General features: G+C 49.8%; 5 protein-coding genes across 17 annotated transcripts; 4 read left to right on the forward strand and 1 right to left on the reverse strand.

The window, feature by feature from the left end:
* The first annotated feature begins 8,949 nt into the window (after window positions 1–8,949).
* Window positions 8,950–85,741, forward strand: DLG1 (discs large MAGUK scaffold protein 1). Of its 13 annotated transcripts, none has more exons than XM_083504042.1 (25): window positions 8,950–9,018; window positions 9,252–9,383; window positions 11,098–11,264; window positions 26,795–26,965; window positions 49,839–49,928; window positions 51,315–51,368; window positions 54,070–54,120; window positions 54,822–54,946; window positions 55,965–56,134; window positions 56,742–56,881; window positions 58,750–58,894; window positions 59,752–59,878; window positions 62,401–62,557; window positions 63,203–63,305; window positions 67,792–67,906; window positions 69,917–70,093; window positions 71,387–71,456; window positions 75,160–75,259; window positions 78,833–78,874; window positions 79,796–79,846; window positions 80,375–80,476; window positions 82,530–82,702; window positions 83,899–84,008; window positions 84,478–84,569; window positions 84,694–85,741. In XM_083504042.1, the coding sequence occupies exons 1-25, from the start codon at window positions 9,000–9,002 to the stop codon at window positions 84,798–84,800; spliced, it is 2,790 nt and encodes a 929-aa protein (XP_083360168.1). In that variant the 5' UTR covers window positions 8,950–8,999; the 3' UTR covers window positions 84,801–85,741. The 13 variants fall into 13 exon arrangements, with proteins under 13 accessions (XP_083360168.1, XP_083360157.1, XP_083360158.1 ...); XM_083504031.1 differs by having other exon boundaries at window positions 56,745–56,881; XM_083504032.1 differs by lacking the exon at window positions 49,839–49,928 and having other exon boundaries at window positions 56,745–56,881.
* A 2,165-nt stretch (window positions 85,742–87,906) lies between these two features.
* On the forward strand, window positions 87,907–109,242 carry MELTF (melanotransferrin). The gene is made up of 16 exons (XM_083504113.1): window positions 87,907–89,236; window positions 92,202–92,356; window positions 94,110–94,209; window positions 94,747–94,929; window positions 95,613–95,769; window positions 97,590–97,657; window positions 98,088–98,278; window positions 98,536–98,716; window positions 99,577–99,728; window positions 101,581–101,677; window positions 102,545–102,739; window positions 103,461–103,617; window positions 104,038–104,105; window positions 104,186–104,373; window positions 107,004–107,199; window positions 108,354–109,242. The coding sequence occupies exons 1-16, from the start codon at window positions 89,188–89,190 to the stop codon at window positions 108,422–108,424; spliced, it is 2,208 nt and encodes a 735-aa protein (XP_083360239.1). The 5' UTR covers window positions 87,907–89,187; the 3' UTR covers window positions 108,425–109,242.
* Window positions 109,243–111,571: 2,329 nt separating this feature from the next.
* LOC310708087 (GPI mannosyltransferase 4-like) lies at window positions 111,572–121,133 on the forward strand (the record flags this gene model as incomplete). Its single annotated transcript, XM_083505814.1, has 3 exons — window positions 111,572–111,715; window positions 118,354–118,552; window positions 119,205–121,133. 3 exons carry the CDS (start codon window positions 111,572–111,574, stop codon window positions 120,809–120,811), a joined length of 1,950 nt encoding a protein of 649 aa, XP_083361940.1. The 3' UTR covers window positions 120,812–121,133.
* Window positions 121,134–124,693: 3,560 nt separating this feature from the next.
* On the reverse strand, window positions 124,694–126,945 carry NCBP2AS2 (NCBP2 antisense 2 (head to head)). Its single transcript, XM_083505165.1, has one exon. It carries the CDS (start codon window positions 126,892–126,894, stop codon window positions 126,526–126,528), a length of 369 nt encoding a protein of 122 aa, XP_083361291.1. The 5' UTR covers window positions 126,895–126,945; the 3' UTR covers window positions 124,694–126,525.
* Window positions 126,946–134,715: 7,770 nt separating this feature from the next.
* On the forward strand, window positions 134,716–137,410 carry LOC310707884 (anionic trypsin-like; the record flags this gene model as incomplete). The annotated part of the gene is made up of 5 exons (XM_083505341.1): window positions 134,716–134,725; window positions 135,046–135,196; window positions 135,429–135,682; window positions 136,062–136,201; window positions 137,233–137,410. The coding sequence occupies 5 exons, from the start codon at window positions 134,716–134,718 to the stop codon at window positions 137,380–137,382; spliced, it is 705 nt and encodes a 234-aa protein (XP_083361467.1). The 3' UTR covers window positions 137,383–137,410.
* Window positions 137,411–139,460: the final 2,050 nt, after the last annotated feature.

The raw sequence follows: 139,460 nt of genomic DNA on the forward strand, positions 1-139,460 counted from the left end.
TCCCCTGATTTCAAGAGGGCAGGTCTTCAGGCACAGCAGAGGCTGCTGATAGGGTGGGGTGTGAAGGAGCTTCGGCCCTGCTGGCTCTGCTGGAAGCACAACTCAAAGGGCACCAAAGAGGTTGTTTGAATTTGCAGCCGCCAAGTCCTGCCATTAATCCTCTGGCCAAGTCCACATTAATTTGCTCTCTACTTAGATCAACGTGAAGCTGCCCATTGGGCTCTGGTTGGCCTTTTCAGGGTTCGCTGCTCTTGAGGCGCCGGGAAGTGGAGATTTGGGGTTTCTTTCAAATGCTTTGAGCGCTGCCGGGTGATCCTGGCTGGCATCGTGGCAGCAAGAAAGATCCTGAACATTGCCCGAGTGGCAGAATGAGGCTGAAGATCCGACTAGCCTTTATTTAGTTATTATTCATCTGTTTAAAGCATTTGCACCCCATCCTGCTGAGTATGTAAAAAACATGTGGGGGTGCACCTGAAAAATGGAGTTTGGGGCCCCTCAAAACCTTGTGCCTTGAGTGACATGTGGCTGCTCTCCTGGCAAAGTGGGAGCATGAACTGGAAGGCTCAAGGCTTCTTGTGGGAGTACAGGATCAGTTCCTCCCTTATTTCCACTTGCATTGGCTGCTGTTGTCACTCAGACCCACTTGCTGGTGTTTTGGAACCAACCTTTCAGCTTTGGCAGACGGGGCTGTGAACACCCGGATCTAGAAGCCCCTTTCCCCTTGCCCCGCGCAGACTGTGCCATTGTCCACCATAACATACAAGAACGGACTGTGTCTCTATACATTGCAACATTTCACCAATGAAAATAGGGGCAGCCTAAGGAAAAGCAGGACATTCTGGGATCAAATCAGAAGCCAGGATGGCTTCTGTAAATGCGGGGCTGTCCCTGGAAAATAAGGGCACTTGGAGGGTGTGTGTCTCTGTCCTGTGCAGGCTTCTTGGAGGAGCCGGTCTGAGGTGAGGGTGCAGAGGACGGAAAGGAGGCCTGTCGATGTGGCGCTAGGAAGACCTGCTAGGTTGGCAGGAGCTAGGACAAGAACAGGAGGAATCCTTTACCCAGGGAGACCTGTGGCTGAGAGGGGTGCAGAGCAGCTTCCGGATCTTCAAAGGATGCGCCATAAATCTTTGAACAGCAGCAAACGTGCTTCATGCAAAAGAGAGTTGCAGGATGGCAGGAAGCAGTTGTGATGGCGGGGGGGGGGCAGGAAGGAGTGCACCTTCAGCAAATTTGGGAAGAAAATGCATGCTGAAGTGGCCCAAAAGGGGGCTTTGGGGGCTTCAAAGTCTACCTGGATGCAATTAGATGAAGATCAGCAACAAACCACAATGCACAGCATTGATAGCCAGGACCAATTTCTGGTCACTGTGCAGCACGGCCTCTGAGCAACCACCATTCCCTCACCCAGCACAAATAGAAGGCGCCATAAATCTTGGTATTATGGGATGGCAGCTCCCATCATCAGCCCAGGCAGCCAGCATGAGTAGTGGTTAGGGAGGAGGGTGAGGGCTTCAGGCTCTCTCAACACTCCTCTGGCCGGCCACAAAGGGCGCCTTCTGCCCAGCCCAAAACTGAGGTGTGGCTGGCAGTGCTGAAGGGACAGAGTCCAACAGCCACTAACCTGATCTCGTTTTACTAACCTGATCTCGTTTTTTGACAGAATTACAAGCCTGGTAGATGAAGGGAACGCAGTGGATATAGCCTACCTTGATTTCAGCAAGGCATTTGACAAGGTGCCCCATGATATTCTTGTAAAGAAGCTGGTAAAATGCGGTCTTGACTCTGCTACCACTCAGTGGATTTGTAACTGGCTGACTGACCGAACCCAAAGGGTGCTCATCAATGGTTCCTCTTCATCCTGGAGAAGAGTGACTAGTGGGGTGCCACAGGGTTCTGTCTTGGGCCCGGTCTTATTCAACATCTTTATCAACGACTTGGATGATGGACTCAAGGGCATCCTGATCAAATTTGCAGATGACACCAAACTGGGAGGGGTGGCTAACACCCCAGAGGACAGGATCACACTTCAAAACGACCTTGACAGATTAGAGAACTGGGCAAAAACAAACAAGATGAATTTTAACAGGGAGAAATGTAAAGTATTGCACTTGGGCAAAAAAAATGAGAGGCACAAATACAAGATGGGGGACACCTGGCTTGAGAGCAGTACATGTGAAAAGGATCTAGGAGTCTTGGTTGACCACAAACTTGACATGAGCCAACAGTGTGACGCGGCAGCTAAAAAAGCCAATGCAATTCTGGGCTGCATCAATAGGAGTATAGCATCTAGATCAAGGGAAGTAATAGTGCCACTGTATTCTGCTCTGGTCAGACCTCACCTGGAGTACTGTGTCCAGTTCTGGGCACCATAATTCAAGAAGGACACTGACAAACTGGAACATGTCCAGAGCAGGGCAACCAAAATGGTCAAAGGCCTGGAAACGATGCCTTATGAGGAACGGCTAAGGGAGCTGGGCATGTTTAGCCTGGAGAAGAGGAGGTTAAGGGGTGATATGATAGCCATGTTCAAATATATAAAAGGATGTCACATAGAGGAGGGAGAAAGGTTGTTTTCTGCTGCTCCAGAGAAGCAGACACGGAGCAATGGATCCAAACTACAAGAAAGAAGATTCCACCTAAACATTAGGAAGAACTTCCTGACAGTAAGAGCTGTTTGACAGTGGAATTTGCTGCCAAGGAGTGTGGTGGAGTCTCCTGCTTTGGAGGTCTTTAAGCAGAGGCTTGCCAACCATATGTCAGGAGTGCTCTGATGGTGTTTCCTGCTTGGCAGGGGGTTGGACTCGATGGCCCTTGTGGTCTATTCCAACTCTAGGATTCTATGATTCTAAGGGAATGTTGAGAAAGAATTCTGCAGGAAACTACACATCAGGTTATTTGTGCTTCTATAATGCTCTTCTATTCTGAAGAAAAAGCAGATGTAACATCTCTGTTGGAAAGTGAAGAGTGTTTGTTATTCCCACTGAAAATCAAATATTGGGTGCTTTTACTTGACTTGACCTTGAACAGATGGAGACAGCTGTATGAGCTGCAGAAAATATGGGTGACCTGTGTGACTGGACAGGGCCCTTCCGGTGATGGCTCCCTCCTTGCTTTGGGATGGATGCCAACAAGTCACAGCCTAGCTTGCCTTGCTTTGCCCAACCTGCTCATTGGCTGGAATTCCAGTGGCTGGAAGGCGAATACCTTTTGAGGTTTGCTAAAACTTTTTCAGCCCATTGTCATAGAATCATGGTCACCTCCAGCATTTTGCAGGAAGGATTCTGTCTCATGCTGGAAATTTAGGTTTGTGCAATGGGAGTGGGTGAAAGTACTCAGTCAGAACAAATCCCCTTAAAAAACAACAACAAAGACTTTTTGAAGTTCAGAAAGTGATAGTGAAGTGTGCTAGAAAGTGTGGGGAAACAATCCGTTGTCTAACCTCCATGCAAACAAGTCAGAGCAAATGCCCAAAGAGGAGGGACCTTGCTTAATTTCTGAGGTAGAAGCTTTGTTGTTTAGTCGTTTAGTCGTGTCCGACTCTTCGTGACCCCATGGACCAGAGCACGCCAGGCACTTCTGTCCTCCACTGCCTCCCGCAGTTTGATCAAACTCATGCTAGTAGCTTCAAGGACACCATCCAACCATCTCATTCTCTGTCATCCCCTTCTCCTTGTGCCCTCCATCTTTCCCAACATCAGGGTCTTTTCCAGGGAGTCTTCTCTTCTCATGAGGTGGCCAAAGTATTGGAGCCTCAGCTTCACGATCTGTCCTTCCAGTGAGCGCTCAGGGCTGATTTCCTTCAGAATGGAGAGGTTTTATATTCTTGCAGTCCATGGGACTCTCAAGAGTCTCCTCCAGCACCATAATTCAAAAGCATCAATTCTTCGGCGATCAGCCTTCTTTATGGTCCAGCTCTCACTTCCATACATCACTACTGGGAAAACCATGGCTTTTACTATACGGACCTTTGTTGGCAAGGTGATGTCTCTGCTTTTTAAGATGTTGTCTAGGTTTGCCATCGCCTTTCTCCCAAGGAGCAGGCGTCTTTTAATTTCGTTACTGCTGTCACCATCTGCACTGATCATGGAGCCCAAGAAAGTAAAATCTCTCACTGCCTCCATTTCTTCCCCATCTATTTGCCAGGAGGTGATGGGCCCAGTGGCAATGATCTTCGTTTTTTTGATGTTGAGCTTCAGACCATATTTTGCGCTCTCCTCTTTCACCCTCATTAAAAGGTTCTTTAATTCCTCTTCACTTTCTGCCATCAAGGTTGTGTCATCTGCATATCTGAGGTTGTTGATATTTCTTCCGGCAATCTTAATTCCGGCTTGGGATTCATCCAGCCCAGCCTTTCGCATGATGAATTCTGCATATAAGTTAAATAAGCAGGGAGACAATATACAGCCTTGCCATACTCCTTTCCCAATTTTGAACCAATCAGTTGTTCCATATCCAGTTCCAACTGTAGCTTCTTGTCCCACATAGAGATTTCTCAGGAGACAGATGAGGTGATCAGGCACTCCCATTTCTTTAAGAACTTGCCATAGTTTGCTGTGGCCAACACAGTCAAAGGCTTTTGCATAGTCAATGAAGCAGAAGTAGATGTCTTTCTGGAACTCTCTAGCTTTCTCCATAATCCAGCGCATGTTTGCAATTTGGTCTCTGGTTCCTCTGCCTCTTCTAAATCCAGCTTGCACTTCTGGGAGTTCTCGGTCCACATACTGCTTGAGCCTTCCTTGTAGAATTTTAAGCATCACCTTGCTAGCGTGTGAAATGAGTGAAATTGTGCGGTAGTTGGAGCATTCTTTGGCACTGCCTTTCTTTGGGATTGGGATGTCGACTGATCTTCTCCAATCCTCTGGCCACTGCTGAGTTTTCCAAACTTGCTGGCATATTGAGTGTAGCACCTTAACAGCATCATCTTTTAAAATTTTAAACAGTTCAGCTGGAATACCATCACTTCCACTGGCCTTGTTATTTGCAGTGCTTTCTAAGGCCCATTTGACTTCACTCTCCAGGATGTCTGGCTCAAGGTCAGCAACCACACTATCTGGGGTGTACGAGACATCCATATCTTTCTGGTATAATTCCTCTGTGTAATTTTGCTACCTCTTCTTGATGTCTTCTGCTTCAGTTAGATCTTTACCACTTTTGTCCTTTATTATGGTAATCTTTGTACGAAATGTTCCTTTCATATTTCCGATTTTCTTGAACAGATCTCTGGTTCTTCCCATTCTGTTGCTTTCCTCTATTTCTTTGCATTGCTCGTTTAAGAAGGCCTTCTTGTCTCTCCTTGCTATTCTTTGGAAATCTGCATTCAATTTCCTGTATCTTTCACTATCTCCCTCGCATTTTGCTTGCCTTCTCTCCCCCGCTATTTGTAAGGCCTCGTTGGACAGCCACTTTGCTTTCTTGCATATCTTTTTCATTGGGATGGTTTTAGTTGCTGCCTCCTGTATAATGTTGCGAGCCTCCACCCATAGTTCTTCAGGCACTCTGTCCACCAAATCTAAATCCTTAAACCTGTTCCTCACTTCCACTGTGTATTCATAAGGGATTTGGTTTAGATTGTATCTTACCTGTCCAGTGGGTTTTCCTACTTTCTTCAGTTTAAGCTTGAATTTTGCTATAAGGAGCTGATGATCTGAGCCACAGTCAGCTCCAGGTCTTGTTTTTGCTGACTGTATAGAGCTTCTCCATCTTTGGCTGCAGAGAATATAACCAATCTGATTTCGATGTTGCCCATCTGGGGATGTCCATGTGTAGAGTCGTCTCTTGTGTTGTTGGAAAAGCGTGTTTGTGATGACCAGCTTGTTCTCTTGACAGAACTCTATTAGCCTTTGCCCTGCTTCGTTTTGATCTCCAAGGCCAAACTTGCCAGTTGTTCCTTTTATCTCTTGATTCCCTACTTTAGCATTCCAATCCCCTATAATGAGCAGAACACCCTTCTTTGGTGTCACTTCTATAAGGTCTTGTAAGTCTTCATAGAATTGGTCAATTTCAGTTTCTTCAGCACCAGTAGTTGGTGCATAAACTTGGATTACTGTGATGTTAAAAGGTCTGCCTTGGATTCGTATCGAGATCATTCTATCATTTTTGAGACTGCATCCCAGTACAGCTTTCACCACTCTTTTGTTGACTATGAGGGCCACTCCATTTCTCTTACGGGTTTCTTGCCCACAGTAGTAGATATGATAGTCATCCGAACGGAATTCGCCCATTCCCGTCCATTTTAGCTCACTGATGCCCAGGATGTCAATATTTATTCTTGCCATCTCATTTTTGACCACATCCAACTTACCCAGGTTCATGGTTCTTACATTCCAGGTTCCTATGCAATATTTTTCTTTACAGCATTGGACTTTCCTTAGTGCAAGCAAAGAAGGAAGGGGGCTCAACAGACAGGTGGACAGGAGGACCCCAGAAGGGGATACAGAACCATAGAACTGGAAGGGACCCCAGTGGTCATCTAGTCCATCCCTCTGCAATCCAGGAATTCAAGCAGGCATCCTTGTCCTGGCATTGGAGGGGCATTTCACGGATTTCAGTGCTTCCTGGTGCCTGCTGCTTTTCCATGCCTATTTTCCCCCTAATAACGGCCCTGAACATTTTCCTGGAAAGTCTCCTGATAAGTGCAAGGGTCGCCAATCTCTGGGTTTTGCTCCCTCTTTCCCTCCCCTCAGCAAGGCTGCCCCTGTTGCTCAGACATTTTGCACCCTTCTAGGGGGCCTGATTCTGGAGGAGCAGACTCCTCTGCGTGGCCCTCCCTCCCCATCAGTAAAAAGGGACAGAGAGTGGCTGGTCCATCCCACAGAACTGCTTTGTGGGCAACCACTGAGGGATATCCCTTTGCACATTTTTACCGGGTCCATTTTGCTGGCAAAACTCCACCTGCAAAGGGCCAATGCCAGGCTTAGCCAGTCTGAGCCCAAGTCCTCCGGCCTGGAGCCTGGGAACTTGGCTACGTGATCTCTCTGCCCCACAACACTTTCCAGTGGGGCTGGCTCCACAAACGCCAGAGCTTCTTAGCCACAGAATAAGCTTGGCTGTTCAGAAGAATTTTCCTTTGCAATCATGAGAAATAAACATCTCCAACGTCATTGCCCAAATGTGGCTGTGGAAAGGTTTGCTCATGATCAGCTCAGCCACCTCCCTGGCCAGACCCAGCTTCAGCCTCATTCCAGAGGCAGCTCAGCTTTGGCCTCCAAGCAGAAGAACGAGAGGAAGACCTTCCTTTGGACGCTGCCGCACGGCAGTTGGCCCAGGCAGGGCTGCCTCCTTCCCTGGGAACCTGGAAACATTTTCTGGAAGCTCCAGGTCACTGAGCCTTTGAGCTCAGCATCACCTGCCCGGGCTGGAAGCAGCTCTCCAGCAATCCAGGACAGGAGCGTCTCCTTGCCCACCTGGGATGCCACAGGGACTGGCCAGGGATCTTCTGCATGCCAAGCAGCTGCCCCACCCCAAGCCGTAGCCCTTCCACCCCCACCAGCCGACCACAGGAGCAGCTATTCCACGCACTCCCTCTCAGAAACCTCTCCTCTGTGAGCCCTGACAGGCAAAGCGGGATTTCCGCCTTTGCATTGGGAGGAGGCGGGGGCAGCATATGTGAGCACATCCAGTGGTCCACCAGCCCTCTGGCAAAATTGGGCTGGCTCAGGAAACAGAAGCAAGAGGCCGTTCTTCTTTCTGGATCCCCCAAGACCTCCGCCATCCTTCCCTCCAGTCCTGGGGTTGACACTGGCTGGTCCAACACCTGTTAAATTTAATTCAAGCCCCCCCCCCCCGGCATTTGCTCAGTGCACTGTGCTTCTATTAACGTCTTATATATTTTTTATTTTGAACCTCACCTTGATACTGTTGTGGACTGGCTCCCTGCCCAGCAGCCCAAGCCTTGTGGGGGCCTTCATGGCAGCCCACCCAACGGTCTGGCCGGCCTCCAGGTGCCCCAGCCATCGAGGGCATCTCTCCCAAGCCATCTGTGGAGAGAGCAAACAATGGCCTTGCCCTGAAGGGAGGAAGAAGGCTGTGCCAAGAGATGGGATCTCCCCTGAAGGAGAGGCGCGCTCTCTCTCTCTCTTTCCTGAAATGCAGCAGCAGGATCCAGATTCTGGTACCCAGAGTATGCCTTTGGGAGGCTGCAAGATTTCCATGCTTTTGGGTCCAAATGCCCCTCCCTGCCCCAGGGCTGGACTTCTGGCCACCCGAAGACCCGCCGCCACCACCGGACCTCTGCTCAGGACTGCCGGGTGTCCCCAGCCTGGCAGGAACCCACTCTCATCTCACGGGCCCTTCCCACCCCAGGAGCCCAATGATCCTAGTGCCCAGCCGGGACCCAGGGCTGCTTGAGAGCGGGAGGGGGGGCGCTGACGGGATTCCCGCCCCATATGGCGGAGGGAGGCCCATGGCTGGCCTTTCCGAGTCCCGGCTCCAGCTCGGAGCCCCGGGGGCCTTGGCTGCTTCAAAGAGGCCTCTTCCCTCTCAGCAGCTTCGGCGGGACAAGGGACCTCCCGCTGCTCCTTGGGTTCCCCAAGGCTCCTCTGACAGACCCGGGACCCTCGGCCCGGGACCCCCGTCCAGTCCCCGCTGCGGACTAGCGCCTTGGGCAGCCCTCTCTGGGCGAGCGGGGCGGGGTGGGCGGGGCTCCGGCCGGCCGCCTCTCACCTGTCCCGCCCCGCCCCGTAGGTAGCGGGCGGCGGCGCGGATTGGCGGGCGGGCGCGGGAGGGGCGTGTCTGCCCCGCCCTCCTCCTCCGCCGGCCAGGCCCGCGACGCCATCTTGCCTGGAAAGTTTGGAATTTCGGAGCGGCCCCCCCGGAGGAGGGAGCGCGGCGGAGGCGAAGGCGGCGGAGGCGAAGGCGGAGGCGGAGGCGCGGAGTCGGGCGGGAGCGGAGCCGGGGCGGGAGGAGGAGGCGGCGGCGGAGGAGGAGCCCCCTGGGCGCCCGGCCGGCCGGCGTGGAGGGCGAGGCGAAGGCGGCCCCCCCCCGCTCTCCCGCGCCCCGCCATGCCCGTCCGCAAGCAAGGTGAGGCGCCGGAGGGGAGGCGGGCGGGAAAGTTTTCCTCGGCGGGGCAGCCGGGCGGAGGCGGGCGGGAGGGCGGCGGGCAGCCCCGGCCCTGGAGGAGGAGGAGGGGGGGGCCGGCGCCGCTCGGGAGCCTCTGAGCGCGTGCAGAGCGCGGGCGGCCGCCAGGGAGGAGGGCCGGGTGGCGGCGGCGGCGGCGGCGGAGCCCCCGTTCAGCGACGGTGTCCCTTTTGCAGACACGCAGCGCGCCCTGCGCCTCCTGGAGGACTACCGCGCCAAGCTGAGCCGGGCGGACGAGAGGCAGCTGCGGAGCTCCGTCGAGAGAGTCATCGGCATCTTCCAGAGCAGCCTCTTCCAGGCTCTGCTAGGCGAGTATCGGGGAGCTGGGGGGGGGGGAGGGAAGAGGGCGCCTGGAGCCGCGGGGACACACGGAAACGGAATGGCCTTGGCTGCCCTCCTGCATTTGCAGCACATGCACTCAGTTTGGCAAGTTCCTGTGTCTAGACAAACTTGGCTACTCCTCCTCTGCTTGCCCCTGACTCGAGATCATTTATGAGCAAGTTTAAAAGGCACAGTTTCTGTATCTCCCGTTGGAAAAGTTTCACTACCATTTAGCCCACTCCTAATCCACAAAGGGCCTCTCCTCTTAATCCATGATTGCTAGGTTTACTCAAAGGTCTTTGAAGAAGTATCTTGTCAAAAAATTTTAAAAGTCAAAGTACACAAGGACAGTCAGATCACCTCTGCCTGCCTCCCTGTTGATGCTCTTGGAGAGAGCAGAGTTTGTGAGACAGACTTTTTCCTTGCAGAAGCCTGTTGCTTCCGCTTCCTAGAATAGAATCATAGAATTGTAGAGTTGGAAGGGACCCCCAGAGTCATCTAGTCCACCCCCTGCAATGCAGGGATCTCAACTAAAACATCCCTGGCAGTTGGCCGCCCAGCCTCTGCTTAAAAACCTTCCAGGAAGGTGAGTCCACCACCTCTTTCCATTGTCAAAGAGCACCCGCCCTGTGGAACGCCCTCCCGTCAGATGTCAAGGAAATAAACAACTATCTGACCCTGTTTAGGGAAGTTTTAAGGTTTGACATTTTTTCGTGTTTTTAATGTTCCGTTGGGAGCTGCCCAGAGTGGCTGGGGCAACCAAGTCAGATGTGCGGCATACAAATAATAATAAAATAATTATTACTATTAATGTTAACTGTCAGAAAGCTCTTCCTGATGTTTAGTTGGAATCTCCTTTCTTGTAACTTGAAACCATCTTGTTCCCTCCTCCATATGACAGCCCTTGAAATATTTCCTCTCAGTCTCCTCTTTTCCAGGCTAAACATACCCAGCTCCTTCAACTGCTCCCTATAAAGCTTGGTTCCCAGACCCTTGATCATCTTGGTTGCCCTCCTCGCACACATTCCAGCTTGTCAGCATCCTTCTTAAATTGTGGTGCCCAGAACTGGACACTGGACTCCAGGTGGGGTCTGACCAAGGTGGAATAGAGTGGGATTATTACTTCCCTTGATCTGGGCACTCAACTTCTGTTGATGCAGCCTAGAATAGCGTTAACATTTTTTGCTGTGGACTCACGTTATGCTTGTGGTCTACCCCTAGATCCTTTTCACATGCACAACTGATAAGCCAGGTGTCCCCTATCTTATGTTTTCAGTCATTCGTGTTACACTGGCTGCTTTCCAGTCCTCAGGTGTGGAGGCTGATCTCAGTTAAATTTTTCTGTTAGAAGCTTAGCAATTTCACATTTCTTTTCCATGGGAACTCTCAAGTAGATGCTAGAAAGCCTGGAAAGGTTTTCTCATTCTAAGAGTTTACTGCCCCCCCATCTTGTATAATTGGCTGTATATCCTAAAGTTGTGCTTTCTTTACAGGCTTTGTAGGTTCTGCCACTGACAGTTAGCATGTCTCTTTGTGTGTGTGCCATGTGGCGCTGGTGTTTTTGCTCACAAGATGCTCCCTTATTCTGATGGAGATCTGATTATAAATTGAAGGTGGGAGGAAGATCAAGTAGAAAGCAGCAACTGTATACAGCATCTCTTCTGAAAATCAAGTGCTGAACCATATTTTCTCAATCTCCAGATATTCAAGAATTTTATGAAGTGACTTTACTTGACAATCCCAAAAGTGTTGATCGCTCAAAGCAGATTGAGTTTGTACAGCCTGTGAATACATGGGACTTCTCCAGCCTTCCAAGCACAACAGTGACTTCTGAAACACTGCCAAGCAGCCTTAGCCCAACCACAGAGGTATGACTTTAAAATGTTTGCTCTGGCTCTTGAGCCAATGGGATGGCCATTCTTAAATCTAGATCTCCTGTACAGACTTGTGGTCAGCTTGACAGTAAATCAAAGACTGATGGTTGCCAAGCTTGTATCCTTGTGTGGCAGGGAAGCTGCATTCTTTTTCTGTTTGGGCAGTGGGCTGGAAACACCAGAGTTGGAAATGGGGGTCAGGTAGGGTGTGCCCACCACCCCTCACTTCTTCCAAGTTCTACAGTCTTCCTGTTTCTCCATACAGAAGTCATTGAAGAGTGAACGGTTGTGCCTCAGTGACTAGAAATAGGGCCATGTCTGTGGGGAACCCAGGCTTATGAAGCTTGCTAGTTGGTGGAATTTGAGGAATGCTGCTGTCCTTCAGTTTAATCAACCTACAAAACTCTCTGAGTTTTTGTGGCATCAAGAGATAACAGTATGTAATAGTTGTTTGTTCCAGTGGAAATGTCCACAAGAGTACCTTGTCATCTGTTGCCCCACTGAGGTTATGGAGGGATGTGGAATGTTCTGTGTGTTGCCAAAGGTGGAAGTGAGCAATCTGAAAAGAAGTTGTAAAACAAAGGCACACACATTTTTGGATTTTATTGTTTGCAGTGAAAGCTCACTGTGTCATCCGGTCTCTCTGTGTTCTTGGGCAACAGCATGTCTTCATTATTCAGCCTGCCTCTGTTTTCCCCGTGATCTTTCAAGACCTTCTTAGAGAGGCAGCTGGTTCCAGCTGCACGTTCATTGCACCTAGTCCTACCCTATCCCTGCTTGGATGGTCGAGTGTGCTTTGCCTTTAGGATGTAGGAGTCCTCCTGAACTAGCCCCTGGTGGCTTTCTTCTAGGGGTCAGCTTAAAAGCTGCTCTTCCACGTTTTTGATATTAACTTCCAGGTTGATTTTAACTTCAATTTCAAGTAAAATCATCCCCTTTTGTACATCCTGGTTTGCCCCCAAATGTTTCTCAGCACAGAGGAACCCAGGATACCTCCTCCCTCCTCCACTGTATCATCCATACAGTGGTACCTTGGTTCTCAAACTTAATCCGTTCCGGAAGTCCGTTCCAAAACCAAAGCGTTCCAAAACCAAGGCACGTTTTCCCATAGAAAGTAATGCAAAATGGATTAATCCGTTCCAGACTTTTAAAAACAACCCCTAAAACTGCAATTTAACATGAATTTTGCTATCTAACAATGAAAGCAATAAACAACGTACTGCAGTCAAACAATAAATCAATCAGCTGAACTAGGTTCCACATAGTCACAAAAACAAAACAAAAAGAGGTGCAAAAACGCAGAAACAGACAGACCTCAGTGTAACACTCAAAACGGAAGCGTAACACTCAAAACTGAGTATGTTTGGCTTCCAATAAAAGTTCGCACCCTGGAACACTTACTTCCAGGTTTGCAGTGTTTGGGTTCCAAGTTATTTGAGTACTAAGGCATTTGAGAACCAAGGTACATGGATTAACTCTGCTTGTCCTGCTGGCCGTACATGCAAAATACCTTGGAGGTACCATATTCCAGCGTTCTACCTAGCAACCTAAATTTTGCTTCCAGGACCACACCGTGACTTATCCCTAATGTACTGTGGCTGCCGGCCTGGGGGCTGGCCTATCACAAATCCAGAGGCGTATGCTCAGCATGTCAGCATGCTGTGCTTCATCCTCCAAGAGTTCCTTCTGAGGAATCGTTCCCTTCCTTTCCTGAGACCCTCCATCTCTGTGAGGGCAGAGGAGCTGTCATCCTGGGAGTGGCATGTCGCCACCACGTCCTTGGGGGCCTCATCCTCAAATCTGTCCAGCCTTTCTCAATTTCTCCAGCTGAAGAAACTTGTACCTGGAGGACCAAGAGCTCATTGCACTTGGCACACGCCCCTGACTTCTGTTCAGCTGTCATGCATGCAGCGCTCTGTCATGCAAGACGCATATTGTGTTTTTGTGTTACAGATAGGTAGCCGTGTTGGTCTGCCATAGTCAAAATAAAAAAATTCCTTCCAGTAGCACCTTAAAGACCAACTAAGTTAGTTCTTGGTATGAGCTTTCGTGTGCATGCACACTTCTTCAGATGTGTTTTTGTGTGTCATTTTCACTAATCTCAGCATTTCTCTTACACTCCCTTAATAGTCGGTTGGGGAAACGCACCACAAAATTTGGGGAAGTGTGGATTCTGAAAGAAGGATGCATCGTTTCAGGAAGTTCAAAGTAGAAATCCAAGGCGGATTTCTCACCCCCCCCCCAACCTATAGCCCTCTCCTTAGGCAGACGTGGCAGGATTTTGGAACGCAGAAGCCTGAAGGACTCTTTCCCAAAAAGTGCGAGGAGCAGCAGGACCTTCTTTCAAATCCAGCCTTAGGCTGCACGTTATTAAAACAAGCCACATCCTAGACACGGCTGCCTGCTTTTGCAAGACATTTCCCTGTGCCCCACCCACCCGGCTATAAACCGCTGGCCAGTTAGGCCAGCCCCAAAATTCCTTGTACACTCTTTCTAATACAGTGGTACCTTGGTTCCCAAACTTAATCCGTTCCGGAAGTCCGTTCTAAAACCAAAGCGTTCCAAAACCAAGGCGTGTTTTCCCATAGAAAGTAATGCAAAATGGATTAATCCATTCCAGACTTTTAAAAACAGCCCCTAAAACAGCAATTTAACATTAATTTTGTTATGAAACAAGACCATTGATCCCTAAAATGAAAACAATAATCAATGTACTGTACTATAAAATAAATAAAACAGTATTGTAGATGATAAATATTAATTTTTTTTTTCGTACCTGCACTGATGATAGTCATTGTTTGGATGGGGGGCTTTTATCCATTTCCACAGTCACACAATCAATCAGTAGCTGAACTGGGTTCTAGTCACAAAAACAAGTCACAAGTCAGAGTCCCATAAAACGAAGAGCAAGCCACAGTCACAAAAACAAAAATGAAAAAAATAGCAAAAACGAAAACACCATCACCTCAGAACGGAAACAGAAGGCTTCAATTACAATGCGGGGGGGGGGGCGCAAATTAGCAGCGCATCAGTACAAACGGAAGCTCAGGAGCACCTTTGGCTTCCGAAGCAAAGTTTGCAAACCGGAACACTGACTTCCGAGTTTGCGGTGTTGAATTTCCAAGTTGTTTGGAAACCAAGCTGTTTCAAAACTGAGGTGCCACTGTATACTCTTAATAAAGTTTCATAATTGGACCAGTGAGGTTTGTGTGTGTTTGCCATTCTCAGGATTGAGGAATTCCTGTGCATCTAGGTGGCTTTGGGTTCCACCTTGTTGGAAGACCAGAGTCAGTAAAGCCGGGAACTTGCCTTGTTCTCAGGGAGAAGCAGAGGTCCGGAGAGCTGGCTTGATGTTCTGTAAATTGCAAGGGATTTGCTGGAGGTGCAAGGTGCGCTGGTCCAGGATCCCGGGATTTGACTATTGATCATATATTCAGTGCCCCCCTTGTTTCCTGGACTGGTTGGTGACCTAGAAAGGGTAAGATTCAACAGGCAGCAGTTAGACAGGGAAGGGGGAGGAGAGGCTCCCCTGAGTATCCCTCCTCCTTCAAGTCTGTGTCTTGTTCCTTTTAAGTTTGGTAACTTAAGGCTTTGCCAGTGGTGCTAAGAGGGGCTCCCACTCCCACCTGTGGAGCAACTTTGTAGTCTTAGCGCAGACACGCGCATGGACTCGGTTCCTGCACAGTGAACTCCAGATCTCTCCATCGTTCATGGTCACGCGGGTCTGGTCTATGCAAGGCGAGGGAGGAGGAGAGCTCAGCCTGGCTGCCAGCCTCGGGAGCCCAGAGGGTCAGAGTCACCGGGTTCCTCATCTACCAACGAAGTTGCACTCACAGTAGACCCCTTTAAATTAATGGACCTCAATTAGCCATGGCCATGAATCTCACTGGGTCTACCAGATAGAGCACACAATTTATGTAATTTGTGTGTGATCAGCAAAGCTTGCAGGAGTGCCGTTGGTCTGGTTGTAGCAGCTCCTGAGTCTTTATAGGGTTTACTTAATAATAATAATAATAATTCTGGAATCATTTGGGCATAGGCAGAAGTTGTCTTAGGCAGAGACAAACCGCTAGTCGGTCTTGCTCAATACTGATTCTCAGCCCTGCTGCCTGAGCCCTTTGGATTGGGAAGAAATTGGGGTCTTCCGTGTGCCAGCAGGTGCTGCCTTTGAGACACACCCTGTGAAATCTGGTACATTCAAGACGGGCAAGTGCTAAAAATAGTTAAAATCAAGCTTTGTTGTTTGTCTTCCTAAGCTCTGCTTTCACTTCCCACCCCTTCAGAAATTCTACATGGAATATTCCATCTGTTATCTTATTGACTCCAGATGCTGAAATTGTTTAATGGGGGAAACCTTTGCATGTAACTGTAGCTTTCATTCGCTGGAATGCTTCGTTGGGGAGGGAGAGAATTTTTTTTATTCAGCGGTTTATTCAAAATATGTTTAATTAAATACAGCTTTGAATCTCATCCATCAAGCCATCTTTAGAACTGGGAGCAAACTGCATGAAGAAGCAGGTTAAACCTCAGGAATAATTTGGAGCCCATTGGAAAAGCCCCCTTCCTCTACAGTTGCTTGCTTGTTTGTTTCTAGGGAGCTTTTCTCATTTCCCATCGTGTTTCTGCCTATTGGGTTCTTTCTTCCTTGGCTGCATCCTGCGACAGGTCTTGATGCTTTGACCCCCCTTTCTTTCTTTCCCCCTCTTCCCCCCTTATTCCCCCCCCCCAGTTTTCAGTAAACAACCACAGGCCAAATAATGGACTTAAAGTAAACTAACTGGCTGTGTGGAGCAATGGACTGCCTTTGCATTGTAACCACCAAGGTAAGAGACGGAGTTTCAGCAGGGCTGGTGGCTGTGTTTGTGGGAAGCCGTATGTTAACTTCCATGCTTTGCAACTTTTTGTAGGGAGAATTTCATTTCAAGCCAGTCACTCAGCCTCCTCTGGGATATCTTAGCTTGCTTAGCAGGACACAAAACGAGTGCATGTAAATGGATGTATTTTCTCTTCAACTTAATACTTTATGGTATTGAATGTATACAAATGCTGCATCTTCTTGCTGCTTTGCTTGAACTCTCAGAATAGAACTCATATGCTAGTTTTACATAACCTTTAATCTTCCCTTTTTAATGGTTATCTTAATCTGAGGAAGCTTTATTGGGATTCCATTTTTCAATGTCCTGTGACACAAAGGTTCCATGTTGGCTGTGCTGATGCTGCCCAGTGCTTTACAATGGTCAGTCTTCCTCATTGCTTGCAAACGGCCAAGCGTCCTGACTTGGGGAAGCGGAATAGGGGTCTGAGCGGAAGAGGTGGGCTGAGAGAGGACTGGCGTGCTCTGTACTACTGAAGACCTTATTCTTCCTGTGAGACGCTTAAAAGCCCATCCCCACCCCCGTAATTCTGCCTTCAGCAAGCACAGTCATTGGAATGAAACAAAAACTACTTCATCAAGTCTGCATGTGAGAATAGAATCTGGCAACTTTTAACGAGAGTATCTTGGCAGTTTACAGGTGATGGCTTTTTTAGAGCAATAGATGTGAAAGCCTCTGAATTTTTCTTACGGTAGGAAAATGAGCGCATCCTTTCATACCTACTCTCTGTTTGCGCAAATGTCGTCTTCAAAGGGTTTTGCCTTGATGGCTGAAACAGATGAAGTCTCGTCTTTTGCCTGACAGTTTTGTCTTAGAGTTCTGTTTAGAGCTCAGGGAATGTCTAAGTGAGCGTTGCATTTGTGTTGGATCCAGAGTTGATGTCATTAAGATAATTGGCATTGCACATTTAGGGTCCATTTAGAGTGTCAGTCCCTGAGTAGGAAAACTTCTCTGGACCTTCCAAGCTCTGAGCTTTAATAGTGAACCTTCCAAGAGGTTTGACTTCATTCTGTATAGCAGGGTGCTGTTCTGGGGTTTAGAAATTTGTCTCAAGCAGTGTGAGCCGGTGCCGCGCAGAATGAAGCGTTCAGGTCATGTATTATTTATTTTAAGAAATGTATAACCCATCGTTTAATAAAATTGCAACATTTCAAAACAATCAAGAAAATTAAAAACATGTAAAAGAAAAGCATATAAAATATACTGAAAATAGATTATGCTCTTCCTTTTTTAATTTTCACACTTTTGAAACAACAAAACTTCACAGGTAATCATAATATTAACCATAAATTTAACATCTGGGGCACTAAAAAACCATCTGTTCTAAGAAGATTACAAATAAATGGTTTAATCACATCAGTTCAATCTCTGTATTACTCAAAGTAATCAGTTGTTCAATATGCTACAAAAGGATTCTGTATGTTTTAAAATTACATTTCTTTAACTTATTTTGTGTCACATGTGTGTGTTGTGGTTTTCAGCATATTCTTGTTCTTGGAACATGAATCTTCCATTTAGATATTTTTAATATTGGTGAGGAGCAGATTTTTTTTTAGCTGTCAGTGATACCTCACTATTATAATACCAATATAATTATGTAGAAGGAATCTAATGTTCAGATTGCCTTCCCTTATTAATATTCCTATGTTTTATCACATTCTGCTATAAACACCTGAAGCAAATGCAAAGCCTTGCTTAGTAATAGGGCAGCCTTGCATTCTTGTAGCTCTTCCTGATGCCTTAGCGATAGTGAGCCTGAGACAGAGAAAACCTGCTGGAAAGTAACTTGCCTATTGATTACAATGGGCCTAGTGTAACAACTGGGTGCTGCTGTTATCATTAGTATTATAACTGCTTATTACCTGTCCTTCACTGTAAGGTCGCAGGGCAGGTTATAACATTAAAACACAGTATTTAAAACAGTTTTACACAACTTAACCATCACAGTAATAAGATGGGTAATAGACATTTCATTTGTCGAATGCCAGGCTAAAGAGGTGTGTCTTCAGAAGCTAAATAATATAGGTGTCAGACATACCTTTTATTGTGAGTTGTGGCAGTTTCTTTGCCATATAATATTAACTTGCATTTTTGCCGCGATGACTGTAGCTGGTATAAAGGCTGATAGTCTCCAAAACAGAAGCATCTTTCAAAATCTTGATGATCAAAGAAACAGCACCTCACCTTGGCAATCTCTCCCTCCCCTACTATATCGTCAGTATTTTATAATTATTTTCAACACCTCTACTTCTGAAGTATGACATCTTATACCTTTGCTAACATTTACACATCTTGAAGCTAAAGTTTATAACTAGATCCTGGCCACCATTGTTTAATATAAATAATATTTCAAACAACTCAAATACAGAAGGGAGGTGGTTTCTTGGGGACTGTAGGATACCAACCACATAACTAACGCTTAAGTTAAACTCCCAAGTTCCATCTGTTAGACCTTTGGGGAAAGAGAATGTGCTTTGCAGGTACAGTCCCAGGTTTGATCCCCAAATTCAGTGGAAATGAATTCTTATTTTATATATATGTCCTTTCCTTTTACATGGTTACACATTTGTACAATTGCAGTGCTTACGTGTGCACAGTATCTTTGCAATGGAAGGAGGTTTGGAGAAACCCAGAGCAAGTCAACCACTGCACTGTCTGTGGCCCCCGGAGGCCCCACCAGGTCCAATGGCCACCATCCACCACTGGCTTAAAGGCCTAGCCCACCAATTCAGGAGGTTTAGGGCACAAATCTGTGATGAAATGTCTGCATTCTTCCACTATTGTAGTTTTGTTCTATTTACTTTGCAACGTAAGTTTTTATTCATTTATAAGGCACCCTAACAAAGGACAGTGTGTATTTATTGTGTAAATAAGCTGAAAAGTGCCTACCTTTGGTTAAGATGGTTCTGTTTCCTGCATTGCAGAAAGGTGGACTCGATGTGACCGGGGGGGGGGGGGATTCCTCCCACTTCTGCCATTCTGTGTGTCAGGGAAGAGACCAGTCCTGACCCTGTGATTCTATGGTTCTGGAGCGTGTTCAGGAATAGAGAAGGCATGCTGCCCTCTGCTGCTGGCAAAAGGCAGGTCTTACTCTGACAACCACTGTGAGGAAAATGAAAGGGTTGGATGTGTTGCATCCATTTTGAGCAATGGGAGGAAAGGAATTGTGGGCCCTTTGCAATAGCAGTTTGCAGGTGGCTGATTCTCTGTGGAAGACAGAAGAGGAGCTCTGAGCATCCTCACTGTGTCTGGATGAGATTATTGCAATAATATGATCACTTTCTCTCATGTGTGCTCAGAAATATCAGGGCAGGAAAGCATCTAGATATAATAAATAAGGACGAAAACTTTCAGAGCTTTATAAACATCTTCTCTTTATGCCAAACTTTTGTATTCCTAATGTTGAAAACTTTGTAGCCCTTTGTTGTGACTTTGCAACTTTTTTCACCAAAGTCTCATCTTGAGTCTCTTCTACGTACCTAGAGAGACCTAAAGTGTAATGCTGGCCCCAGAATTGCTTCCATAATCTTTTGTAAGCCTATTCCAGCTTTATTGATTTCAAACCTCTATTAGCCACTCTTCAGCTGTAGCTCTCAGCTGTTCACAAAGTATAATATTAAAAACACAGCAAATAGCTAATTACAGCAGATGGAACAATCAGAATTAAAACCAAATAGAATGAAAAGGCCGGGATTTCAGCTGATGCTGAGAAGAAAATGAAAAGGGTGCCACTGAACCTCTTTTAAGAATGGAATTCCAAAAATGGGGCACTCCCCCCCCCAAAGCCCCTCTTGCTGCAGCTGCTGCCCGCATCTTCTCTCCCTTGGAGCAGCAGCCCCTCAGAGGCTGATCCTGCTGGAGGGAGCCGGCAACCTTAAACCATCCGGCACAAGCCCCCAGTTCCTTATAACCAGATGTCACAGAATCAGACGTGTACTTCAGGGCTTTATCATATTGTCACTGTTGATTATTATATACTTCCCATGAATTAAACGGGCCTCTTTTCCCCTGAGACAAATTCTACTTGTATATGCATTTTCTGCTTCTAAAGCTGGCTTGAGAGATGTATTGTGGACCATGGTTTCCTGTGAACCGTATATGTTCCTAGTATAGGCAATATCAGTCTGGTAGAGTTCCATGTACAGTGGTACCTTGGGTTACAGACACTTCAGGTTACAGACCCCGTTAACCCAGAAATAGTACCTCGGGTTAAGAACTTTGCTTCAGGATGAGAACAGAAATCGCGCGGTGGCAGTGGGAGGCCCCATTAGTTAAAGTGGTACCTGAGGTTAAGAACAGACCTCCGGAACGAATTAAGTTCTTAACCCGAGGTACCACTCTGTTGGCTGCTTTGATTTCAATTAGAAAAGATGGCAAAACCATCTATGCATTGGTATTGTGCTGGTTTGGATGATTGTGAGCAAGTCCTTTGGACAAGCGGATGTTTGCAAGGCAGCCATTGACTTGCCTTGCTGAAGTGGGAGTCTTTGTCCATCGCATTGTTAGGCAAGACAACCTCTTAATGCGCCTCAAATGCATTCTCTGGGTGCGCCTGGCGGGGTGGGTCTTGAGGCATCATCCAAGAAAATGGGCTGAGAGCTTGTGATTCCCCACCCCCAACACTGTATGGACCCAAGGACCACATCCTGCCCCTTTTATGCCGCTTGCCCAGGTTGGCTAAATCTTGGAGAGCCTGTCTGACTGTTATGTTATTTTAGAAAGCAGGCCTTCGCAGAATAGGTATGGATGAACTCAAATGGAAACACACCAGGCATTTGAAAAAAAGATCTGCAGTGTTCCTATTCTGAGGGCAATTAGTCTAAATCATTTATTCTAAAACCACGTGGAATGAACCGCCTGCGATGTTTGTGAAAATGATACACACATTAGCTGCCAGTTGTTGTGTACTGGATGTGGCCCTCCAGTCCATCACTTGGCTTCCAAGGTGTTCCTGAAGCTGAAGAGGTTCCCTGCCGGAGAGAGAAGGAATCCCACGCAGTTCAGGTGTGGTCCTTCTGCCCTCTCTGCTGTGTGTGAACCTGGCTAGGAGGGCTGGCTGAGCCCAAGTAAAATAGCTGGTCCCGGAATAAAACAGCCATGCTTGGACCAAATAAGTTCTGCCAGTGCGCTCTGGGCTAAAAAAGCCCTCCTCCTCCTGGGGGAGGAGCGCAAAAGAACTAAACTAGCCCCTCAAAGCGGGCCCAAACTATTCTGAGAAGTTAGCAGTGTAGTGGGATGGAACTTCCGCCTGTTTTTACCCTTTCCACGGCCACACTGTCCTTGGGAGGGTTGTGTCTGTTTTCTAGACTTGGTGATCAGAGGGGGTACGGGGCACCACATTGCCTTGCCCTGGCTGCTTCCCTTTGTTTTTGTTCCAAAGCGGTGCAAGCGGGACCCTGCATCAAAAGTGCCATGTGCTGATAGATGGACCCCCCTTAGGCGGCAGCATAACGGTCAGATGAACGGTCAGCTCTGCCAGTTCCAGGTCTAAGTGCAAGAGCGTATTGTTTGAGGGGACAGATGAAACAATAAATCCTCTCTGTTGCAATTTCTTTAATGCAGCAGTGAATATTGCTATTGGATTGCCCTTTTGTTTCAAATCCTTATCTAGTCTCAGCAATAAATGCTGCTGCCCCAAAGCCATTGTCCAGCCCTGCAAAACTGGCTGTAAGGCAGGATAGATTTAACAGTACCCTGCAGCGCTAATAACTCTTATTGCAGTCTGTGGGTTGGAAATGAAGGCGCAGTGGTGAGAAGGGAAGCCCCTTTTATTCTGATGGGAATGTCTGGGTGATTCATGGCTGCCCACACTGATTTCAGCTTTTCATTCCTGGTGCTGATTCACTGTGAAGCATTCCACGTATGCAGGCTGCAATAATTAACATTGTTCTTTGCTACCCACTAACACTGCTGCCCCTCCGTTGCCCTGCCATTGCAATGAAACCTCTGCTGATACCCGATGTCTCCGTTCACCAATGGAAATGGGCTCCAAGAGAGACAGCTTCAGGATGCCCCATATATTGGTTGACTGTTCCAGGTGCCAGCCCTCCCTGCCTTCCAGGTAGACAGAAGTAACAGACAGGACCAGGAAATGTGCAGCGAGTGGCTGGATATTTTGAAGTTGGCTGCATTTACTTGGATTTCCAAGTTCCTGCTACAGTCTGAAGTGTGCTTGCTGGAGCCTCTCTCTCTCTCTCTGGCGTGTGCGTGTGTGTGCCCCCTGCCATGATGATGGGTCGGTTGCTGCAGCGTTTTGCCCCTCCCCCTCAGCATCTGGCATCAACGGAGCAGTGGCTGCAGTCAGATGAGCCGCTTTTATCCTTATGGAGGAGGTAGCGGAGCTTACTTTGCCTGCAGCAGGTGGAACTGCCTCGTCCCCTTCTCTCCCTCCCTCCCTGCTCCCCTCCCTGGAGATTTTTGGCCAAGAGGATTCCAAAAGGGAGCCCTTGCAGAGTTCTCTTCATGCTGGTGCCTTTTCTCTAGCTGAAGAGGGAGCCACCCTCTTGGAAAGGGACACATGGACCTCTTCGGCTCGACCCCGCAGGCGGTGGGGACTTCTGCCACGAGAAATAATTCCGTGCTGTTTTTCTGTCTCAGCTTTCTGTTGAGAGGATCATGGACTCACACGTCCAAGGCAGGCAGCAAGCCCTTCTTTCCCAAAGCATTCTTCTTGAATCTCGGTTGCTGAATGATGGAGGTGTCCTGGGTCTGAAAAGATGTCTCCTAGCACAAAAAACGTGGATTGCTTTTCTCCCGTGCTGTGCCACTGCAAAGTAGCATGCAGCAACAACACTGTCTCTTTAATGTTTGGATGCAAGGTGGGTCCGAACGGGGTTTCTGGCGAACCTCTGGCACATCTAAATAAATTAGCAGCATCTCCTTGTTAATGGGATCTGTAGCAATAGAATTATGCCATGGGATGGGATTAAGTCATATGCTTTTGGTGACGTGCTGGGGGCAGGCAGGCAGGCAGTGGCGATCTCTGCTCGGTCGGTGTGCCTTGTGGAAGAGGGATATTGCACACGCACCCTCTGCAGGAGAACAATTAAAAGGCAGAGTAGAAAAACCTCCGGGGAAGGCTGAAGCACTGCCCTGGCAAAGCACGGCATGTTTTTGTAGTTACCGCTTTTACTTTGCAATATTCATACCCTGTTCTTTTCTTTATGGGGCTCCTGGGGTGGCTTACAGTAATAAAAAGGTATCTACAGCAGGAAGTAGCTATTCTGTGGCTATCAAGGGTTCTGTCTGTCGGAATGGAAGCCTCCTGAGGTCCCTGGGGGAACACCTGAGGGCTTTGGGGGCTGTGATGGGGCAATGAAGGGGGCTTAGTGACCTTTAATGCAAAGCATCCATTTGGATTGACTTGATGGCTTTTCTTTCTTCCCTCCTTTTTAAAAAAGTGAAATGCATGTTATTATCCAGTATTTGGGGGTTTCCTCATAAGTATGTGGGTTGAGATACCCCAGGCTGCGATTGGTTTCCAGATACTTGAGAGAGAGAGCAGCTGAAGCATGCCTTTTGCCTCTGAGAGGATCTTCAGGCAAGTTCAGTTGACCCAGCCAGGGTTCTTGAGGACTGACTTGCAGCTGAAATGTTGCAGGGAAAGTGCAATGATTGGAGGACAGCTTTGGGGTTGGCACTGGGAGGGAAATGGGGGAGAGGGTTGCAGGAAGGCAATAAAGAGTTTTCAGTGACGGCAGCTGCCTCACAGCTGCCCCTCTTGGGGAATGGCAAAAATGTTCAGCTCCATTCTTTTTTAAAAATCTTCCTGTGGGGTGCATGTTTCATGTGAAATCTCAGCAGTTTGTATATTAGCACTTCCAACTTCCAGTGTGGCCTGCAAGTACCCAGGGCTAGCCGGACCCTTTGATTTAGTGGCTGAATAGCCAGTCCCTTCACAGAGAGGTGTGTCTGGCACCTGTGTTGTGTAGCTTTTGTTATATGCTGAAGAGGCACATCTTTGCCCTGGCTTTTGACGCCTGAGACATATTTGGACCCACCCTATGTTTTTGACCATGATTTGTTGTAACAGATTTTAATGTTGTGTTTTAAAATAGTTGTAACCTGCCCTGAGACCTTGTGGAAATTCTGGATGGCAGCTAAGACTTTCCCTACCACTCAGGCTGTGTTTTGCATGCTGGTTGTGAGCAGAGGAGGTTTAATATGCCAGGAGAAAACTTGCCCTGGAGAGGTTATAGATGCTGCCTGCAACTTCAGATTCGTGTTTCCTTCTCTTCCCCACCAGTGACGGAACAATAACTTTTGGGGGGGGGCACAAGTTGAGGTTTCATGATGTTTCCCCTTCCTCAGCATTGGCCTGGGGTGAGGTGCAGCGCATCTCCACATTCCATTGTGGTTTCCACAAGGCTGCCAAGGTTTGTCTCTGCATATGCTCCCAAGCACTCTGTGTGCGGGTATCTTTTTCCAAAGTACCATTTTAAACTTATTGGTTCCAGAGGCTGGTGAAGCCTGGGGAGTCCCAGTGGTGCTTGCAGGTATGTTTGTAGGTCCCCTCCCCAAGTTGTTTATTGCTGTTACTCCTGAAGCATATCCAGTCCATGGGAAATGATTAAAATGCTCTGTTAATGGTGCTAACTGTGGTGGTTGAAGGACCAGGCAAGCCAGATCCAAAATGGAGAAGCTTACTTAGAAGTGCTTATTTCTGGTATGCTTTTTGCACAAGCGGGCTAAGAAATAACATGCCCAGGACATGTGAGCAGTATTCTAGCCTGACCTGCACCAACGCCAGCCCAACTTCAGTGTTACTCACATTTGCAGTATCCTCTGTCTTGGCAGAAAGGAAGAACCATATCTTTGGCTTCTGTTACTGGTCTAATGAAACAGTGACCAACACATGGCTCCTAGCTCCAGCTGCTGTTTCCTGAGTGCCAATGGTTGTGCGCCTTTTACAGTTCTTGTGCAGAACTTCAGATATTTATTCCACCAAGGAGGAGAAAGGTCTCTTTCTCTTCTTCCTCTTCCTCTTGGTTGTCTTCTTTAAATAATCCCTTGGCTCCATGGACTGATTCTTCCCTGTGACAGCTGATTTCCTCCTCCTGGCCATCTTTTGTTCGCAGAATGATTCAGACTGCTGGGCAGAAGAGGCGGGAGGGCTGCAAGCTGCCATTTGCCCACTGCACTGAAACGGGTGGGTGAATGCTGGAGTTGGCAGCACTCTGTCTGCAGAGGGAGAACTGGGAGCCGCAGGGCAGAGAGCGCACTTGAATTCCCAGCGCCTGGCTCTGAACAAAAGGCAGAGTGTGGCCTTTTGTTTGAGTGCTCAGGCAGTCTCCAAGCTGAAACGCACAGTAGGGATAAGCTGTGAAGTTTTTCTACACCCAAGCAGTATATAATTTTGAATGAAATTTTATGAAATAAATAAATATCCACTGGCACCCCATTCAGCCAGTGCCCCCCTGGGTAAGGTGGGATGGGTTGGCCTCTCAACACACACGCAAGCACCCCGCCCCTCCTCAACGATTCGATGGAAAGCCCGGGCCTGCTGGCTATGCCTAGATGGCCTTGGCGACTGGTCCACCGGGATGCCTTTCCCCAGCATCATTTGGTGCACCAGCCGCGGTCCCTTTGGTTCCAGGATGGCCTCGTGCCAGGTGTCCCCACGTGAGTCACATCCTGACTCACTTTCCTCGGTGCTTGTGCTGGGTCAAGCAGGGCATCCAGGCTGTTGACCAGGGGCTTGTGGTCATGAGCCTGTTGGCTTGGCTCTTCCAGGGGACTCTCTTGGCTCCTGGCTCATTTCTGGGCACAGTTCTAAATGGTGGCTTTAGAAATGGTGGCAGGTGGGTTGTCAAAGGCCTTCCTCTTGGCCTGTGAACCTGCCCAGCGTCTTCAGGGACCTTCGCTTGTGGGTGGGCTTTCTCTGGAGAAAACGTCTTCCTTTGTCTCTCCCCTCTCCCCACCCCACCCTGGCAGGGGAGTTCTCCTGCCATCTTGTTCACTAGCCTGTGGGCACGAGGTAAAATCTGTGTTTCTCTTGGCTTTTGGTTGTTAATGTGCTAATGGTTTGTTTTTGTCCAAGCTCTTTAGTTTAGGTTATAGAACTGGTTTTCTAATGGCTAAAATGTTTAATGGTGGCTTTTGGTGTCTTCCAGGATTTCTTTTTTATTTTGCTATTATTTTTTTGTTTTTTATTTTGCTTGAATGTATACTTTTTATTTGGCTTTATTCATTGATGCTTTATTCTGGATTGTTTTATTTGATGTTTTAATGTAGGTTGTAAGCCACTTGGAGATTTCTTTCTTAAAAGCATAAAGTAGCATAGAAATGAAATTAATAATAATAATAATAATAATAATAATAATAATAATAATAATAATAATTTATGGCATTTTCTGGGATGAGTATGTGTGTCATTTTGACTTAAGGTGTCTGCAGAAAGATGGAATTTAAATGTCATCAATAAGTAAAAGTGGGTGGTTCTGCATGGGGGGGTGGAGTCTGGCAGGGACTGCACAAGCAGAGGGGGGCAACCTTGATGTGCAACTTGGGCAGCCTGTGCTGGGATCGTTGCAGAGAAGGCAGAGCTCTCTTGTTGCCGCCTTCTTCCCCTCTTAAGTTGGGGAAGCAAGTTGTGTTGTTGAGGTTTGCCTTGTAAAACTGGTCTCCTTTTGAACCTTTTTCCTCCCCCAGAAATACCGTTCTCACGATGACGATGACACGCCTTCGCCAGAGCACGGCTCCCCCCGGGAAACTCCCAGTGAGGCAGCAGCTCCAGAGCTTGTGCAGGTTTCCGAGAAGAGCCTCTCTCAAGTTGAGAGCGTCCATGGATTTGTGTCCCACTCTCACATTTCGCCAGTCAAGGTAGGAGGCGTGCACATGTTTCAGAGCCTCTTTGGGTATGATGGGTCAGGTGTCCGGTGAAAAGCTGCATGCCTTCTTCCTGCTGTAAAGATTTCATGTTCATTCCAAGTCCTACCCTTATGTCTTTCTAATTGGTGGGTTCTCATCATAACATGAAGTTCTGACGTGTTATTCATTCATTTCCTACTGCATCTCTGAAGCAAGGTAACCGGTTCTTCCTGTTTGAGGAATCTAAGGTTTCACTCTCTCACAAATCATTCTTTTGATGGCTGTGTAGGATTTTGTCTGCAAATTCTTAGTCTATTTCTAGGTTATGGCATGAAAACCCGAGTATTCCTCTGTTGTGAGATTTTTTTATTCAGTTGAGTTTAGGGTTGAGAGCAGGGTTTCCCAACAATGTCCAAAATTAGCCAGGTGTCAGGGGCATTTTATAATTGGCTATCAGCTACTTACGAGTAAGTGAAGATGCCTGGGTACCAGGATGGTGCCTGACACTTCCACTATCTGGAGGTGCATGCCTGGGGATCAGTGGATCTGGACTGTTTTCACATACTAATACCCCATCCTGTAGAAATCCAGTTGTTATCTTTTATCTGCACAATCAGAATGAAAGCAAAATGCTTTTTCTGTGCAGCCTGAGCAGGAACAGTGAATGGCTTACATTTTGCCTTCACTTATCCCACCCCACAGTTTCTCTGATAATAATAATATGTGACCTTAAAAGAGGGGTGCTCAGAACAACACACACAGGAACTGGACTGCTGGCAAATTTTGAGCCTGCATGACCTGGCACTGACCTTTTGTATCATGGTGGCAGCAGTGGGAGTGGCGTGGGTTTCTGAGATTCAGGAGTTCCCTGCTCAGCACAAGGTTGCCTTGGGTGGCGAGTTCTGGGCAGTGGGTTCAAGAGGGCTGTGGAGAAGCTGCCAGTGGGGCTGGAGGACAGCTGTGAGAAGGGCGGGACCCTGAAGCAGTTCTTTCAGTACCAGGGAGCAGCAGCTGGTGGGCTGTTTTTGAAAAGCGGAATGGCTCGTGGGCTGGGATGGAAGGACCGTGATGAACCAGACAAGAAGAGTCCTTGTTTAAACAACAGAGAGGTGGCTGGTGGCTGGTGTAAAAGCAGTTCAGGAGAGGGGAGGCTGCCATGGGAGGTTGTGGTGCAGCTGGCACAGTCCAGATGGTGTGCTGGGAGGCTGGGCATGAGCTCCTCAGGCCATCCTCCCCCAACATGCTGCCCTCCAGCTGCAACTGGTCTGCAACTCCCATCATCCCTGAACATTGACCGTGGTGGGTGGGACTGATGGGAGTTGTAGTTCACCAACTGGGGGGCACCAGGTTGGGGAAGCCCGCCTTAGGAAAGCAGCTGCACCCTCAGCCCCCTCCCTATTGCTACCACCTGCAGAATAGGGTTGCTTCTCTCAAGCTGCTTCATAGGAATGCATGTGAAGTATGTGGAATGATGCATCATGCAAAATTCTTCTTGGGCTTTGGGCACACCCAGTGTTTGAAACTCCCGTTGTTCTAGGCGCATTTTGTGACAGGGAATTTCATTAGCTTGAGCAGTTTCTGAGCTCTGGGTACAAATACTGTGCCTAAGACCTTTTTCTGCCTCCCCACTTCCAGCTACTTTCTGAAGACTGGAGAAGAGACCCTCTTCAGAATATTAGGGAGGGGGGCACGCGAAGGACGAGACCATGTGAAAAATGAACATAATATTTTAGCTGCAGTTCATTCATTTTCAGCTTTGTATTCTTGTTATAAAAAAGACATTCCGTTGACATTCCGTTGTTGCGCCCTTTAAAGGTCCCTTTAGCTCCTGGCTTTCCTATCTCTGTTTCTAGCCCTGCACACATTGGGGCCTGAGGTGTGCTAAAGGAGAGGCTGAATGAATTATTTGCCTCTGCCATCCTCACAGTCAGAAATGTAGTGCAGATAGGTGAGCCTGGACTCACTTTGGCAGGAAGGGGGCTTGAAGAACTGAGGCAGATCGCGGTGTCAGGCAGGGAATACGGGAAGCTGGTGTCAGAACTTGGAAGTAGCCCACAGCAGTCAATGGCCGATGCCTCTTGGCCCTTCCTTCTCCCCAGCCCTGCCTTGAAACACACCCTCATGCCAGCCTCTTCTTACCTGAACCAGCCCAGGGGAGGATGGGACTTGGCAGAGCAGGTCTCCCAGCTCCAGAAAGACAGGAAGACGCAGCCTGCTCAGGGATTCGGAGGGGGGGGGGCAGCTGCCTGTGTCTGCCTTCCTCTGCTAGGAGCAGAATCCTCAGGGACTGGGAAGCGGCTTAAGGCAATGGAATGTGGACTGTGGGTCTGCAGAGGCTGGCTGGCTGGCTGAGGAATTCGAACTCTGCTCTGTGGTGGTTGTCCCTCTGAACAGAAATCTTTGGCAGTGCATTTGCTTTTGTAATGGCCTCTAGGGGGAGATGTTGCAAAGGAAGACCTTGGCCACAGGCCTCTCAGGTTATCCAAATACTGTTTTGGCTGCATTCACATGACCATTGATTCCCCTCTCATGGCCTTCCCCAACTGTTGATTTCCATGTTAGGTTTGAGTTTTCACACAAGGTAACAGCCACTTCCAGAACTATAGTGGAATATAGTGGATCATATGGAATCAAATGCTAAACTCGCTCTATTATTTGGAAACAATTTTTTTCTGGAAGCAAATATGAGCACTAAGCTTGCACTCCACTACGATAGTTTGAGAAGTGGTTTTTACGTTGTGTGAAAACTGAAATATAATGTGGACTTAACAGTTAAGGAAAAGTCATGAAAACGAAGTAAACTGGCAGGTGAATGCAGCCCTGTTTGTTTGTTTGTTCAGTTTCATTCCAACCTTTCATCTACGCAGTCCCAGGATGTGATACATAATAAACATCAGTCAGCAGTGGTGCCATCTGTATGCTGATAATAGTCAGCACAGTTTCTGTGACATCTGTGGTGTGGCCAGGGAGACGCGCCTGGACTCTGTGGTGGGCTGGATGAGGGCCAGCAAACTGAAGTGGAATTTTGACAAGGCCAGAGGTGATCTTGTGGGTGGGTGGGCGGTTCTGGGGCCTGGGAATGAGAGAGACTGCCTGTTCAGGAGGGGGGTGCTCCACCTGGAAGGGGCACCCATGCGCCCTGGGGCTGCTTCCAGAGCTGGCGCGGCTGGAGGCTTGGTTGCAGCCATTCCTATGCCTGGAGCTAATAACAGATGAATGGGTAGGCAGAGGAGGTGTAGCGCACGTCAGGCCGTCCAGGCGAGGCAGAGACTGTGGAGACATGTCCCCCAGCGCCACTCTCTGAGACCAGGTCTGCAGGAAGGATGGGAGCTCCAGCGCTGCCCTGCGCCTCCCAAGCCACACAGACAACTGATCCAGAAGCAGACTATGATCTATGGCAGTGCTTCCCAATTGTTGGTCCGCGGACCCCAAGGGGTCCGCGCAACCCACCCAGGGGGGGGGTGTGTGTGGTGCCATACACATAACAAAAACTACCAGAGAGATCAAAATTTTAAAAAGTAGGGGGTCCATGGCTTGACTTTTGAAAAACAGAGAGTCTACAATGCTTAGCTAATTGGGAACCAGCTGATCTATGGTGATCTGCCATGTCTATGATGATGATCCCCCCCCCCCCGGTATGAAGGGTGTGCGCTACAAGCATTGCTTTGGGTAGTAAATGTTCCCCAATGTAAACCCAGGGTCAGCTTGGGATCTGTTTGCAAAGCACTGATGAAGAACAGGTTCCAGGTGTTTTTGTTGGCTGGAGGTGAGGCATCTTTCCCCTCTAGGTGGGAGCAGAAGGGTCTCAGTGGGCGGCTCCTTGACCTGGATAACTGGGCAAGAAAGACTCTTCACTTGGGAGCAGCATAATCTGTAGATCTGAAGTGGGCAGAACGTGTAACAGACGGAAGTTGGATTAATCAAGAGGCACTAAGGGGGGGGGGAGGCAGTGCCCGTCTGTCCGTCCATCACAGCTGCTGCTTGGGATTCTGCTTTGAGCTGGGCTGTTTGCTTCTCCACTGCAAGACGTTTTTGGAGCAACTTGTAATAAGGCCACCATGTTCATTTCAATGTGGCATGCTCAGAAGATGAGCAGGAGGATCCTGAAGAGTGTCCGGGAGTCCAGGCACTTCAATCTTCATATTTTGGTAGGTGAACTAACATAGCCTAATGATGGGGAGATACTTCTGATGCATAGAAAATGTGTCTCTTCCTTTGGCATTCTGCAATTTACAAATATTTAAACCACGCTTATTACGGGGGTGTTTTCAAGACCAGAGGTGGGGAGATCCCTGGAGTCAGATTCAGGAAGATTTCGGGCATCTTCAGGTGGTCCTTTGCTTTTGTACAGTAATGCTTGTGCACGTCGTTGCTTGGTGAGGCAGCTGGATCCAGAGCTTGACTGATGCTGGGCTTCTCTGGTGGGGCTGCCAAATCTTCCAGAGCTCAATCTGTTTGTTCCTAGGCCCAAGCCACATCTTCCCCCAGAGGTGCTGTTTTTTTGCTTTGAATGTGTGTGGTTTTTTTTTAAGAAAAAGAAGGAATGATGCTTAATGTTCCACATCTCTGCCATTCAAGGATTGGAAGATTTATTAGCCTTTGTGTCCTCTCCCCTCTTGAGTGCATATACCTGATGCCTCTACTCTTTATTTGAGTGTGGACCCAGGCAAGGGGATAGGTAGAAGCTTTTACTAGGAATTGGGGTCATCCGATAAAGCCAACTGGCAGGCAACGTGCTTGATCTGAGCCCAACACAAAACTCGCAGGATATGCAATGGGATCTCCCCTCCCCACCCCGTGAGTTCCCTGTGGTGGTGGTGCTTCCGTCCAAGGGCCTTCTTCCTTGTCTCCAACTCTTTCTCCCTCCCACATTCTCCTTGCTGTGATCCACTGGTCAGGAGAGAAAGAAAAAGAAAACCAGCCCTTCCAGACAAGATGTAGAAGACAGCGCCAAAGAGATAAACCCACAGCAGAAAAAAACAGCACTGCCAAAATGTCTTTAAAATGTCAACAACTGTTTTGAAAACTAGAAGCCCTGGGGAAATAAGGTCTTCAGGTTGCACTGGAAAAGACCACACCCAGGGCTGCACCCCCTCCTTGGTCTCAAGTCTTTGTTCTTCTACCCGTGGTGCCCATTGCAGCTATGAAGAAGGAGCAGGCCATTTTGCACGTGGCTTCAGTGGCTGGTGGGTCCCATTGAAGTGCTTGTGCTCCCTGACTGGTTTAGCCTTCCTGGCTGAAGCCCAGCAAAAAGCTTCTCTGCTTAACACACATCCATTTCAGTAGCATTTGGACAACATCAGTTATGTGGGGTGGAAATTTTGGAATTTTTAGAAATGCACTGTTTCCTGAAATAAAATAGGAACATAAATAAATGAACATAATGCCAGCCATCCAGCATGCTACAGTTAGTGTGTTGACCGTATTCAGTGCCTATATATTTTCTTTAAAATAAGGTAAGGGTATGACATTGAATCATAGGGCTGGAAGGGACCCCAAGAGCCATCTAGTCGAACCCCCAAAGCTGTCATGTAAGTATTCCAATAAAAATAGTTTCCAAGTAAAGCTTTGAATCTGTTTGCTGTGTCACTGTAACCTCACTGGCAAAAGCCAAACTTTCTTCTCCTGCAACTTCTGTATTGTGGCCTCCAAAGGCAGCCCCCCCCTGTTCCACCTGCAGGACCCCCCCCCCCCACCACAGTGGAGAAGTGAGAGGCCCACCGCATCCTCTGGCCCCTCAGCCATCCCTCCTAGGATTGCTCTAAGTAGGCTAAGTCTCCCCCCCCCGCCCCCCGGTTTGGATTCCAGTAAAAAATCCCCACAGCTTTTACCTGTGATAGCTTCTGTTTCTGTTTTGACAATGTTGATTAAAGTAATCTTAGCTTGGTTTCCTTTGGGATGTCCCCATGTGATACGCGAGAGAAATAGCTTGATACTTCTGCAAAGAGGAACGTGATATTATTGCTCATGTAGTAATGTTAATCATCTGTTAATTACATTGTCCCTATTACGGTATAGCTTTTGCATGTAAATAAATTCTATAAAAAGAAAGCAAAATCCCCCACCTCTCAGATTGCAGCAAAAGTCATTTATTTACATTCCCTCTCAAGGCTCCTTGTAGGAGCCTCACATGTCATTGGCTTCTGTGAAGACTGGATGTCATTTTAAACCAAAATAAATTAAATCTTGCACATTAAGCCAGGCCCAAATTAGAGCAGAGGTTCTTATCTTTGATGCTGACTCGGCCGCGGGCTCAAGTAAGGAAGACACAGACACGCCCAGGGCCTCACCTTTCTCTCCTGACAGTCACTAAAGGAGAAACTTTAAGAGTTAAAATTAATTTTGATTGCATATTGTTGAGACGTTGGAGGATATTAAATCACTGTATGCTGCTGTTAGCCAGTAAGCGGTTTTAGAGGTTTGCTGCTGCTCTGAGTTGATAATTTCCCAGCTTCCTGCAGGTTTTTCCATGTTTACTTGTCTGTTGAGTAAGCTCTGAACTGAGCACGAGCCCTCGAAGGCTCCCACTCTCACATGCTTCTGGAAACCAGTTCCAGGAACTGCAGGAGAAGAGAGGAGCTGCTTGGGGACTTCCCATAGTGGCATCTGGTTGGCCAGGGAGAGCAGCGAATGTTGGGCCAAATGGGCCCCTGGCCTCATCCAGATGACTCTTCTGGTGTCCCAAGGAGCTCTTTGCATTTTTATCTCATTAATGACTTAGGGGAGGTGATCAAAAGTCCATCTAGAACTTTTTCAAGTGCCTACAGAATACAGTACCATAATTCTAAATGATCTGAATAATTCCTTCCAGAAACCACTCACCTAGCATTGTTGAATATTCATATACAGATAGGTAGCCGTGTTGGTCTGCCATAGTCAAAATAAAAAAATTCCTTCCAGTAGCACCTTAAAGACCAACTAAGTTAGTTTTTGGTATGAGCTTTCGTGTGCATGCACACTTCTTCAGATACAGGTATCTGAAGAAGTGTGCATGCACACGAAAGCTCATACCAAGAACTAACTTAGTTGGTCTTTAAGGTGCTACTGGAAGGAATTTTTTTATTTTGAATATTCATGTATATACAGTGGAACCTTGGGTTGTGGACATAATCCATGACAGAGGCAGGTCCACAACCCGCAGAGTTCGCATCCTGAAGTGCCACGTCTGCGCTGGCGCGATTTGGCGCTTCTGCACATGTGTGAAGCACGATTTAGCGCTTCTGTGCGAGCAGCAAAACATGGAAGTAACCCGTTCCGGTACTTCCAGGTTTCCTGCGGTCCACAACCCGAAAACACATAACCTGAAGTGGCCGTAACATGAGGTATGACTGTATTATTATGCAGTCAGTCTGTGGGGCAGCTTGCAGGATCAGATAAGCGAAGAGCAGGAGGAGCACAATGAGCAGCCGCATTACCTAGCCAGGCCTTTAGGCCACCTGGCCTGGTCCTGTCTCTGTACCAACTGGCAGCGGCTCTTGTGATGTGAGGCTGGAGTTGCCTACCTGGAGATTTTTGCACCTGCTGTGTGTGCTCCATCACTGAGCTGGGCCCCTTCTCTGGAGAGGGAAGCTTGCAACAGAATGGAAAGTGCTAGGACTCGGAGTGATGGGCAGCAGCCAAAGCCAAATGACTCTCTGGAGAACCTCTGTTGTTATTTGCGAGTCAGCAGCTCGAGGAGCTACAGATTTTCCATTAGGTGGTTGTATTCATTAATTTATGTATGAAATTTATGTGCTGCTTAAGATAAGCATAAATCTCTTAAGCAGTTAAAATATAATCAGGAGCAAAAGAAAAACAAGACATTTTCCTTTAGGAAGCTCAAGAAGAGAATAAAACTATATACCATAGATAAAACTTAGTGGAACACTAAAAGAAAGCTTAAGAACCAGGAATCGGAGTCCAGGGAAGTTTGGGTAAACACAAACGTCTACAAGAGGCATTTAACCTTGCTTGTTGTCTCCGTCTCTCAAGCCAAGGGTGCTGCTGCCACAGCACGAGCCCTCTTCTGGGGACCCTGGTTCCAAGTTGCTCAGGGCTTGGACCCTGAACTTGGCTCAGTAGCTGAGAGGCAGCTAGTGGAGAGCTTGGTGTGTGCCAAGCTGGGTGCCCCACTGAGCAGCCGAGAAGCTGTATTTTGTATTAAGTACCGTTTGTGAAGCCCAGTCTTTCTCATTTTCTGCTGTGGCACCTTATTTTTGGATATTCACAGGGCTGTTGCATCACCTTAAAAAGAGAGGATGTGGCCTGTTGGGGACACAGGAGCACTTCTGCGTAGGGGCTTTTGCTTCAAGAGAATTATTTGGACGTGGTGTTTTCCCCCAGTGACATGAATCTCCATCTCTGGTTCCAGTTTTCTTCCTCCCCTTTGTGTGAGATGTGTCCTGTTTTGCGGGTGTCTCAGTCTTGCCTTGTTAGCCTGCGGGCAGGGATTGTGAACACCTAACGATACACAATATAGCAGCTGCTTGTTGGTTTATTATGGGATGGAGGAAATAGTATGAGCAATTACTGTTGCTGCTAGTTTCTAATAGGTGAGAAATGGAACCTGCTTGTTGGGCTTGCCAAAGCTACCACTTGTGTAGTTTCAGAGGTTTGTTCTGAGGCTTAAAAGGGGCTTCTGGTCTGTGTGTGTTTAAAGATGCTTCCATATTATTAATAACTGTTTGGCCATGAGGTGGGTGGGCAGTGCTTCTCCCCCTTTTCTGGAGTGGCTGCAAGCCGCCGCAAGGCACCTCTGGCTTTTTCGCACAGGCGCTGGTGGCGATTGGCTCCGGGTGTTCCTCCCACCCGCCCAGCGCTGTGCTTTGTCAGGCGTCCCCAGAGAGCATCTGTTGTCTGATGCCGGCAGCATCCCTCTCTACCTGCTAATGGGTCTCGCTCCCCGAGTTCCACTCCGCCTGCCTCACTGATGACAAAAGGAGGAGGTTTTTGATCTTGGCAGACCACCGAAGAAGCAGATAATAGCCTGGAAGGTGGCAGGATTGCCCCTTTGCCTTCCACCCATGGAAGTGCCCCCCGGGGGAGTAACAGGTGCGGCAAGAGTCTGGCCACGGGCGCGATGGATGGGAGCTGGCCTGGAGAGGAGCCTGAGTGAGGGAGGCTGGCTGCTCTCCTTCCCTGAGTGATGCAGCTGTAATCCTGCCTGCCTGCCGTTTGGCTGATCACTCACTGTGGCTCAGCAGCTGACGGGGACCCACGCCTGCCCGCCTGCCTGCCTGCCTGCCAGCCACCTGCTGGGCTGCAGAGATGAATTACATTTTTGGAAACAACACTCTGCTCTACTCGCGCACCAGTCGGGGCGGCAACACTGGATCCGGCCATAGCTCGGGAGGGCCCAAGCAGAAGCTGTGGGCAAAGAAGGGCTCTGGGGATGCCCTGCCTTCCGAGGAGGCCGAGACTTCGCGCTGGCAGCAGATTGCTGCCTTCTTCACTCGCAGGCATCGCTTCTTCTTCTTTGACTGCATCTCTGTGGCTGCCAGCTCCAGCCAGGTAAAGCGTCACTTGTTGAAATCGGGGGGGGGGGGGGAGGGAGGGAGGGCAGCCATTGATAGAAGGGCTGGATCTGGCAATGGGCTCTCCTTCCACAGCTGCCAGGATTAGGGCAGGGTTAGAAGAGGAAGGAATATTGCAGTCAGCCTCATAGGTTCCTGGGTTTGGCTTTGAGCATATTAAAAACTTGCATGAACACCAGCTTGGTGGCTTAACATTTCTTCTGACCTGCCACATAAATAGGGATTTTGGCACAAATGCCTGACACGATTGGGGCTGCAAAATTAGACTTAGTCAAACAGCTGGATTCCAGGGAGAGGCTAGGAGGGCAACCTGGGCCACAAGTAGCAGGCTGCATGGCTTTGTTTGGGTGGGTGGGCAAGCGTTGTCCTGGAGTGAAGAGTCCTGACTCTGTTCCGAGGGCTCTGGGTCGCCATGGCTGAGATGTCTGACCCCAACGGGGTCTTGGTAGGCCTGGTGAGATAAAGGAAGAGAACAGAGTTGGAAGTGCCTCTTGACAGGAGCTGGCAGCCACGACCGGGAGGCTTGTCTCTGCAGAGCCCCAGGAAACGACCAGGCCGGGGGGGGGGGCAGTGAGTTCAGTTTCCCACCCTGAGGGCAGGAAAGGAGAGCACTCTTCTTCCCAGAGCATCCCTGGGATTGTAACTTGCCCAACTTTCAGTTACAGATAGGTAGCCGTGTTGGTCTGCCATAGTCAAAATAAAAAAAATCCTTCCAGTAGCACCTTTAAGACCAACTAAGTTAGTTCTTGGTATGAGCTTTCGTGTGTATCTGAAGAAGTGTGTATCTGAAGAAGTGTGCTTGCACACGAAAGCTCATACCAAGAACTAACTTAGTTGGTCTTAAAGGTGCTACTGGAAGGATTTTTTTTTATTTTGCCCAACTTTGTTTGAAAAGTTTCCAAGGGGTGAATTTCCACAGCTTTGCAAGGCAGCCTTGGCTCCTGCTGGGCTGCTCTGAGAGCTCTGAAAAAATGTTGGGCTGCTTCCTTCCTGTAACTCAAGCACGTTCCTTTCATGATCCTTCCTGGGTGGATATAGATAGGGCAAGTTTTCTCCTCCTTTTTGGCACCTTGGTCAATATCTGACACCCACATGCTCCCTCCCTTGTGGCCTTTTCTCAGCCTTTACTTAGGACTTGCCTTTTCGACTTGAGCTCTCCCACCTCCGTGGTTTATTCCAGCCACAAGCCCACAAGACAGGCCTGCATTGCAGATATAGGCAGAGAGGGAAGGGGGCAGGTGGGCTGCCATGTCCTAGTGAGTTTGGGGCTGAGCCTGGGTGCTTCCTGGCTTCCAGCTCTCCCTCTGTCTCTCTTTTCTCTGCAGCCCAGTGGAGGCCCAGTGTCCTCCAGGCCTCTAGTTGCCAGCTAAATCTTAGTGCTGCTGCAGCACCTCATGAGCTCTCTGGCCTCATCCTTCTTTGCACATGTTCAGGCCCTTGATGTCCATACCACTTTTTTGCCTGCATTCTGTTGCTCTTCGCTGCCCAAGCATCCCATTCTCTTGCTCCAGGAGCATCATCCCATTCTGATGCTCCTGCAAGAGCATTGACTTAGACTTCCTGCCAAATTGTTCCAAAGATGCTGACAATCCTTGAACCAGCTGAATTTCTCTTCTCCATCTGATTCCGATCTGCTTTAGTTTGATCTTGGCATATGTATTCAGTAAGTTTGGTATCTTTTGGTGCTTTCATCTACTCTGGTAAGACAAGTATAGCTGCTCCTGAGTTCGGATCCCTCGACCACAGTTGTCCGTGCAGTTGTCCTCAAGCTTGGATTACTGCAGTCGGCTCTACGTGGGGCTGGCCTTTAGGTTGGTCCAGAGGGCAGCTGGTGCCTGTCTGCCCACGTTTCTGTTCTCACAGTGGCCAGCCCGATGCTCCTATGGGGAACCTGCAAGCAGGACACCAGTGCTCTCCCCACTGTTGTTCCCCAACAGCTATTATTCCGAGACCTCATATCTGGAAGCCGTTGAGCTTAATCCTTCACCAATTTGGCTAAACCCTTTCAAAGCCGTCCATTCAAGATGGTGGCCATCGCTGCAGCCCCTGGGAGTAAATTCTATAGTTGTAAGTCTGTGCTGTGTGAAGAAATACTTGCCCATCTTTAATTCTCCAATATTTAGCTTTGTTGGATACCTCTGGGTTCTTCTAGTATTATGTAAGAGGAAGACAAAGTTGTCTTTATTTCTACCACACCCGGCATGATTTCATGGACTTCTATCATGCCACACCTAAACTAGTTTTTAAAAATAGTTTAGTGTTGTTGTTTTCCAAAACCAAAAAGCCCCTCACAGCCTTTTCTCATAGGGGAATTGCTCCAACCTCTTTAGCACACCTTTAACTCCCTTGTTCTCAAATGGTCCAGTTGCTTCCCCTGATTCACTGAAATAATTTTTTGTGTGGATTCTAATGGTCTTGGCTATCTGCTGCTTGGATTCTTTTTTTGTACCCCTTACTGTCTGCTTGTCTTCCTTTTGCCAAAGTTTGTGTTCCTTTTTGTTCCCCTCATGTGAGCAGCCCTTCTGGTTTTTAAAGGGAGCCTCCTGGCCTCCTCACAGCTTCCCTGACTGCTTGCTGACCACACGGGCACCCCCTTGACCTTGGTGACACTTTTCCTCATCTATAGTATACATAACCACCATGACTGCTTTTTACATTGATTTGTCACTTGCTACAAAATCGGCTCAAAACAACGTCAAATTATAAAGGCATTCCTAATATAAAATGTAACACACACACACGTATACAGGAACATTAATTAGCCAAAATCTTGCAAGAATGTAAAAAGAACAGATGCTTCTTGAACACCTGTGAAGACTTGGACATGGCCATACTTGTGATCCGATGCTGGGGTGACAGGAGCACGTTGTCTGGCACCTGGGGGAGCTTTGCACAGTTGGGGAACCCCCAGGGTCAAGGCCTCTCTTCTTGTGGTCGCCCTGTGGACCTCCCTCAGACGGTCCTGGCTGAGTTCCTATGCTGGTGGCTTTGAATAACCCCCAGGCATTTATCCTGGACTGAAGGCTCCTTCGCTCCTGTCTGCCCCCCCCCCCCGGACTTGTCTGCTCAACTTTTTAGTACCAATGGATTGCATAAATGGAGTCACCTTTTTATTTTAAAAAATCCATTTATTTTACATTGTTAGCAAGTACACCTCCCACAGCATACACCCACACCCACAAACCCATAGAAATGGATTTTTTTTGTTTGTTATTTATTTATTTTTATTAAAGATTTTCTTGGTTTACAAAAGTATGTGCAATGTCTCTCTCTTCTTTTTTTTCAAGTAACATTTTTTACAGATCAGTTTCATTTGTTGAGACATTAGGAAGAAAAGGGGGAAAGAGGTGGATGGGGGGAAAGGTGAGTGGGAGTGGGGTGGGGTGGCGAATTTTTGTTATTTATTGTATTTGTTTGGCTCCCAGCAATAAAATGTATAATAATGTAATTCATCAAAAGTTTATCAGCTAAAACAATAGTACTCGTTAATTGCGTTCCTCCAGAATAATTAAGTATGACCAGACGCACCCCCAAAGCCTCAGACCCATGGCCAAATGCCAGGGAAGAAGAAGCTGCCCCTCTCCTGTGGAAGAGGTCTTGGGGTGGGCATTTGGTCCACAGGGCGGGGGTGGCTGAGTGCTCAGACAAAGGCCTGAGGCTCCCAGGGAGGCTTGTGTGGGGAGAGGGGAGGATGCAGGAGGTTTCCAAGAGTCGTAGGTTGAAACCAGCCTGTGGGGCTGGGCTTGCGAATGAATTGGCAGCCAGGTCTGAATTAGTAAAACAAGGTGGTTAGTGTATGAAACATGGAAAGAGCAGGCCTGTCTGGATGCTTCAGTGCAGGGGGCAGCAAGAACGCGCATCGCCCCCAGGGATCCCTGTACTCTGGGCCCTGGTGGCTGCTGCTGAGGAGTTCTGCCAGGTGCTGCTCTGGAGTCACCCTGCTGGCGCCAGTAGCGCCCGTCTCACAGGCGCCCAAACACCAAGGGACAAAAACGCCCCGCAGCAGCTTGATGCCGTTATTTGTGGCAGGGATCCTGCAGCATCCATTGTGGGCAGTTGCAGCCCAGTAGCTGCGGTTGCCACTGCAGAGTATGAAAGCCTTTAAGCACTCCAGTGGCTTTCAGGAGAAGCTTTTTGGCAATGACCCACCACGGAAAGGCTGAGCCAGGGATGAATGGGGAGGATTAGCAGGGTGGGGCAGGGTTAGCTGGGGTGGATGGTTAGGAGCCAGCAGGTGTCTTGCTGTCCCACAGGCAGAGATGCAAAATTTCGGTGAATAACAAACAAACATGCTATTGCAAAAGGCTTGGGAAACTCTTTATCTATGCACGTGGAGCAGTTAAATCTCAATTTGGTCTGGCATTTTTCTCCAAGGTGTTGCTTGAGCTTAAATGCTTCTAAATTGCAATCAGGAAGGCTTGCTGTGTGTTTAATTTCAACTCGCCAGCCCTCAACATCCCTAGAAGGGGTGGCTGGAGGAGGAGAGGGATGGAGATTCTTCCTGTGTGCATCACATTTCCTTAGTAAGTAGAGCTCTATTTAGCTGAAGCTGAAAGCCACTTGGATTTTCAATACTGTATTGTGAATAATTTGGTATCACCTGCAAATTTGGTCACCTCTCAGCTCACCCATAACTCCATGTTGTTTGTGAAAACTTTGAAAAGCGCCCGTTCTTATCTGTCTTCATTGTGAGAGCTACTCTGCTATCATATCACATTAGGTGCCGAGTTCTGGCAGCTGTGTAGCACAAACAAGATGACGGAGAAACAAGAGGGGGGTGTATCAGACTGTGCAGCATCCCCCCTCCCCGCAAACAAAGGTTTGCAAAAGTAGGGGGGGGGAGCACAAACTGAGGGCTGGTGTCAACCTGTGTCATCACATCCTACTGACGATTGAACATGCTCAGTGTCTTAGAAATCCCGACGGTCTGTTGGTTTATGGGGGGTGGGAATAGAAAACTGGCAGGTGGGTGAAAAGCAAGACTGGCTGCCTGCACACCAAACAGGAGCATTTTCTTTGGCAACACCTTGTTGTAGATCTCATGCTCTGTTTTGTATTCTTTAACCATTTACCCATTCAAATGAAGACTTACCTGCTAATTCCAGGACTGTGAAGGTTGCTCAAGAACCTTCGTCAGGGAATTGGTGGAAACCTTTTGAAAGTACAAGAATTTGATGTCTACCAGTTCATCTGTCTACTAACTTGCTTGTTGGCATTCTAAAATGACAGTCTGAAATGTTAGTAAGGATTTCCTTTTGCAGAAGCCACGTTGATCCAGCTTCAGCAAGACTCAAGAGTTGTATCTCACAAGTTTCCACCCTTCGGTCTGGAACAAATATTAAGCTAACTAGAGCTGGGAAATATTAGGTTTTAACATCGCAGTGTGTCACCAGCCAGACATCGCGGTTTGCTGATAATACCATGATGTTGAAAAAAGCTGCATTGGTCCCATCCCTTGCGGTGGTGGGTGAAACTGCCACATCTCTCCCTGCGGAGCCGAGGCTCTTTCATCCCAGAGCCTTGCAGGGCCCAAGCCCCCTGCGCAGCTGGGGGGGGGGAGGCTTGCGCCCAACAGCTGAGTGAGCCAGACCACTCCCCAAGATGGAGGGAGCCCTGATAGGCTCCCTTGGCAAGGCTAGTTCGCCTGCGAGGGGAAGGGGGGGCAAGCAACCTCCTTCTCCTGGGAGAAAGAGGCCACTTGCTCCCCCCCCCCCCCCAGCTGAGTGAGTCTGGATCCTCCTCCTGCTCTTGTGCAAACAGAAAAATTATTGGGGCTTCCTCAGCTTGGGAGCAGGAGCAGATTTACGCCCCCCCCCCCGATGACTTGTGTGAACTGGTGGCGGGTCTGGGTTTCCGTCAAACTGCTTGGCTAGTAAAACCACCGTGGCTCCTGAGTCCCTCTGCCTCCAGCCCAGCCCGGCTGCAGCTTGTTTCTCCCTAGGCATGCTGAGTGCTGGGGGGGGACGGGGACTGAGGAGTGGCAGAGGTTTCACCTGTGATACAGCGCTGAGTGAAACCCCCATTGTGGTGAGCCCCTCATACCGGTCCTGGGCAATATATCGCCAGGCCTGAAGCTGACCTGCCTATAATTTCTTCAGTCTCAAGTCTTACTTTGGCTACTTTCCAGTTCTCTAGAATGTAGGCTGATTTTAGGGACAAGTTATGTAATTTCCTTAGAAGGCCAGCATTCCCATTTACATTCTTTAACTCGCAGGTGGATGCTGTGGGGACCTGGTGACTGGTTAACTTTTAATGTCAATAAGCCCTTGTTGGCATGTGGCTCAATTTTTTGGGTCTCTCTCTCTCCCCCCCCCCCTCTCTCTCACACACACACAGATTAAATTCCGCTTCTCTCCTTCCCAAGTACTCTGTTTGCTCCCTTGTGTAATGCTCCATCATCTCCCCGGCTGGTCTCTTGCTTCTGGTGTATTTAAAGACATGGCTGTTGTTTTCATTATGCATCTCTCAGATTTTTTCTGCCTTCCCACTCGCTGCCGGGAACTAGAGCAGTGCTTCTTGCCAGTGGTGTCTGTTTGGCAGGGATTGTGTGAGCTGTCAGTAGATTTGAAGAGCCCAGGTTGTGCCTCAATTCGCCGGCCGTTTCCCAGGGCCAGGAGTGGGGCTGCAGCTTTAGCCCTCTCTCTGAGGTCATGTGCTTTCCCCAAGCCAGTGCTTCTTGCAGATGGGTGCGTGAAAAGAAAGCCCCGTGGGCAAGCGCCTGCCTGTGTGTGAAAAGGCTCCATGCCGCTGGGACACCTGCACAGCCGAGTGCCTCAGCCATGTGGAGCCCCTACTCACGAGCAGGCACTTGCAAATGGGGCTCCTTTCTCGCACAGCTGTGTGCAGCATGTGGCTCTGGGTGGTGTGTATGCGTAGGCAGCTCTACGGTGCCAGGTGAGGCCGAAAGGACAGCCCTCTGCTCCCCACACTTAGGCCATGGAGTCTGGAGAGGGTCGCATCCTGCCCTCTTGTGTGCAGTTGTGTACGGAAAGGGCTTGGGGATTCTCCAGTGATGGATTCGTTGTCATGCAGACACACAACCAATGCGGAAGCACCAGCAGATGTTTCCCGTCACGTCTTTACAGTATATCACAGATGTCATCCTGAGCCACCAAATTGCCCCTCTTCCTTTCTCCAGACAACGACTTCTTCTTCTTCTTCTTTTTCTTCCCCTGTAATGTTGGATGAATAATAATAATAATATAGGTTGCCAGTTCATGTTTTTAGGTGAGGTGGTGCATCATATTTTACTTCCAGTTTTAAAAGAAGCCATAGGAGATGCTTCCTTGGTTACCTAGCAACTGTGTGATATCCCACCTGGGTCCCCACCTCCAGTAATTCCTTTTAGCTCCTGCTGACGTGAAACCAGCTGGAATCAGACCCTCCTGCGCTCACTTTCCTCTTGTCTCTTAAGTTAAGGTTTCAGCCAGGGGGAAAGTGCCTTATCTGGGACCAGTTGATGACCTTCTGTGGGCCTTCCTCTTCTCCCTAGTAAGAGGCAGAGTGAAATCATGTCCTGCTCTGTCTTCCCTCCATTGTAAGGCGCATGGTATGTCCTGTGGCAGATCAGGCTGTGAGCAGCTTGGCCCATTCAGGGGATACTTGGGACAGGTCTCTTGTCCTGGGGCCATGTGATGAATCCAGAGGCAGCTAATCGTGTGCTCCTTGCTGTGTTCTGCACCTGAGCTTTGCCAGCTTTTTATTCATGTATCTCAAGGATTTATATGTCCCCTTTTAGGGCATAGCCCTTACAAGATCATATACAGTCGTACCTTGGATCCCAAACACCTTGCAACGCAAACATTTCAGCTCCCGAATGCAGCAAACCCGGAAGTGAGTGTTCTGGTTTGCAAATGTTCTTTGGATCCCGAACGTTCGATGCGGCTTCCAATTGGGTGCAGGAAGCTTCTGCAGCCAATTGGAAGCCGCGCCTTGGTTGTCAAACGTTTTCAGAAGTTGAACAGACTGTACCATGATGAGGAAAGTTCCATTAAGATCCAACAGAATGGTCAGACCAAAAGAATTCTGTGTCCTAAGAATGCCAGGAGGAAACAGCAACCTAAAAACTTTGGGGAAGGAGAATCTTCAGGTCAGGAGCCATCTTGGATTAAGCTGTTCTGCAGGCGTTGGTGTCCAGTTTTCTTTCTCCTGTTCCCTCACAGTGGTGGCTCTGGCTTGCCTCAGAGGAGGTCTTGGAAGTCACACATGACCCCTGCTTCCCAGGAAGGGGCTGAAGAAATGGTCTGCTCCCCAGGGAGTCCAAGAGCTGATAAACCCAGGGAAAGAGGCCCCAGAGTGTCTCAACGGTGGGCCCCTGCGCCTCTCCGCTGCATCCACTGCCCCCTGAATTCTGAGCTGTCGAGTGAGGTGGATGCAGACCCTCTTTCTAATCCACAGAGCCCGTCTCTAAGGACTAGTTCCCACCCGGCAGCCCCTTGAACCTCCACGACAGAAGCACAGCAGCCTTTGGAGGTAGGGGATCAGAGTTGTGGCCTTCTCGTACTCTACCACTCTTTGTCTTCAGCAGCTGCAATCCACAAGATTAGCTTGGGGGCAGGATGGTTTGGGAGGTCTCTGGAGTCCTCCTCACCTAGCAACTGGAGGCCACCACACCACACACTCCCTCACTTGGTAGCTCCTCCAGCAGGGACGCTTCCTCCTCCGCCTCCTTCGCCCTCTCTGAGGGGGGCTTTTCCTTTGCTTTGGAGAGAGGCAGTGTGTTTCCAGCAGTGCTGGGGGGGGGGTTACAGCTTTTGGGTATCTTTGTTGCCTCCTTTGCAGGGCCTGGAGGCAGCATTCCATTTGAGCGCAGAAGGGCTGGCCTGGCCTTGGCAAGCAGACCTGGCCCTCCCCAGCACACCTGCAGCCATGTGATGTACTGATGAGCATTTGCCCTCATGCTCAGTCGTGGCGCAGGGTCTCAGGCTTCCTTGCCGTGTTGGAGTTTGCGGCATAAAGGCACTGTGGACGTGCCAGGTGACCTTTGGCGCAGCTTCTCTTCCCTCTGCAGAGCATTGATTCTGTTTGCCTGGCAAAGGGGCCGGCAGCGTGTTGCCCAATGGGACGCCTTCTGTCTCTGGAGAGGGCGTGCAAAGCCAGGCTTCTGCTGGACTGGCCGGGAGAGCATTTTGCTCGGCTGCCTGGAGGAAATGTGCCTCTGCCTCTCGGCTTCTGCCTGGGCTCCCTTTTAGCTGGGCTCCTGGATGGCCGCCTGCTCCCCCCCACGCAAGTGCTGCTGTGGGGCTCCTGACGGCTGTGCAGTGGGGCCTCTGAGGCAAGCTGGCTCTGCCACCAAGGCCTGGGCAGACGCGGCACCTCCTCCGGGGCTCCAGCCCCAGGATGCAGCCGGGCAGCCGCCTTGTGTTTCAGCCACGCTGCCTGTGGCACCCAAACACAGGGGCAGGTTCACCAACCTGCGCGACAGTGTGAAGAAGAGCCCCACCAAGAGCCCCGCCAAGGTGAGGGCTGCCAGCGGGTGGGGCTCCGACAGCTCCTGGTCCCATTGCTCCTCGGAGAAGGTAAGCCCCCCCCGCTCCGCCCCAGCCCCTTCTCCCTCCGTGCAGGACTCCAGCGCAAGGCGTCAGCTGGAAGGGGGCTTGCGTGCTCCTGAAGCGCTTTCCTGCTCCCTTGAGCTGCCACCATGTCAGGCCAAGGAAGGTGGTTTCCCCACAAGTTGGTTGTGAGTGAGTGTGCAGGAAACCTCAGGTTGGTTTTCTGAGGCTTTGGTTTTCTGTGAATGGAACTGTAAAATTGTGCAACCCCCAGAGCCCACCCTTTGGAGGGGGCTTCAGCAGCAGGAGTGGTCTTTTAAGCACTTTAAAAGGTATTTGGATGAGTGGGGGGCACTGAGGGGGGAGGCTGCGTGTTTGTGGGTAGGAAACAAGGGGCAGCGCATGATGATGAGCAGGGCTCTCCAGTGACCATATTGATTCTGTCCAATTCCAATAACCTATTTATAAAGCAGGTCACATGCTGTGTGCTTGTAGAGGATTCAGTTGGACCAGGGCTTGGCAGCCTTTTCTCTCACGCTTATCTGCTGACCGGGAGAAGGAACAGACTGGGTGCTGGCCAGGATCCTGCCCCTCTTTCTCTGACCCCCTCTTCTCTCCCTTTTGGCCCAGGTCACTCTGCCTCACTAGGGGGCCATTGGCATTTGGTTGAGGGCTCCGTAAAAATAGGCCAGATAATTTGCCTGTGGCCCCAATTTAGAGGCCGGCTTGCTGGTCCTTTGCTTCTAAAGGGTGGCCGGGCTTGAGAGGTCTTTAGGGCACTTGCTTGCATCTTTAGTAGTATTAATTTACATGTGCTGAACATTTGCATAATGCCCAAGGGAGCTGTTTCTGCTTCACACCCTGGCCAGGCTTGTGCCCTGGGGAGTCACTTTGGCAGCGGTTTGACTTGACTCCCAGAGGGACACTCCGTTGTCTCTTGAGGCAGATGGATGCCAGCAACAACCATTTATTTATTAACTTTTTTATACTGCTCTTCATCTGAAGATCACAGGGCAGTTCACAACATAAGCTTACGAAAGAAGAACACAAAGAACATCAGGAAAAACAAAAGTAAACTAATAATCTCCGTCCCACAAACACATTTCCAAGGCCGTTTGAGTGTGTAATCAGCAAAAGGCCTGGTTATGGAGGAACATTTTCTCCTGGCACCCAAAGGTGTATAATGAAGGCTCCAGGTGAGTCTCCCTGGATGGATAGGATAGATGGACTCGGCCTTCGACTTGCTGTGACGGCTGTCTGTCCTGCTCCTTTCTCCTTTGTTCTTTAGTCTTAATAAACTCCCTGAAATTGATGTTGGGCTTGGGTGCATTTCTGCAAGACTCAAGAGGAGAGAGTGCGAGGGCTTGGGCAGTGGAAAGCTAGGTAAGTTGGGTGGTCTCTCTGCTTTCCTTCTAAAGGTTTGCCTTGTACTCCCAGAAAGAGCCTCCCCTGCCTGTGGCCGCCCCTTGAGAGGCCTACCTGGGCTGGCCGTTGTGGGAGGAAGGCGCCCAAAGGCCTCCCCTCCTTCTGTTACAGTACTTGCTGCTCACTCTTCCTTGCTCTCTGGAAGTGCCTAATAGGACCAGTGAAGTAAAAAGGGCAGGTGCATTATTCTTTTGAGTGATTGTGGATTCAGCCTTGTGTGTGCTGGATGCCTCTGGGTAGGTGGAGATGTCTTAATAGCATTGTGGCCCACCCCCCACCCCCCGATTCCCCCCCTGGCAGGGGGACGCAAGGGGAGGAAGGGGCACTCAGCCGCAGTTCTGCTCTGGCTCCCAGCAAGCCCAGGGCTCCCCCAACATTTGACTTTGCGGATGCAAAAATATGACCTCCTGCTCCGCTTTTGTCAGCCCGCTTGGTATCTGTTGTCTTCCCGGTTTAGAGTGTGCCGCGTGAGCAGCTTATGGGCTCTGGTGATTAGGGGTGTGGGGAGCAGGAAGAAGAGATGCTCAAATGCTGCTTCAAGTGCTGCTTTGTTGCTGCTGATAGATGTGTGTGCAGCCAGGCATTACAGACTGCTGGCTGTGCAAAAATTACTTTTTAGTGGCCAGTGATCCTGTCAAGGGGTGGAATTAAGGATGTCGAAGACTCAGGGGTGAGGGAGCATCCTGATAACTCCCCTTCCCATTTGGGGGGGGGCATTTATTATATATTTATTCAAGTGTTTATATACCACCCTATTGCAAATCCTCAGGGCAGTGCATAGCATAACACCTTAAAAACATTTAAAAGCAGTGTGAAGCATTCATTAGAAGGGACATTTTAAACTAGGCCTAGACCCGTTGGCACCAGAAGGTTTCCAGGAAAGTCAGAATTTAGAGTGGTGGGTGCTGTGCTCTTCTGAGCAAGCAGGATAGTGATGTCTGCCTGGCCCACCTTTGGCCCCGTGAGGCTTTTCCAGGCAAGCACACAGTAAGAGCCCGCTTCCTCCTGCTGCTCCTGAAGGTAGGGCTCGAACCAGGGGCAGAGTCCCACTAAGCAGGTGAAGAGCTTTCTGACGGAGAGCTGCTCAGCAGCAGCATGGGCAGCCTCTCCAGGGGGTGGCCTTTCCTTCCGTGGAAGTTTTGAAGCAGCAGCTGGATGGCCACCTGCCAGGGATCCTGCAGCGGCAATTGCTAACATTGTAATGACAATTTCCCTTTTCAAAACCAGAGAAATTCAGTGATTAAAAAGATGTCAGTTCATATAGCCTCTGTACAGCCATGGACACTGGAGTTTGATTGTCTTTTGTGTGTGTGTGTGTGTGTGTGTGTGTGTTAACATATGAACTAGGTTATAAGATATTATCTGATAGGAAAACCATTGTTTGTATCTGTATTTTTTCTTTTCCTTTTAACAAAAAAACCCCCAAAAGTAAAAAAAAATACTGGGGGTGCACAGGGATTGGGAACCTGCGGCTCTCCACTGGTTGCTGGACTCCAGCTCCCCCCCCCCAGTGCCAAGGGGGCTGGGGGCTGTGCAGAGGGGGAGGGGGAGAGGCCTGCTGGTTTAAGGCCACAGTTAAGTCCACCTCATCTTGTCCTCAGCTCTACAAATCCAGCTGACTGGAAGCCAAGAAGACTAGAAGAGATGTGCCACAGGTTGTGCTTGCTTACTCCTTGCAGTGCCAAATCCAGGAGAGCCTGGGACTGGGCAAAATGCTCCATGTTGTCCTGGGTCTCTGAAACACAGCTGCAGCCCCGACTCCTGGGGTCCTTTGCAGCCGTGCCTCTCCGAGGGAGACCTCCCTCTGCCACGGTCTAGCGCAGTCTGCATACTGGCCCTGGCCCACTCCCAGCACACAGGAAAAGGTGGGGCATCTTTGCTGCTTCCACCCAGGCACTCCAGCCTCCTTCTATGGATTGGGGCCTGAAAGCCCAAGGAAGGGGCGCATGGAAAGTAACTGGTAAGCTGTTGAGATTTTCAACACTGCACAGCATCTTCATTGGTAAAGGGGCACAAATGTCACAGCATCAGCCTTCGCTTCCAGTTTCCTGAATTTGTGGAGCTTGAGCTAACTTAGAATTGCAGAGTTGGGAGGGACCCCAGGGGTCAGCTAGTCCAGCCCCTTTTATGAGGAAACCTTGACCCTCAGAATCACTTGATGAGCCGTTGTGTTGTGCCTTGCTGGTGAGAAGAAACGGGGAATGTGTGTGTATGTTTGTGTTTTCCAAAAGATGCTGGGGTTGCAAGTTTGTCTTCGGAGCAGCCCCTGCTGGACCTTTGCCTACAACGGCCCCCAATGTGAGCCACGTGCACTGGGGTCTTAGGCGATCCTTCAGCATTTGGGGAATGTCTGCTCTGCGGCCAGTTCCATCCGCGAGAGCCCTGGGGGGGAGGAGTGCCTCTTCCACCCGCAACCTTTAGATTCAACTCCTGACTTCTCTCCATTCATGCTTTTAGATACCAGAAGCTGTTCCTCTTTCTCTTCCCGTTGTCTCTGTCCTGCCAGTCCCTGCTGAGACCACACTCATCCCATCTTCCATCTCACAGGTTTTTATTCCTCACCCCACCCCCTGGCATGCCAGGGCCTGTCTTGCTATGGTTGTCTCTGTGATTGCATGCCCGTTTGGTCCTGGGGTCCTTGGAACTCAGCGTAGCTTTTCTTCCCCTTTGGGCATGCTGCAGAATGGAGTGGTTTCATTGCCTCCTTGGGCTGACTGCATGTGCATCTCAGTGGCAGGGGAAGGCTTCTCCTGCAGAAGGCCCCAGGCCGGCAGGAGCTGAGCACCGCCTGACCATGTGGAGAGCCGCTGCTCAGGCGCCTGGCTCAACTGCTGTGGCCCCTGCCATGAAGACGCTGGCCTGTTGATCTCTCAGGACTCCTGCTGCACAGCGGTGCTGGGGGAGCTGCTCCCACTGCTCCATCTGCTTAGAGGCCAGGCTCTTCTAGGGAGATGCCCGCTGACTTCTTGGTCCGACTGAGAGGAGGGGAAGTGGGTCTTGGCACTCACGGCGCGCCTTGCTGTAAAAGGCAGATGGGTAGGCTGGCTAATCCAGGCTAATTCTTTTCTCAGCTGAGTCATTCTCCACATACATAAAAGATGCCTCCTTAGATTTGGCTCAGCAAAGCACTCTCTAAGTTGTTGGTCTGGAGCAGTTGCATCAGAACTGCTTCCTGTTCTGGAATGTGAAGGTGAGCAGCTTGTAGGCAGATGGTGCTAGACCCTTTGACACTGGCCGATCTAGAAATCATAAAATAAAATAGTAGAATTTATTATATAGATTTCTACTCTGCGCTTCAAACAGATCCGTACATACTAAAGGCAGCAATATATAACAGAGCAGTGACTATAGCAGAGGCAAAGCAGATTGCAAGCCTGGAAAAATAATTGTTAATGTTTATTGTATGGCACCACCAGTGTTCTGGTGCTTTATAGTGAATGAGATGACAGGTCCCTGTCCCAAGGAGCTTACAGTCTAACATTAGTAGTTTTTGAGGAGAGTCAAAGAAGAAGTCATGTCCAAATGAAGAGAACTAAAAGGTGGGATGGGGAGTGCAAGCAGGCAGTAAGGGATGCCAGCGCTTGCTCTAGCACATAACATTTGTCTTCTCACAAGAGCAGAGAAATATATGGGTTGGGGAGGTTTGTGGGATTGCGTCAGCAAAGCATGCCTGTTGCACTCTGGCTTCAAAATGGGCTGCAGTTTATTAACCGCTTTGGTAGGGATCCGTTTTGCTCTTTCAGCTGCAACTGGCCTCTTCCTCTGGGTGTCCCTGGTATTTGCTTTCAGGAGCAAGCAGCTTGACCCTGTTGCACTGCAGAGTGGGCAACCCTTAAAGGGAGCGGCAGTCATCTGCCCAGAAAGAAAGAAGGCTCTGTGGCTTCCCTTTGGGCATTCCTTCTAATTCACGGCTGTTATATTTTTATTCCAAAGGCAAATCCTCCTCCAGTGGTGGTGAACACCGAAACTTTGGAGACCCCAACCTACGTAAGTGTCTATTGATATTTGATTGCCTTGTATGTCTATCCAATGAAGCTCAGTGAAAACATATGCTCTGTGCTATGCTAATTTTTTTTATTAAAAAAAGTGGTGAATCCACATTTAGGTAGTTATGCTTTAGCTTCCCATATCACCTGGGCTATCTATCTATCTGCAGGGAAATAAGAAAGCTCTCTCTGGTGGGGAAAGAGAGAAAATCTCTTGCCATGTTAGACGTTGGGGGTGAACCAGTTACACTTGATAGGTTTGAGGCACCTGCAATGCAGAGCTAGCACTGGGCACTGGTTGCCCCACGATGGGGTGGCATCTGCCATCAGCTCCTAGCTCAGCTGAGACAGATGCCCAGACCGGGGTGTGAGGGGAAGAGGGCTCTGCCACGGAGTTTTGTGGGTGGAAGCCACATGGAGCTCCAGGCTCAAAGGCAGGAGACAAAGTGTCTTGCTGGTTCAACCCAAAGTGTACACTAGATTAGAATTGGGGAGCTTTTGAGAGGTTGCTGAACTTACAACTGCCGTTGGCTTAGCAAGCATAGCCAATTGGCAGGCATGATGGGAGTTGTAGTTTAGCAGCACCGGGAGACGACAGTTCCCCACACCTGCCCTAGACCAACATTCTGTTGGCAACAGTAGCTGGACAGATGTCTTTGGAAACTCACAAGCAAGACATGCTGGCTAATAACTATTTAAAAATAAAATAAAATTAATTGCTTACCACAGGAAATAATGTCTCAAAGTGACTTACAGGTTTTTTTTAAAAAAGCATACAATACCAAATGTAAAACACATCAAATGATTTTCAAGAATTAATATTTTTTTTAATAAAGTGCCCATCCTGCAATAACATAGCACAGCTCCCATTCCACTCATCTAAAAGAAGCACATCTTCACTGTGCCTAAAGGCGCATCTGTCTAGGGAAAGCACCCCACAGTTGGGGAGCCACCACTGAGAAGGCCTGATCCCGTGCTGCCATCCACCGCTCCAAGGAGGCCTCAGGGGATGAATGTGGGGCCTGTTGATGCCTGTGTGAATGAGAAGCAGAGTTACGTGCCATCTGCACGTTGATAGTGGCACATTCCATCTCTTCCATTCTTATGCTCATCTTGAGACAGTGGAGGAGAATCGTTCCTCACAAGTCCCAGGGTGGCTTCTCACATGACGGAGGTGTTCTCTGTTTTGGCACAGGGCCATTTCCAACCCTCCTTTGCCAGCAGGGCCAGAGCCCAGTGCAATGCACAGTGGTCTTTGCAGCTGCCACGCTCCAGAAGCGTCAGGTGCACTTAAAAGGGGCCTCCCCACCCCTCAGTCGGCTGACCCATTTCCTGGCCGGCTCTTTCTGCTTCCTGTGCTCAGATAGTGCAGAAGCGCAGCAGCAGCACCTTCGGCGGAGGGCTGTTTGTTCCCGACCTGTCGCCCTCGCCAGCGGAGTAATGCAACACCAAGGACTCCTTTGAGAGCCTTTGCTTTGTCTGGAGCCAGCCTGGAGGGGATCAGGTTCCACATGTTGATGACTTTGGGCTGGCAGCCTCTTGCCCTGGAAGCAGGATCACATGTTGAGCGCAGAGTCTGCTTCCAGCGGGAAGGAGCAAAACGTGGCATTTTGCTTGACTGGTGGCTTGAACAGGAGTGGTCCTGCAAGCAGCTGTTTAGGCACCTAAAGGTCTGAGCTGTTGCATTTTGAAGAAGCTGCAGGGATGCCCAGGACTGGCTGCTGAGGGCTGTGTGAAGATTTTGATTGAATCTAGTCCTGCCACCAAGGAGCTCAGGATGGCGCCTGCAGATGGATCTCTTTTGCATTGGCTTTACCTCCAGAACAAGGAGATTGATAAGCCATCAGAGGATCACAGGGCAGTCTACAGTATAAAAACACAAAACTACACGCCATAATAGCAAGCAACCCCCCCTCCCAGTTTATAAGGCCATAGAGTGTTGAATCAGCCCAAGGCCTGGGAGAAGAGGGAAGTTTTTGCCTGGTGCCTAAAGATTTGTAATGAAGGAACCCAATTGTGTAAAACTTTGGATTTGTTTGAATTCCATTTGAACAGCACTTTTATTGAACTCCCCTGCTACTTTGCAGCTATTGTTAAAACACAAACTATCCAGATATTTCGGTAGCACATAGAACTAGCATGGCAAACTTTTCAAGTTTTGTTTATTAAATATGTCAAATAAACACAGTAAGTCAAATTTAGGCAGCAGAAAGTTTTCTTCACAGTTTATCCAGTCACATTTCCCCAGAAAATCCACACCACTAGTCTTAAGCTGGCGACTGCTTCCTTTCCTCATCTACCCAAAGGAAGTGCTAGGAAGAGTCAGTCTCTGAAAAAGGTGGACAAGACAGATGGCAAACTCTTTGGTGTTTTTCAAGTTAGCCAGTCAGTCCCTGGGTCTGTCAGCACCTGTTGCGCTGCTGTGTTTTTCTGTTCCTTGAGCAAGAAAATGTTCTTTTTCTGGAATGGGGGGAGGGGGCTTCTGGTATTTATTTCTGTCTCTAGTGCGCATGCACACACCAGCAGGAAAGGGGAGTTCTTAATATTTTCGCAATCTCTCCTCCCCTTGCATGCTCCCCGCGGCAGTTGCACCAAGCAGAGTGAACCATCAAACATGGTATCAGCAGCCATCAGCCGGGGCCATGCTGCACACGCTTCCTCTGAAGAATCCACAAACATTCCATGCTTTTGTCTTCATGTAGGTCAATGGCACAGATGCAGATTTTGAATATGAAGAAATTACACTGGAAAGGGTAAGGAGGAGCTCCTACGACCTTTGATTTCCCAAGGGATTTGTTTTTTCTCCCTATTTGGGAGGGGTTGCTTCTGCTTCCCTCTCTTGGCTGCTGCCCTGCTCTTACGGCTTCTTAATGCCCATTTGCCAGAGGAGCTCTGTTGCCTGGCGTGGTTCATGATGCCCTGGCCAAAGCAGGCAGGAGAGGCAGGTCTGCCTGGCCTCATGGCACCCATGCTGCTGCTGCCGTGGCTTTTTGGAGCTGCCATTCCTCACACACGTGGCTCCTGGAGTAGAGCCTGTGGGAAGGGCCACATCTCAGATCCTTGCTCAAAGTCCAGCTGCCATTGCATTGGGTGGGGGCTATAAGCCCTTGTGGCAAATGAACGAGATGGAAGTTCCAGCTGCAAGCTTTTCTGCCAGACGGATTCCTGGGCTATCATCAAGCATCAGGAAGGTGATGGGGGGAGAGTTCGCTAGCGCCAAGACCTTCATGTGCTGTTTCAACAATCATATTGAAATAAGTTTAAATTCATTCCTTTTACTGTTAATTTTCCTGTGGAGCTGACAGTTTTCCCTGTCAAATGGAAATGTTGGCACCATACGGCATTTTCTGCTTCCTTCCACACGCTGACAACCCCTCTTAGCTCATCCAAAAGTATACTTTGAAGTCGGTGTCCCCCTTGGTCGATCACAGGTGCTTTGCTTCTCTTCCCCCAGGGCAATTCAGGACTTGGCTTCAGCATTGCAGGAGGTACGGACAACCCCCACATTGGGGACGACTCGAGTATCTTCATTACAAAGATCATCCCGGGAGGAGCTGCTGCCCAAGATGGAAGATTGCGGTACGTCAGTTCCTTCTGTGTTCCAGGCTTTGGCTCCATCTAATGTCCATCTTCGCAACAGTCCGGGAAAAGAGGCAGCATGGCTGCTGTTCCTGCAGAGAGCAAGCTGAGCTGGTGTGGGATTCATCCAGTCCTGATTCCTGACTTGCAGCAGCCTGGAGCCTTCAGCATTAGCCGTCTCTTCAGGGCTGGCCATAAGGCAGAACTGGGGAACCTCTGCCCCTCCAGGTGTTCCCATCAGCCGCAGGCAGCAGGCCCAGAGGCGCTCTAGGCCAGTGACACGGGAGGCCTTCCGAGACCAAAGGGCGCCCTTCTAGCCCAGCATCTTGTTACCAGTGGCCATCCACTGGCCATCCAGTGCCCATTATGGGCAGCCCACAAGCAACACCTGAGTGCAGCAGCAGCTCCTCTCTGCTTGTGGTTTCCAGGAACTGGTTTTTGGAAGCATCAATGCCTCTCACGGTGGAGAAAGAGGATAACCATTGATAACCCTCTCCTTCAGTGGTGTAGTGGTTAAGAGCGGTAGTCACGTAATCTGGGGAACCGGGTTCGCGTCTCCGCTCCTCCACATGCAGCTGCTGGGTGACCTTGGGCCAGTCACACTTCTCTGAAGTCTCTCAGCCCCACTCACCTCACAGAGTGTTTGTTGTGGGGGAGGAAGGGAAAGGAGAATGTGAGCCGCTTTGAGACTCCTGAAGGGGAGTGAAAGGCGGGATATCAAATCCAAACTCTTCTTCTTCTTCCTTCATGAATTTGTCTCTTCCTCTTTTGAAGCCATCCAAGTTTGTGACCATCTTATGGCACTGAATCTTAGTTTGTGTGTGTGTGCTGTGTAAGAAGTACTTTCGTCTTCCCTTCCATCTTCCATCATTGAGTTCCATTCAATGAGCCCATGGATTTAGCATTCTGAGAGGACAAAAGCACACGTGTGTGTGTGTGTGTGTGTGTGTGTGTGTGTGTGTGTGTGTGTGTGTACACCTGGATACCATTCAGGGCCACCTTTGCTCTCCACCTGCAGGGTGAACGACTGCATTTTGCGTGTCAACGAGGTGGACGTCCGTGATGTGACGCATAGCAAAGCCGTAGAAGCCTTGAAGGAGGCAGGCTCCGTAGTCCGGCTGCATGTCAAGAGAAGAAAACAAGTAACGGAAAAAATCATGGAGATCAAGCTCGTGAAAGGCCCCAAAGGTTTGTGGCGGAAGGGAGCAAGCCATGCTTAGTTTAGGGGTGGGGTGGAGGTGGCTGCAGCTCCTCTTTGTGGTGGTTAGCCTGCCTGCAGTTCTCAAAGGCCTGAGCAGGGGGTGGCATTTGGACTGCACACAGCAGTGCGTGGTTTTGGTTGGAAATTCCAGTCGCTCCTGTAGAAGCTGGAAGAGAGCCCATGCCTTGTGGCCTTGAAGGCTGTGGGCAGCCTTCACCCCCAAGTTATCACTGGTGGGTGACTGAGCCTTCCAGCACATGGACTGGGGGACGGGGGTGTCCCTGCCCTGGCCTGATTCTCACCAGACCATTCCCTGCTCCAGAGTCCCCGGCTCAACAGTGGAACGGTCTCCCTCAGGAGGCTGGGGATTCTCCTTCCTTGGAGGTTTCTAAGCAGAAGTTGAATGGCCCTCTGTCACGAGTGCTTTAGCCAAGATTCCTGCATTGCAGGGGGTTGGACTAGATGACCCACGGGGTCCCTTCCAGCTCTACCATTCCTCTGGACTGTGGTCAGATACTTTGACACACAAGCTGGTTGTAGAGTTGCAGACAGTCTGCGGAAGTTGTGCTGATGACGGTCTTTGCTCTCTTGAAGCAGGTCTTGGGTTTAGCATCGCTGGGGGTGTTGGAAACCAGCACATTCCTGGAGACAACAGCATCTATGTCACCAAGATCATTGAAGGAGGTGCAGCACACAAGGATGGCAAGCTCCAGATTGGAGACAAACTGATGGCTGTGAGTTGAAGTTGCAGTATCCCTCTGTTTTTGGCACAGCTCCACAGAGGCTGTCCTCAAAGCCAGGGGTTGCCCTCCTTTCCTGCAGGACTCTTTCTTGGGAGCCAGTGAGTCATTTCTAAGCTACAAAGCTGCCTTGGGGTCTCCCTGAGTCCTCAGTGTTGCCTGCTGCGTCTTGGCAGGTCAGGGGTTTATCATGGAGAAGACTGCAAAGCTCACTTGACTGCCTCCGACTTATCAGAGCCAGGTGTATCCAGTTTTTTTTGCTGGGAAACGAGCCCTGGACTCAGAACACCTTGCACAGCTAAGGAAATCCTCTAAATGGCGCTGCAATATGGGAAGTCAAACATGGGAGGGCTGGACAGTCCTTAAGAGGCCACTGTCAGTCCACAGAAGAGGCTCTAATGTACAAAGACAGCAGTAGAGAACTGAAAACAAGATATGCTTGACTATAGAAAACCCCGGGGTCTGTGCCGTAGGGCTCATGTGCTGGCCCCTTGTGCTGCTCTCAGCCATTCCTGGGAGAATCCAGCCAGTGCCATTTAATCAGGCTGTCCAGGGCCTGGCCTGGAACTGGGCTTGTAAACAAGGGGCTTTGTTTTGGATTATGGTTTTGAGCATCATAACTGAGAGGAAATGTGGACATGGAAGCAGTCCTGATAATTAAATGACAGGAGATTTAAGAGATTAGGATTACATAATATAGCAGCATAGTTAAAGACAGCTAAGAAGACAGCTCTTGATAAGGAATAATGAGAATGAAGCCAAACCCCAAAGGAAGCCCTTCAGCCCCCATTGTAATGCCTTTATGAAAAAGTACAGTGAGAAGAAGAGCAGAGCTGCTCTGTGCTGGATCAGGCCAAAGGAGAGCCATCTGGGCCAGCATCCTGCTGTGGTCAACCAGGCAGCTTAGAAGCAGGATTCCACCCGGCGGTGGTTTCCAGCAGGCAGTGGGCAGAGAATAGAATTGGGGGCTCACGTTGAGCTCCCGGCTGTACTTTGTAGGCACATCCTGCAACAAGAAGGAACACAAGCTTTTGCCAAAAAAGTGCAAGTGGACAGTAAGATGCTTAAAAAAATAATAATTAAGGAGCACATTGCTAAAAGCATTAAGACCAACAACCAGAAGTCCTTTAAAGGTGTTAGTAGCAGGATACTGTTGGGGCGGCAGTTGGACCCTCAGATTAGGATGGTTGGCATTAAATTTCTATACCACCTTTCATCTGAAGATCACAGGGCACCGTGCAATATAATAACAGAAAAATAGCATCATAATAACAAAGAAAAACAATACCCCACCATAGTTTAAAAGGCCATAGATTGTAGTATAATTTGCGTGGCAAGCACGTCAGAGGAGGATAAGGAGATTGTGGGGAATCTGAACGAATCTCTTGTGCCTGTCTTCACAGCAGAAGAAAGGGCGGATCCCAGTGCCAGAACTCACTTTCACAGGAAGGGAGTCTGAGAAACTGTTAGTGGGTAACCATTTCAGGAGGACTTTGTGAGGGGGCACCCCACGGGACCCCACCTGCACAAGGTCCTGCAAGATAAATGCCCTGTCTTCCTCTGAGAGCACCTTTGGAGGAAGGGTCCCTCATCCGACAGCCATCCAGAGTGGGGGCTTCTTGGAACAGCAGGACCACCCTGGAACGCACTGCTCCTGGACGTCCCAAATTGGCTTTTTTTTTAAAGACCATGTCGGTTGAGGCCAGTGAAAGCTGTTTCCAGTGGGAGTGGACAGCTGAGGCCCTTCTAGACACAAGGAGGTGGAACTCTGAGCAAAGCGCAGGCTCCTTCCCTACTGTTGTACGTGTGGGGTCAGAGACTTCTTAGGGATGAGTTCATTTGGTCTCCCCCTCTCTCTCTAGGTCAACAGCGTTTGCTTAGAGGAAGTGACACATGAAGAAGCAGTGACTGCCTTAAAAAACACCTCCGACTTTGTTTACCTGAAAGTGGCAAAACCCACCAGCATGTTCATGAACGACAGCTACGCCCCGCCAGACATCACCAACGGTGAGTTGTTCTCTGGCAACCGGCGATTACTGCACTTCGGCTCCTTCCTTTGACTGAGGCATTCATACCTTGTACGGTGTGCTTGTAAAAGGAGATTTTCAGATTCTATGCTTGCTGGTCCGTTTCCTTTTTTTCGGTTATGTAAAAGTTGACATAAGCAATAATTTTCAAGAAATAGTAACTTAATTATTACAAAATCTCAAGGTGGCCTGGATATGGGAAAATGTGTTCATCTCATTAGGTTTTTAAGAGAAAACAAGGCTTCAATCTGTTGAAACAGTGGCTATGACTAACTTAGGGCTATTATTTTCAATGGGCCTACTTAATTTGGGAAGGACTTAATTGGATACAACCCCCAAGTTCATTGCATCTGTGCAGAGAGTTGTTTTTCTTAGGATGGGGCCAGGAGGGCTGTAGCTTTGCATGCAGGAGATCCCAGGCTCCACCCAGTGGCAGCATCCCCTGCTGTCTCCTTGAAATTAAGGTAGATGCACCTGAGGCATGCTATAACTTAAAACTCTGCAGGCATTTACAAGGAAGCTGTGGTCCAGCTGAAGGAATGCTGGATCCTGTGCACAACTTTAGCTCATCTAAATGGCCATCCAAAGAAGCCAGCCCCCCAGCCAGCTGTTGGGAAGGTCAGTTTCCCCCCTCTCTCTCCCCGTGAGTGCAGGAGGCGGCTTGGCCCAGACATGAGGAAGCAGCTTGTGGGGGAAGGAGGCACTGGCAGAGTTGAAGGCAAAAGATTTGGCTTCAGCGCAAATGGTTTGCACAGTTTTTTCTGATGTGCCAATAATTTAAGTTCCCACATATGACACTTGCACAGAGTTCACCATCTACATTTCTCTCCTTCCCAGCTTATTCTCAGCCTGCCGACAACCACATCAGCCCATCAACCTACTTGGGGCAGACCCTTCCGCCAGCGTCGCCAGGGAGATACTCCCCTATCCCCAAAGGGATGCTAGGAGATGATGAGATCACCAGGTAGGGAGCTGCTGGGTCCCTTGCAGAATGTCCCTCAAGGCTCCTGCACCTCTTCTGGACCCACACGTCCTGCCGCAGTGGGGACATAGGTTTCCAGGCAGGAGTTGATCATGGCGAGGGTTTGCCAGACATGCCTTCCTCTTAGCACGTATCTCCCTTTCATCCTGAGTTTGTGCTTCTTCAAAGTCCTTGACGCCTTTATGACCCCTTTGGTCAAGGCTGTTCTCCAGTTGGAGCACTCGCAGGCCAGTGATTCCCAGTTGTCAGTGTTTATACTACTTTTTTTTAGATTTGCCTTGAGAGCGTCTTTAAACATCTTTTGTTGTCCACTGGTATTTCATTTTCCATTCTTAAGTGGGGAATAGAGTAGTTGCTTTGGAAGATGATAATCAGGCATCTGAACAACATACCTAATTGTTTTATCCCACAGAGCCATAGGTGGGCTCACAGAGATCCAGACACTTAGATTCCCAAAGAAGGCTTCCCACACTACCAGGTTGATTGGTGGTTTATTACAGATCAGGGCCTTCTTGGTAGTGGCGCCCACCCTGAGGAACACCCTCCCACCAGATGTCAAAGGAAAAAACAACTACCAGACTTTTAGGAGACATCTGAAGGCAGCCCTGTTTAGGGAAGCGCTTAATATCTGAAGGACTATTGCATTTTAATATTTTGTTGGAAGCTGGCCAGAGTGGCTGGGGAAACCCAGCCAGATGGGCAGGGTATAAATTATTATTATTATTATTAGGAAAAAACAAAACCACCACAAAAGGTCTGAAGGCTCCCTTCTTGCCCCTGTTTCCAGCACTCTGTGGGGCAGACTCCCCAGCAAGAAGATGACTTGTCTGCCCCCAGGCACTGGAGCAAATGTACTTGATACAGTAGAGCAGCCCACAGGTGGCCATGATCTCCACCCCAGCCAAGGTTCCCCACAGGTGGCTGATATTGCTCTAATTAGGCCTGGAGCCTAGTATCCCATTCCCATGGATGACGACAACTCCCTTCCTTGAGCTGGTCAATTAACCTGCTTCCCAAGTGTGTTGCATGAAAGCTTAGTGTTACAGCTGCCACCAATTGTGAGTTTATCTTGAGTATTCAGCTGGTGCTAGCAGAGCTCCTGGAACAACTCACTGATGGTTCAACACAACCAGTCCAATGAAGTTGAGGCTGAAGAATCATTGCTCTGACATGGGTGATCTTCGCTTCTTCCACTACACTGACATTAGTTCACCTGTCTTCCCAAGTGATATGTAACATTATTCAGAGACACCATTGATCGAATCTTTTGAGGAGTTGGAGATGGTGTTTATAAGTGGTCCATGTTTCACAAGCATGTAGTAAAGTTGGTAGTAGAATAGCTTTGTAAACGAGCATTTAGGTTTCCCTGCAAATGTCCTAGTACTCAAACACTCTGTGCTTCAATTGGGAGAAAGCTGCACTTGCAGAGCTCTGGCGATGCTGGATTTTGGCATCAATGTGTGGAAATATAACTGCCCAGGCAGGAGAAGAAATGTTACACCATTAAGTTGGATTTGTGGCACTGTGGAAGGGTTGTTTTGTGCTTGTTGGTGTTTCACTTTGGTTTTTGGGATATTGAGCGGTAGGCCATCCTAAATGTATTCACAGAAGCTTACAGGAAACTTGGCTTATCGCTCAGTATACCAAAAACCAAAGTGCGCGCACACTATGTTGTCATCAGCATATTGAAGCTCTATGGTGGAAGTTGTGGGAACCCTATGTTGGCTATTTACAGTTTAGTAGCTTCAGAGAGCTTGCTGGGGAGACCATGCATTAAAAAGGGACTCAAAAATAACTTAAACAAGGTTTTAATAACAAAAACAAAAACTCCTTATATACTAAATACACCAACAACAAACCAGACCCAACCTCCAACCCATCCCCCAGGGTAATGGGAGAGGAGCTAGGTGCTGCTCCTTATATACTAGACCCAATTGCTGACACAGCTTGATGAACACAACTCAGCAGCACCTGCTATGTTTCACAGCTGTAAGACTGGGTCTCGTTATTTTGCCCTGGCTCTTAAAGACATACACAACTTGTGAAACAATAACGAACCTTCACAGTTTAAGGTGACCATTCAACACCCTCCTCTTCGCTTACAAGGCTTCACCAGGCAGAACCGCCCAGGGACCTGGTCCACCTGGTGGAGGCGGATCAGCTTCAGAGGAGTGGGCAAGACCCAGGCAGGTGGGAGAAGGAAGGGTAACCGTATTCCCCATAGGCCCTGTCTGGCCAAGACAACCAGCCTCGCAGTTTCATGACTGGCAGTTTCTTTATTCTTTATTCTTTTCTTTATTATGTTTTTATATATGTTGGAAGCCGCCCAGAGTGGCTGAGGCAACCCAGTCTGATGGACGGGGTACAAATAAAACAACAATTACTACTACTATTATTATTATTACCATTGTTGTTATCGTTAACTGACTAAAATCTGAAAAGGTGTTTTGAGTTCTAGCCCTAATATTGGCAGGCTAATGGCGGGCATTCTCTCCATCTTTCAGGGAGCCACGGAAGCTGGTGCTCCATCGAGGATCCACAGGGCTTGGCTTCAACATAGTGGGAGGAGAAGACGGCGAAGGCATCTTTGTCTCCTTCATCCTTGCAGGGGGGCCTGCAGATCTCAGTGGCGAGCTCAGGAAAGGAGACCGTATAATTTCAGTAAGATGACTGAAAGGGGAAGAGCAGGACTCTCCCTTTTCCTGACTCTGCTTGTTTTTTTGACCCTTGAGGAAGGTGGGCAGCATGTAGCCAGCCCATGTGGGGCACTGAGTGTGGGGCAGTGTGCTTCTTGGAACCACCAGGGGGACAGTTCTGGGTCTCACCAGCATCTCAGTCCACAGGTTGTCCCTTGGAAGGTCTTGCTTTATTTATTCATTGCATTGTATCCAGTCTTTTCTCCCAGGAGCTCAAGGTGGTCTACATGGTTCTCCCCCCCCCCTCATTTATTCCCCACAACAACCCTGTGAGGTAGATTAGCCTGAGAGGCAGTGATGGGCCAAAGGTCACCCAACGAGCTTCATGGCCAGGTGGGGATTTGAGCCTGGTCTCCCAAGTCCTGGAATCCAGCGCTCTACAATCTACACCACACTGCCTTTTTATTACTTGTGTATATATCTGTGATATTTATAAACCATCCACCAAGTTCTCTGTGCAGTTTACATAATTTTGAGGGTCTAGGATAGGTCAGCAGAAGGTGCCGGAGTCTGCAGCATCCTGCCCCTGCTCAAAGATCCCAGCCTTCACATTCTGCGCAATGTCCCTCCTTGCTTTCCTAAATATTCTGTGTTTACATTTGTTTTGCAGGTAAATGGTGTAGACCTCAAAGCTGCAACTCACGAAGAAGCAGCTGCTGCCTTGAAAAACGCCGGCCAAGCTGTCACCATCGTGGCTCAATACCGTCCAGAAGGCAAGTGAATTGCTGAGTTAATCCACCTGTCCTGCAGGGGAAAGCTGCGTTGATCAAGGCGTGGGGGGCGGGGAAGGGGGTTAGGGTACTGGCAGCAGCAGGCAGAAAGAACATCTCTGAACGTGAGCAGAATGTGCCCACATGAAGCCCCGAGTTGGTTGGTTTCCCACCATGGGTTAGTGTTTCAGAGAAGGACACTGCAGCCCCCCGCCCACGTGCTCAGGGCAGGTGAGGTCGGCATTGCAAGGGGCCACGGGATGTGTCCTGCTCCTGGAATCTGTCGCGGAATCCTGTTCCTGTGCCAATGACTAACCTAAAGGGTTTTGCCAGCCTGACTCCCCCCCCTGCAACTGTTGGCTACTCCTCATGTATACTCCCTTTCTTCCATTTCTTATACATGCCCTTTTTAACTCACAGCTCCTCCGTAAGCTCCTTGTGCAGCCACGTTGGTTTCCTTTGATGCCCCCCCACTTTTCTTTCTTGTTGGTATTGTCTGCATTTGGGCCTTCAATATTTTTCCTTTTAGAAACTCGCATCCTTCTTGGACTCCCTTCTCTCTGAGTATTTCTGACCCTGGGATCTCACCCAGGAGCTCCTTCAGCTTTTTGAAATTGGCCTTCTTAAAGTCCAGAGTGTGTGTCTGACTACAGTATACTCAGTTTTCCCTTACCTCTGTATCCTGAAACCCAGGAGAACATGATCGCTTTCTCCCAAGTTTCCAAGTACTTCCACTTTGTTGATCAGTTCCTCCCTATTGGTGAGTACCAAGATAGATAATCTGCTTGTTGCTTCTTCCACCTTCTGGGAAATAAAGTTGTCAGTGAGGCAACAGAGGAATTTGTCATTCTTGGCAGAGTCGTGAGTCCCAACAGTTATTGGGGAAGTTGAAGTCCCCCATAATTACCAAACATTCAAAAATAAGAGCTATACTAATCTGCTCTAATAAGGCACCACCCAAGTCTTCAGTCTGGCTTGGCGGTCTATAGCAGACACTGACAGTAAGGTCACTGTTTCTCCTACAATTTTTACCCATATACTCTCAATCTGTTTTTCATGCTCCAGGTCATGGATTTCTTCAAATGTACGCATCCTTTATATATAATGCTGCTACTCCTCCCTTCCTGTGTGGTCTGTTCCTTTTGAACAGGTTATACCCCTCAATTCCTACATTCTAGTCATGAGTCTCATCCCACCAGGTTTCAGTAATGCCTACCAGGTCATAGTTGCCATCCTGTACTGAAAGCTGCCATTCATCTTGCTTGTTTCCCATATTCTGTGCATTTGTGTAGAGACAACTGAAACCACGAGACATTCCCTGCAGCTGTTTCCTTCCTGCCCTTTAGCAGGTTTCTAGAGCACCACCCCAGTCTCCTGTGCACCAGTGAAGCTCTTAACCCCAGTGTCAGGTGTCCTTTTGACATTTGTCTTGTGTTTTCTCCCTCCCCCTCAAAATCTGGTTTAAAGACAAACATAGCGCAGGTGTTGCAGGTCACTGCAGCAGCTCCCTCACCCTCCATCTCTCTTGGTCCTATGCACACCGAGAGACAGCGCTCTGGGCCTCCCCCTTGAACTCTCCCATTAAACACCCTTGCAAACATCCCTGTTGGCAAGCTCCCAGCATCTCCACTGCGTTAAGGTTGCCGGCTGCTGGCTGCTGGCTGCTCCCTCAGGCTGGCTTCCTCTCAGCTGTCACTCCTCCCCATCTGATCTTGTGCTCCAGCAGAGCAATCAGCCACACCCTCAAGCTCCCAAAGACACAGGCTTCACTCTCTTCAGTCTCCTCCAGCAATCCTTCCCCCTGTTTGCAAGGCCAGTTTGCAGGCCCTGGTCACGAGCTCCCAGAATCTGCACTGAGCTACGTTTGAAGAGGGACAGAAACACCTTTGCTCCCAACATCTTCTCTTCCGGGGCAGAGAGTTGGCTGTTCAAAACAAGATTGGACAATATTCCAAGAAAATCTCAAAAAGTACTGTGATAATGCAAATCTCCTGACAGATTTAGATTGAATCTTGAATTACAAGGAAACCATAAAAGTAAAAATTACTCTTGATAAGTAACGAAAAAAATAAGAAAGTTCATATAGATAAATAAGGTGTAAAAGGTACAATGCGGTGAATCGGAAGTTAAAGTACAGTGGTGCCTTGGGTTACAGATGCTTCGGGTTACAGACTCCACTAACCCAGAAATAGTACCTCTGGTTAAGAATTTTGCTTCAGGATGAGAACAGAAATTGGGCAGCGCCTCTCTTCTATTAGATTCACTGCTCCCCTCCCCGCTTTGGGGAATGCTTTCTCCCTCTGAGAAACTGGAAACTTGTAACTCTTCCCTGACATATACCCTGCCTTTTTCCCTGACGGGCTCAAGGCAGCTTACAGATAAAATAGGAGCGGCTAAAAACACATAGAGAGAATGAAACTATCATTGGAAAACAAACATAGAATTAAAACTATCTATTGATATAAATATAAAAGGTCTATTAAGAACATACTGATAATTACAGTGAAAACAGCACAGCACCAGCTCTCCGATCACAATCGTCTGCTCTGGTTATCTGTGCCAGCTGGAGGTGGGAAGCTTTAGTTCCCAGGTAAAATTCAACTTTCTGTTCACTAAGTTAAGTTACTTATAGTGTTGCTTTCCAATAGCACTTCAGGCAGGAGCCTGAGAAATAGGCTTGTGCCATAGAAAGGAGGGTCTGAGCCAGCCAGGTTCCCCCCACTTGCTGATCTCCAAAGCTCCGCCCTGCAGGAGGCCGCCAAGCCCCTGGCCCCTGGGTCTGGCGCTGCTGGGAGTCCAGCCGCTGTCAGCAGAGCAGGTGGCGCTGCTGGCGAAGGAAGGAGCTGCTTGTCGCCATGCGCCCATGTGTGCCATTTCCATAATGGGCAGAAGCAGCAGGCAGGCGGCTGGGTGAGTTGGGCATGGAAGCCCCTCCCGGCACCCAGGCTGCCTTTTCCCCAGAGGTGCTTTGTGTTTCTTCATCCAAGCCTACGACCTTCACTGCTGATTTCTCCTTCTGGCTGAAAGAGACCACTGTGTCCTTTCAAGAGATGTCCAGTTTCTCTTTGATGGGATCGTGATCTGGACTCTGCAGCCAATTGTGGGGGAGGGTGGGGGAGGAAGTCAGGATTGCCAAGGCTGCCGTTGGCACAACCCTCTCTGCACCTTCTGGAGCAGGTGATGGTCCTGATGGGCTCCCCTTCCCTTGCTCTGCATGTGCTCCCAGCTTGGACTGGCTTTAATCTGAGTCACGTGGGCAGCAGGCAGAGACGGCGGAGGTGTGGCTTCTGCCCAGGAGGACTGAGAAGCAGAGCTGCCGTGAGTTCTGCTGCTTCCTGGCTGCTTTAGTGAAAGGTGCTTGGCTTGCTTTGGCTGGACCCGTCCGCTGGAGAGAGGCATGTGAGTAGAGAGCGCCATGAGATCAGACGAGCAAACGCAGCACTGCCAGGGTTAGCAGGGGCCCCTGGTCGGGGCTTCGTCTTGCTGGAGAAGGCAATCCAGTTAGTGCAGATTAGAGTGGGAGGAAGGAGGGAGATGCAACTGGAGTGTTTTCTTGCAGGTGGCAACCAAGTCGTTGCAAAAAATCTCCGCCAGAATTACCCCTGCAAGGGCCCTTTGCAGGCTCTTTGCTCTGGCTGGCTGGCCAGGAAGTGTTCACAGAGCCCCTGGCGCTACGCTGTGCAAAGGATTCTCCTTGCTTAGAAGCAGCCATGGTGCTTCTGGTGTTGTCTTGTTGCCACAGACAGTGGTCTGGTGGTTGGTATCCAGAGAGGGGAATTTTCTCCCCCAGACGTTTGCCAGGCATGTTCCCTGCAGGCATACCTGGGGGGTAGGGGTAGCTTGTTGAGCTGGTGGTCGGCAGAAGGTAATTGGGATCTGCCAGTAGATCGGCAAGGAGGGTTTCTGACTCCCAGCTGGCTAACCAATAGCAACAACAAACGGCTTTCTCAAGCTACGTTAGGCTACTGAAATGAATAAAGCCAACCCAGAACGGACTGTGGCGATGAGCTCAGTTCAGTCCTGGGTTCAAAATGCCCTCTTGTGCGCTAGTTGTCCTGCCTTGTGCAGACGGCTCTTCTGGCAAAGGGCAGAGTAGATCCAGCAAGCCTGAAGTCTGCCCATTCTGGGCCGTGCTGGGTCCTGTCTTGGAATTCCATATTGTAATTCTGCATGGCTCTGGGGACTTGGGTGTGTGCTTATTTTTAATATTTTGTTTTATATATACTGTGGATTTAAACCATTTTGTTTTGAGCCACTTCAATTGAAATGTGGTGTGCACATTTTCAGAGTTAAAATTCTGGTTTTATGCCAGGGAGAGAAAGAGTGTTGGAGAGACTTCACCGTTTGTCACAAAATCTAGACTGCGGAAAACACAGCAGAACTTGAAGCCTTTAGAGGGAGCACACTTTGCAGCAGCAGCAGCAGCAGCTGTTGTGGTGGTGGTGGTAGGGTTCTAAGATGCTGACTGGTTTTCATTTCTGTTTGTCAGAATACAGCCGTTTTGAAGCTAAAATACACGACTTGCGAGAGCAGATGATGAGCAGCAGCATCAGTTCGGGGTCAGGGTCCCTGCGGACAAGCCAGAAACGGTCTCTCTATGTCAGGTAAGTTGCCTTCTGAGCCAGTTGGTGGGACTTGCCCAGGAGCTGCTCTTTGGTGACTGGGCTTGTTCCTCAGAGGATGCGGAGACTGTGGCGGCTGCACAGGATGCAGCTTTGCTGGGCGCTTTCTTTCTGGTTGGCTCAGTCACCTTGGAGCAATCAAATGGTCTTGGGAAAATTGGCTTTCTTGCTTGAATGCAATTTTCAAGTTCAAGAATATGCCAGAGCAAGTTGCCAAGGTTTGCTGGCATGCCCCTAGGAGGGCAGCAGGGGTCTCCCAGAATTCTGGTTCTGCAGGCATGTGTTGCACTGTGACCTCCCCAAGGGGCAGAATTGCTGACCAGGGTTGCACCTTTGTCTGTCACCCAGTATGGCAAGCTGGCTTATGGAGAGCTAGCAGTGGCCAAAGGGATTCCATGATGGACGGAGGTGGAGGAGGGTGAGCTGACCGACTGGAGGGCTTGCTGGTTAGTGGCCTTGCAGCTTAGCGGTTCCGGGGCAGAGCGCTTGCTGAGGAGGGGCCACTGGCAGGCAGCCTGTGCCTCCATTGCTGAAGTCGGGAGGCTTGTCAAAAGGGCAGCTGACTGCAAGAGGGTGAGGGGGGCGTTCTGCCTTTCTCTTGGGGAGAAGGAGAGGCGGTGGTTGGCGGCTGATGTTGTTGAACAGTCAGTAGCTGCAGATGTGGGAGGCCACCTGCCTGTCAGAAACCTCTGTAAGCTCCACTGCCCCATTCTCTCATTGCCTGGTACATAAAGAGGGGACTTGGGTGTCGGAACACACCTGGGGGGGCACACGCAGCCCACGGACCAAGACAAACCTCTCCAGGCATCTTCCTGATGAAGCGCAGCCCGGGACATCCATAAATTTTCAGTCCCGATGTGCACTAGCGACACATATCCGAAGATATGTTCACACTCAATCAGCAGAGTAGAGCTTAGGTGTGGCATTCTAAGTAATTTATTAAGCAATATATACAGAGCAAAGCAATCATGGCGTCCTCACACATCTTCTCCAAGAGAGAGAGAAAGTAAGTAAGTACAAAAGTACACTTTCCAAGCCTGGAAAATAAACACAGACATGTGATGTAACAACCACATATCCAGCAACGGGAGACTGAAAATGCTGACATCCGGAACATCAGAAGAGCCTGCAGAATCTGGCCCATCTAGTCCAGCAGCCTCTTCTCCGAGTGGCTGAAGGGCTGCCTTGACTGCTGGCTCCTTTGTTTGGTCTACTGGGTCTTGAGTGTCCTTCCCTCCATGGGTGAAAGTCTCCAGGCAAGGACAGGAGGCTCAAGTCAGATCTTTGGGGACAGGCCTATTTGTCCTGCTGGTGCTGGTAGGGTGCAAATGAAACCCTGTGCTTCATGTCCATAAGACTGAGCTTCTGATCAGCAAGAGGAGGACTAGACCATGTTAATTCATAATGATGCCTTGACAAATTTCTCTGAAACTCCTTGGGCTTTTGAATAAATGGTTTCTTCTCTCTTGGGTTTTCCATCTTTGCAGCTGTCAATAGACTTAAAAGTAGCAATGTCAAACCACAACAAGGTCTCATCACTAAGGTGGACTAGCCAGATCTGTCTTTTGCAGCAATAACAAAGGGTCCTGAGCAAATGTATCATGGCATAAGCTGCCACAGACTAGAGTTCTGTCTGGTCTATGAGCACTGATGCTGCAGTGAGTGTGTTGGTCTAGGAGGAGCACTTGAGTGCATTAGGAGGAGAATTGTAAGTCATTTCCTGGGCGACTGCTGGACCCCTTCTGACAGAGCAGAGAGAGAGCCAGGAGCACAAGGGGGCTCAGCGCTAGAGACCTTGTGCCTGGGGAGAGGAAGCTGCTTGCTCACACACAGCCGGCATCAAGGCGGAGCTGCTGGAGGAGAAGACTGGGCTCCTCTTCTGCCACCGCCCAGTTTGACTGCAAGGCAGTTCCAAGGGAGGCATGTGATGACAGCTTGCCAGTGGGGCCTTTGTTTTCTTACTCATCAAATGCACTCCCCTTGTGCCTCCAGAGCCCTCTTTGACTACGACAAGACCAAAGACAGTGGCCTCCCAAGCCAGGGACTGAATTTCCGATTTGGCGACATCCTCCATGTCATCAACGCTTCTGATGATGAGTGGTGGCAGGCACGGCCGGTGATGCCAGATGGCGAGAGGGACGAGGTTGGCGTCATCCCCAGCAAGCGCAGGTAGCTCGCTCTCTCCTGCTGGGGTTTTCCTCTCTTCCTGGGCCACAGCCTTCAACAAGAGGGAGTGTTGAGGAGACCCAAGACCCAAGACCCTCCCCCTTCCTGTCCACAGTCTCACAGAGCCTTGCTGGATGTCGAAGGCGGTGCCTGGCAGTATCTTTTGTACCTCCATGAATCAGAAGGAAGGGGTTGTGGTCGGCGGGTTTTTTGAGACACGGCAACTTCCCTGTCGTGAATCTTGGAAGACAGCACACCTCCCTGGGCAACTTGTTGCCTCTGCCCCCCCTAAGGAGTCACCACCACACTCCTCTTCCTCCTCTGGGGAGTAGCAGGAATTGTTCTTCACTGCAACTCCCATAGCTACCTTGTCAGGCCCCTATAATCAAACAGTTCTACCTACAGTTGACAAATATGACATAAGATGTCAAGAAACCATTTCCTGTGATTCTGGCCTTGAAGACTCTTAATTTCTGTCCTATGCATCCAAACCAAATTCCCTATTGCAGACATGTTTAAGTGTTTTAAAATGCTTCCCAGGTGTAGCACAGAGATGCGCCCCCTCCCATCTCCACATTCTGGTGGCTGCATAATTCGGCAGTTGGGCTTGTGCCCCTGATATCTTGCAGTGTTCCTGCCAGCGAGAGGGCATGTTTGGTTTGCTCCAGGGACCACCACAGTAACTCACATGGGCCTCCAGCAGCCAAAATACTCACTCTAGGTTAGTGTGCATTAGGGCCAAGTGGGTCTTAGCCTTTAACATAAAGGTTTAAAACAAAACAAAACTGGCATTTTCCTCCCCTCTCACTGTCCTGAGCAAAGCTCTCCTCTAAAGCTGCAGTGTGCGCTGGGAAGAAACCTCCACCGCCCCCTGGCAGGAAGAGCAGAGGTCCCCAGGAGCACCGCTGCTTGGTTGGAACTGGCTGTGTTGCTTGACTCCAGCAGCCAGCCTATACTGGTCTGGTGTCTGAGGCTGCCACTCCTGGCGCTTGCCACCAAGGCCTTCCTGTCCCTGATGAGGCTTGGAGAAGACAACAAAGGTTGCAGGAATGATTCCCTGCTGCAGCCACCTTTTGCAGGTGGCTTGCCCCCTCCAGCAGCCATTCAGTTCTGCTATCCAAAGAAGGCAATCGACTCCAGGCCCCTTTGCCCTGACACTCAGGCTGAAGCCGGCCAGTGCCTCCCGTGGCCTCCCTCCAAGGCCCATGTGTTTTCCAGATTGCCCCCACACCAGCTTCTGCCAGGATTTGGTGCAGGTGCTGCAGGTGCACTAATCTTCTTGTGCTTTTCTGGCAGGGTTGAGAAGAAGGAACGAGCTCGTTTAAAGACAGTGAAATTCAACTCTAAAGCAAGAGGTGACAAAGGGGTGAGTTTGGACTCTTTACACTGTTGCTGCTTTAAACTCTGTCATAATGAAAGCCTTGCATGCTCACTTCACCTACAGGCGGCGGGGGGGGGGGTGACTGGCCAAGAAAGCGATTCAGCGCCCTGTGAGTCTGGCATCTCCTAGGTGGAGACAGGACTAGAGAAATCCAGGGTAGAGCAGGAGAGGCCTCTCGGGGGCTGGCAGTGGGGACAAGGGAACCACTAGGACCTGCTTCTGAAGGCGGGGGTGTTGCCTTTGGCCCCCGCTTGCAGGCCTCCTGTCAGGGTACAGGACTGGCTACTGGGGAACAAGAGAATAAGGGACTTGGTCAGGATTCCTGGTCTGTTCCTCTCTGGAAAATCCTCCTTTAAAAACAGCTTTAGAATCAGGACAGTCTGGTCACCCAGGGGCCACCCAAGAAAACTCAAGTCAAAAGACTTTTGGAGTGAAAGCACCTGAGATGGATGGATGGATGGATGGATGGATGGATGGATGGATGGTCCATGGAATGTTGTGCACTTGGCTGTTTTGTTTCCTTTGTGGGACCACCTGGCTTCTGTCCCTTGAAGGGGTATCATGAGGAAAGGTGAGGGCTGTGGCTTCCTGGCTCCCTCCTTGACGCCCCTGGGTGCCCAGAGACAGCCTTGAAGGTACGTAACCACAGGCTTGTGGGCAGCTGGAAGGCAGCAGGGAAGGGGAGAGCAGAGTCAGGAGAGGATGGAGCAGGCCAGCCGACCAGAGAGGAAGAGCAGCTGAGGGGAGGAGACTCGGTGGACCATCAGCCATGTTACCTTTTCACAAAGTTGTGTGAAATACCATAATCTTAAGGATAGAACAGATTGTTACAGTAGACTCCAAATTAACACACCAGCAACATTATTTTAAAAAAATATTTCCGTGACTTGTGCTAACAGACATCTGTTACAGGTGCCCCCATGAAATGTATGCACTGAACACTTTTGTGTGGAAAGGAACTGTTGGGAATGCACTGGGATGGGTTTAAGCAGACTGGTGCTGGAACGGGGCTGGTCCCAGGCTGGGCTGTGTGTGCAGGAGGGCAGGGAAGCTGCAGGATGTGGGGCTGGAGCCGAGGGGTCTCCCTGGTCTCCTTTCCAGAGCCACATTTCAGCCCTTGTGCCTGGGGAAGCCTCAGGCCCTGGGCGGGGCGGGGGGGGTGCCCTAACCCTATGGCAAGAAAGAGCAGGACCCATTTAGTCACCTGGTGCAGCCAGATCCCGCTTTGTGCAAATGGGCCTTTGGGGCAGCTCACAGAGTTTGGGTGTTGCATTTGTTTCCGTGCAGCCTGCACACACAGCCCTGGTCCCGTGCCGTTTTGAAAACTGGTTGTGTTGGAGTCACAGCCTTGTATGTTGACTGCTGCCAAGTTTGCACACGGCTCCCATGTCCTAACACTGCACCAGACCCCTGCATGAGCCCCTGAGTGGAAACCAAACTACGCTTGCCATTGAGAGAGAACTGCCCGTCTTGTCTGCCTTCCCTCCTCTTAACATGGCCCTCTTGAGAGGGCGGACTTCCTCTTGTCCTGCCAGTTCTCTTTCTCTCTCTCTCTCTCCTCCCCTGTCCTCCTCTTTGTTGGTACCTTCCTGGGAACTCTGTGCATGCTTGCTGTTGGCAGGGGCTACTTTGCCTCGGGAATGTGGCAGCCTGGTCTTAATTCTAGCACCTAACATGGCAAAGCAGAAGGAGGCAAAATTGATGGTGTTGAAAACGAAGCTGCTGTGCTTGTTCCCCCCTCCATCTCTTCTTCTTTCAAACAGTCCTGCCAAGGACCACCCCCCACCCACCCCCCTTTTATGCCAGGCATCAGCCACTGACCTGCTTGTCCTTTTGCCTGGGCAAAATCAGCTTATGCCGCGTTGAGCACCCGGCGTAAGAGGAGAATGTCGAGTGGCCTGTGGGTTTTTTTCTGCTTCCTTTTCTAACCCATTTGTACTAATGATGCAATTCTGCAAAGAGGCTGTGAGAGCTTAACAAAGTTAATACACTCTTAGTACTAAAAACAAGACTCTCCTGCCTGTAAGAGCCTTAAAAACACATGGCTGATATTTTCTGCAAATCAAAACATAATTACTTCTAACCATGTTTTGTTTTTTTGCTATTGGAGCCGACTTCTAGCCACTCAGCATGCAGTAGGTGAGGCTGTTGCTCTCCAGACTCTGCAGAACAGGAAATGGCTGTTGTCTGGGAGACAGGAGAGCCCCAATGTGTCCCTCTTAGCCAGAAGGAGCCCTGCAGCACCGTGATCTCCCAGAGGTAGAGGCTTGGGCAGCTCCTACCAGGGAGGTGAATTTGCGTGGGGAGCTGCGCCCTGGGCCTTCCAGTCCAAACGGTTTAAAAACAGAGCAGGCAAAGGCGCACGCTGTTCATGGTGTGCTCTGCTTGACTAAACTGAGCTCCTGCAGCAGTTTGCTGGCATTGCAGGGGGTTGGACTAGATGACCCTTGGGGTCCCTTCCAACTTGACAGTTCCATGATTCTCTCGGTGTTGGGGAGAGGGCTTGGCTGGCTTTGAGGCTGAGCAGCTTCTTCCCAAGGGGGGCTCCAGTGGAAGAACCCCGAGTTTCAGCTGGGCTCTTCTGCCCTGCCCATTCCTCTGCTGCCACCAGGGACAGGCAGCAGGTGGCTGCAGCAGGAAGAGGAGATCAGACACGGCCAGGCAGGTCCCACGGCATTTGGGTCTGTTGGACTTCAGTGGCAGCTAAGAGACCATGCTGGCTTGAGCTGCCCGCGGTTGGGATCCAGATGGCCGGGCTGCTTCTGACATCCTCTTTGTGCTGTAGCCCCTGAGGGTCCCTGGTCCCTCTGGATATTCATGCATTGTGTGGGGTCAGGTGACTGGGGGGGGGTCTCAGTGACCCCTTGTGGTGCTTGGATTATGAGCCACGTGGATGTTCCTTCCAGGCACTGCTCTCCGGCTCAGAGATCACGACTCAGGCTGCTTTGTGCCTCTGGCTGTGGCTTCATCTGACCTTGAAAATGCCCAGGAATCCTTCCTGAGAAGATGGAGGGGGCTACATTGACTCCCTTTTATTTGTCTCCGTTGCCTAGACTGCCTTTCCGCCAGAGTTTCAGAGAGTACAGGGAGAAGAGCACACCAGGCGGCCTTATGCCCAGTCAGACCAGTGGTCCACCCAGCTCAGTCTTGTCTGCACTGACTGACAGAGGATCTCCAGGGTACTAGGCAGGGATCCTTTTCCCGCCCTACCTGGAAATCCTGGGGGAGCACCTGGGCCCTTCTGCATTCAGAGCAGATGCTCTACCGCGGAGAGGAGAGCCGCCCCACAACTTGCTCTGCAAGAGGTCCCTGTAGCTGCTTCCTGCTTCTTCCTAAGGAGCAGTTGAAGGGGGGCTGTTTCCCACTCCTGCCAGCAGCATCCGGCGGCCTGCCTGGGCTAGTGCCTGGGCTGGTGTGGGGAGCCTGCAGAGACAGAGCCCCTCCCCGCAGCCAGTGCTTCCTCAGAATGGAGCCGGCCGCTTGCTCTCCAGGCCCTTCTCCCTCCGTGCCCCAGCCCTGGCTCCTGCCGCCTCCCCTCCTAAGGAAGGGCTGTGGATCCAGCCAGCCTCAAACTGCTGCATGTTGTGGTCCTAGAAGTCGGCCTCTGCCAAGCTGCTGGACTGGGCCCCTGTGACACACTGGACATTCGACCTCCTTTGTTTTGCCCCTCCTTCCTTCTCTTCTTCAGCAGTCATTCAATGACAAGCGTAAAAAGAACCTCCTTTCCCGAAAATTTCCCTTCTACAAGAACAAGGAGCAGAGTGAGCAAGAAACCAGTGATGTGGACCGTGAGTATGTGGGTGGGGGCAGGGCAAGCGCCAGCTGCGGATGTGCCGGGGGGCCTGCCTTGCGTGCCAGACGTGGCCTTGCCTTGAAGGGGTCCCAAGAGCTGCCACAGGGGCAGAGATGCCGCCATCCTCAGGGAGGGGCTGGCCCAGCTCTCCTTCCGCAGCTGATTTGGGGGGGGGCAGCGAGTTCTGTTGGCTGCAGCTAAAAGGCAGGCGGCCTCTGGCTTTCAGAGGTGGGCTTGAGGGACAGGAGGTTTAAGTGCTGCCCTTAAAGGGGTTTCTGGCTGAGCTTTGGGCACCCCCCTGGACCCCTGTGGACGCTCTTGGGACCACCTTGCCGTAGCCCCTCATTGATATGCTACTGACGGTTATTTTCTTTGTGATTGTCTCTTTATTGCTTGCCCTCTGGGAACTTCTCTGCAGGAGATCCCTGAAGACATGGGATCAAAAGGCCTGAGTAAGTGACCCTCTTCCCAGAGGCCCCTGAGCCCCTCCTCTCACCGAGACAGAAGGAAAGGCTCATTCCTCCCGGGGTCTCTTTCCTCCACACTTGTATGCCATCTCCTCCTCCAAGTCATGCCACTTCCATTTACTTTCCAGTTGGGAGGCTGGGAAACCTTCCCCTGTTTTGCAAGCACAAAAGTCATTGAATCGTAGAGTTGGAAGGGACACCAAGGCTCATCTAGTCCAACCCCCTGCAGTGCAGGAATCCCAACTAGACATTTGGCCATCCAACCTCTGCTTGGAAGCCTCCAAGGAAGGAGAGCCCACCACCTTCCGAGGGAATCTATGCCTCTGTCAAACAGCTTGCTTGATCTGTTTCCTCTTTCTGGCTAGAACCTCTCGCCAGATGCAGGTCTGCCGTAGATCTCACCTGGGGTTCTCCCCCGTTCTCCACGAGTCCCCTGGTGTTGGCTCAGCAGATACAATGGCCAGGGGGACCCTTTCAACAAGTCTTTATGAGGGACTCGAGCTTTTTGGTGGGGATGTTTTAAAAGAGGCGCTAACTGATCCTGAAGAAAACATCATCATCATCATCATCATTATTTTACTATTATTTAATAAATTTGTATGCTATTCTTCATCCAAAGATGACATGGAAGTTCACAACATAAAAATGCAAAATGAGAACACAAAATACACGATTAAACAAAAATAGACCAGTAACCCACAATTTAAGAGGCTATAGAATGTTAATCAGCCAAACGCCTGGTTATAGAGAAATGTTTTCACAAGGTGCCTAAATATATTATTATTATTATTATTATTATTATTATTATTATTATTATTATTATTATTTATTATTTTGCTGCCCTTTATCAAAAGATTCCAGGGTGATGTACAACACCAAGAACACATAATAAAAATCATAATGATAAAATAAGCATAATAACTTCCCCTCCTTTAACAGACCATAAATTGTTTAATGGCCAGAGGCTTGGGTAAAAAGGAATGTTTTGGCCTGGCAACTAAAGACATGTAATGATGGTACCAGGCGAGCTTCTCTGGTGAGAGCGTTCCACAATCAGGGAGTCACCACAGAAAAGTCCTGTTCTCATGCTGTCACCCCCAAACCTCTCCGGTAACGGGGACATAGAGAAGGGCCTCAGATGACCAGTGTGGATCTGGGTCCGCTTGTATGGGGAGAGGCGGTTCTTAAGGTGTTGAGGTCCTGAGCCCCAACTGAAGCTGACAGAAGGCACTCCACCAGTGCAGTCAGGCCAGGATAGGTGCAATATGCTCAGATGGTCTTGCCCCCGAGAGCAGCTTGGCCACCCAATTCTGCACCAGCTGAAGTTTCCGAACTGCCTTCAGAGGCAGCCCTATTGATAACGTGTTGCAGTAATCCAGCCTAGCGGCTCCCAGAGCATAGACATAAAACCATAAACCTGTCAGGGTTCCTGTCGTGGGATGATGGGTGCTCTTTTCACAGATACTTTTCCTCTCAAGGGCCATATTTCTCTTATCGGCCCTTCAGATGGAGAAAGCCCTAGGGGGCAGGGGCAATATTTTTGCTCAGCTGCCAGTGCTGGAGGAAGCCCTGTTTTCAGGGTCTGTCATGGGCTCGTCCTGGTGACAAGTTCAGCAGCTCTTTTTGCAGATCCTCTGGAGCTGGTCTCCAGCAACAGCAAGCTAGGGGCCAGTCTTATGCCCCCCCCGGGGGGGGGGGACTCCTGCAGTTCTCCATGACCTGCAACAGCAGAAGTCATTAGGGTTTGGCTACAGGACGGGAACTGCTTCCGCCCCATGTCCAAGTCTCCACTGAAGCAACAAAGAATGCATGAGACCATTCTTCATCTTCTCAGAGTTCAGGTTGTTGAGGGAGTGACACCCAAAGACTGTTTCTTGAGGACTGACTTTATCTTTTTTAATGGTACCCAAATGCAACAAGTCTTATACCTGAAATTCCTCAAACAATTCCTCCACCATCAAAAATTCAGGATAGAGTCACTTTTTCTTGGCAGGGCGCTCTGCAGTCTGAATTTTCATGCCTCTGTAGACCTAGAAGAGGCTTACCTCCACATACCGAATCACCTTCAGCACAGAGAGGTCCTGAGGCTCCCCTGCAGCCGAAACCACTTCCAGTTCTGACTGTTGCCATTTGGCCTTGTCTCCACACAAGAGGGTTCCTGGTGGGTCCTTGTGCCTCCAGAGTATCCTTATCTATCCTTCTTTGGAATACCTCTTGGTGTGGCAGGAGTGCTCTGAAAGCTCAAAAAGATGTTTGCATGCTTGTAATTGCTGGCAGCTCACAGCTTTCTAGCCCATGAAGCAAAGAGTCACCTGTCTCCTGCCCAGTGACTTGGCAGTGACTTTGGCGGCCTTCCCTGGGGATGCTTCCAAGATGAAGATTTGCTAGGCCAGGTCTTCTTCAAATACGTTTATAGTTCCTGACAAGTTAAATGCTTGTGCCTTCGCCAAAGTTGCATTCAGAGGACGTGGGCTTCAGCAGGTTCTTCCGCACTATAGACCGCTGAACCCCTTTCTACCCCCTCTTGCCCCCTCCCAGCTCCTGCTGTGAGCCTTTGCCAGGTGACCTGGTGCGTCGCTGCAGGTGGTGTGTGAGCAGTTTAGACCAGCGGTGGGGAGGCAGAGCAGCGCTTTCAGCCTCCCAGTGGCCTTTCTGGCCTGACCCACTGAGCTCCACCGGTTTCCCCGGCTCCATCTGGCCCTCGTGGTGGCAACCCCTCTGGCCATGACACATGCTGCAGGTGTGGCAGATCCCCAAGGAGGCACCAGTGGCCTGGATGTGGACGGAGGCTCCCTCTGTGCCCTGGGCTTCTCCCACTGCCTCTGAGCTCCAGGCGGAGTTGGGAAGTCGCAGAAACGCCTCTGGGGTTTGGGCCACCATGTTCTGTGTCTGCATCCAGACGTCCTCTTGCCTTTTGGTAGAGTGCACTCACCCCAGCCCCAGCCCTGTCACATTCGTTGAGTGTGGAGAGGGAGCCTTCTTCCCTACAGAGTGCAAGTCATGGCAGCCCCGTCTGGCTCTTGCCCTTGTCTTGCTTTTCTTTGGGAATTCTTTCTGGTCTGGTGCAGCTCCTCATTTTCTCCTTCCTGTTTCCGTTTCAGAGCACGTGACGTCCAACGCCAGCGACAGCGAAAGCAGCTACCGTGAGTGTCTTGGGGCCCTTTCCCACATCTCCCTTTGGGGCTGGCTAGGAAGGCTTGCTTGGCTTTCCCTGTCTTTGCAGCTAGAAGCATCTCTCAAGGCGCCCATTTGGCAGCAGAGCGTACCTGGACTCTGCTGGGGGGTCAAGCTTTGGCTCTTGCGATGGGGCTCTTCCCCAGTCCGGCTTACCTGGGCAGGGCACCTGAGCAACGGACCCCCTCCTTCCGTGGTGCCTCCGCTCTGCTGGAACGGCCGGTTGCTGGGAGTGTGAGAGGGTCGGATCAGCAGCTGATCCTCACAGACCCCTCGCCTCTCAGGAAGCTCCACTCCAGGCAAGAGACCGGTTCTCTTTTAGCCGCATTGCTGCACTGCTGGCCTAAACTTGTGCTTAATATACTCCGTTGTTCTGTTGTTTAATTTCAGTGACAGTCTGTTCTTGTGTTTTTTTATTTTTCTCTTTTCTTACGTAGTTTTTGGCTTAAGGCATCATATCCGAAGTCTTCCACTCCCTGAGCACTCTCAAGCCGCCTGACCATAGAGTCCTGCGTCTTCTAGCCTCAATAAGATTCTAGAAATGTGGCAGGAGGGGTCACTCATAATTTCTGGGCCTGTGGCCACATGCGAAATGTTGAGTGTGTGACAAACAGCGTCCCCCAGTCGCTTCTTTAGCTATATGTTACTTAAAACTGAGGCATACCTATTAAGATCACCACAATAAACTCACCTTAATCGAAATATAATTAGGAGTAGATTGTGGCTCACCACATATATACAGAGAGTGGTGCTTATTAATTTCCTATCTGGCTTCTATACCAGTTTTTTTATCCTGAAAAGTCTTATATATGAGAGATACGTGTGTACATCTGTATTATTTTACGCAGACACTACATTCAAGCTCTAATCTGGTGTATCTGAATTTGCAGGTGGCCAAGAGGAATATGTCCTGTCTTACGAGCCTGTTACTCAGCAGGAAGGTTTGTAGCGTGTTGCATATAAAACAAAAAGCCCTGAAGGCCACAGAGGCCTTTGGCTCTCCTTTGCAAGCACACCTCCCAAGGGCTCGCTTTCAGCCCCACCAGTGCCCTTGGCTGCACTAGGACCTTCTGCGAAGGAGGTACGGAGGGCTCCCTTCAAGCTCCCAGCCGTTGCTCTGGAGTTGCTTCCTTTGGACCTCAAGTGGGGGGGGGGGGCGCGGATGGGGGTATGTGCTGTCCCAACCTGGGCTGTGGGCTGGAGGTTCCTTGCCCCTGCCGTCGGAAGGGGAAGCCCTCAGATCAATGTCTCCCGTAACTTGGCCATGGCCACAGGAAAGGCCTTCACCTGCGTTCTTGCCGAGCAAAGCTCTGGAATGAGCAGAATGCCCAACAGGGACTCCTGCTGGCAGGTGGACGGGGGGGGGGCTGGCTTAGACGAGCCTTTGACCCCCAGGAACTTGGGGAAGGGACAGGAGGTTGTTGGCGGTTTTCCTTCCTCTCTGACTCCTGGGTCTGTTCCCCCTTCAGTCAACTACACGCGGCCTGTGATTGTTCTGGGACCGATGAAAGACCGGATCAATGACGACCTCATCTCCGAATTCCCTGACGAGTTCGGATCCTGCGTTCCACGTATGTATGGCAAAGGCCTACCAGGGAAGCTTTTGTCACACAGGCAAGCAGCACAGAAAGTGTGTTTCAGCTTGGGAAAGAGCAGGCCAGGGTCACAGTGCACGGGTGCGAGGAGCTGCAGTTGCATGTTGTTGGGCTTGGAGCCAGCAGTGAGTGCAGAGCCCTTGCGGGGGCCAGAGTCCTCCAGGGCCTCCCTTGGGCAGCTCTGGGCATTGCCTGGCTGCAAGCAGAGGTGCCTCGTGCCCTCAAGAGCCCTTTCCTGCAGTCCCCAGCCAAGCACAAGCCGGGAGAGAAGACCCTTTCTCAGTCAGGAGCCATGAGGCGCTCCTGGGCACAGCATCCTCCTAGCATCTTGCCATTAATTTGATTTGAACTGATTTTAGAATGAAATGATTTTAGAATGTTGTATTAACTTTTACTGTTGCTAGCCGTTCTGAGCCCGGCTTCAGCTGGGGAGGGCGGGATATAAATAAATAAATAAATAAATAAATAAATAAATAAATAAATAAATAAATAAATAATAATTATTATTATTATTATTATTATTATTATTATTATTATTATTATTATTATTATTATTTATTAACTTTGGCATTGGACATGCTTTCCCCTTGGCCTCATGGGCTGGCCAACCTGTCCAAGCACACTTTCATTGCCTCCTTCGTGGGGAGGGGGGCACCTCTGGCCCCTGTCCCAGTTTGGCCCTTAGACCAGAGGCTTTCAACCTTTTTGAGTCCACGGCTCCCTTGACCAACCGCCTTCCTTCTGCAGCTCCCCTGTGGGGCTCAGGGGCTCAGGTAGGTCCCCCCTTGCCTGCTGAGCTGGCAGCTTCTCACCCTTTTTTGAACACCCTCAGCCTCCTCTCCCCTCTCCTTGGGCCCCTGGTCTCTGAGCTGCCCCACCCAGAGGCACCATTCGCCCGGGGAGCCTAGAGCCAGGGCTGCTGCAATAAACAGCTGCACCAGCCGAGACACAGGAGGGCATCCGAGGAAGGAGGGAAAGAAAGAGGAACAGAGGCCAGTGTTGCCCAAGGCACCCCAGGGTTGAAAGCCCCTGCCTTAGACCCTTGCCCAAACCACACCAGCCTGGCACCTTCTGAGGGCAGGATTTTGATCCTGCACAGGGAACGGGGTCATGCAGCCTCGGCAGCAGGATTTAATCTGCTCATCAGCTGATAAGCAAAGATTGTAGCCCTTTTCCTTCCCTTTAAAGGGTGCAACAGAGCAAAGTGCTGTCCTTTAATTGGGGTGGGGGTTGGGAGCTGGCTCAAAGGGCACTTTGCCTCTTCAATCATGGAGATGGGCTTCAGGCTCTTGGTGCCAAGTGCCGTGTGAATGGAAGGGAGAGGCTGCCTCAAAGGGCACTTTGCAGAGCTGCTGTGCACACCCGCACACCCCACTGCCTGCCTGTCAGATCTGGCCCATGTGGCCCATCTTGATAAGGATCTGGCCCATGGGGGCCATGAGATTCCCCAGCCCTGGCCTCGTTCTGCCCTGGCCCCATTTGTCCCCTCATTCCCCCTGCCTGCTGGCATCCCTGGGTTCTTCCTTTCCAAACCTGCTGGAGCGTCACCAGTGTGCAGACGACACCCAGCAGTGCTTCTTGCTCCTGTTAATCCAGGAAGGCAATGGAATGGACTCAGTGCAGGAGGAGATAGGGCTTTGCAAGCTAGGGCTTGGTCCACACAAGGCAGGTAGTTGGCTGCTGGGTGAGGGGACTCAGCCTGTTCTGGAGGCGGCTGACGCTGTGCCTTCTCTCCACTTTGGCCAATCTAGAGAAGGCAGGCCGGGTTCATTCCTGTATCCAGACAGGATTGCTGCCCTGCGTTCCACATGGGGCTGCCTTTGAAGGCCGTCTGGAAGCTTCAGTCAGCCCTAGATGTGAAGGTCAACGCACTTGTAGGGTGCCAGGATCCCACCTTGGATCTGCTTCCTCCCACTGTTGTGCGCAGTAAGCGGAAGGTGCTCAGTGCCAGTATTTGGCGTCAACGTTGAGGTTGCTGTGTGTTGGGCCGGCCTGCCTGTCTGAAAGCTGCCTGTCTCTTTCCACAAAGATACGACCCGGCCAAAGCGAGACTACGAGGTGGACGGTCGGGATTACCACTTTGTTACGTCCAGAGAACAAATGGAGAAAGATATCCAGGATCACAGGTTCATTGAAGCCGGCCAGTACAACAACCACCTGTATGGAACGAGTGTCCAGTCCGTGCGGGAGGTGGCAGAGAAGGTAAAGGAGCTCCTCTCTTTCCAAAGTCTGCTTGGGAGAGATGAGGGGTGGTCCCGGTCTGCCCCAGGGTCTCCTTCCCCAATCAGTCATGACGCGGCCTCACAAGGAGGAAAGGGCGTCTTGCTGTGGGATCTCCGCTAAACCTTCAGCGCTTCAGGAGCCTGCTCCTGAGCCCAAAGATCTCTATTAACTAAATGTCATGAAGTCAGTGCCCTCAGTCCATTGCCTCAGTTGTGCCATGGGAAATATCTGAAGATCTTATACAGCAAAGCTAGTGCCCAGCACTGCCTGGGTCTTTTTAGAAATCCCAAAATATTGTGATTTTTAAAGGGATATGTATGGTTTTTGAGTCTGCCCCCATCACACCATAACTCAGAAGGAGTCGGTCCAAAGTCCCTCCTGGCCCCAGCACCCTGTCAGCCTCGAAGGAGAGCTTTTAAGCCCCTGAGAAAATGTTTCCACGCCCTTTGTGCTGCCTGGAGTCCATCCAAGTGAAAGGAGCAGAATTGGCCACTGAGGATTGCCTTGTAGGTCCCTCTGGGAAAGGGGCAGGTTGGCACACACAAAAGAGATCTGCGTTGCTTTTGCATTTCCCTTTGAAGCATGTTGGCCGAGATCTGCGGGGGGGGGGGGGCAATACCAGAGGTTGGATCAGGAGTTCCCCTGCTTAGGTTTCCTCCTCCAACTCAACTCTGCCCAGATGCAGTTACTGTGAGTCTTAGGGTGGCAGTCACAAAGGGAAGGTTTGGGGGTCCCAGGGCGCCCTGCAGCGCAAGCAAGGCAGCTCTGCTATGTTCCACCAAAGGGAACCAAAGAGAAAGCCGGCCAGGGTCTCCCGCTCTGTGTGTGCCTGGGTGATTCTGGCGGGGAGGAGCTTGGGGGCAAGGCCAGGGAGAGCTCTTTTTTATTGGCTCACCTGGAAGGGGTGTGGCTGCCAGGATGGGACCCTTCTTTCTGAATTTGCCGCTACACTGCCTAAGGCAATGCCAGGTCCCCATAGGTTTGCCAAACAGGCCTCCTCTCAGCCCCAAGAAAATGGCTTTCCAGGGAATGTCTGCAAATAGCTAAACTAAGGGGGAAGGGTGCTCAGTCTCAGCCGCCGGGCTTTAAAATGCAGACAGGCTTGGCTGAGCTGTCTGCCAGCAGCGATGCCTTGGATGTTCTGCTCTAAGATGCCTCTTCCCTCCGTGCCTCAGGGGAAGCACTGCATTCTCGATGTCTCCGGAAACGCAATCAAGAGGCTCCAAATCGCCCAGTTGCACCCAATCTCCGTTTTCATCAAACCCAAATCAGTGGAGAACATCATGTGAGTGAAAGCTGGCCTTGTCCTGTCCCCTCCGACCTTTTCCTCTCTGCGCATGTTCTGGTGACCCTCCTTGCGGCATGTGGCCTCCTCTTCCAGGAAGGTCGTCAGCCACGGACCCCGGGAAGGGAGCTTTCCCTGGTGGCTGGGTGTATTCCACAGCCCATAATATCCTGCTGGTTTCAGCAGGAGAAAAAAAGCAGCCAGCAAAGGTTCAGTCCTCTGCAGGAAGAAGACAGAGCCAAACTTTAAAAGCAAAATGTCTGTCCCTCCTTCTTCTGGTTTTTGGCTCTGCCTTCTGGAGAAGAGCAGAGCGACTCTGCTGCTCCCGAGCTGCTGCTTGAGGGTAGCTCAGGAGTCGCCAACGTGGTGCCCTCCAGGGGTTGCAGGAAGGTGCTTCATTTTAAACATCACATCCGAATGGCTGAGCCTCGTCATCGGTATCTTGGTTTGATTTGTGCTGCAATTTCAGGGAAATGAATAAGCGGCTGACGGATGAGCAGGCTCGGAAGACCTTTGAGAGAGCCATGAAGCTGGAGCAAGAATTCACCGAACATTTCACAGGTTGGTTGCTCAGCTGTGTTCCTTTCAAGGCAGCGGCTGGGGGGTTTCAGTGCTGGGGGTGGTGGTGCAAGAGCTGTGCCAGTCCAGGCCCTCAAGAGCCGCCTCCTCCTTCTCTCCTCTACAGCTATTGTGCAAGGAGACACATTGGAAGAAATCTACAACCAAGTCAAGCAAGTCATTGAGGAGCACTCCAGCCCCTACATCTGGGTCCCCGCCAAGGAGAAGCTCTGAAGGCCGCCCAGCGGGGGCCGCTGTGCCTCCCCCCCCCCTCCCGTGCTTCCCACCTGGGGGCAGCCCTTGTCCTGCATGGGCCCCCGTGGCTCCCGTAGCGTTTCCCCAGTGCCCCCTTCTGTTCTGATGGTGTGGATTCTCACAAGCTGCTGGCGGGCGGCCATTTTCTCAAGGGTCAAAGGGCAGTGGCTCGATCCGCTTGTGTGGATACGAAACGGAGAATTTTGTGGTAAAACTCCTTAATGTTTAAGGGAAAGTATCCTTCAGAGATTTTGAGAAAACAAATCTTTATATACACCCTTTTAAATATTTCCTAACAAAAGAAAAGTGGTCTTAATGATGTAAATGGTGAGCAGTTTTGCACGCGTGACTTGACCTGCATGATTTGATTCACGGGGTGGCTGCAGGCCGTAGTTCTGTAGTTTTCTGTTGTTGGCAACACATTTATTTTACAGGCAGTTAAATAGGAGATTTTTGTTCAAATGTCCAAGATAATGTAAATGGAGTTGCCATTATTTCACAAGGGAAAACCCATTTTCATAATTTCATAAGAATATTCTTTATAGTCTATTTTTTCATTTTTTGCTGATGCCGTTGTTGGGGCAAGAATATTTCCTGTTTTTAAACTAGCACACACAGGACTATTTGGAGTGTCTTACTGATATCATCAATGGGTAACGGTCATTACACTTTTGAATCCAAATACAGTTTAGGTGCTTTAAAAGCTTGTACTTCATATAGGAATGATTAATTTTGTTCTGAAAATATTCTGAAAGATTATCATAAGAGACGATTCAGAGTCTGAAATATAAATATGTTCTTAGAAGTCAGATTTTAATGAATATTTTACCCACAATAACTGCCTATTTTGTTATAATAAAACATATTATATACATACAAATATATATATATATATATATATTAAACTTTCTTTAACTAAAGTTGTAGTGTGGGAATTTCTTTATGTTGCTGTACACAGAACTCCTTTGCTTGCAGCTGGTTTGCAGGATCCCTGAGAGAACTGCTTTATCGTCGCATTTGAGGGGGTTTGCAGTGCCCAAGGTGATGGCGGCCCTGTGAGCTGCCCAGCTCCTTCCCCTCCCCAGTTGTGGACCAGGGGCTCCCGACTCTCAAGTTTCCTCTTTGCTCCTAGGAGGACGTGTGTCTTCGCCCCGGAAGAGCTGGCAGTTCCCCTGCACTGGTGCTCCGCTTCTCAGTGGAAGTGGGAGCAAGAGGAGCTTTCCTCTCCCACTCACCAGGCGCAGCTCTGGTTCCTTCCGTTGCCCCAGCCGGCACTCTGAGTCCTTCGTAAAGAGCTTCCATCTGCTGCTGCTGCTGTTCAAATCCTCCAAGAGAGAGAGAATGAGGGAGCTGAGCTTCTTGGTGGATGGTTGGAGATAGCAACAAACTAGGAATGATACTGAATGATACTGACCCATGGAGTCGCTCCCAGTGCTACGGTTCTGTGACTCTGTAATCTCTCAGTTTGGTTTTAAATTTCCTCTGTTGACCGATTGAACACTAAAGCAGAACATAAATTTTCTGAATAAACCTTTAAAAAGGCAGCAGGAGACATGCATAGTCCAAAGGTCAGCATAAGTTGCCCGAGTCATAGAATCATAGAGTTGGAAGGGACCCCAAGGGTCATCTAGTCCACCCCCCCTGCAGTGCAGAAATCGCAACTAGATCATCCCTGACATTTGGCCATCCAAGCTCTGCTTAAAAACCTCCCTGGAAGGAGAGTCCACCACCTTCCGAGGGAGAATGTTCCACTGTCAAAACAGCTCTTACTGTCAGAAAGTTTTTCCTAGTGTTTAATCGGAATCTCCTTTCTTGTAACTTGAAGCCGTAGGTTTGAGTCCTGCACTCCAGAGCAGGAGGAAACCAGCTAGTTCCCTCTTCCAAGTGACAGTTCTTGAGATATTTGAAGATGGCTATCATATCTCCTCTCAGTCTCCTTTTTTTCCAGACTAAACATACCCAGCTCCTTCAACCACTCTTCATAAGGCTTGGCTTCTAGACCCTTGATCATCATCGTCTCCCTCCTCTGCACATTTTCAGCTTGTCAATACCCTTCTTAAATTGTGGTGCCCAGAAGTGGACACAGTGTTCCAGGTGTGGTCTGACCAAGGGAGAAGAGAGCGGGACTATGACTTCCCTTGGTTGGGACACTAGACTTCTGTGGATGCAGCCTAGAATAGCATCACTTTTTTGCTGCTGCATCAGATTGTTAACTTATGTGAAGCTTGGGGTCCACCAAGATCCTTTTTGCATGTACTGCAAGTAAGCCAGGGGCCCACCATCTTATATTTGTGCATCTGGTTCTTCCTGCCTAAGTGCAGAACTTTACATTTGTCCCTATTGAAATTCATTTTAAGTGGCGGGAGTTCCTGTTAGAGCAGGACTTCATCAGTGCAGTGCAGTCAAGAGGAAGAAGCTCCCCTCCTGTTTCCTCGCCCATCGCATCTCCAGAATGTCCCAATTGGACCTCCAAACCCATCGGGCAAATTGCATGTCAAAAGCCATGCCTTTAACTGGAGATGGGGCACAGCAGCTGCTTGGTTTTGAAAGAGAAGGAGTAAGTGAGCCTTTCAGTCGCTCTTTTCCCCTTGGGTGATTTGGAGACGCCATCCCTTCCAGCCTCAAGATTACACTTGCAAATTTGTGTGAAGAGAAGATCTCTGTAGCCTGATCTGCCCAAAGGGGCCCTTCTAGGCCACCATCTCACTTTCTGGAAGCCCAAAAGCAGCACATGAGGACAACAGTCCTCTCCTGCTTCTGTTGTTCCCTTGCACAGGGCACAGTGGCCCATACAGCTTTTCCCCACAGCAGTTTTCCCAAAAACAAAGGCCCATGCGACTTGGTCCCAGTGCCAGAGTGCAGATTAGGGTCCCTGTTGGCCTTCAGCAACTGCTCCCTCAGGCAGGATTCTGAAATTCCAGAAGCCCAGAGGACTTTTGAGCTACTGACTCTTTTATCTCCCTGCCCTTGTATCCCAGCATAGCCAGTGTGTGCCCTCTGACCCCCCCTCCCTCTGCCTGTTGCCTTCATGCCTGGTCCTCCCCCCAGGAGCTCCATCTGCACCCCCTTCTGTAACACACACACACACACACACACTTTTGGCTCAACCCCCTTGTCTCATCCCCACCCGAAACCTGTTGAAGAATGTGTCGCTCGCCAGGACACATCCTGTCCCTGCCACCCTGACTGCTGCTATTGTATTTACCTTTTAAGAATATCTCATACATACACATTCCAGTTTCAAAATAACCCCCAAGGTTGCCAACCACCCAAAATCAAAAGCAATTCAGATTCAGAGTAAAATACTAAAAGCAAGGGTGAAAGTCAAAGTTCTACTTTGTAGGTGGGAAGAGTGAGATTCACAAACACAGCATGAGCAACTCAGGAGTAGAGCCAGCAGTGCAGTGCAGCAGCAAAAAAGTCTGATGCAGTTCCAGGTTGCATTAATGGATGTGTAGTCTCCTGACTGTAAGAAGGCATGTGGTGCCATTTGTTCATTTTGATTAGACGTCACCTAGATTGTCTGATTCTGAACACAGAAGTTTAAGAAGAGTGTCAACAGTCTGGAAGGTGTGGCGAGAAGTGTCCTCTGAAGAATGTCCTCTGAGGAATTGGGGGGGGGGAGATGGTTAAGAGCACCATGAAAGGCTTGTTTCATTTTGCCCAGAGGGCAGGATCTGGGCCATCAGGTTCACACCACAAGGAACAGAATTAGGCATCACAAAGACCTTCATGCTGGTTCCAGCTGTGAGGCAGACTCTGTCTCAGAAGGTGATGGACTTCTTCACTGGAGGCTTTTAAGCAGCAGAGGCGGGGTGGGGGGGGGATCCCCCACCTATCTGGGATCTTGTGGTAGAGGAGATTCCTGCTCCCATCTGTTGAACTTCCTTCCTCTTCTCTTGTTCTGCGCACTTTCCCAGCTGCTGAACCTGCCATAATTTCCTCCAAGCAGAGGCTGGCTTTCCGTCTGGGACCCCCGGTAGCTGCTGCCTCTCCCGCCTGCTGCTTTTCTGTCTGCGTCTGCTGCAGAAGAGGAGGCTGCCCAGGGGTCCCAGGAGCCCCTCCTGCCCTTGCTGGTCCACTAGGCTGCAGCAGCTTCCAGGATATGCCTTTGCACGGGCTGTTAATCGGCTAAGCCACTAGGTGGTAGTGAAGCAATGGTAAGCTCTCTTGTCCCCTGACTGCCAGGTCTGGGGGGGGGGGGGGCGTTCCTTGAAGGCAGTCATTCACCTTGCCAGATCCAAAGTCTCCCCCCCTCCCCCTGGAGGTGGGGACATGCAGGGTGGCATCGCCTGCCTCCTTTTCCAGAGAGGACTCCAAGAGAGAAGGCTGAGCAGCCGCTTCCAGAGAGCTCCCTTCCTCCACCATGAAGAGCGCCGCCCGTCCTTCTGCCCTTCTGCTCTGCTTTCAAGCTGGTAGGCTGAAACTCTCTTCTCTGTTGAGGGTCAGATTCCATGGAGAAGGAAGTTTCTTCTTGGGAATTCTCAAGGTGGGGGGAAGGGCCTGGGCCAGAAGACACCCCCCCCTTTCATGGTGGGTTTAGGCACCCCATGGCTTTTTAGGGCTGGTTGCCACTCTTGGGGTTTCCACAGCCTCTCTCTAGCTTAAGCATGGCCCAATTCCTAGCCACGACCGGGCAGTTGGGAGGGAGCAGCCCCAGAGATTCTGGCCCAGCAGGATCAGACCCCAGCGAGGGAACAGGCCCTTCTGGCTGATGCACAGATCCAAACAGGGTGACCCAAGTGTTCATTTGGCAGGAATACCAATAGGAATACCAACTCATGTACTCTCTCGTGAAGCAAGGGCCCGATCCCACTCTTCCTTGGCAGAGCACCCTGTCAGGGTCAAGAGTCTTATTTCCCCCTTCTGGTTCAGCCGTGGGAGTCTCGGAGCGGGGCCTGTCCAAAGAGCAAAGGACCCGCTAGGGCAGTGGCTGCTGTTCTTTCTGCTTTGGGGTAGACTTTGGCTTCCAGGAGCTTGTCCGTTTAAAACCAGCTCTCTCAGGAAATGAGGAAATGGTTGTCCCACATCACCCATTTTCTTGGCAGGCCGGGGGGGGGGGCAGAGATGGCCAGAAACCCCCACAGGCCCCCAGCCCAAATAAATGGCCTTTGCAGTTCCAGCCAGTCCTACAGCTGCAAAGCCGCTGACAGGAACCTGTTCTTTTTGCTTTATGCACAGTTGGTTGATCTTTAAATAATTTTTGTAACAATACATATAATGAACCCAAACACTAAGAGCTAAGAAACAAAATAGCAGCAGCTGAATTCATAATACCATTAAGGAGACCAGACATGTAATCAAAGGAAAGAGTGAAAAAGGAGTGAAGAAGAAGAAGAGAGAAGGCATCCAAAGGGGATGTGGATTCTGGCAGAGCCCACACGGACTGTTCACGCAAACCGTCCCAAAGAGGAGTCCCAGATCTGAGACATTTTGTTTTCTGTATGCTGCCGGACAAAGGAGCCCTTCCCTAGGTGTCCAGGGAAGAGAGGCCCTCTGGCCAAGAAGAGTGATTGGGGCAGCTGCTCAGTCCTGCCAGGTCAGCCACGCAGGTCCAGCTCCGCTGTCCCTCTAGCAAATCCCAGGGCAGTGGCGTACAATGGGCGCAGCGTGGACCCCTGGAGACTTCAGAAATGTTTCTAGGATCAGGCTAATATGGGGAAGGGCGCCTGTGGGGCAAGGCCAGGCAGGGCGTTGAGTGCTGATCCTACTCATCACTCTGGGCAGCTGCCATGCACTTTGGACAGAGGCAGCTGGCGTCCAGGATGCCTGGAAAACAAGCTTAGGGAGGGTAAGACGCAGGTTGAGGTCCAAGGAGGCCTTGCAGCTGTCAGGGTGGATTGCCATTGCCTTGTGTGCAGTTCTCTGTTCCAGTCCTCCATAAGGCCACCCATATTGACCATCCCCTCATTCAGCAGAGTCTTACAAGAGCAAATTGTGGTTTGGGGAATTGTACTGAACTACAAGATTCTGCTACAAGCTTTGAGTTTCAGAAGCACTTGAGGCTGCTGGGCCATAGACAGAGACCAGGAGGTGCCATGCGTTCAGCCATCCTGCTGAAGGCAGCAGCAAAAACTGATATTTCAGGAGGGGAAAAGGCAAGAAGGTCCGTCCCCTCTTTGCCCATCCATGGCAGAAAGGCCCCAGGCCACCCAGCTCTTCTCCAGCAACTGTGGGGCCCCAGTTTTAATACTGCTGATGGGAATGTTGTTTGTGGAAATACGGCGGCAGTCTGAGCTGTAGTTCTCCACACAATGCTGAGTTGGGAGAAATGAGCCACTTTGAATCTTGCCAGGGAAAAAGCCAGGAGATATTATGTATGTAGAAACTAAATGATTTGGCTTTGCTCAGTTTTGGTCCATTTGTGCAAGGACCAGGTGGCCTCAGCTTTTGTCTTCTCTGCAAAGATGGGACAGAAAGATACAGAAACGGAGCGACCTGCAAACACCACTTTGGCCAAATTCCTATCATCATTTTTACCATCATCAAGAGAACCTGAAGAAATGTTGCTGGTCATTTTCTCTTGCTGGACAACTGAATACGACCTGGGATTTGCCACATCAGGAGGAAAGATGGAGGCTTAACAAGTGACCATGGGTGGTAAATTGCCACCCATATTCACCACATGAAATTGACTGAGGAAGCCATTTCAGAAGCAAAGGGTGGGAGTGGGTCTGTGCCCCCCAGGGTCTGGGCCCCCCAGGGTCCTGCTCCACCCCTCTGCCCCCAGGTGACACGGGCCAAGCTGAACAGTAGGCCCTGCTTGGCTCCTGTCTCACGGGGTCCCTGTGTCTGGGATAAAAGATCCCTTCTGGGGAGGCCCAGCACAGCCCCTCGTGGCCAGATGGACAAGTGGAAATGACACCCTTCGAGACAGAGAAGCGCGTTCCTGCAGGAGAAGGCTGTCCGTGGCTTCCGGCCCCGATGGCTGGGTTCTCTCTTCCCTGTGGGAGGCCTTGTGCCTTTGGATGTCAGCTGCTGAAGACAGCAAGAGGGCGGCAGCCCTGCCTAGGGAAGCTTTTAACTCTTGATGTTTTATCCTGTTTTAATATTCTGTTGGAAGCCGCCCAGAGTGGCTGGGGAAACCCAGCAAGATAGGCGGAGTAAAATTATTATTATTATTATTATTATTATTATTATTATTATTATTATTATTATAGTACTGCCCTTTTGCTCCGGTCCTACAGGAGGGCTGCACTTTGGGACCCTCCCTGAGCTGGACTAGGAGGGGCCTCCTGCTGCTGCTGCTGCTGCTGCTGCTGCTGGGCTCTTCTGAGGGGTCCCTGAGTATTTCCAGAGCAGCGATCCCCAGGGACACAAACCAGTTGCTCATCCCCAGCAGTTCCTCCCTGTCTCACTTGGCACGTGTGTGCTTTTCAGTCTTTGCCTTGGACCAGCTGAATTGGTGCACAGTCTCTGACAAAGAGCTTGCCAAGTGCAGCGACATGAGCAAAGCCTTCTTCAGGGCCAACATTCGACCCCTGCTGTCTTGTGTGAGAGGTGTCTCAGCCAGCGACTGCATATCAATGATCAATGTAAGTCTAACTTGCTTGGGTCTGGGTTGGGGAGGGGAGGAAACATTTCTGGCTATGACTGGATGGAAGTTCTGGCCCTGCCTGTCCCCTCGGGTGTAGAGTCTCTTCTTTCTCAGGCAGTAAAAAGATAAAGGACCCCTGGACGGTTAAGTCCAGTCAAAGGTGACCAGGGTTGCGGCACTCATCTTACTTTCAGGCCAAGGGAGCTGGTGTCTGTCCACAGACAGCTTTCCAGGTCATGTGGGCAGCTGAACTATACCACTTCTGGCACAACGGGACACCATGATGGAAACCAGAGCACACAGAAATGCCATTTACCTTCCCACCACAGCAGTACCTATTTATCTACTTGCACTGGCGTGCTTTCAAACTGCTAGGTTGGCAGGAGGTGGGACAGAGCAATGGGAGCTCACCCCGTCACAGGGATTTGAACCGCCAACCTTCCGATTGGCAAACCCAAGAGGCTCAATGGTTTAGACCATAGCAGTACCATCCTGTGGATGTGTTAGGAATTGCTGGGGACCACAGCAAGAGGTGCTGCTGGGCTTGTGTCCTGAGCACTCAGCGGCTGCCCCTGCTTCCCCTTCCGACAACCTGCTGCCAGCTGGGCTGCACTTTGCTGATGCTGTCAGAGAGAGAGACAGGAAGGTTGGGAGATGGGCTTGCCCAGCCGTTGTGAAGGAGAAAGTGGCAAGCGGCGGGCTTCTTCCTCCCTGCTGCTTCTCTTAATTGCCAGGCAGGCAGGTGTGCAGAGCACAGGGTGAGGCCTTTGCCTCTGTTTCTTCCTCCAGTCTCATGTTTTGAATCCTTGTTTCTTCTGCTCCCCCTTGGTCACCTCCTTCCGGCACATCAGCAAGGCCAGGCTAGGCTGGTGGCTTGGCTGTGCTGAAACTTTCCTGTGGTATTCACCCTGTTGTTAAATGGCTGACTATGAGGTGGGCAGGATCTGGGATCAGCCACCAGGAGGAAGGCAGCTCCTTCTGGCCAGGAACTGAACTTTGCTAGCCAGGGCTGTTGTGCAGATGTGTGAGATATGGGCAGACATATCTTGCTGCCTGTGACGTACCTTCCTTGGGGGTTCCTTGGGGGTTATAGCTCAAGGCGGTGAAACCCCATTGTGGATGTGGAAAGGTCAGTCTCCTGTTTGAGAGGCTCTCTGTATCCCACTGGGCTGAGCCTGTGACTGACAGCACGATGATGGGGTGGGGGGTTGCATCCAGATGTCGTCATCCTGGCAGTTGGGCAGTTCAAGGTGGAACTCTGCATGAGACAGAAGGAAAACCCTAGAGAGCTGCAGGATTGGCAGACCAAGTGTTGCTACTTGAGAGCAGGATTCCCCAGAGAGCCTGCTGAGCTGAGGGAATGTTTAGCCCAGGGAAAATGGGGGGCATTTCCATTGGTTCTCTTTTGCTATTTGTCTCCAAAGGGAAACACGCTGCACCTCTTTTTCTTAAAAATCCATATTTTTTCCACTTTAGTAAACTCTTTTCTTGTTTCATGACCACTATGTGGTCTCAGCTTATTTTTAACTCTCTCTCTACCTTCACACTACCTTCAGAGGCTTCAATGAGACCCCAGGGAAACTTGGGGGCTGGTGGCTACGAAGAAGCCTGGTGGAAATGGCTACCCTCTTACCAAATTCTTGAAGGAGGGAGGCTGGGCAGAGGGGTCTCTTGGCATGAGCCTGCAACTCCCTTCCCTCCTAAGGAGCTGCCAAGCAGGTACCTAAAATGCCCTCCCATTTCCTTGACAGGCAAGTGTGGCGGATGTGGCAGCCGTGGATGGCGGCACCATTTATCAGGCTGGAAAGGAATACAACCTGAAGCCAGTGGTGGGAGAAGCCTATGGCCAAGGTAAGTGAGTTGTTGCCAGCATCCGTCCCTCTGTTCAGGCAGGAGCCAGCAGCTGCTCCACTTGTGTGCCACAAATGCCTTGTCTGCTGATAACACATGGGTGCTGGGGGGAAGATCAGTGCCACATAATCTGCATGCACAGCCAGCTTCCTTGCATCCAGCCTCACACCACCCGCGTGGAAAGAGAAGCACTGGTGTTTTCATTTTGTGTGGAGGAACTCAGTGGAGAAAGTGACTTGGCCAGTTCAGTCCAGCAAGGCCAGCACTGGGAGGCAGGATCTCTCTGAGCCAAATCCAGTTCACTCACTGCCACCTAGGCAACGGCTCTTCCCAGTTGCAGCAGCAATTGATTCCCGCAGGCGAAGTCAAGCACTGAGCACGGTTCAAATGTGGGGAACAGCCAAGTGACTGTGTGCATGAAAACCCATGCTGACTGGACAGGGCTCCAGTGGCATCCAGGGTGCCATCCTGCTGAGGCCCTGGAGGTCCAAGGCCTTCCTCAGACTGACAGGCCCCCTTCCCACCACCCCTGTGCAGATGTTGGCACATCCTACTACGCAGTGGCTGTTGTGAGAGCAAACTCCAGCTTGACCATCGACAGCTTGCTGAGGACCAAGTCGTGCCACACGGGCATCAACAGGACAGCCGGCTGGAACGTCCCCATTGGCTTTCTTCGTGACAGCGGCCGGATGCCGGTGATGGGCTGCGAGGTAGCTGCAGGTGAGGCCTGCCTGCAAAGGGCTGGTTGAGGACGTGCCACCAGCTTCTGAATTGCAGAGAGTCAAACTGCTCCTCTGAGCAGTTGCGCAGATGTCCGTACATTTATGCAATATTCTGGACTGGGATTGTGGTTGGGTTGCAGCTGGCACAGGAACACCCCCATGTCCTGCCAAAGGAGGTTTTTGTGTGCAGAATTTGACCATGTTCTCTGCAACTGCCAAGTCCAGAGCCTTGCTTTGCTTTGCAAAAGTCCCAGAGAGGGAGGGTTCTCTTCCCACCCCACAGTTTGTGTGTGTGTGTGTGTGTTGGGGTCGGGAAGGCACACAGCATCACCTGCAGAGCCCTGAACATGCTGGGTCCTGAGGTACTCAGTTGCACACACACACAGAAGAGGACTCTCACTCCCCAGCATTGGTTTGTGCTCAGCACAGAGGGAAAGGGGGGTTGTGTGTGCATGTGGGGCTTTGTGGCTCCTTGGCTGGCTGTGAGCTGCACAGGTGTGTCCCTTGAGCTGGGCCAGAGGGAGGGCTGTCCCTCCCTGTCTTCAGAGCTCCTTCCAGCCTTGACCTGAGCCCAGCAAGGCTGCTTCTCCAGCTGCTTTCTCCCCTGGGGCCAGGAGTGGCAGTGGGGGCTGCTCTGGCCTGGCTTGTGGGTCCAGCCCCTCACTCCTCCTTCTCTTCCAGCCGTGGGCAACTATTTCAGTGCCAGCTGTGTCCCTGGAGCCAGTGGAAACGGCTACCCAGCTAACCTCTGTGCGCTCTGCAGAGGAGACGGGACCGGCCGGGGGAAATGTGAGCTGAGCCCCAACGAGGAATATTACGACTATATGGGCGCCTTCAGGTACCTTTGGGCGACAAGAGAGTGGGCCCATTTCCCTGGAAATCTATGAATGCTGAGGAATAAAGAAAGCTTGGCTTATTATATGACATGGAAGTAACAGAATATATCAATGCTGCTTCAGGCAGCAACACTACAACTGAAGCAGGCAGCAAACCCTACCCTGCGCTAAAGTGGCAATCATTCAGGTTGTTACGGAAAAATCTAGGTGCGAGGCTGCTCAGTCCCCCAGCTGGTCGGGCAAAGCTGGCAGGTCCCTGCGGAATAAAGGAAGGAGTCCAGCCACCAACCAGAGGAAATAGCTGTAGACCAAAGTTTATTGCGCAATAGGTTCAAAGAGGACATTTGACCCCTGAGGATGGGGTGACAAGGACTTTTAAAACTTTCCCACCATATCCCAGAATACAGTTCACACAGCATCATTGATACATCACTGACATGTCACAAAAGGGGAGGGGTAGACAGGGGTTACACTAGTTTAACCTTGGCAAACATGTCCAGACAAGTCCTTGGTACAAGATTAGCATAAGCAGACATGGCAGGGCAAGACTCGGGTATAAAATTAGCATAGGCAAACACCTCCAAAGTCCCACCACCCAAAGTACAATAGAACTTCCTTTGCATGTCTGGCCCCTTGGCAAGTTTGGTGATGGGATTAGGCTTTCCTTGGCCAACAATCAGCTCAGCAATTGTCACCTCTGGGCACTTCTTGGAGTCCTTTTTCAAGGGGAAAATAGCTTTGGAATGGAGGAACCTGGCAAGGGAGTTGATTTTATATTATTTTAAAAGCTAGGTACTGTATTTTTTGCTCTATAGGACACACTTTTTCCCCTCCAAAAATTGAGGGGAAATGTGTGTGCATCCTGTGGAGCGAATGCAGGCTCCTTGGCTTCAGCGATAGCAATGCTAAGCCTCCGAAGCGCAGAGGGAGTGCTCCCTCCGTGCTCCAAAGCCTTTGCGTTGCTTTCGCTGAAGCCTGGAGAGCGAGAGGGGTCGGTGTGCACACAGGGATAGCCGCATGCAGCCCCTCCGGCAGGGAGAGGCTGCACGGGGCTAAAGAGGAAGCCAAAACAGTGAGTGGGATCCATCCCGCTGGCTGCCTTGGCTTGTGCCATAGCCGCGCGCAACCCCTCTGGAAGGGAGAGGCTGCACGGGGCTATGGCTTCTTTAGCCCTGCACAGCCTCTCCCGGCAGGGAGAGGTTGCATGCAGCCTGTACGCTGCTCTTTGGGGCTGGGGGGAATAAGATTTTTTTTCTTGATTTCCCCCCTAAGAACTAGGTGCGCCCTATGGTCCGGTGCATCCTATGGAGCAATAAATACGGTAACTTCCCTGAGCGGTCAAGTTGAAAGGATACATTCAGGCATAATATTTGTAACATTTAACTTTAAAGATGTGCACCCCCCCCCTGTTATTTCCGTAACAAGGTGTTGATTAATTTTTAATGCTGGCTCTTCAATGTCTTCCAGGACATGTCTTTGAGATCAGACTAGTACCAGGGTCAAGAAAGTTCATAATGGGGATATCCTGCCATATTCAGTTATGCCAGCCTTCCAACTCATGTCCTGATGATCTACAGTAATAAACCATAGGACAAGCTCAGGTTGACCCTCCCCTATGCACTCTGCTCCCCTGCAAATGGGCGTCTCTGACTTCTTGCCCCACTTGTTTAGGGCTGAGGCAGTGGGGCAGGCAGAGGCGGAGGCAGGCTTGGGGCAGGATCCTCACTCAGGGTCCTCCTGGGAGCAGCGGCCAAAAGCTTCTCACCACGCTGTGCTTCTGCAGCCGTTGTGGGGCCTTGACTGTGCCTCGGTTTCCCCTCAGGTGCCTGGTGGACGGAGCAGGGGAGGTGGCCTTTGTGAAGCACAGCACAGTCGCCGAAGCCACCGAGGGTGAGTCAGCCTGTGCAGCTTCTGCCAGGGGGAGCCGGTGGCCTCTTGGGTGAAGATTCAGGCATGTGCCAGGTGCTGGGAGAGGGACCGAGGAGGGGGCACTAACTCCCTTTCCAGAAGTTGAATTCTTCTTTCATCAACATTGGATTTATGGGTCAGGAGGGAGTTATTCCCTCTGCTTCTCTAGGTGAGAAGGGAAACCTCACCTGGGGAAGGCACAAGGGCCTTTCTGCTAATGGTTCTCCTGGGGCAGTTTTTAAAATAAATGGAACGCAAAGGCATGAAGCAAGAACAGTGACAAAACTGCTCAGCTTGGCACAGTTTCCTGTGGTCTCCCTTTCAGTGGTGCCCGTGGGAGTCCTGGTTTGCAGGGAGGGGAGCTGTCCCCGGCCTATGTGGGTCACTGCCTGTGCTCTGCTCTGCCTTCCAGGCCAAGCTGCCCCCTCGTGGATCCCGCCGGGGCTTCAGGCCATGGACTTCCAGCTCCTTTGCCGGGATGGCAGCAGAGCGGCCGTGACGGAGTGGAGGTCCTGCCACTTGGCCCGTGTCCCTGCGCACGCCGTGGTGGCCAGGGAGGACGCGAATGCGAGCCTCATCTTCCAGCTGCTCAGCCAGGGGCAGGTGGGTCCCTCTGGCTCCCCGGCCCCCTCCCCGGCCTCTGCTTCAGCTGCTGGCCTGACTGGAGATGAGGGGTGCCCACCCCACCCCCACAGCCTGCTGCATCTCCCCAGTGTCCCCTGCTCTGCAGAGATGGAGAGGAAGGCGGGATGCTGAGCTTCTCTGGGCTCTTCTCCCTCAATTGCAGACTTGGGGGAGATTGCGCTGTTGAGAAGAGCCAAGTTTCCTAACCGGGACTTCCTTTTCTGTCATTGTTGCAGAAAAGGTTTAACACCGAAGGTGCTGATTTCCAGATGTTTGACTCTTCAGCCTATGATGGAAAGAATCTTCTCTTCAAAGACTCCACCATGGAGCTGGTTCCCATTGTGGGGCAGTCCTACCAGGCCTGGCTGGGGGAAGAGTACATGCATGTCGTGCGAGGACTGGACTGTGACCCTACAAGTATGGGGCATCTGGGGGTTGTCTCTCTAAGGAAGAGCGGTGGCTCCTTTATCTCAGAATCAGCCCCTGGGTGGAGGGGAGGCCCTGGGGTGGGAGAGAAAGAGCCACAAGGGCTGGGCAGAGGGTCAGCAATGGGGCGGGGCAGGCAAACTAGCCTGGGTGTCTGTGGTCAAGGAGGCTTCGTGGTGAGAGCTGCCTCCTGTGAGAGGGAGTTCCACAGGGGAATTCTGTGCTGCCTGAAGAAGGCCTTCCTCTTATCTGTCCAGAGCCTTCCAATGTTCAGCTTCAGGCTGGGTCCACCAGTTCTGGTGTGAGGAGAGAAGGAGGAAACTTTCTCTCTCTCTCCACTTTCTCAATGCCAGGCAGAATTTTATAAACTTCTATCATGCTGCCTCTTCCTTGCCTCTGGGACTTTTTAGAGAAGTCCCCAGCACTGCAATCTTCCCTCGTAAGGGAGCGGCGGCACTCCTCTGACCGTTTTGGTGGTGCTTTCCTGAACCTTTCCCGCCCAAGGTCCATGTGCTCCAGGGCCTTGATCTGTTTCCAGATGCTCTGACCCCCCACATTCTGCTCTCCTTAACCTGTGGCCCTCCAGGTGTTTCTGATGAGTGTTAGAGTCCCACAACATCTCACCTGCCGGATGGCAGCCTTTCTGAGAAGAGTGCACTTGCAGCTTGGAGCTCTTTTCCCCCTCATGGCAGGCACCAAGTTTCTTCTCAGTGTCTTTCCACAAGGACCCCCAGGATCTCAGTCATGCCACCCTCAGCATGGGATTTGCTGACCCGTTTCTTGCTTGCCTGGGAGCTGGGCCTGCCGTGGGCCTGCCATGTTCTCAGCCGCTCTTTTTTCTGGGGCTACAGGGCTGCCTCCCTTCCTGCGCTGGTGCGTCTTGTCTACAGAGGAGATCTGGAAATGCAGCCAGATGGCCACGGCCTTCAAGGACAAGCAGCTGAAGCCGGAGCTGCAGTGTGTTTCGGCAGAGAGTCCTGAGCAGTGCATGGAGCGCATCCAGGTGTGGTGCCCAGCGTGATGGGTTAGCCTGGGGGCTGCTGCTGCCCTCTCCTGGCAGGGCCCAGGGGCACCTGGCCAGACCTCAGGTGGCCATCAGGGAGATGGGGAGGGGTCTCATCCCAGGGTCCTTGCCAGGCAGGCAGCAGGCTGTTGGACTAGGCTGCATGAGAATACCTGGCGTGGGGTGGTAGTGTTCTATTGTATCTCTTTTTTCTATTTTCATCCTGCTTTCCAGGCAAACATTGTCTCCCAAAGCCGCTCAGGGCAAATGAAAGGCGGGTGGAGAGACAGACAGATGGAATAAAAGAGAGAGGCACTGCCCCAAGGAGAGAAAAGGCAGGAGGGAGAAGTGGGGTGCCGGGGGCTGGGAAATGGTCAGAAGGGGACGGGCAGCAGCTCAGGGCTCTGCATGCAGCTTCCGTCCCGGAGGGCAACTCCAGGTGGGGCTGTGGGAGGGCCTCGCCCCAAATCCCGGGAGAGCCGTGTCTGCCATTCAGGGGAAGGGGAGGCAGCTGCCCAGAATCCTCTGCCAGGATCCTTCTGCTCTTCTCTCCCTGTGGCCCTGGCTGGGCAGGGGAGCTGCAACGGCCCCCTCTTCCTGCCCTTGGTGATGGATGGGGCTTAATCCCCCCCCCCCAGGACCGGAGCAACTGGCCATGGGAGCCAAGTGTTTCTTCTGGCCATGGGGGGCAGGCAGGGGGAGCCAGCTCCTGGCAGCTGCTCCTTCCTGTTCTCCACATCCAAATAGGCGCCTGGACACAGCAGAATTGGTGCCTTGGCTGAGAGAGTTTGCAGCGGCCCTGAAGCACCGGGCGCCAGTTGGGGCAGTGGGGGCCTTTCTTCTTCTCCCTGCTCCTCTTCCATTGGGGGTTGGCGTCATTTGGACGCACAGCCTCCCAAACACATCCCTCCAGGTGCAAATGCCTCTCACCTGACCAGGAGCACCAGAGCTACTAGAGAAAGACATGCTGGCCCTTTGCTTTATTCATTCAAAATAATAACCAGCAGCTAAATAACGACGTTAAAAAAAAATCACAATTTTTTTTTATTGTCAGAACCAATAAAAGACGTTGGGTCAAAACAGCAGATGAAGCCCAGAGCGTCACCATCCATGAATCCCAGGGTGGAGGTCTGGGGGGGGGGGTGTCATTGGCGTCCAGAGAAGAGCCTTTGGCTAGTCTTGCCTTCACAGCCTGGCAGAGCTGCATGGGCACCGAGGTGGTCCTTTGGGCACTGAGAATCCTAGAATTGTAGGGACCCCTGAGGGTCCTCTAGTCCACCCCCTTCAGTGCAGGAATCTCAGCTCAGAGCTTCCACAACTGATGGCCATCCAACCTCTGCTCAAAACACTACCTTCTGAGGAAGTCCACCGTCCACCGCTGAACGGCTCTTTGCCCTCTTGAAGCTCTTCCCAGCATGTGCCATGTGATTTCCGACTGGGACTCTGGAATTCATGGCTTGCGCTCAGGGAGCCCTCCTTAGCCCAAGGGCAGTGGAGATGGAGTGAAGCCGAGGGATGTGAGCATCTGGGCATGGACTAAGCCAAAGCAAAGCTATCAGGCAGCCATGCCCAGATGGGTTAGAGGGCAGGATGGGTGTCACGTATCTGGTGGGGAACAGACCACCAGGCCACAGGAGGGCTTGCTGCACTGGCTTCTCCTTGCCACCTCCTGCTGGCCCCCCCTTTGGGTCTCAGCCTGCCCCTCTGCATCCATTTCCTTCTGTGGCCTGTGAGCAAGACAGTGCAGATGGGGGCCATTTGGGGACAGGCATTGGGGCAGGCAGGCACCTCCGCTCCCCCCCCCCCACGTGACTCAGCCAGGTCTTAAAAGGATGTTTTGATTTCCTTTCAGAAGAGAGACATTGACGTTGTGTCTCTGGCCGGAGAGGATATTTACACGGCCGGGGAGACCTACGGCTTGGTGCCGGCTGCTGGCGAGCATTACGCAGGTGAGGAGGCTGGCAGGACTGAAGGCCTCTTGTGTGCAAGCTGCTTTGTGGCCGACGGGCTGGCGACTCAGTTCCCACAAACGTGGCCACCGCCCAGCTGGGCACCACAGAGCTGAACCAAGGGATTCTCTAGGGACCTTTCCAGGCCTCCAGGAGGAGCCCCCAAGCGCAAAGGTCCGTGGGGCAATTGGTGATTGGCAGTGAAGACATAAAGAGCCTGGAGGTCTCAGATTTCTGGCTCAGACTGCGCTCAGCTGCTGATCTTCAAGGAGGCAGGAGACCCACCGCACTCCTTTCCCCCTTGCTCTCTTGCCCCGTGGGGCTCACAAGCCGAGGGCTTCCTTCCGGCCGTTGTGCTGGGGCTGGGCTCCCCTGAGGACAGTTGTGGGCAACCTGTCAGGTTCCTGGGTCACGCTGGCCCCAGAAGGTTTGGCCAGGGAGGACAAGAAAGGAGTCCTTCAAGAGCTGGGGGGGGCACACGTTGCCCACCTGTAACCCCGACTGGGGCAGGGGCTTGCCTTGCCAGTCTCGTACTGTGCCTTGGAGGGGCACTTTGGCTGCCAGTCTTTGCCCAGCTCTTCCTCTTTCCTCTAAGACAACAGTCATTGAACAAGGAGGACCCAAGGAGGGAAGCATGTGTGTCTCGGGGGGGGGGGTGACCCTCCGCTGTGTAAACAGAAATGACCCCTGTGCCTCTATGGTGCCCCTTGTCTTTCCTGACCCCTTCATTTCAAGCTCTTGTCCAAAATGCTGCTCTTTTTTAGAGATCCCCTTTTAAACAGCTAAAGGAGGGGGCAGAGGGGGCTCAGGGTTTCAGGGGGCAGAGGGGGCTCAGGGTTTCTTTTGTGCTTCCCGCCCCCCCCCCAGATGAGGACACCACCAGCACCTACTACGCAGTGGCCCTTGTGAGGCGGGTGGCTGATGACGCCTTCACCATCTACGAGCTGCAAGGAAGGAAGTCCTGCCACGCAGGTTATGGGACAATGGCTGGGTGGAAGATGCCCATTGGCCTCTTGCTGAAGAAGGGGTTCATTCGTCCTCGGGACTGCAACATCCCCAAAGGTAGGGGGCAGGAGGGGGCTGCTGTTTGGGACTCTGGGTTGACCCTTTGGGGCCAAAGGAGACATGGAGGGCATATACAGGCCTCTGCTGGAGAGAGAGAGAGAGAAGGGGGAGCAAAGGGTGGAGGGGCCCTTGACCCCCTTCTCCCCCTGCCTTTCTCCCAGCTCCGGCATGTGGCTGCCCCCCCGGGGGGGGGTCATGGGATGACCACCACCAGGCCAGGTAAGGCAGGTGCTGAGGCCTCCTCTGGCCCAACAGAGGACGCCACCTGATACTGAAGCAGGCCAGTGATCCCCACCCCTCAGTCTTGCCTGTGCTGAACAGAACTCGCCCTCTGGAGTCTCACAGCATCGTAGAGTTGGAAGGGACCCCTGGGGTCATCTAGTCCACTCCTGGTCTCAGGCAGGGAGTCTTCTCTGGCGCTGCCTGGGGTTGCGCCGGGGACCTTCTGCATGCCTAGCAGGGACTCTGCCCTTGAGCTGTGGCCCACCAGTCTCTCAGGTGAGTCAGAGTTTGGCTTAGGAGAACTTTGGCCCAAAGCTCTGCCCTCATCCTGGTTCATCTGGGACCCGATGAAGCCTCATGCATCCAGGCAGGGCCGGGCCCCTTCCAAGTCCCTCATTCCGAGTGCCCAGCTGTTCTTGGGGCCCCTCCTGGCCTTGCTGAACCGCACCCTCATGGGCTCATGCCCGGCTTCGCCCTCCTCCTCCTCTCGTTCCAGCGGTGAGCACCTTCTTCTCTGGCAGCTGCGTTCCTGGGGCCCCGGGAGACGGCTACCTGGGCAGCCTGTGTGAGCTCTGCATTGGGGACCTCAGTGGCAAATTCAAGTGCAATGCCAGCAGCCAAGAACGTTACTATGGCCACGCTGGAGCCTTCAGGTAACGGGGACTGGCAGGGGGGGGTGCCAGCTGGCCTGAGCCTCAAGTGCCTGGCAGGAGAGAGGAGGGGGTCTTTCCTCTTGCTTGCCACCCGGAAGGCTCCGGGGAGAGACTCTTGGGGTGTGAGCATGGGGCATTCCCTGAGACAGAGCAGCACATGTGTTGTCCAAGTCAGATGGCACTGATTGCAGCAGGGAAGGAGGGTGTTTTCAGTACAGAAAAGGGGGGGGGTGTACGTGGTTCCTCTCAGCCCACAACCACCAAACCAACCATGGAAGCTGTTCACATCAGCCAAAGCTCCTGGCTGCCGCTGGCCATTCCACCTGCGGCGGGGGGGGGGGTCTCCATGCCTTGCTTTGCTGCTGCTGGAGCTCCTTCTGCCACCTGCTTCCCAGGTCAACCTCTTGGTGTTCTTTGCAGGTGTTTAGCTGAGGGTAAAGGCGATGTGGCCTTTGTCAAGCACTCCACAGTCTTTGAAAACACAGATGGTAGGTTGCCCACTCCTGTCTTTTATGATCCCTCCCTCCCTCTCCTTGAAGCCACTCTCTGAGCACTCTTGTCCTTCCAGGGAACAACATGGGCTCCTGGGCCTCCCAGCTGCGCTCGGGGGATTTCCAGCTCTTGTGCCCAAATGGTGCCCGTGCGGAAGTTAGCCAGTTTGCCCACTGTCATTGGGGACAGGTGCCCGCCCACGCCATCATGGTCCACCCAGACACAAACGCTTTGGCTGTTTTTGGACTTCTGAACATTGCACAGGTACCAGTTTATGGCTTAGAAGAGAGACAGCACAAGAGGGCACCATCGCCATCTTCATCCTCCGGAGGGCGCTCTTTTCTCCCACTGCTATGCTTCCTGTTGGGCCCCTGGGAGGTGGGCCCCCTTGGCCTGATCCAGCACTGCCAGGCACTCCTTCTGTCTGCATTTCCTCTGGTGATTCTGCCCTCAGAGGCCAGGCTGGCAGCAAGGAGCCTGGTGCTCTCAGGAGGGGCCCCGACACCCCTTGGCCCTCTGGCCCCTGGTGGGGATGCAGGATCAGACAGCGGAGGTCCCTGCTAGTTCTTGGATCCCTGTTTGGTTTCACATGGTTTAGGTAGTTTATTCTGCTGCTGGTTTATTTGAACTTGGGGCTTATCCACACTTCCCTTTCCTCCGCTCTTTGCAGGCATGGCCCACAATTTAATGCTCTGTGTCCAAACACCCCCCCCTTTTGATCTACAGCCTCCCCACCCCACTCTTTACAGCTCAATTGGAGCAAACGGCAATCCAAAGAAAACCCCAACTGACATTTGCTCTGACTGAGCACTAAAGAGTGGGTTTTCGTGGGGAAAGTTCTGAGGCAAAATAAATGCTCCAACACAGAGTGTTAAAGCCCTTAGTGTGGTCGCTGTGTTGAGCTGCTCTGTTTCTGCTCACTCCCCTTGTGGGTCAGGATCAAACAAAAAGGCAGGGTGTAAATGAAGCCCCCTTCCACCATCCACCCTTCCTGCTCCTGAGATTTGTGGGCTTGGTTCTGATGCACTTTCTCAACCCTGTTTCCAACAATGGACCCTCATAGGAAACTCTCCACCCCTCCCACCCCACTTGGCACCACAGAGTTGGAAGGGACCTCAAGGGTTATCTAGTCCAACCACCTGGCAGTGCAGGAAATCCAAGACTACATCATCCCTGCTAGGTAGGCCATCCCAGTCTGTGCTTAACTTCTGGATGCAAGTGAACAAGAAATGAGAATAGGATCAACATGGTCACAGCAGGATTGTGGAACAGCCGAGCAGCGGTATTTCTCAGTAGCCAGGCTTGGCTTTTGCTACGACTTTTTTCATAAGCTTCAAGCGTGGAAATAGTAAATGGGCATCTAGGTGCCGTCAGCATGAAATGAAAATAAAATAAAATCAGGAAAAGGTTTCAGTAATGGAGGAGAAGGGGCAGATGAATGATGGGGGGGGGGGATGAACAATGCAAAGGTTGTTGCTGAAAGATTTAGAGCGGAGTTGCTGGTTATGTTTAAACTTTCATGGAAAAATCCAAGGAATCAAAGCACTGCAGCGTCACCCATCCCTGGCAGCCCAGCAGACTCAGCCTCCTCCTTGAGTAAATATTTATAGCAGCACTGCAGGCTGTGAGTGGGAAGGATTCTTGGTCTGGAGCTGGCCCAGGAGCCTCCAGGCGAGTGAGGACTAACCTGTGATTCAGGAGTACAGATTAGGTTCATCTGTGATGCTACAAAGCAAAACGCTAGTAAAACTATCCATTTATATTTCCAGCACTAATGGAATGTTTGAAAAGTATAAATTGTCTCATTCAAAAATATGATCCCAAGAATATGATCTGAACCTCTCTGGGGTTTTTTTACATGAAATTTCAAAAGACTTTAAAATGCAGACAACAAAAAGGAATGAACACAACACTTGATAAGATCACAAAAAGGAATCCCACTAAAAGTCGAAACAAAATAAAAATTCCTTCCAGTAGCACCTTAGAGACCAACTAGTTTGTTATTGGTATGGCTTTTGTATGCATGCACAGGAAAGCCATACCAATAACACTTAGTTGGTCTCTAAGGTGCTACTGGAAGGAATTTATTCTATTTTGTTTTGACTATGGCAGACCAACACGGCTACGTACCTGTAACCCACTAAAAGTGTTAGTTGCTTACCTGAGCAGTTCCTGGTTGGCACACAAATTTTCACTGGGTCCTCCATTAGGGTTCAGGAAGAAGAAGAAGAAGAAGAAGAAGAAGAAGAAGAAGAAGAAGAAGAAGAAGAAGAAGAAGAAGAATTTATGCCCCGCCCACCCAGCTGGGTTTCCCCAGCCACTCTGTGTGGCTCCAAACAGATTAAAAACAGAAAAAACACCAAACATTAAAAAGTTCCCTAAACGGCCAGTGATAAAAACAACACTCAAGATTATAATAGAAAGCAATTTATTGGTGTACAAAGCTTCACTGAAAGCATGCTCTCTTCTCAGAAGATAATGGTATTTTGAAGTTAGAGGAAAACAAAACAAAGCAATGCAGCATAGTATTTTTTAGAACCGTATCATTTTAAAATGGCGTAAGCCTAGCACTACAATGGCAGTGACAGAGCAACCAGCCAGTGTTTGCTGAAGGTCAGAGCTCCCCAATTTCTTCTAGTCCATCTAGTTGTGAAGCATAATTTCTAAGCATATTCACCTTTTGGAATCAAGTTAATAGTGAGCCAAACAAGGCAACCCAGTGTAGCGAACTTCTTGCTTCTCCCCGCTCTGGTGCTGGGAATCACAAGGTGCTGGGAACCCCCCCTGCCTGCTCTCTGCAAACTCTGGCAGGCAGCAGCTCCTCAGCCCCCCCCCCCCGCTCCAAAAGGAGAGGTGCTCCTGGGTGTAACCAGGGACCTCTGCTTGGCTTTCAGGACTTCTTTGGCGACCACAATGAAAATGGATTCCAAATGTTCAACTCTGCAGCCTTCAAAGGGAAAGATTTGATCTTCAGGGACTCCACCGTTGCCATTGTGCCAGTTGGGGCGAGGAGGACGGCCATCTCCTGGCTGGGGGAGCCATTTGTGGAGGCCCTGCAGGGCCTGAGGGCTTCCCAGTGCTCTGGTGCAGGTGAGAAGCCCCATGGACTCCCCCCCCCCGCCCTCTCCTGTCCCTGCAGCAGGGAGAAGTGACCCATGGACTATATCCAGCATGCCCAGTGTCTTTGTGTGGGTCACATCAGCATACTAGTTTATTATATGACAGTTCCATTTCTGTCATTCCAATAATTGACAAAACAGGCCTGTCTCTCAACACTGTATGTCACAGCCTCCCTGCTCTCCATTGAATCAGTTCAGTCGATTTGTCCATTTCTGCCATTTCTAAGTATAGTATCATTACTTTCATTCAACGTATATCTCCCAAAGGAGCCTGGGGTGCAAAAACACCATTGAAACAATGTCCTTTTAAAAGCCTATGTGAATTTTTGTTAATGAATGTGTCTGGCTACTCCTGAGGGTCCCTGGAGGGGAGGGATCCCTGATCCTGGGCTGTGAGGGGAGAGGGAGCAATCCATATCCCAGTCCTAGCACTGAGCTGAGAGGAAAGAGACTGCTCCCCCCTCACCAATCTGGGGAAGGAGTGAGGGGAGGATAGGCATCCTTGTCCCTGCATATATCTGGGCCTCAAAGGTTCTGTGGAACACAGTGATCCTCACGCCTTCTGTGTAGCATAGAAGTTGGTTTGCTTTTAAAATATTTTTAATTAATTTTTCACAAAGAAAAAAAACTTTACAAATTTTAACATAAACCTTAATTAACTTCATCAATTGACTTGGAAGTTTATAAACTTATGCATGGCATGGGGAAGGCAGATAGAGGAAAGCTTTTTGCCCTCTCTCCCAACACTGAAACTTGTGGACATCCAATGAAACTGAGTGTTGGAAGATTCAGGACAAAGAAAAGAAAATCCTTCTTCACACAGCTTAGTTAAACTCTGGAACTCCCTCCCACTGGAGGCAGTGATGTCCACCAACCTGGATGGCTTTAAAAGAGGATTCGACAAATTCCTGGAGGGTCAGGGGCTCCTTGCCCTGATGGCTCTGCTCTACCTCCACTGTGGGAAGCAGCTTGCCTCTGAATCTCAGCTGTCGGGAATCCCAAATGCAACTCGTGCTGCTCCATGCAGGTCCTGCTTCTGGGCTTCCTACCAGCTTCCAGTTGGCCAATGGGAGAGCAGGTTGTGGGTCCTGCAGGCCCTTCTAATATCCTTATGTTACATTCCAGCTTTGTCAGTGAATGTCTTCCTCCTGCTGCTGATGACAAGTCTTGGTCTTGCTGGATTCTGCTGCCCGTGATCCATTGGCTGAATGCCAACATGCCAGGAGGCAAAAGGCCGCTGCAACATGGACCACCACCACAAAGTCAACAAACCAATCGAATCAGCTGGCCTGATCCATCTGGAAGAGGTGGAGCGTGCTGGGCCTTCCTTTTTCCTCAGACCACAAACGATGGTTGCTAAAGCATTTCCATTGTGGTGGGAAGAAGCCTGGCCTCTCCAGGGCTCCCGCACTAGCCTTCCTTTCTCCTTCTCTGGCACAGTCCTGGGGGGGGGGGGGCTCAGAAGCTTTTGCTTACCATTTTGGTTAATTATCATGTCGTTCAGAACTGACAAACTGGTTATTCATAACCGAGATTTGTTTGAAACAAGTTAACTCCAAGTGATGGCTTATGAAGCAGACTTGTTTCAACAATGCAAATTTTAAAATAGCCACATCCTTAACTGTGCTTAAGTAAAAGGAGCAAAAGCTTCCAGTTTGCTCCTCACAAGCTTGGAGTAGGTGAGCTGGGGGACGGACGGACTTGTCCCTTCCCTCCAAGACTAGCCAGGCTTCCTTGTGATGTCTGACTGCAGCCCCTTTTGGGAGGCTTGGCTCTGCATCCAGAGATCCAGAAATGACTCTCTCTCTCCCCCCCCCCTTGTCTGCCTGCAGTTATGGCCCTGGGCTCAGGTGTGCTGGGAGGAGGCAAGCAGCTGCTGGTCTGCCTGCTGATTGCTTGAAGAGCGTCACTGTGTCCATCTTTTTATACTAACTAGACTAAGACTAACACAATTACTGTATTTATTAACTCCCTTGAGAGTCCCGCTATGAATAAAAAAGCAGGCTATAAACAGGAGAGAGAGGTGATGGCAAGGAAGGCATTTTCCAGCCCTGCCTATCTTGGCTATATGTTGCAGCACCTAGAAATCCAAGGCCAAAGAGCCTTCCATAAGCAACAAAAGGGCACAACCTCTTAGTAAATGCCTTGCAGTAGCTATCGTGAAGGGAGACAAAGTTAAGTAACTGCAGTTTCCAGGATTTTGCCACAACAATAACAGCAAACCTTAGTAACATGAGATGTCAGCCATACCTGCCATGGTTTCTGGGGCTGGAAAAACTCACCTGGGCGCAGATGAACAGTCTGAGAAGGAATATACCAGCCAACAGTAAGCATGCAGAGAACCCTCCCCAATGCTTTGGATGAAGCCACCTCAGCTTCACCAGACCTGCCTCGATTGGGCAGTTGTCCACTGGAAACGACGACAATCCCTAGTTGTCCAAAGCCAGCTCTGAAAAGGTCGAAATAAAGCATAATCTCCAGTCTGGGGCAGGTGCAGATAATCTGGATCCGAGGGTTGTCCTTCTGCCACAGACTCTAACTGCACACCCCAACATCTCCGTGTGATGGGAATAGACACCTGTACCACAATTTCTTCTCTCTGCTGATCAGCACAGGCCTCTGTCCTCCATTGCACCTGTTCCCAAGTGCTGGTTGTTATGAGCTCCAGCATGTTTTGAGGGGTGGAAATGGAAGGCTTGGCCTCCCACTGGACACATCATTCAGTGCAAAGGAAACTGATGGATGTCACATCAAGTGTGTGTGTGTGTGAGAGTGTCGGGCTAGGGGTTACTGAGAGAGGAGACCAGTGCCGGTCAGTATCTCAGCACCTTACAGTTGAGGAATGGCTGACTCCCCCCCAGCAATTCCCTGAGCTGCTCTGCGGGAACTTTCCCATCTCGGCAGAGGGTGGTCTTCGTTGCTTTGCAAAGTGTGCAACCTGCCCAACGCCGTGCAAGTCTTGAAGCACCACCGGAGCAGAGGGCCTTCTGCCGCGGCCTTTTTCTCGGAGCCTCAGGCAAGGAAAGTGAATTGTGGGCCCAGAGCGACGCCTCTGCTGCTGCGGGGCCAGAGGAGAGATCCCCGCTTGTTCGGAGGAGGGAGGCCTCGGACTCTGGCGCGGGGAGAGCCGCCCTCTTCCTGGGACTGGCAGGGCTCGAGGCTCCTTGCAATTCTGGATTGGAAACTCTCGCAGCCTGGCCCCAGCGGGGCGTGGAGCACGGGGGATGACGAAGGCAGTCCGCCTCCCCAGCCACCACCTGCCGCCCGAGGCCGCGCCGAGGTCTTGCCCGGCCCTCCGGAAGCGGTCCCCTCTAGCCTTTTCGGAGCCCTGCTCGTCGTGGCAGCCGCCGCTCTAGCGCGCTCTTCTCGGCTGCCCTGGAGGACCTCCCGGCTCGGCGAGGGCGCGCTGGCCATTTGCATGGCGCCCGCCCATTGGTGGCCAGGTAAGCCGCCTCCCCGCCCCCTGCCCGGCCCCGCCCCTCGCCCCGCCCCGAAGGAGGGAGGGCGGTGCCGGGGCCGGGCTCGTCTCCCGGGAGATGCGCGTCCCTCTCCCGAACGTGTGAATGGTGTCCGGGGCCGGGAGAGAGAGCGCGGCCTGGGAGGCGGGGCGGCTCCGAAGGGGCGGGAGGGGGTCGCGCTCGCTCCGAGCGGGGAGAGCCGCGCTGCTGGGGGGCAGGAGGCCCGGCCCGAAGGACCCTCCGGGATCTGCTGCTGCCGCCGCCGCCGCCGGGCCCCGAGTCTGCCCCGAAGGGCCCTCGGGAGGCTCGGTGGGCCGCTGGGCAGGGAGGGTGGGGGTCTCGGACTAGTCGCCGCCCCCGACGGCCCAGGAAAGCTCCGTGTTGCAGAGCAAGAGCAGGAGCTTCGCTTCGCTAGACTCTCCCGCTGTGCCGGCAGGAAAGCCAGAGACCCCAAGTGCCCCGGACCGGAGCCACGACCGGACAGCCTCGCCAAGGCAAGCAGCTGGACTTGCAGGCCGGGGCTGGGAATCTCGGGATGGCCAGACCTCGCCCAGCCACACCGGACAGCTGCTTCACCCATTCTTGGATTGCCGTCATTTTGCCCAGCAGAGAACCCCGAGTCCCAGGGGATCTGCCACCCGCCTAGGGATCACAATGCTTTGGGGATCGCCTTGGGGTTGTTAGAGCAATGCCGGGGGTGTGTGGGGGGGTGCTTGGGGGTGCTGAAGGCCCCCAAGAGCCAAATGCCTGACAGCCTGAAACACCCAATCTGTCCTCACTCGGCAGCGGCATGGGCAATACATTGACAGAGACGCAAAGGAGATTGGCATTACAATAGCCTCTTCCAGGAACAATGGCTTCCTGGTCAGGGAGTCCAGGCGGAAGATGCTGTCCCAAGAATCCCGCTTGCCTGGTCCAGCCAGATCTTGTCAGGGCAAGACAAGTCAGCAGCCTCCTCCATGTCCTCAACAGCTGCTGTTCGACCATGCACAGGACTGGCATTTAACAGCAGTACTTCCATGCTCACGGGTACGTTCATGTGGCAACGAGGTCTTTAAAATGGAGAGGAGCTAAAGGGGGGGAGGGGACTGTATTACAGGTCTGCGAACTTTCTTGGCCTGCCCACCAAATCATCATGGCCAGGGCTGGCAATTGGAGTACCCTCTTCCCGTCCCTGATTATCCCTTCTGATATTAAATGTGCCTAATGGATCTATTGTATCTGCTGTAATGGAGCAATATAACACAGACAGCACTACAGAGCAGCAAGCCCTGGGTTAGAGCGAAAGAAAGTGACTGCGCTGTGCTGCCTCATCCTTCCGCTTGCAGGGATCCTCACCTCAACTGTCAGTCCTCTGGCCCCAACACTGTCTCCACCAGGGGATAGTCCACTGCTCAGCTCTCATCTGGTCACCTTCTTTCCTCTTTCCAGGGGGTTCACAATCGGTACCCAGGTTCTCAGGTAAAAAAAATGCCCAGAGGTTGGAAGAAATGTCTAGAGTTGTAAGGAATGCCAAGGATCATTTAATCCCACCCCCTGAAATGCAGGGATCTCCATTAAAGCAGCCAGGACAGATGGCCGCTCAATCTCTGCTTTCAAACCTCCAAGGAAGGAGAGTCCACCACCTTTCGAAGGAGTTTGTTCCACTGTCAAACAGCAGCTCCTACTGTCAGAAAGTTCCTCCTGATGTTGCGTTGGAATCTCCTTTCTTGTAACTTGAAGCCGTTGGTGTGACCCCTACCCTCTGGACCAGGAGAAAACAAGCTTGTTCCATCTTCCGTGTGATACCCTTTAAATATTTGAAGGTGGCTATCATTTCTCTTAGTTTTCTTTTCTCCAGGCTAAATATATCCAAGTCCCTTAATCATTTCTCATATGGCTTGGTTTCCAGACCCTTGACCATCTTGGTTGCCCTCATCTGCACACATTCCAGCTTGTCAGTATCCTTCTTAAATTGTGGCACCCAGAACCAGACACAAGACTTCAGGTGTGGTCTGAGCAAGGCAGAATAGAGCAGTACTTCCCTCAGTCTGGATACTACTGGTGAAGCAGCCTAGAATAGCATTATCTCTCCCCCCCCCCTTTTCTTTTTCTTTTGCTGCTGCAGCTGCAGCTGCATCACATTGTTGACTCATTCTAAACTTGTGGTCTGCTAAGATCCCTAGATCCTTTTCACATGTACTACTGGCAACCCAGGTGTCCCCCATTTTATATTTGTGCAGCTGGTTATTTCTGCCTAAGTGCAGAACCTTACATGTGTCCCAGTGGCCAAAGTAACATGGATGTTTGGGTCCCCTTAGGCAGCCTCCAGAAGAGTAGAACTTCCAGTGAGATAATGTGACCCCAACGCCCTCCAACAGTTGGCTGCCCTGCTTGAAGGTTGAACCTGGAGTCCATTGATGCCTCCCCACCATCTGAACAGGAAGGGGTGATAGATCAGTCCAAGTCCAATAGTTTAAAAGTTTTATTCAGCTGTAGGTGTAACAGGATTAATAGAGTAACATACACAAAAGAATAAAGCATTCGGAGTGTCTCCTGTGTCTAAACCCAGGTGCTTTATTAATGTATTTATTTATTTAGAGCATTTGAAGAACGGATTATAAATGTTCTCAGAGCAGCTTACTTAAAATCACAGAAGATGCTCCCCACTCAGGCTTACAATTGAAGAAAAACAACACACAAAGGGACAAGGAGGAAAGAGGAAAATCAGAACTGGGGCACCAGTTTCTATTGGCCAGTGTCACAGCTCAGAGGCAGTAAGTGCCGAATGGCACTGGACCACCAGCCAAGTGGGTGCAAGGAGCCTTGTGTTTCCCACGTCTCCCATGAAGACTGTTTGCTGGAACAGCTGCCCCCAAGTGACAATGGAGGGAGAAGAGGTCTGATGAGATGGTCCTGTCACAGCAGATGGATGGAGTGATCTCTTGCACCTCCCTTGGCTATCCCACGCTGTTCCACCACACACTCCTGTACTTCCACAACTCCTTCCTCCAGCTTCTCTTCCTTTCTGCTCCACCTTTGCCTTCCCCCCTATCTTCTTCCAACATAGGGTGTGTTTTTGTGACTGGCTCCTGGCTTTTTGCTTCCCAGTGGTGACTCACCCAGTTCCTTGCCTTGCTGTTCCAGACCAGATAAGGAAATCTAATCTTTTGATGCAGTACCACATCTTGCACCCAGAGATTCTTCGTTGAGAACTGTCCTTATGAAAATCCCTGCATCCGTCTGCTTCCTATGTAAAACCTTCCCCCAGACATCTCTGTGGGTCTGGCTTCATTCCCTCCTGCTCTGCCCAGAAGAACTCTATCCAGGAGTTTGTGTTAGGCTGTGGATACACCAGAGTGATAACATGCACATGGGTCACACAGATCCCATGTTTTCCATGTGGGCTTTTGTTCACATTTGTTGACAAGAGCACTTTGACTTGAACTCCTCAATGTTTCCCAGCACACTAGTAGGTTGTGCTTGCCTGGAGGCTATTGTCCCCTCACTCAGGACTTCCCACACTCCCACACTCCCTGAGTGCCAGAAATCTGAGGTCTATTGTGGGCACACATGGAGGTATTTGTTTGCCTTTGTACATGGCCAATTTCTTTTAAAAAATGGATGTGAGTTTTCTGACAGAACAGTGTGTTGAACATACTTTCTGTAAAAAGTGTGGGTTCCAGCCCACCCTCCCCGAGCTTTGCTGAGACCATTTGACTACCTGTGCTGGCAGCCATTTTTAAAACTTTATTTTGGAAATACAAAGTTTTCCAATATGCACAAAACAGTAGACTGGTTTTTTTAAGTGTGTGTGTCATGACTGCTGCCACCAGCAGCTCACCTAAAGCATCTCACCAATGGAAAGAGGGGGCGTGGGGACAAATGGCACCTAGCAAACCATCACATCACAGGGGTAAAAATACATGCCCACACAATGCCTTCAGTATGCTCACCATTTGGTAGCATTTGGTTTTATGTTAGATTTTCCCCACCTTACTGCAGTATCTGTGAATCAGGGAAATCTCACTTAAATGACAGTTGGATGCAGGTACCACCAAGGCAGAAGACATGCATGTGGGATGCATCATACCCACTTAAAGATGCTGGATGTATAAAGCCGTCATCATAGACCAATAAACCCTTAAAACAGAAGAGTTGGAAAAGACCCACAAAAGTAATTCAACTCCCTGCAATGCTGGAATCACAGCTGAAGAATCCCTGATAGATGGCCACCCAACCTCTGTGGAAAAATCCTCAATGAAGGAGAGACCACCACCTTCCAAGGGAGTCCATTCCACTGTTCTCACTGTTAGAAAGTTCTTCACATGTTTAGTGGGACTCTTCCATTGGTTTGAGTCTTATGATAAGGAGCAGCAGGAAACAAGCTTGGTACTAAAGGGTACTAAAGGGGCTTGCGGATGCAATCTCTGTCTAAAATCTTTTGAGAATTCTTGGAGAATAAGTGAGGTCCCTGCAGGCTGGAGGAGGGCAAATGTCCCCATCTTCAAAAAGAGGAAAAAAGAAGAGCCAGGTAACTGCCGCCCGGTGAGGTTGACATCGATACCAGAAAAGCTTGTAGAAAATTCAACAGTCGGTCTGTGAGCACTTAGGAAAGGATGCTGTGATTACTAAGACCCAGCATGGGTTTTTTTAAAAAAAGTGGTGCCAGATAAATCTCATTTCTTTTTTTAAAAATTGAGTTACAAGCTTGGTGGATCAGGGGAAAGCTGTGGATATAGTGTATCTTGATTTCAGTAAGGTTTTTGACAAAGGCCACCATGGTATTCTTGAGGAGAAGCTGGTAAAGTGGGGGCTGGATGACATAACTTTTAGGTAGATTGTAGCTAGTTGACTGACAACACCAAGAGTGTTCATTAATGACTTTAACAGATTTGAGAGCTGGGTCCAAGCTAACAAAGTGAATTTCAATAGGGACAAATGTATGGTTCCGCATTTAGGCAGGAAGAACCAGCTGCACAAATATAAAATGGGGGACACCGGGCTTACCAGTAATGCATGTGAATAGGATCTAGGGATATTAGTAGACCACAAGCTTAAGAGAGAACCAGGCAGAGAGCTTTCTCGGTAGTGGCGCCCGCCCTGTGGAACGCCCTCCCATCAGATGCCAAGAAATAAACCACTATCTGACTTTTAGAAGTAATCTGAAGGCAGCCCTGTTTAGGGAAGTTTTTCATGTTTGATGTTTTGTCACTTTATTATTATTATTAATAATAATAATATTCTCTTGGGAGCCGCCAGATGGGTGGGGTAGAAATAAATTATGATGATGAATAGTCAACAGTGTGATGCAGCAGCAAGAAAAGGTACTACTATTCTAGGCTGCATCAACAGAAATATATATATATACGTATATATATATATATATATATTTGAAAATAATTATTACTTTTCCAACAATTTAAACACTACATAAAAAAGAACAATACAATACAATACAAAAACACTACATAACACTAACACATTAAACTAACAAAACAAAAACCGTTTAAAACACATCAGAAAGGTTGTTTTCTGCTGCTCCAGAGAAGCGGACACGGAGCAATGGATCCAAACTACAAGAAAGAAGATTCCACCTAAACATTAGGAAGAACTTCCTGACAGTAAGAGCTCTTCGACAGTGGAATTTGCTTTCTGGGAAATGATATATAATGAAATGAAAAAGGTACTTAAATGTACTTTCCCTAAGAAACCAGAAGCCTTTCTCTTGGGCATTGTCGGCCAAGTGGTGCCAAAGAAAGATAGATTTTTTTTTAATGTATGCCACAACAGCAGCAAGAATACTCATCGCAAAGTATTGGAAAACACAAGATCTACCCACTCTGGAAGAATGGCAGATGAAGGTGATAGATTACATGGGACTGGCTGAAATGACCGGCAGAATCTGTGACCAGGGGAAAGAGACGGCGGATGAAGACTGGGAGAAATTTAAAATTTATCTCAAGAAAAATTGCAAAATTAATGAATGTTAAAATGTTGAGGTTTTTGAAAAAAGGGGATTACAGCTGTAAAAGATTAAGTAAAGGAAAAGATTAAGGGAAAATTATGATAAAATCAAGGGGTAGGATTTGCTGAAACAAATTTGGAAATTGGGATGCAGAAAGGGGAGGTATAGGGACACGGGTGGCGCTGTGGGTAAAAGCCTCAGCGCCTAGGACTTTCCGATCGAAAGGTCGGCGGTTCGAATCCCCGTGGCGGGGTGTGCTCCCCTCGCTCGGTCCCAGCGCCTGCCAACCTAGCAGTTCGAAAGCACCTCCGGGTGCAAGTAGATAAATAGGGACCGCTTACTAGCGGGAAGGTAAACGGCGTTTCCGTGTGCTGCGCTGGCTCGCCAGATGCAGCTTGTCACGCTGGCCACGTGACCCGGAAGTGTCTGCGGACAGCGCTGACTCCTGGCCTCTAGAGTGAGATGAGCGCACAACCCTAGAGTCTGTCAAGACTGGCCCGTACGGGCAGGGGTACCTTTACCTTTAAGGGGAGGTATGGGGAAGTCGGTGAAGTAAGGTTTAAGAAAAAAGGATTTGAAATTATACATGTTTGTTTATGTGTTTGTTTGTTTTTATTGTGTAATGTTTGTGTTTATAAAAATTGTGAAAAACCAATAAAAATTCTATTAAAAAAAATATAAAGCTGTGATCATGTCAAAGCCCCGGTCTCGCTATGCGATGCGATGACACAATTACCCCCAAGTTCCTGTCCAGCTTAGTAAAACTCAAGTGGCCCCTTGGCATCCTGGGGAACTCTGGACTATGAAGCAAGCTGGACAAAGATTAGTGTGCAAATGATTCAAGTCGTGCTCTGAAGCCAACGGAACAAAGCACATAATCAGGTGTGCCATGTGGTAGTGTGGGCTGCGAAGAAGGCTCAGTCTGCAGCTTGCATGGCATCCTCTAGGAGCCAACCAGCAGAGTTATTTCAGATGGTAAGGCCTCTTTTAAAGAAGCTGCTGCTTTTTTGGAGTTTTGGAGTAGCCCGGAGGCAACAAGAGCCCTGAAGAAGGTCCTGGGGATGACCAGGACGTTGAGGGGTCCTGCAGTGACCAAACAAGCTCCCAACGGGCCTGCTTGGTCCCACGAGGAGCCAGGTCGTCCCGGTGGTGGAGCCGTGGTCGCTGGGCTCTAACACAGTCCAGCAGCAGGCTGCCCTGTCTCAGGAGTGGCCAGTTTCCAAAATTTTAACCAAAGGAACAAAAGGATTAATTGTGAATTATTTAACCTATTGGAACTATTTGTTGTATTGACTGGAAAACGAAAAGGGAGTCTACTCCGGAAATGGTTGCTGCCTTGCATGGGAATAAGCTGTCGGAAAAAATAAAGGTACAAATAAGAAGTCTGCCATCAGAAAAAAAGGAAGGGGGTAGGGTTGTCAAACTGAGAAGCTTAAGTGACTGATCTTTAAGATGCCCCCGCCCCCCGCCCCCCGGTGATTTACTGTCTGTAACCACTTCTTTGATATTTTAAAGGATATACAGTTATAACTTGCTTTTTTCTTCTTTGCTCTTGAGAGGGGAGGGAAGAGGAAAGACTGTAAATTATTGTTGGACCTTTACTTTTTATCTTAAGGGGTCAGGCTTGAAAAAGGTGTCAATATTTGTCTAACTAGGAATTATTTCTGTCACCAACAATGCTCAATCGGGTTTTGTGCTTTAAGTATTTTGTCCTTTTCAGGGCTGGCTTTTGACAACTAGGACTGCTGCTGTTTCCAGTGGACAACCTTCCAATCCAGGCAGGTCTGGTGAAACTGTGATGGCTTCACCCAAAACCTTTTGGAGAGTTCTCTGCATGCTTAGAGTGGGCTGGTGTCTTCTTCCTCAGACTGGCTACCTGCACCCAGATGAGTTTTTCCAGTCTCCAGAGGTCATGGCAGGTAAAGCTGACATCTTATGTAGGTGGTATGAAAAGGTTTTGTGTTTTTACAAAACCTAGTCTTTGTGGACAGTCCTTTGTACCTGGTTTCAAAAAGGTCTTGGGGGGGGGGGGTCGGTGATGAGTTAAATTCTAGGGTCCCCACCACATGGCAGGTGAGCTGCTTTCCATTTCCTCCATTGTTCCAAACAGGCCACATATAAAAAAATTCCTTCCAGTAGCACCTTAAAGACCAACTAAGTTAGTTCTTGCTATGAGCTTTCGTGTGCATGCACACTTCTTCAGATACATGCACATGAAAGCTCATACCAAGAACTAACTTAGTTGGTCTTTAAGGTGCTACTGAAAGGAATTTTTTTATTTTGACTATGGCAGACCAACACGGCTACCTATCTGTAACTGAGGCCACATATAGGCAGCCTGGTTTATAAAGAGCAACAAGAGCAATTCTGAGTCTGCTGAATTATTGATCTTCTGCAGTTGGTTCTGCTTTTAATTAGATTCTTTCTTTGTTTTTATTTTAGTGAGTCAAAGACTTCAATTATTTTAAACTTTTCTAATCTTATGTTGCAGGTCACTGGGGCGGGGGGCAGGTTTCTAGCTGACAGGGCTCCAGCTACTAACTGTGTTAACCTTTCCCCACTCCTCCTCAGGCAGCATATTGGACTTAAAGGTTTACCACCCCTGGGAATTCCTCCCCAAGTCTCCTTGCAGGACTGTAGTGTTTCCCTTGATCACATCTGGAGCTGCTTTCTGGGCCATCAAAGCCCTTCAGCACCTGGGCCTCTCGACCAGCTGCATCACCAGCTACACCCTCCTCGTCTCACCCCGCCTCCTCACCACCATCTTTTCATTCATCCTTGACTACAGTGTTTACCAGCTGGCTCCTCTGTGGGGAGCGGATCCGTGGAACTCACTGGCTCTGCTTGCTGGCTCCTACGTCACACTTGTGTTTTACACGAGGACTTTTGCTAACACTGTGGAAGGACTTCTCTTTGCCTTGCTGCTTCTACTAGTGTCTTCAAAAGCAGCCAGCAAGACCTCGGCCTCAGCCTATCGGTGGCAGAATCCTCTAAATCACAGACTTATTGGGATGATCATAGTTGCTGGATTTTTTAACAGGCCAACGTTTCTGGCATTTGCTTTGGTGCCGCTGTTGCATTGGGTATGTGCAGGTGCTACATGCCAGCAAAGCGTTAGAAGAACAATACACCATGTTCTCTGTCTTGCCCCAAGTGCCGCCTTCACTGCTGTTTTCTTCATAGCTGCTGACACCTGGTATTTCACTTCTCCCCTGTTAGGACTTAGCCTGCATAGCTTTGACGAGGCCAGCCCACTGAGCATCCTTGCCAGGCTGCGCCAGAGTGTCGTTGTGACCCCCTTGAACTTCCTCACCTATAACCTCAACCCTGATAACCTTGCACAACACGGGACTCACCCGCATCTGACACATTTTGCTGTTAACGGGGTCCTACTTTTTGGGATCCTTCATGTAGAAGCTGTTAGCAATGGCATCAAACTCCTGAAAGTGCACATCAGCCAATTTATGTGGTTGAAGGCCTTGAAGAGGAGCTCACATTCAGCCATCACATGCCCAGAAGGCAGGCTGGCACTGCTGGCTTTCTATTTTATCCCTCTGGCACTTCTTTCTTTATTCAGCCACCAAGAACCTCGCTTCCTCATCCCTCTCATCTTGCCTCTGGTCCTTTTGGTCACGCAGCATAGACAGGCCCAGCAGTGGAAATCCATCAACCTTGTGTTCAATCTCTGTGGTGCCCTTTTCTTTGGCTGCTTCCACCAGGGAGGCATAGTCCCTTGCCTCTTCCACTTGGAGCAGCTCACCCGTTCCCCAGAGTCCCTGAGCCATCGCACACACTACACACTACTCTTTGCTCGGACCTACATGCCTCCCAGGTTTCTGCTAAATGTTAACAAGAGCAACACGCTGGTGGAGCTTGTCGACATGGCTGGGGCCGAGAAAAGCTTCCTTTGCCAGATTCTGGGATCCATAATGAATGGTCCTGCCTGTGTCAATAGAGAGCTGGGCAAGGAAATGACTTGCCAGGTGCTGGTTATCATCCCAGGCACCGTCAGAACCATAATAGAGCAATGTCCGTTGCTGGTCAAGAAGGAGACAGTAATATTTCCACATCTGACGATGGAAGACCCACCACAAATGTCCTTTCTCCTTAGTGAAAAGTGGAGAAGCCAGTTAGGACTGCATATCCTGTATCTGGAGAGAAATAAAAAGAGCATCTAGCATCAAGGTGAGCTAAGCAAAGAAGCTAAAGAACATTTGGCGCACAAACATGCAGTCCACAAAAACCCTAGTTATTCTCAGAAATCTCCCAATACACAGTCCTGTGTCACCCCAAGCAACCCATTTCCTTTCTTCAACTTCCAAGTGCCCCAAATGCCATCCATCCCAGTTCCTGCTTCTCAGTTTCCAGCATCTTCTGTTCTGTTCCAGCCAAAAATATAGCCATCTTGTCTCATAGCTGTGTGTCCTAGGGCCTCCGCCTGCCTCTGCCTTCTAGGGACCCCAATACGCCACTGACCACAGGCACTTGGGCTATATGTGTGACTTTTCTCTGAAATGCTACCAGGTCCATGTACAGGGCCAGCTAGAAATAATAATAATAATAATAATAATAATAATAATAATAATAATTTATACCCCGCCCATCTGGCTGGGCTTCCCCAGCCACTCTGGGCGGCTTCCAAAAGAATATTAAAATACTATAATACATCAAACATTAAAACATTAAAAGAAAGACACATCTGTGGAGCTTCAATGCGTGGGTGAGACATGGGTGTGGAGAGGAAAGGTCTGGATTAACTCTAGGCACCAGGGAACATTTTGGGACAAGCGGGGTGGGCTTCACATGAACCAGTGTGGAACCAGACTGCTGGCACTTAAAAAGTGGCAGAGCAATTTTTTGCAGGGAAAGCCAAAAGAAACTAAGGAGGATCTGGTTCGGAACATATCTCCCCCTCTCCTGTAATAAGGATGAAGGCGAGAAAAGATCCATGGTGATTTAAATAGGGGAGGGGTAGAATGAGGCATTTAGAGTGCAGGGACACTGATAGCAACTCAGAGAGGCCAAAGCTCCTTGGGCTAAAATGCTCGCGCCCAAGACATTTGGAGACGGGCCTGGAAATAGGTGTTTATATGCTAATGTGAGAAACCTCCAAGCCAAGATGGGCCAGCTGACATGTTTACAAACAGCCTGGTGTAATGGCAAGAACGAGCTAGACCTGGTGGATTGCTCTAGAATTGGCATCGAGACAAAAACTGCTACCAAGATGAGCAGCCGCATCCACCAACACACACTCTGTTTCTGGGCATGATTCAAGAAACAGATTTTGTTTGGGGCTTTAAAAGTCTGAGGTGTATCAGAGGATCTTGAAGGGCTGCCGACCCCTCTAGGAAGCTGCCAGTTCATTGATATCACCTTCAGAAACTCTGTTGCCACTTGAACCCGATACCTCTACCAGAGCCAACTGAGTGGATGGCACCCGGGGACAAGGCCTTTCCGGGAGAGAAACCAGACTGTGGGACACTCTCGTCAGGAATATTTGCCTGGCACCTGTTCTTCTGACCTGAGTTTCATGAGCATCATCATTTTCAAAAGCACCTCAATCGGTCATTATTGTTGTTTGCTTGTTTCTTTTGAAGAAATTGTTTTATAGTGTTGTTTATAAAAATGTGTTCTAAAATTGATTCTAAGCTGCCTTGAGAAAACTTTGTGCAAAGACCGGATAATAATTATAAATAATAATAAAAATTAAGCTCAGTTTAAGAAAACTTTGACCAGGGCACTTGTGGCAACTGCCTTTGAAAGGTGCTTTTTGCGTTTGGAAGCCAGAAAGAGGCCCTTGCAAAAAGTTTGCTTTATGCACCGCAGTTGTCACTGCCAAACTCCTCCTTTGTTAGTAAGGGACCAAAGGGCACACGATTGCATCAGTATTGATGGCATGGAACATTATCTGCTAGAAAATGAAAGTGTCCCAAATCAAGATATGCCTAAGACTGTACTGAGGTGGGGAGCTGCTATTTAGCACCCTCAAATCCTCCAGATGAAATGGCTTGGGTCAGTCTCTGCCACAGCAACCCTCGTGGCTTCCTTCTGGAGCAACACTGCCACTCCCCCTGCAACAATGTGCAAACACTTCTGGCATCCTTTCTACCCATAACCCAGATGGCAATGTGAATTCTCCACTAGAAGACGTAGAGATGGGCTGCCTCTACTGGCAGAAGCCACAAGAGCAGCAAATCCAGCCTCCAAGGAATGCACTGCCCGCTGCTGTGCTGGCAGTGACAGCTGCAGAGTGCTTTAGATCTGCCCCCCCCCCCCGGCAGCCTCTTGGGGAACAGAAAGCGCTTCCCTTATCCCTGACATAAAACTCTTCTCAGGTGTGGGGGAATTTTATGGTTTGCCTCAGGTGACAAAATGTATTGGGCCAGCCCTGGCAGTGGCTTTCCCTTGGTTTCTGGGCATAATTTTAAATGCTGGGTCTGACCATCGCAAAGGTTTGAGCACCCTGGCGTAAGCCTCCCCTGGTCCTAAGCCCTTCATAAGTAAGCGGTCCTCTGAGGTTAGATTAGATACAAGTGGTTGTTCCCCTATTGTGGAATCTGTATTGGGAATTTTGATAGCTGTGTATATCTGTGTATTGCAAGGGGTTGGACTAGATAATCCTTGTGGGTCCTTTCCAAGCCTACGATTCTGTCATTCTGCTGTTATGATACTGTTGCCCGTTGTTGTGATTTAGGATAGTTTTGGTTTAATAATAATTTTAAATGCTGGTTTTTAAAAAAATGTAATTGCTGTTTTTTTGTTTTGTAAACTACCCTGAAGGTGTTTTAGGACACGTGGTGGAATACAATAAATGAACAAGTACTTAGTCTATTCTTCCTAAAAACAAGCTCTACATACATTTACCATAGCCTTTGACACCTGCACTTTCAGAGCCCACCCTATTCCTGTGATTGTAACTGTCCTCAGTTTTGAGGTTTAGTGCTGTAGCCCACTGGTAAAGGATGGGTAATAAAATTAATAATAACAAATAATATCTTCACAAAGCATGCCCCTGGCTCTACTCCTTTACCAGCTGTGTAGCAGGCAGAAATTCAACAGGTCAGCCTTTTGCAGAATAAAAATACAATTATGGGGAAAGCTTCATCTATTCACATTCTGTCTGTTTTACTACTTGTGTCACCACCAATTTATTTTTGGGTCCTCCACACCACCTGCAAGAAATCACATAATTTTGCATGACACAAAGCATTTGCAATTATTATGCAAATCAGTGTCCTCTATTGCAAGTGGATCAGAGGGCCCAATCCGTCTAGTGTACTGGCCCCAGAAAAACCCTATTGGTGCCCCAGCAGTAGCCCATGTGGAGCTGTCCTCCTGACCATTGTTGCTGCAGCTTCCCTGGATGGGCTGGCAGGGGGAAGGGCGGCAGTGAGGCTGGACCTGTGAAAGTGTTTTACATTTCTTTTTGCTTTTAACTTGTTGCTATTTTATTGTTGGGTTTTGTGTGTTTATGTTGTAAAGCGCTGTGATACATTTTTATGATACACACACACATATGTATATATATAATAAAATCAATGCCCCGTAGCCTGCCCCCAATTTGCTCCATTGGTGGCCCCCACAGGTTCATGCCAGTCCTATCCAGGTAGTAGGAGTGACACTGGTGTTCGGAGGGCAGCACTGCCCCCTCCAGGCTGCTGCTGCTATATGCAAGGCTTCAGGAGGGAAGAAGTGGGGGAAAGAACATATCCTTCCCTTCCTCAGAGCAATAGCGAGCCAGTGTGGTGTAGTGGTTAAGAGTGATTGACTCGTAATCTGGGGAACTGGGTTCGCGTCTCCGCTCCTCCACCTGCAGCTGCTGGGTGACCTTGGACCAGTCACACTTCTCTGAAGTCTCTCAGCCCCACTCACCTCACAGAGTGTTTGTTGTGGGGGAGGAAGAGAAAGGAGAATGTTAGCCGCTTTGAGATTCCTTAGGGTAGTGATAAAGCGGGATATCAAATCCAAACTCTTCAATAAAGTATATTGGATTGGACTGGTTTTTAAAACTGAACTGTAATGATAAATATAAATAACATTAATAACAACAACCATAATAATAGGTGGAGGAATCACAGTTTATTGGTAGAGCACATGGTTTGTATGCTGTAAACAAAGAAACTTCCAGGATAAAATCTCCACCTTAGAGAACTGGTGTCAGTCAGAATAGGTAATGGTCTTGCCTGACCTGGTACAAAGTAGCTTTCTTTTATGTTCAAAGTACTTCAGGTTGGAACTGGCAGTCAGCCCTCAACTGAAGCCTTTTAGGCTACATATATAGCCAAGCTTGTGAAGATTTCCAGAAGGTAAGGGTTTTTGTTGTTTTAAGAAAACTGCTTTTTCTTTTCCTTGTTCCAGGATGGCTGGAGCAGCCCATAACAAAAGCATCCCTGGTGCCAATTGCAGCATTTTGTTTCAAGGCCCCCTATCCCACTGCAAAACATGGTGACTTTGGCCTGATCATTAAAAGTCTGGATGGATGCACCTACTGAGAGCTCCACTAGCTCTTATTCCATTTCCAGGCACAAGTCAAAGTCCTCCTGGTCTGTCTGCTCCTTCGATTATGCAGGGGAGGTTTTCCTCGCAGGGCTAAATAGGCAAAGGCAGTTCCAAACAGTACAACTTCCAAATCACAAGAAGAAAACAACCCATCTAGAAACAGGTTTGGCCTCTCCTGGATAGGTCCATAGCCTCAGAGCTGTTTCTGGATTTGGATGCCAAAGTGGCACCACACAGTTAGGGGGCTGGTGTGCCAACTGTGCCACAAACGGGGGAATGCAGAGCTGGCTATTACATTGGGACAGCAGATGCAGTTTGCCCAAAATTTACAGCTTAAGATGCTGACAAAAACCAGGCATTGGGAGGGAACATGTTACTCCAGAGCAAAAGCAACTGCACTGACTTCCTCATTCTTTGAGCCCAATTCAAGATGCTGCATTTTACATTAAAGACCATACTTTAGCAATGACCTACATTTCTTTTTTACGGGTGTTTTTAAACACAGCATTGCCGCTGTCTTAACTGCTTTTATTTCTTGCTCTGCAATTCTGTTTAGTTTTGCAATTGTTTTATTGTATTTTATGTCTTTTAAGTTGTGAGCCATCTCAAACTTTTCTAAGGAAACACAGCACTGTTGTGTGGAGCCGTCTTTGGGTTTGGTTCAGAAGCACCAGCTGATGGGAGAACGCTGCGACCGGACTGCGGTGGTGGGGGTGGGCATCTGGCCATTGTTCAAACAGCTGCACTGGCTGCCCACTTACTGCTGAGTCAGGTTCAAGGTCCTTGCATTGCTTGACAAACAACTTGGGTCCAGGATACCCCATCATACCCCAGTTCAATCACGGAGGTCATCTGCAGAACCATCGTTGGCCATTCCCCGAGTTGGTGAGGCTCGTCTGACAAGAAGGAGTCGCGCCTTTGGTGTCACTGGCCCAGGCCTGTGGAACTCCCTGCTACGGGAAGGCGAAGCGGCTGCTGGACCAGAGGGCGGGGCCTGCTTCTGCCGCCAAGCAGAGCCCCAGGAGAATCTCGGGGGCCTCAACTGCGGAGGCGGCTCCAGGTCCCCCTGCGAGGAGGCTGTCCGGGGAGGGAGCGGGGCGAGGGGGCTGCGTCTCTGGGGGGCTCGGCCTGGGACTCCAGCTCAGCGCGGGAACCTCGCCAGCCTCAGTTTCCACAGCCGTGCAATGGGCTCGGGGCCCAGCCTCCACCCGGCCGCTGCCATGGCGACCGCCTCCCTCCCCCGCACGCAGGAAGGCGGGGCAAAGCGGGCCGCCCCTTTTATTGGCCGCTTGCTCCTCCCGGGGGCGCTGGCAGCCTCGCCCATTGGCCGGCAGGAGACGCGGCGGGCCCGAGTCCGCTATTGGCCGCCCTCAGCGTCCGTCTTGGGCCTTCCTCAGGGATCCCGCCCCTTGTCCTTTCCGCGCCCCTCATTGGACCAGCCGCTGGCCTTGGCCTCCTCCTTCAGCTCGCGCAGGAAAGTGTCGCGCAGGCGCAGTCCGCGCGTCAGGGCCGCCGCCCGGATAGGCCTCGCCTCCGCCAGCCGCTCCAGGAGCCGGTGGTCGTTCAGCAGGGCGAGCAGCAGCCGGCGCAGGACCATCCTCGCCGCGAAAGACTCCGGGCGGGAGAAGGAGCCGCGTCGCGAGCGGCGAGGGGGCGGAGCAGGCGCCGGGCAGGTCACGTGCTGGCCTGGCGTCGGGATTGGCCGGGGGAGCTGAAGGCCGCGCGTGCGCCCTGACGGGCGTGACTTGGTCCGCCTGACCATAGAGTAGCGGGTCCTGGGGGCGGAAGTGCACGCAGCTTCCGGGCCTTTGGCTAAAGGCATCACCTGCCACCGTCTAGTCAAAGCTCTGGTTTCCCCAGTCGTGATGTGTGGAAGTGAGAGCTGGACCGCAAGAAGGCTGATCGCCGAAGAATGGATGCTTTTGAATTCTGGTGCTGGAGGAGACTCTATTCCAACTCTATGATTCTTTGATTGTATCTTCTTGATACATTAGCCTCTGCCATGTCTTTACCCTCTGAAGATTGTGGATTCTCCTTCATTGGAGGTCTTTAAGCAGAGGTTGGATGGCCATCTGTCATGGAGATTCATTTAGTTGAGATTCCTGCATTCTTGTAATTTTGAAGAAAAATGTAGCCAATCCACCTCACTTTTTTTATAAAAAAATTAATATTTATTAACGTTTCAAAGGTTGCAGAAAGAAAAAGCAAAAAACACATTTTTAAACAAAAACAATACAACACATCACAATAAAGAAAAAACAAGAATAAGAAAAAACAAGAAAAAATAAAATCCATTAAAAAAGCGAAAAAGAAAAATACAACACATCTTCCCATTTCCTTGACCTCACACCTCCCTTTTTTCTTTTTTGTTTTTTATATAATTTTTATTGGTTTTACAAGAATTTTTTATAAACACATACAAACAGATAAAGAAACAAACAAACATGTATAATTTAATATCCTTTTTTTCATAAACCTTACTTCGTCGACTTCCCCAAGCCTCCCCTTTCTGCATCCCAATTTCCAAAATTATTTCAGCAAATCCTAAGACTTAATTTCATCAGATTTATCCCTTATTCTTTTCTTTTACTTAATCTTTTTCAGCTGTAAACCCCTTTTCCCCCCCTCAAATCTCGACATTTTAACACTCATTAATTTTGCAATATTTCTTAAGGTACACTTTAAATTTTTTCCAATCTTCTTCCGCCGTCTCTTTCCCCTGATCACGGATTCTGCCAGTCATTTCGGCCAGTCCCATATAGTCTATCACCTTCGTCTGCCATTCTTCCAGAGTGGGTAGATCTTGCGTCTTCCAATGCTTGGCGATGAGTATTCTTGCTGCTGTAGTAGCATACATAAAAAAAATTCTATCTTTCTTTGACACCAACTGGCCGACAATGCCCAAGAGAAAGGCCTCTGGTTTCTTGGGAAAAGTGCATTTAAGCACCTTTTTCATTTCATTATATATCATTTCCCAGAAAGCCTTAATCTTCGGGCACGTCCACCAAAGGTGATAGAAAGTACCTTCAGTTTCTTTACATTTCCAACACTTATTGTCAGGCAAATGATAGATTTTTGCTAGCTTGACTGGGGTCATGTACCACCTGTAAATCATTTTCATAATATTTTCTCTTAAGGCATGACATGCCGTAAATTTTATACCGGTGGTCCACAACTGCTCCCAGTCAGCAAACATAATATTATGACCAATGTCCTGTGCCCACTTAATCATAGCTGATTTAACCGTTTCATCTTGTGTATTCCATTTCAGCAACAAGTTGTACATTCTAGACAAATTCTTATCATTGGGTTCTAACAGTTCTGTTTCTAATTTCGATTTCTCCACCTGGAAGCCAATTTTCCTGTCTTGTTTGTAAACCTCCATTATTTGATAATAATGGAGCCAGTCTCGTACTTTAGTCTTCAGTTTCTCATGGCTCTGTAGTTTCAATTTGTCACCCTCTTGTTCCAGAATTTCCCAATACTTTGGCCAATTGGCCTCCATATTGAGTTTTTTCACAGCTTTGGCCTCCAATGGCGACAACCATCTAGGAGTTTTGTTTTCCAGCAAATCTTTATATCTGATCCAGACATTATATAATGCTTTTCTAACAATGTGGTTTTTGAAAGCTTTATGCACTTTAACCTTGTCATACCATAGATATGCATGCCATCCAAATACATTATTAAAACCTTCTAAGTCCAAGATATCTGTATTCTCGAGGAGCATCCATTCTTTCATCCAGCAGAATGCTGCTGATTCATAGTACACACCTCCCTTTTTTGTATTCTAGTTCGATTATCTGTTTCAGCAAATCCTTTCCAGCTTTTCAAATTTTTGTCCTGTAATTTATCTTAATATAATGTAATTTTACTTTCCCTCCTTTCACCAATTAACAGTCAGTTTTTCCCAAATTCTTTATAACATTTCTGCTAAAGCCACATAACATCATTCCAACATCCTTCTAACATTCCTTAATTTTGCAATGTTTATGTAAATAGTCTTTAAATTTCTTCCAATCTTCCTCCACCGACTCTTCTCCCTGGTCTCGGATTCTGCCAGTCATTTCCGCCAATTCCATGTAGTCCATCACCTTCATCTGCCATTCTTCCCGGGTGGGTAGATCTTGTGTCTTCCAATACTTTGCAATAAGTATTCTTGCTGCTGTTGTGGCATACATAAAGAAAGTTCTATCCTTCTTTGGCACCGATTGGCCGACTATGCCCAGGAGAAAGGCCTCTGGTTTCTTCAGGAAGGTATATTTAAATACCTTTTTCAATTCATTATATATCATCTCCCAGAAAGCCTTAATCCTTGGGCACGTCCACCAAAGGTGAAAGAATGTACCTTCCGTTTCTTTACATTTCCAACATTTATTGTCCGGCAAGTGATAAATTTTTGCAAGCTTGACTGGTGTCATGTACCACCTGTATATCATTTTCATAATATTCTCTCTTAAAGCATTACATGCCGTAAACTTCATACCTGTGGTCCATAACTGTTCCCAGCCAGCCATCATAATGTTATGTCCAACATCTTGTGCCTATTTAATCATAGCAGATTTCACCGTTTCATCCTGAGTATTCCATTTCAGCAGCAAGTTATACATCTTTGACAAAATCTTGGTTTTGGGTTCTAACAGTTCTGTTTCTAATTTTGATTTTTCCACCTGGAAGCCAATTTTCTTGTCCAAATTGTATGCCTCCATTATCTGATAATAATGAAGCCAGTCTCGCACTTTGTTTTTTAGTTTCTCAAAACTCTGCAGTTTCAGTCTATCTCCCTCTTGTTTCAGAATTTCCCAATATTTCAGCCATTAGGCCTCCATATTGAGCTTTTTCTGAGCTTTCGCTTCCATCGGTGACAGCCACCTTGCGGTTTTGTTTTCCAATAAATCCTTATATCTTATCCAGACATTAAACAATGCTTTCCTGACAATATGATTTTTAAATGCTTTATGTGCTTTGACCTTCTCATACCACAAATATGCATGCCATCCAAATACATTGTTATAATCTTCTAAGTCCAAGATGTCTGTGTTTTCAAGAAGCAGCCATTCTTTCAACCAGCAAAAGGCTGCTGATTCATAATAAAGTTTAAGGTCTGGCAGGGCAAAACCGCCTCTTTCCTTTGCATCCATTAATATTTTAAATTTTATTCTAGGCTTCTTGCCCTGCCAGACAAATCTAGAGATGTCTCTCTGCCACTTCTTGAAACAGTGCATTTTGTCCAAAATTTGCAATGTTTGAAACAAAAATAACATTCTAGGCAATACATTCATTTTTATCGCAGCAATACGGCCTAGCAGTGAAAGCTTCAAATTTGACCAAATTTCTAAGTCTTTTTTCACTTCCGTCCAACATTTTTCGTAATTGTCTTTAAATAGGTTCCCATTTTTAGCTGTCATATTAATCCCAAGGTATTTCACTTTCTTAACCACTGTTAAACCTGTCTCATTCTAAAACCTTTCTCTTTCAATCGCTGTTAAATTTTTCTATAAAACCTTTGTTTTTAACTTGTTCAGTTTAAATCCTGCAACTTGACCAAATTCTTGAACCTAGCAGTTCAAAAGCACGTCAAAGTGCAAGTAGATAAATAGGTCCCGCTCCGGCAGGAAGGTAAACGGCATTTTCGTGCGCTGCTTTGGTTCACCAGAAGTGGCTTAGTCATGCTGGTCTGGAAGCTGTACGCCGGCTCCCTTGGCCAATAAAGTGAGATTAGTGCCGCAACCCCAGAGTCGGTCACAACTGGACCTAATGGTCAGGGGTCCCTTTACCTTTACGTAAGGAGCCTCAAAGTGGCGTACAATCTCCTTTCCCTCCCCCCCCCAGCAAATTTTCTGCGAGGTGAGTGGGGCTGAGAGACTTCAGAGAAGTGTGACTAGCCCAAGGTCACCCAGCAGCTGCATGTGGAGGAGCGGGGAAGCGAACCTGGTTCACCAGATTACGAGTCCACCACTCTCAACCACTACACCACACTGGCTCTCAGTCTTTTATATGGAAGATGCCTGATGCATATGGGGGCCTGGAAAACTTTGCCTGTAGCATTCCCTAATGCCAGCTTAATAACTGAGAGAGGAAAGTCCCTGAAACATACCAGAACTGCTTTGTTATCTTTCCACAAAATAAATACATCTATATAACACCTGTTGGTTGGATGCCACCCACAATCTCTGCTGAGGTTTGGCAAGATTCCAGGGGAGTCCCAGGCACTTACCCAGGGTCTGTGTTCCCTTGAGAATGAAGGCATGGAGGAGGCTGTTGTAGCTTTAAGAAATATGATATATTGACATATCTACACCTGAATTTGGATGGAAGGAGTCCAGATCTAACAATGTGGTCATCCAAGAGGGGTTTGTTCCCCACAGCAGTGCAGCAGTGGAGTCCAAGGCATCTCTCCCAGCCTCCCTTTAGCCATCCTGCCAAAATGGTTCTCTCCTTTGCTCTCAGCCCCCAACTCTACATATGACATCATGCTCTGCTACCCCGGTAACCTTCCAAATCTCCTGTCTCTGTACATCTGGGCAGGGGGGAAGGACAGTTCTCTTGCATTACCAATGGCCCTCAGTGACCCCGCATCACTTCTTAGTAGCCCTAGCGTAGCCAGGTTGTTTTGCATAAGCTTGCCCATAATTCCTCTGCAGTTTGTATTTTCCCTTCATATTCCAAATGGATGCTTTATTTGAGATTCCTGCATTGCAAGGGGTTGGACAATGACCCTATGAATCAAAACCCTATCATTTATTACTTTCTTGGGGTTGGGGGGGTTCCCCTCTCAAATTCATAGAACACCTATATTGCCGCTAGAAGAAGTTGTTCAAGCACATGTCAGCAGGATTGCTGCTCTGGAGGGACAGGCTCATCGGACTTCCTTGAGTGGGAATTGACCTCCTGAGGGTGACATGAACATGTTCCTCATCAACAGCCTCTGGAAGAGCTACCCAAAGGTAGATGTTGGTCTATGTCCCACCGTCTCCGCCCTGGCCCACCACCTAAGGATACCAGCTGCTGCAGCATCTGGCTAGGCTGGCTAAGCAATGGACATTATGTTTATTTCAATGAACTGAATAGAGTGAAAGATTATGAGTCATGGGGGCATGGAGAGTGCGTGTATTAACAGTACTTGGCTTATTTTTTTAGTTGCTAATACTGTTTTATAGATTATAAATGCTTTGTTAAGCATATAATATGACTTTTGCTGTAATTGTAATGTTTAGCATTGTCAGGGCTGCCGCCCAGTCCCAGCTCACATAGGACCAAGTCAGCCAGCGTTCAGTTTCAAAGAGTCTTTATTGGATTACAGGTTCCATTTCCAAACTGCAACGTGCAGCCCTACTTCTTCTAGGTCAGAACGACGAAGACCCGTCTGAGTCTCCGCCTCTAGCGCACCAGCTTAATACCCTAGCCTTGCTCCACCTCCTGCGCCTTTCCTTCCGTCTCTGGGTCCTCCTGCCCCCCTGGGTCTCTCCCTTCCTACTCTCTTCTGACGCGGACCCCCCTGACCCTTCCGCCTCCTTGCGGCGGGCTTTGGGACCCGGTTCACTCTCTGGGCTGCTGACTGCGCCAGCTTCCGTTACATTTGAACTTGGCGCGCGCGCCCAACTCTCCACTTTCCTCTTGATCGTTTCCTCGCTCCCCGAGGTGGGCGTGACTACTCCTGACTCATGCCCTCCCTCCTTCTGAAAGTCTCCGGAGCCCGATATCTGGTCCCCTTTCTCCCCGCTGCTCCCGGCTGGGAACGTGGGTCCCGATCTCCAACTGCTGCTTTCTGATCCCTCTCTGGACCCTTCTTCCTGGGGTGTCCCCCTGCTCTCCCCCCTTGCTCTGGCTGCTGGCGCTCCCTTCTGGGAATCCTCGGACTCGCTAGACAGGCTCGGTGATCTCGGGTCGTCATCCCCACTCATCCTTCCTTCGTATTCCTCCCCCTCGCTCTCTGTCTCCTCCCTTCTCTGCGTCTCTGCTCCTGAACCCCTGACAAGCATATTTTTGTTGCCGCTTTGTTAATACACTGGTACCTCAGGTTACAAACACTTTGTACTCCACTAACCTGGAAGTAGTACCTTGGGTTGAGAACTTAGCCCCAGGATGAGAACGGAAATCGCGCACCAGCGGGAAAGCGCGCCTCAGGTACCACTGTTGTGTTTTCTAGGCTGTAATTGTTTTTACTGATGATTTGTTAGGCTGAAAGAGCTGCTCAATGCCCCAGTGCTGGGTCTGAATACAAAACACTCTGAAAACTTGGGGAACCTACAGCCCAGACCTCCTACAAACCCAAAGGAGCAGCAATCTTATCTCCTTCAGAAATGTTACTAAAAATAGCCTAACTGCATGGACAAGAGTCAACGTGAAAGCTGTGCAAACATTCTTCTCTTCTCTCCATTCTGGGAGATTAGACGACTTCCAGGTCCACACAGGACTCCGCATTCTCAGTGAGGCCAGTTTGAGAGAAGAGAACATGCTGTGGCTGGGTTGCAGTTTGCTGCTGGCAGCTCTTGCAGGTACAACCCCCCCCCCCCAAAATCTGGACAGTTTATCTGCCCAAGAATAGTCATGAAATGTTGGGTGAGGATGAACAAAACTGCAGTACAGAAGCTGGAATGCAAATCCACGGCCATCAATCCAGAAGAGGGCTAAGATTTCAGTGTGCAAGTAGAGGTGTCCTGGCAACAGAGGAGGGGAAGGAGAACCAGGCAGTTAAGCCAGGAAACAGAAATGCAGGAGGGCTATCACCATTGTCAGTCATACTCAGATTTAACCCACTGATATTAATGGGCATGCCTAACTTAAGTCCACTGATTTCAGTGGGACTACTCTGAGTATTACTTAGTTGGATACAACCCAAAAACCCACTCTCTACACTGACCATTCAGACTATTCACCCAGCCCCACTTTATTAACTGAATTTGTTCTGAAACAGTGTGTGAAACTGACATATCCCTAAGCAATTTGGTCCCAACGTACCATGAGACCCCAAAGTACTTACTTTCCAACGTGACCACCCAGATCTGTTGATGGGGCACTTCTGTTGGTCTCCTCACCCCAATGAACCCTGAGGTTTAGCTGGACGTCATTAGGGATTGAGCCTTTGGTGTGGCAGCCGCTGCCCTGTGGAACTCCCTGCCACCAAGAGCCACCCCTCCCTTCAGACATCTTTTGAAAACTTTAATGTTTAGAGAAGCCTTTGTAACATGTATCTTATTTCATAGTATTGTAGAGTTGGAAGGGACCCCTAGGGTCATCTAGTTCAATCCCCTGCCATGCAGGAATCTCAACTCTGTTAACTAATTAGTATTTACTGGCATTTTAATGATGTTTTCATGCTGATTTTATTCTCATATATAATAATACACATATACAGTACATATATATGGTGGTAAGAAAATAAATTAACAGCTCATATCAGAATAATCAAAAGCAGTCAGTTATTTGGGCTGATTGTACAAAGAGGAAATGTCACTGTTACATGGGGCAAACCAGCAGTGTACTATATAGTTACTTGTTATAGTTACTGTTTTGGAATAGTCTACAATAATACATTATGATCTTTTCTGTGGTTTAAAACCGTGGCTTTTATTTTAGCAGTATGAGTGATGGTATGTAGAACTCTGGCAGAAATTAATCAGGAACAGTTGCCAGCCACACTTACTTGCAATATGAGACCAATAATTCAAAGGATTCCTATGCAGGGAGATGGAGGTGGAAAGCAGGATATGGTGGCAAAAAGTTGAGCCTTTGTTTACTAGCAGGAAGAGATTGCATGCAGCGCCCTCATCTAGCTACCGTAGTCTGGCTGACAGATGTCATGGGATAGGCTGGATACCATTTCCAGAGTTCACGAGGCCACATTGCATTTTAGCATGTTCCTAACCATTGAAGAAGTCTTGATTTTTCCCTCTACCAATTATATATTGAGCTGTTGCAGCTGCTGAGAAGTTGGTTGGTAGTGCCAAGTGCCAACAAGATTCTGTGCCGTGGCAAGCCTCCCTCCAGTCAGTGCACCATGTCTGCAGTGGGGCCCTCATCAGCCAAGAATGGGTGTTGTCCTCAGCTCAGTGCAGCAGGAGGTGGGTATACGCCTGCTTCACACCCTTTGCACACAATCTGTCTCCCACAGGGAATAAAGTCCATTCTCTGCTGTTGGCTGCTCTGTTCTCATTTGAAATAGGAGGGCAACTTGTGCATTTGCCTGCCTGCCTACAAGAATCCTTGAGGGTGAGCAAGGAATCTTTCAACCCAGGCTGAGGCAGAAAAACTCTAGGGAGAACACTATTGACCCACCTGCTCTTCTTCCAGCAGCCCAGATCACATGGAGGTCTGGCTTGGCCTACAAGTCCCTGAGACTCTTCCTAAGGAGAAGCAACAGGCCATTGCTGCTGCCAAGCTGGTCCCTCATAAGCAGTTCAACAACTACACACTGGACTATGACATCATGCTCATCAAGCTTGCACAACCAGCTGTCCTGGGTGAGCTAGTGCAGCCCATCAGTTTGCCCAGCCAATGTGCCATAGCTGGGACCCAGTGCCTGGCTTCAGAATGGATCAGCAGCAACTGTGAGTACAGAGAGGGTGGTGCTGAGAGACTAACCAGGACCAGCAACAACTGTGACAGACTGGAGCAGGGGGCTGCTGGAAGATGCCCCTCTTCGTGGCCGTGGGGGATTATGGTGGGGGACACGCAAGGGGGCACTGAAGTTCCTTAGTGATGCATGGGATAAATGACACCATGCAAAAAAGGGAAGGGTAGATGAACGGCAAATGGTGGGAGGGAGGCACCAACAATTCATTGTACTATGATAGATTCATGGCAGGTGGCAGTGCCCCCTTGAAGCAGAAAGAGATCAAGGAGAGAGGGGTGAGGCCTGAGCATAAGAGTCTCCCTCCTGCCTTGCCCCAGGCAGCTGCTCAGGATCAACATATTTTGGGCTTACAGCTGATGGAACAGACAACCTTCTGCAGTGCTGCTACCTTCCAGTCACATCTGATGCCACTTGCAACAATGTCTACCCAGGACGGTTCACTGACAGGATGCTTTGTGCTGGACAGCTGGACAGCAGCCAAGATGCCTGCAAGGTGAGGCTCTTCTCCTTTTACTGGCAAGTCCAGTGATTGGGGGGTGGGGGGTGGGGAGCAAACAAGCAGAGGCATACCTTGACTCCCTTGTGATCTTGGCCAGAAGCTGTATCAGTACATCTGAAGCTGGGAGAGACCATGGACCAGAAACTTCAAAAGTTTGCTTTTTGTCACCTTTTATGCTCTGCCTGTGATTTCCTCCATGACCATCAGGACTGCTCTTCTTCCTCTCTCCCTCCCTCTCTTCCTGCAACTCTCACCTGCTGTCTCTATCTTTCTTCTATCCAAGCGCCACTTGGCACTAAACTCACAGTTCCAATAGCACCACTGGCCAACCTGGGAGATGGTCCTGCAGGGCTGATGAGATGGGTGCCTAGAGGAGCCTGCATGCCTTGCCTGGCCTCCCAGATGGGCATGTGTGCTCCTAGCCACTCCAAGCCATGGGTGAGAGGTGTGGTTTTGGTGGCCCCCTGAGCCTGCACTTTTTGGTGGGAGGTAAGGTTGTGTAGGTGTCCCTGACTTTGAGTTCAGTAACATGGTCTAATTATGTGCATCCACACACACCATATAGATGAATGCTTCCCTTCAGACTAGAGCTGTCTCCAACCAAATCACTCACAAGCACAAGCATTCTCCATAGGCAGGCTAGTAGCTTACTGGCCAGACATTAACCAGAACTAAACAACAAAGCATAATATATTTGAAAAGTACAATAAAAAGCCATGTGCCAAATCCTCCCCATATCAAAGTTAAATAGCATTTATGTCATTCCCACATTCTTGAGAGGGCCAGAGGGGCTGTAAGCGCAAGCGCACACCCACCCCAACGGGAAGGGAAATTCTCCAGCTGCAAGAGCCAACCTCTTGGGACCACTCAGGAGGTACTTGTGGCTGGGGAAAGCCTCACACAGCTCCCTCTCTCCTGCTGCAGGCAGTGCTTCAGGGCCTGAGAGTTCAAATAACGACAGTGAGAAATTGCCATGATTTGATCCTGTCCCCTGGAGAGTCCCAAAGCTGTTGTCTATGTCTTAGGGAGATGTGGGCAGCCCCCTGGTGTGTGAAGAAGCCCTCCAAGGACTGCTGTCCTGGAAGAAAAGCTGCAGTGAAGAGAACCGGCTGGGGCTGTACACCAAGGTCTGCATCTTTGAAGACTGGATCCACTACACAATTGCCAACAACTGAAGAGCAATAAAGCCAGATTGAGCTCTGACCTGGTATCTTGCTGCTCTGAGAGAGGCCCTGTGATCTGGCACCACCAGCAATGCAATGACTGCACAGTGTTAACGGAAAAATCCGAGGGCTCTCTTGGACAAAAACAAAGACACCAACCAGGATAACTTGGAGCAAAACAGCAGCCTGTAGACTTGGCCTTTATTGAACTGTTGCAACAGGGTGTTCCCCTCACTTGCAAGAGAGAGGAAAGACCCAGAAAGATGGTGTGCAAGACCTTATAAAAACTTTTGAAATTCCCCTCCTCTAGGTCAAGCCCACCCCCAGAAACATCATGCATACATTACAGAAAGGAGGGGTTGAGGGAGGAGTTGTGGTGGTAACCTGAGTGTCCTGTCACCTGGCTGGTTCCTCCTTTCCCCCTCCCCATGAGTACTTTCCAGGTGACAAAGGGGAGTTTGCAGTTTCCTGCCCCCAGAGGGGAGATCTGATTATTGTCCTTTGTTTCAGTCTGTGCTGAATCCACTCCCATATGCAAGTTCTTTGTGATCTTGATTGTCTTCTGTCTGGGATCATCAGGGTTGGCATAGCAACTGGGCAGGGCTCCTGTGGATGTGCTGGGATGGTGAAGGGATTATGGCTGACCAGAACCAAGCCACCCCCCCTTTGATAGTCCTTGTCACATGGAGTAAAATAAAATGGAACAGTGCAAATCCGATGTATGGTTGAATTTCTATGAATTTATAACTGAAATGTGGCGTATGTAGTGTGTGAGTGTGAGTGTGTGTGAAGTTTGTGCAAACAGAATGATTGGGGTGGGGGGTTCCTGCTACACAGGCCCGGCTACTGTGGAAGAGAAGGCTTCAAGGAAGTCTACCCCCCAGTCTGCCCACCACCAGAGGGGTCATGGCTGAGGCAAGGGAGCAGAATCGAATGATTTGCTCCCTCACTCCTCAGCTTCCGGCACACCTCCTGGAATGGCTTGATTTCACATTATGGTAGATGTTGGTTAGGGTTTACCATGTAGGTGAGGGAATATGTTAACTATATTTTATTCCTCCACAAACCTGACCAACAGACAAAACATCAGCTTATTGCTTGTGTTTAGAAGCACAGTGCCAAACATCTTTAACAGTAAAAACAAAAGCCTTTAGGCCGATCTCCCCTTCTGTTACCCTGTTTATTATAGAAACAGGCCACCGACTGAAAAGTATGGTTAAAACATATAGTTTACTCACAGTCAAGCACCTGTCCTTAGCAACAACAGCAGTAAAAATAAATGCAGGTAAAATACTTGTATTTACAGTGAAAGCAGCCTCAGGCATGAGCCTGATGCTGGAGCAAGCAGATACAAGTCTTCTCCCATCGGCTGGTTGGAGAGAGAGAGAGAGAGAGAGAGAGAGAGAGAGAGAGAGAAGGAACAGAAAATACTTTTTTCCTTCTTCCCTACCAAGAGAGGAGGGGAAATGAAATAACACAGAGCCTTCTCTACCAATTGCATTGATCTGAGTCCACCTAACAGCAATACTGCTCTGTGATTTTAATCTCCACACTTGCTTACTAGTAAGAATATGCATTTTTAGATTTGATTTCTAAACTCTCACAATATTTACTCCATGGAGCAGTTTCGTTAGCATCCCAGCCTTCCACGGCCTTCCATGGCCTAACACAGTCAAAGCTCCATGAAAGAACCTACCACACCAGCACCCAACTAGAGCTGGCTCTGAAGTCTGCTTGTTTGTGAAGTGAGGCACTTGGGGTGCTCAGAGGCCCGACCCCTCCAACGGATGTAAGTTGCAGAGCTGCTGATTTCCATACCCCCTAAGGTACCCATTTCACACACCCCTCTGTGACGTCACTGTTTCTGCCAAGAAAGTGCCTGGTAGGTTGAGGCACAACCTCTTCAGTTCTTTGCTCTTCGTCAAAACTGGCTATCAGTTGTACTTAAGGAAGCCATCCAACAGTCCCTTGCCTGAGCTAGGCCAAGCCCCCTTGCCCACCTCACCAGCTTCTTACAGACATCTCAGTTCTGTTTTCCCATCATTGCCAACCACAGAGATGCCAACTGAGAGTGCCCACAAATGGCAAGT

This window comes from Podarcis liolepis (genome assembly GCF_965112155.1).
Source record: "Podarcis liolepis genome assembly, chromosome: 5".
Classification (NCBI taxonomy): Eukaryota; Metazoa; Chordata; class Lepidosauria; order Squamata; family Lacertidae; genus Podarcis; species Podarcis liolepis.

Bases quoted from the DNA above. Each gene is read 5' to 3' on its own strand.
- DLG1 (XM_083504042.1), top strand. The intron at 63,306-67,791 runs GCAAGTGAATTG...TCTGTTTGTCAG, and splicing joins GGCTCAATACCGTCCAGAAG to AATACAGCCGTTTTGAAGCT. The intron at 75,260-78,832 runs GTGAGTATGTGG...TTTCCGTTTCAG, and splicing joins AGAAACCAGTGATGTGGACC to AGCACGTGACGTCCAACGCC.
- MELTF (XM_083504113.1), top strand. From the start codon at position 89,188: ATGAAGAGCGCCGCCCGTCCTTCTGCCCTTCTGCTCTGCTTTCAAGCT. The intron at 89,237-92,201 runs GTAGGCTGAAAC...TGTGCTTTTCAG, and splicing joins TCTGCTCTGCTTTCAAGCTG to TCTTTGCCTTGGACCAGCTG. The intron at 101,678-102,544 runs GTGAGGAGGCTG...CCCCCCCCCCAG, and splicing joins TGCTGGCGAGCATTACGCAG to ATGAGGACACCACCAGCACC.
- NCBP2AS2 (XM_083505165.1), bottom strand. From the start codon at position 126,894: ATGGTCAGGCGGACCAAGTCACGCCCGTCAGGGCGCACGCGCGGCCTT.